This window comes from Archocentrus centrarchus, chromosome 16, assembly GCF_007364275.1.
Source record: "Archocentrus centrarchus isolate MPI-CPG fArcCen1 chromosome 16, fArcCen1, whole genome shotgun sequence".
Lineage (NCBI taxonomy): Eukaryota > Metazoa > Chordata > Actinopteri > Cichliformes > Cichlidae > Archocentrus > Archocentrus centrarchus.
The window spans coordinates 1,670,160-1,796,558 of NC_044361.1; the positions used below are offsets into that span (position 1 = coordinate 1,670,160).

The 126,399-nt window shown below is 42.7% G+C and overlaps 1 protein-coding gene across 1 annotated transcript; it reads right to left on the minus strand.

Moving 5' to 3' along the window:
* Window positions 1-10,237: 10,237 nt before the first annotated feature.
* syngap1b (synaptic Ras GTPase activating protein 1b) lies at window positions 10,238-119,723 on the minus strand. The gene is made up of 20 exons (XM_030750412.1): window positions 119,605-119,723; window positions 102,672-102,777; window positions 44,307-44,398; window positions 37,629-37,750; window positions 28,943-29,096; window positions 28,520-28,618; window positions 23,626-23,865; window positions 21,640-21,975; window positions 21,417-21,561; window positions 18,744-18,888; window positions 18,360-18,596; window positions 17,710-17,911; window positions 16,934-17,136; window positions 15,938-16,139; window positions 15,699-15,752; window positions 14,966-15,601; window positions 12,940-13,374; window positions 12,492-12,665; window positions 11,982-12,193; window positions 10,238-10,937 (listed from the first exon to the last, which is right to left on the minus strand). The coding sequence occupies exons 1-20, from the start codon at window positions 119,620-119,622 to the stop codon at window positions 10,919-10,921; spliced, it is 3,831 nt and encodes a 1,276-aa protein (XP_030606272.1). The 5' UTR covers window positions 119,623-119,723; the 3' UTR covers window positions 10,238-10,918.
* Between the last annotated feature and the right edge of the window lie 6,676 nt (window positions 119,724-126,399).

Below are 126,399 nucleotides of genomic sequence, written 5' to 3' on the forward strand. Positions count from 1 at the left end.
CAGATGCTGCGGTTCCTAAACACTTCAACTTTGTAATGATTTTACAGTTGGAACATTAGGAACATTATCGCAGCATCACGCTCAGATTCAGCGAGCGCTTTAATTAACTGTTCTTTCACAAATATTAGCAAGGGCACACTGCGTGTATTTCCCTCCTTCCTGATTTCTTTTTTTGTATATTTATCACATTTACATTTATTGATGTTTCAGATCATCAAGCAAATTTTAATATTGGACACAGATAAACTGAGTAAATACAAAATGCTGTTTTTCACTGTCAGATCTGTTGAATCATCACTTAAATAGACCCCGTCTGACAAAGTGAACCAGGTTAGAAGATCTCATAAAGCAGCACATCCTGCCATGATCTAAGAAGCAGCGAGACACAAACTCGCTGACATCCATCAGTCCGACAGGGTTACAGAGACGTTTCTGAGGCTTTGGGACTCCACTGAACCACAGCCGTTATCCACAAATACAGAAAAGCTGGAACAATTCAATTACATTTTATTTATGTAGCACCAAATCACAAAAATTGTAACCTCAAGGGGCTTTACACTGTAAGGAAAAAATCCTTCAATAATACAGAGAAAACCCAACAGTCAAAATGACCCCCTATGAGCAGCACTTGGTGACAGCGGGAAGGAAAAACTCCCTTTTAACAGGAAGAAAACTCCAGCAGAACCAGGCTCAGGGAGGGGGGGTCATCTGCTGTGAGCAGTTGGTGGTGGGGGGAGGGAGCAGTGAACCTTCCCAGGAGGGGCCGGCCTACCAAAATTACTCCAGGAGCCCATCAACTCGTCCCAGATCAACATCTAAAGACCTGCAGTCAAAGTTCATGATTCAACAATCAGAAAGAGACTGGGCAAAAATGGCCCCCATGGGAGAGCTCCGAGGAGAAACCCACTGCTGACCAACAAGAACACAAAGGCCCGCCTCACATCTGCCAACAAACATCTGGATGATCCCCGAGACTTCTGGGAAAATATTCTGTTGACTGACGAGACTGAAGCTGAACTTTGTGGAAGGTTTGAGTCCCGTCACATCTGCATAAACGAACACGGGGCTTCATTAAGAGAACATCAGACCAGCAGTCAGACGTGGAGGTGGGAGTGTGATGGTCTGGGGCTGCTTTGTGGCTTCAGCATCTGGACTGAATGCCATATTTGATGGAACCATGAATTCTGAAAGAAGATCTGACCATCATTGTGTGTCCTGAAGATGAAGCTCACTTGAGCCGTTTTCTCTTGAAACATGAAATCATCTTTGTTAAATACTTAAAATCTATTTGATGATCTGAAACATGTAAATGTGACAAATATGAAAAAAAAAGAAGAAGAAAAGAAATCAGGAAGTGAGCAAATACTTCCTGCATTGTAAATGTTTAAATACAACTTTCATAACTGCTCCAAACTCACAGGTTCATAAATGCATACAGACATTAAAATGCTGTGCTGTAATAGACTTTTCTATAGTTGTTTTTATATACAGTATATTCTTGTGGGGTTTCTCAGAATCCATAACCGTCACATCAGCTGTAATAAGGACCATCAGTGTGACTCTGAAGCTTCTGTCAGATATAATTATTATCTTTTTTCAACTCTCTGCACCTTTGAAGGACAAATAGAAACCTGCCACGAGGCTCTTCTTTCATTCTTTGTGCAATTAAATGAGGAAAATTCAAAAGTATGACCTAATAAATGAAGGAACATGTCAAGTGGGGTTACTGTTTGAAAGCATTAAAGTGTCTCACATGAACATGGAAATGAGCAAGTGATGGGTTATTTCTTCATGATTCATTCAACAGTCAGAAATCATTTGGTGCATTTAAATTAGTCTGAAAAAGTAATGCCTCGTGCAGTTCATGTAAAGTTGGATTAGCAGCTAACTTTTTAAATTAGAAAATGTAAGAGGTTTGCTGACTCCTTCTCACGTCATATTTTAAGAAACACGCGATACACGCTGATATCAATTCAGGTGACTTTGTCCTCCTCTCATGCTGCATGACGTCGATTGCAAATAAAATATAAAAATCCACTTTTAAATTCCCGCAGAATTGCTCAGAGCTTCAGAATCTGCTTGAGATTCACAGCGTTCTTAAGTTTCCTTCAATATAAAATCAATCTCACAACAGTTCTCTGCTGTACGGAGGACTAAAAGCCCCAAACTAAAAATAAAGATGAAATAAATAAATGACACAATATGAATATTATTTTCCCACTGCACCTACTTATTTCTCCAAACTGTTTTCATTCCTGCATTTATTTTTATATTGTTTTTTTTAATTAGTCATTCATGACTATCATTCAAAGTGTGTCACCGGTAAACTTTTTACCAATGAAATCAGTTAAAAGTAGGGGTGAGACTCGATTAAAAAAATTAATCTACTTAATTAGGAGCTTTGTAATTAATTAATCAAAATTAATTGCATTTTAATCACATTTAAATATTTAAAATGATAAATATTAATTTAAGTTTAGTTGATGAATGAATCAATATACATAAGCTTAAACTTCAAAATGTTGTTATTTTCCCACCAGACAACGAAGGGTGGAAGTGCTCCTGTGATAAGCAAACTCCTGAAATGAAAGTTAAGCATCATAACTGGATAGTTTTATTCAACATTAATGTCTCACTTAATATAGTTGGAAATTAATCATTCTCTCAGCTGTATTCCTTGATGTTGAAATGTGTCATCTTGTTTTAACAGCTTATTTTGAATAAAATAATTAAAATTAAACCACAAAAAGGAGAAAAAGTTCGTTCTCCGTTTAACCAGCTGCTTTTACACAGCTGTGCTTCACACTCACGGTTGCTAGGCGACATGAGCTACACAGAGGTGAGGGCAGGTGATGCTGATATGAAGGCTAGCCGCTCACTTCCGGCCTTTGCAGTCTTCGTGGGCTGCGAAGGACGTGGGCCGGGTCCTTCGAACGATGCGGCCACTGAATTTTTGACATCGTGCGTCGATATAATCTGTATGCCGGGAACTCATGCACCGAGAAACGTTCCACGGTGCAAAGTGCGATTAAAATGCATTAAAATTTTTAATTCGTTAATTTCCCTGTAATTAATTAATCGAAATTAACGCGTTTAAGTCCCACCCCTAGTTAAAAGTTAAATCAGAAACATCAAAATGTCACATTTCATGAATTCATGGATGACTCCAGTTGTTTTTTATATTTTTTTGTGGTGTAATTAATTTAATTAATTAATTATTTTAATCTCGGCAGTGTCAGTCCTCCATAAAGTCCAGGTTATGCGAGCTACACCGCAGCTCATATAGACTTAAATCAAAGTGTGTGCGTCACAGTCAGAGTGTAAAAACAGGGTTTATGAAAGCTCATGTGAAACCTGTTCCCTCCATCAGTTCAGTTAATGCAACCTGATCTAAAACTGGTATAACTACAATGGAAAACTATCTCCACTTTCTTCACACCACATCACATTTAACATATCAAGTATTTATCATGGTAACAAAAATAAGGTTAATTTTACAGTGACTGGATTGGTCAAATCTTACAAAGTAAATTTGGAAAGTAAGTTCTACACTTAAGAACGTTTAAATTAACTGTAATATTTTATGCAACTTCATGTGTGTATGCACGTCTGCTTCTTACTCAACTACACTGATCTGATAAAATTACTACACTATAGAATCTAATACAGAAGACAGATAAAGCCAGTAAATTCTGATGTATTCTCCTTAAAGTGAACATGTGACCATACTGATTCCTGAGGCAAATTCAGAAGTTATCCAGCATTATAAAAGGAAATTTGTGTTTGCTGTGACGATGCTTCTTGGCATTAAATCTGACACTGCTGCAAAGCCTGTTTATCTCCCCTCACATGGAGCCACGTTTGTGTTGAGCAGCAGAGCTGAGCATGTGCACCCATGAAACAGCTGAGTCTGCTTTGACACTTGTTTAGTATCATTTATTGGACTGTATGATTGAAGCCTGAAGAAACAGACATATCGGCACTTTAACAGTTGATTCATGTAACAAGCAGAGGCCTCGGCAGCATGTGGAAGAACCAAACATAGCCGCACCAGCCTGGCTGCTGTGGCATGGCGTCCCATTCTTCAACCAGCATTTGTCTCAAGTGTTCAGTGGGGTTCAGGACTGCAGGCAGCCCATCCCATCCTCCTCCAGTCATGGAGGTAGCAGGGTTATTATAGTTAAGGAAAACGAACGAAATAACGAAAACTGAAATTGAAAAAACATTGTCGTTAACTGAAATAAATAAAAACTATAATTAAAAGGAAAAAACGATAACTAATTAAAACTGAATTGTGAGTTTACAAAACTAACTAAAACTAACTGAAATTACTGATAAACTGACTTTCATTTACTTGTTTTTTTTTTAAGCCTTGTGGATTGATATGAAATCATTGTTTCCGCTCTCCGAGTTTAAGCTGGGAGCGCCACAGGACAACTGTGTGAGTGCGCATGTGCGTGCGCTCACCGCGCTGGTCCACAAAGTAATGGCTGCGGTCTGCAGAGAAAGCGGCAGAGTCCTGTAATGAGGTTCTTTGAGTACAAACACCTGCACACGACCATAAGGTAATTAACACACACAATCCAGCTACACAAGCATAAATGTGGACATGAGGTCAGCCACTTCCGTAGGTTGTGTACAGAAGCTACAAAGACCCTGCAAGTCTAATCAGCGAGCATCTAACCAAGCTAGCTCCAAAACAGAAGCAGCTTCAGGTGGTGAGAACATCAGGATGCAGCTGGATTTGAGCTTTGACTCCTTCAAAGAGTTTGTTTTTGTCAAACACCACATGTAGCTGTTGTTAATCTACTGCACTGATGCTGAACTTTATTGTGGAGTTTATTGTAGAATTTATTGAGTTTGGGAGTTCATGTTTTCTTTGTTTCTCCCTGTTGATGTTCATGTGTCCTTAATATTACACACATTTAGCATGTGTGTAATATTAAGGACATGCTAAATGTGTGTCCTTAATATTACACACATTTAGCATGTGTGTAATATTAAGGACATGCTAAATGTGTGTCCTTAATATTACACACATTTAGCATGTCTTGTGAACAGTTGGTTGTTGAATATATTTCTTTAAATGGTATCTTTTTGTCAAGTTTTCATTACACAATAGTCACTTTGCGCCTTGAATCTTGCACCTGATTAGGTATGAAAATACTAAACTAATACTGAAACTAACTGAAACTAAGCATGAAACCAAAATAAAAACTAATAAAAACGAGAAAAACCGCTCTGAAAACTAATTAAAACTAACTGAATTAGAGAAAAAAAAGTAAAAACTAACTAAAACTATAATGTAAAATCCAAAACTATTATAACCCTGGGAGGTAGTCCCTGATAAACCCACTCTGTGGGGGCATGTGCTGTTATGTGGGAGGATATAGTCCCAGACTGTAGAGATATGCTATCTCTATGATAGCTCTGCATTGAGATTGCCTCCAAAGATGACTGACTGTCAGCACCTGGGGTACCACAGCTCAAAGCAAGAGTCAACAGCAGAACCAGCTGTTTGGCAGAGAAGCTCTGGTAAGTGTTTCCTGGGTGCCCATACTCAGCTCTGCTGCTCAACCCACAAACGAGGCTCCATCGAAGGGGAAATAAACAGGATGTCCAACAGCAGCAGACTTATTGCCAAGAAGCATCGTTACAAACAAAGTAATAATCAACACAAACACAAATTTCCTTATTTTTTTGTGCTACATTTAAATAAATGTAATTAAATCAGCAACATTGTTACTGGTTTTTAAAGATATGGTCACAACAATAATTATGATCCAATAATATTTCTGCATCGTTCTGAGTTTTGGCACCTTAGAATATTTATCACAACTCATATGACTCATGCTTGAAGGTGGGCTAGCTCCATTTGACAGGATGACAGGACTGGGGGGGGGTTTGAGCGTGAAATGAGAAGCGCTAAGGAAAGAAAGCTCCTGAAGACACAGCAGCACCACGCAGCATACATGTGGGCCTCAGCTGTTCAATAATGTGTGTTGTGTTACCCCAACTGCTCAGCAGAAAGGTTTGACACAAACAGCTAGAAAACCACAGAGCCAGAAACGCTCACAAAACAGCTCGAGTCAGACACGTCGATAGCTGGAGCTGAGGATACAAACTACTGCATTCTTTCAGCTTTCATCTTCAAAGCTCCCGTATGCTGGCAGAAGGATGGCAGTCAAACCCAAACGCAGGGACAAGTCAGGGACAGGGCAAGGCAGAGGCAGATCAGAGGGACCCCACACACACACACACCACACACACACACACACACACACACCACACACACACACACACAGCAGACAAAACCATAACAACAGGGTAGGGGTGGGGGAGAGAGGTACGATGGAGAGAGAAGACAGCACGGGCCACCGTACGGAGGTCGACAGAGAAGAGAAGAAGCAGTCTCACAGACCTGATCGGCGAAAATCCTGGTTTTTGGCTCAAGGATGGCTCTCCCCTAGCTCATCCTCCACAGCCATGAGTCTGGGAAGAGGAAAGAGAGAGAGAGGAGGGAGAGGAAAGCGGGGAGGAATGGGGAAGGGGGAGGGATGACAGAAGGGGGGAGAGTATTATGAATTCAAGATGATACTTATCAGATTTGAGCAGATGCTCTCCAAAATCTGACTCAACAACAGCACAGTGGTCAGATGCTGATGCTGGATCTCAAATCTAAGCCTCAAATCTGACAGGAAGCAGCAGGAACCTGAGCCACGCTTTATGAAGCACTGCCAGTTTCACTGGTGCAGCCTTTGTTTTTGCCCCCACGAGATTTATCAAAGCACTTTTTCCCCAATTTGAGGTGTTTCAAAGTGCAATTAGAGCCAACAGTGGAAAATTACGCCCCAGTTATGTGAAGTGAACGGTTCAGTAATGATCCCCATATCCCCAGGGAAGTTCCCTTCTTACATAACATGGACTGACCAAGGCACGGTGGAAAATCCTTCACTAATCATTTCAAAGACTCCGCGTGTGCAGATATGAGCGAGAGTCCGGCCTGCAGTTTCACGAGCCAGCAAACAGCGCAGGTTTCCCAGTTTCACGATTATCCAAGTGCCAGGAATTGAGTCCACATGGAGTTTCTCACAAAGGGTTATCTACACTCACGCAGCCAGCTGGCTAAAATGGTGGAATTGTCATTTGGGTGAATGCCAAATAGAAGTTATGTGAATAAAGAAAGACCTCTTCACATGATAGACTTCAATGCATTGCCTTCATAATTCTCCATGTTTTACAAGTTTTTTCCTTTTTTTTTTAATGGACAGCAGAAGATAATCATCTTTAATTTGTTAACATGAAAAACAAGATTATTGGGAATATAATTCCTGTATAATGGTTTGATTGATGCAAATATGTGTCAATTTGCTGAGGTTAAAACAGCAGGAAGATGGTTACTTATGCATCATTAAGCCACTATTAATCCAATCAAATAGTTGACAACAACATTAATCACCCCCCCCAACACACACACACACACACACAATAAATGCACCACAAATGAAGTCGTGCTGTCACTCAAGGCTACCCACCACCACCACCACCACATCCTTGTCATTTTATTAAGAACACAGAGGCACTTGTCTGAAATAAAGAACGAAAATCCACAGCGGGAAGTTTCAAACATAAGTGTTTGGATGTTTTATTCCAAAATAATTTACAATGTTGAGTTTTTTTTTTTTTACAAAAAGAAGAGGAAAAGAAAGGAGTCATCCATAAGCAGCACACACGGAAATATCAGCACTGTCCCAAAAACAATGGAATGCAACATGAGCATACAGCATTAAGATTCTGACAAAGGCAGACATGATTCATGTGGGTGATGAAACGTTAAAAAGAAAAAAATTAAGCTTCATATATCCAGTTGTACTTCAAGTAGTGTGCTTTGAGGTCAAGGCGTACATTTAGTCAAAACAATGTGTGTGTACCAAAATGAGGTCACAATGCTGAATGCTTTGCTACAGAGGAAAAAGGCAAAAGACAGAGGAGTCAAAAAAGGGTGCAAGTTAGTGAAAAGCAAAGGAAGGACAGACGCGGGTCAAACAGCTGCTGCAAATGTGCTCTTTATTTTGGAAACCATTTTGGTAAATTCAATTAAAAACTTTCTTAGCATCTCCTTCATGTTGACGCGGCAAACTTCACCCCAAAAATATTTTTGGCCTACGATTGCATTTTAATAGCACCACTACAAATAGTTTTAGCAGAAATAAAGGCGATGCCTCTGTCAGTTAAACATAAGGAAACTTTTTTTAAAAAAGGTGCTTTTAATATATAAAAACAACCATGCAATGACCCCATTTTTCCTCAGTACATAACAGCATGTTAATATGCATTTAAAACACACTATGTTTAACTGACAAACATGCCTCACGTCAGGTTTTATCACATCAATTATGTAAAAACTATGCAGTCCAAATGGATGCTGTTAATAAACTAATCATTTAGTTGAAATAAATCCTGCAGCTGTTTGACCACACATCTGTATCAAAGTGAATAGAAACCCCTTGGCTGTTGCTACAAGCCATTTCAATCACACACACACACCCAACACACACCACATGCGCGCACACACACACACACACACACACACACACACACCCACACACACACACACCACACACACACACACACACACACACACACGCGCACACACACACACACACACACACACACACCACACAAGCCAAAACTCATCACCACTATGAATTCATTTGCAATATTGAAACATAATTTTTTTGCCGTTGTACAATCTATACAGCCTATCGATATATTCTTGCTACAGAGAGAGAGGCAGGTATACTGACACCAGAATATTATCCAAATCTCTGGAGAGGGAAAAAGAAAATAGTTTTATACTTAAATCATATGATAACTGCATAAGTTCAATGACAGTCTAACGCTCTTAAACAACTACTCTGATCACCACGTCACCGGACACCACCAATGACGGACTGCAGGTCAAAAATCATACCAAGCATATACAGCAAAAATCATACAGAAATAAGAAAATCAGTGTTGCTTTAATTTATAAATAATATCCATTTCAGTCTTTCATTTAAAATGCAGAGAAATTCACAAACACCATACAGATAATCCAAAAAGAAAACAAAGCCAAAAACAAAACACACGGCTGTCAAAGGTTACGTCATCGTTGTCTCTGTGGTGTTTTGCATTTTACAGTATTCCAGGTCTATATTTGATCTGTTTACATACTGCAGATGGCACCTGGTTAAAGATTTGGCAGGAAGTTTCTTTATGTACACGAGATGCACACCACACGTCTCCTCGGGATCCTGCGTGTGCATGTGGCACAAACAGCACACGCTGCATCTGTTATTGCGCTTCTGCTGCTAAAAAGTTAGCTATTGCAAGGTTAAAATAGTAATCTCACTCTCAATAGAATTCATATACATCATATTTCATATACTATTATTATTATGGCTCTTGCATTACTGACTTTACTATGCTATGGATTATAGTTAAAATAGATTATTACTATGATAGGTGCATTAAGCCTACTGACCCCCCCCCCCCCCCCCCCCCCCCCCCCCACCCCCACCCCCGCTGCAAATTACTGCAGCTCTTCAACATGAATCTGCTCAAACAGTTGGGAAAGATAAATAGTTTCACTCATATTTAAAATTAAAGCATTCTGGCAAAAAAAAAAAATAGGAGCGCCTGTAGCCGACTGATGGGATCGTCACCTTAAAGAAAAATATAGATACATATAAGTGCTACAGTTAAGTGGATTCAGTGTTTAACCAAGCATGACCTAAAACTCAATATTTGCCTTTGGTTTAAATTAGATTGTTAAAGAATAAATGTGTACCTGGTCTAATGACGCGTGTTGGATTGCTCTGATTTATGCACAGAACATTAAGGCTTCTCTGAAAGAAAATCTCTGAAAATTGAAACATGATGCTGAGTATTCAGGTCTGCAGATAAAGAGATCTTTTCTTCAAGCCTACACAGGAGCCACGAAGCTCCATTAGCAGAACCTGAGCTTGCTTTTTATATATTTATATAGATTTCACTGATATTCTGGAGTCCAGTCAATCCATCTGGATGTCCGGAGGCATCTGCACTCTCTGCACTCTTTGCATTGCTCATATGTGCATTAGAGTTGCAGAGCTCTGGGTGACCTGGGCTGGCTCAGTGAATTGTGTGTAAAATTGACTCGGAAGCATCCAGATCTGCTACTTACTGTAATTCATCTTTGTGTGGTCAGTTGATAAAGGTCCCACAAGTTCCACAAGTATAAGCCTTGAAAATACCAGCTAATAACTGCACATTGTGCTTTATGCATGTAGCACTTTCCTTATAGTCTCCTTAAGCTTTAACTCCAGGGGAGCAGCAATCAAGGGTTTTGCTTTAAGTGCTCTGACAAAGTTTCTGTACTACAGGGCATAACTCACTTATGCCTGAATCTTCACACTGACTGATTCAGGTTGGTCTGTGGTCTTCTTCCCTCCTTCATATCACATCAGAGCGTCATGTGTTGTTAAAAAAAGAGAGGTAATAGTCCCGTGTTCACTCTACAGAAGTGAAAAGAAAAAAAAAAACAGCGGCAGTCCTTCAGTGAACACGGTCACCTTGATTTTAAATGGAAGAGCTAATATTAATGACGGTCTTCCAGAGTCCTGTGCCTGAAGGTCCAAAACAATTCTTTGAGTCGCTTTAAAAAGTGCAGACATGTTTCTGGAGTTTTTAAAACTTCCCATCCTTTGTGCTTTTACAGTGTAATCTCACGGAGAGAGTCAAATGAAAATTATTGCTAATTGGAATCATCCTGCATGATCCCCAAAATCCAGACCTTTGTTCATAAAGACAGCTGATGATGTTTTAATGGTGGTTATTTACAAGGTTAGGCCTTTTAAGACGTTTTCCCATAAAAGACGAGCAGGACTCTCTGTCTTCATTCCAAGTCTTCTTTCCTGGAGTGGATTAGAAGTGGGCAATATTCTCTGTCACAGTTATCCACCCTTCAGTTGCAGAACCACAGACTATCATAAGATCTAAAAATATTGCAGTATTTTCATATAGAGTGTCCTTTCACAGTTAAAATAAAAATAAGTGCAGGGCAGCATTGCTAATGTGCAGTCACGTGCAGAAAGCTCACAGAATCCTTAAAAACCCAGCAAACGTTTGGTTTTCGTGCCTGAACTGAGACACGATCAATACTCGACCCTTTTTCCATGAACTACTTAATCTGTGAGCGATCGATAAAGTTAGACTGCACTGACGATAAAAAGCCCCGTTTACAATTTCACACAAGCACTCGATAAATTAGGACTCGGCTGGAGTTCTCTGCAGCCGTCCAAATACGATGCTCTTGAATAACAAATAAAGCATGTTGTGAGGTTATGACAGCATTAAAATCTGCTACAACGAGAGCTTAGAGGACAATCACTGGCTCTTCTGTCCAGCTCAGCTAAGCTGAAGAGAACCAACCACCAAGGGGACGTCTCCTGCACGCTCACCTAAGATGAAGATCTCTGTCCTCTGTATTACTGTCTGTTATTTAATTTGTCACTCGTTACGTGTCTGCAGCTTTGGCTTTCAATATAAAGCTCACTGCCTTCCTCACGAGGCTACGGTACTTTATGAACCTGAAACCAATCTCCTGCCCTGTAATATTCCTTCCAGGATAACAATCTCTGGTAAATAGAGTCTTATTCCAATGTGCAATATGTGTATTTCCAGAAACAAGCGCTTCACTTCATGTTTCATCCTGTTAAACTGAATCCAATCTGCTAACGTCGTACTGTGGAGCCGTGGGTTCCTCCGCGGAAGTATAATAAGTCTTTTTTAACTAATGCTAGCAATCAGAATTTTATAGAAAAGGGTCCCTTTTTCCACATATATTGGGAAAAAAATGCTGTAAGAGACAAAAATGAAGACTATGGCCCACCAATGGCCTCCCTACACGAGACCACATGATGTCTTTTCCCTCCATCCCAACAACAGCTTCCATTTACCTGCTAATTATTCCTTTAATTTGGGAGTCTTTCTCCACTTGCTGTTGCCGTAGCCTCCTCTCACTGTCCTCGAGACGATTCTGGTACTGTAGGAGGATCTTATTGGTCTGCTGCTCCTGCGTGAGGAGCCTCCGTTCATACTCCTCCAGCTTTTTGTGGGACATCATCAGGCGCTCCTTCAGGGAGTTGATCTCCTCCTCGTACTCCCGTACCTGAGGCACAGATGTGGAAAGAATGCAAAATTAGAGCAGTTTAATGCAGCGTCGTTGCGGCCGCTGGATGTTCAGCGTTAGGGCGGCTGAGGTGCAGTGAACAGAGCAAACTGCAAAAGACAAAGGAAGAAAAAGAACAGTTTGAACATGTGGCTGATGGCTGTGGTTTCCCACACTGTTTCAGACCTCTGTGTTAAGACCCGATCTGAGTGCCATCTGCTCAGAAATGCCAGACATGACTCAAAGCTCCTCTGCCTTCCACTAAAATGTTAACTGAATACTTAAAAATTAAACTCACCCTGTCCATGCGTGACTCATCCATGCTCTTTGAGTACTCCTTAAGTTTGAATTCCTCGCGGTCAATCCGCGAACTCTCAATGTCAGCCGACAGGTGAGGCATGTTGGAGACCCAGGCCACTGTCCGCTCGTTGGCTGGGGTTGGGGGATTGAGGGTGGATGGAGTCTGGGAGCCCTGGGAAGAAAGGTCAGCACACTGAATATGAGAAAATGAATTTGGGTGAAAGTCACTTTCATCAGTTTGGTGCAGGTTTTTACCCCAAATGCCTCAGAGTTACATGAGTTCATAGATTTTGAGCATGGCTGAGACCTGGTGGTACCCGAGCTCTTAATGCTGAGTGTCAGTTTTATCCTCTACGTGAGCTAAAGGCTGACGTCTTACACACTGCTGCTGCTGGGAAATAGCTGTGAGCACAGGTGCTGGTAGCCAAAAACAAAGAACAAGTTACCTGTTTGCTCATGGTGGGTTTGAGCAGGTGCTGCTGTTGCTGAGGCTGCTGCTGTGGTGACTGCTGAGTGCTCTGACTGGTGGTTCCCTGCGGACTCTGGCTTTCCCTGACAGAGCTCTGCTGGTGGGGCAGGCCCGGGGCAGTGTTGTCTTTGACGGAGAGCTGCCGAGGCCCGTGCTGCCTGCCGTAGCCGGATTCCGGCGACTGGAGGAGGTTTCCGCTTTGTGGCCTTGTTTTTGCAGGAGCGGAGGGTGCAGCGGCCGGACTGACGGACAGCTGATGGGAGGTCTGGGACTTGACCCGCTGGGTGGGAGGTGGAGCAACAGAGCTCTGGCGCATAGGTTGAACTGTGGAGGGAGGTGTGGTGGCCAGGGAAGAGTGGGAGGTTCCCGTCTGGGAGGCCATGCCCATCATTTGTTGCTGTTGGAGATTATCCTTAAAAAACAAGTAAATGAACATTTTCACTTCTTGCTTTATTTGTTTTGACTTGTGCTAATTAGACGGCCTTCAGACTGGAAAACATTCTGGGGGCTGCAACGGTCAGATGAGACAATAAAATTTAATACTAGAAGTTTAGGTTGAAGGATGGACTGATGAGTTTCAAGCATTTTGAGATGCAGCTGATGAAGGTGAGGTAACAGTAGAAATATGATAAATGGACTGGCAGGTTTTATAGTGCTTTCCTGATTTTACTGACCACTCCAAGTACCACACTGCTTTATCCTAGCGCACAGTTCAGGTCAGTATCTTAGACGTGCAAACCAAGGGAGCCAATCCAAACAACCAATCCCACAACCCTCCAATAAATGGACAACCCACGCTACCTAGTAAGGTCCAAGCTTACAGCACCTGGTCTACGATCCAAGAGCTAACCAGGCCCGATTCTGCTTAGCTTCTGAGATCGGATGACACTGGGCATGCACGACAATCCTGTAATAAAGTATAAAACAGGAATGCAAGTCTGTTCCTGTTTTACATCACAGAGACTGGAACCCTCGTTTTGGCCTTTATATTGGTGCTGCTGCAGTGGTAACTGAGTAGCCAGTCAGTTACCACTGCAAGTCTGGGTATATAGAAGAATATGGAAAAACATCCCACGGCTCTCTGGATCTGTGACCTCAATAAACATGTTCATAGATTTTAGTCTTACTGAGTTAAAGTTGATGCTTACTCTCCCATCAAAAAGCTGAGATGGCAACAGGGAAAACGGACAGGCTGAGACCTCGAAAACGTCGACGTCACCGTGGTTATGATGGTATATTTTATATTTTTAAGAGCCAGCCCACATTTTGCTCAACCCTGTAAAGCCTGAACCAGGAAATAATTGCTAGAAAATTAAAAGATTTTGGATCTATAGTGTTTGTGGAACAGATAAAAAAAAGCTAAATTTGCATGTATGAATTTTAATTTGTATCATTTTTGCAACATCAGGCATTTTTGTGCATTTTATTGCTTTAAAATGTGCAATCTGGGCACCCGGGTGGCGGTGCGGGCTTGTCGCCGATTTGCCCGTGTGTCTTCCCCCATTTCCTGTTTCTCTATACTGCCAATAAAGCTGCTGCGCCCCCCCCCCCCCCCCCCACACACACACACACACACACACACAAAAAAAAAATGTATTGTGCCATTTTTTTTGACAAAACAATAATCACATTGAAATTCATGTATCAAATATGATAGATTTGGTGTTACGGGGTGAACATGTGAACAGTTACATTACAGAAGGCAGTGGAAGCTGCATTTATGGATCATCAGTGGGTCGTATCGCTCTCTGCCGCTGACAGCAGCAGCTCCAACGCCGGCAGTTTCACGTTTCAGTCTTTTTCTCAGGTTCGAGATAAAACAATTTCTCACAGGGATCGTCTGAATTTGACTGATTTGAGCGGAATTAAATAAATCTTCTGGCAACAATTATAACCATCATGTAAAGATCTACATTAATGTCACCAGATTAATAAGACATGTAAACATTATTACATAATGGCTTTATGACATTTTTACAGGAATACAGTGAGAATATATTTACCTGCATATGCATGGACATCTGCCTGCGTCCATAGTCAGCCCTGCTGTAGTCGTCACTGTAGCTATGTGAGTGGATGATGCTGGGTTGTCCCAGGTGACTGTCCCTGGTCCTGAGGGTGGACAGATCCTCGCTGCGAGAGAACCCTCCATGGGCGAACTGTGGGATGTAGGACTGGTGAGAGGGTTCAGGCTCTGGGGCCAGGAGAAGGGGTGCGGGGGGTTGAGCCCGGCTGTGCTGGTGATGGAGCTGTTGCTGTTGAGGCCCATCAGCAGTCGCCAGATGAAAGAGGGGATTCTGGAAGGAAAGCGGGTAGCGCATGGCGGCGGCCTGCTGTTGCTGCTGCTGGGATAGCGAGTCGGTGGTGGTGCCCATCTGGCTCAGCTGGCTCAGCCGAAGGCCGCCGGACATGCTGGAGCCGCCAGAGCCAGCTGACAACCTCCCACCGGCCCGCAGCTGGCTGCTCAGGCCCGACCCCAGGCCGCCACCGCCTCCGCTGCTCAGCCCGCCGAAGCTGCCCATGCCGGCGATGGAGGCCTGGGAGGAGTTGAGCATGTCCACCGACTGCAGGTTAGACACGCTGTTCATTCGGGAATCCTGGAGGTCCATCATAGATACGCTTTTATTGACACTGAGCACCTAGATAATAAGGGATATGAGAGGCTAGTGTGCCCCTGTTATTTGATTATGTTAGGTGGCCACGGATGATGGGTGAGGGTGGTGCGGGTGTTTTTACCGCGAGGCCTGCCTGGGTATCGGAATACATCAAAGTATTTCCCAGGAAATACCGCTAGGATGAGTTGCGTGGTGAATCAGTGGGAAAAAAGCAGATGTCATGATATACTACAGCCTCGATCACACGATGGCAGATTCTATTCAGTATGACTAACATGCACGTCATACTAATCTCACTTTGATAAAGGTAAATCTAGCGGATGGGATGATGATTCCCCAAGTCAGTGCGGTAAAACTCACCTTAGGATCTGGTTCTGTGATGTCCGAGCTGCTCGTGCAGTACGCTGGGCTGGATCGGGCCAGGGGAGGGCGTGATACGTAAAACATGTCTTTGGAGGATGCTCGATGAGGGTGGTCCCGGTCCTGAAAACTCATCTGGGAACGGGATGGCATAACCCCTCCGGTGGATGTAGGGGAAGGCAAACGGGTGATATCTATAGAGCTGGGGAAAAGGAGGAAAGGGAGGTGAGGGCCGACTCTTCCCCCAGAAACAGTTTCATTATTCAGTACGTTACTGACTCACAGCTCAGGCAGGAAAAAAGTTCTGCTGCAAAAATCTGTATTTTCAATCACCGCAAGGTGCTTCATACTGTGGGTAAAGACCCTACAATAATACAGAGAAAACCCAACAATCAGACGACCACCTACGAGCAGCACTTGGTGACAGCGGGAAGGAAAAACTCCCTTTAAACAGGAAGAAACCTCCATCAGAACCAGGCTCAGGGAGGGGGGGTCATCTGCTAGGGGTGAGGGTGGCTGTTTGCATCTGAAACATGCCACGTGGCTCCAGCTAAAAACAGAAACTGCTTTTATATAAAAGAGTTTTCTGCAAAAAGATTGAGGGCCATATTTTTTCAGCATTTTATAAACTTGTACCGTTTTTCATTGAAAATCTTAATTGGTAAAAAGTAATTTCAGCTGTTTGATAACTGTAGTGCAGAAAGAAACTATTTCTCCCACAGAGTTTTCACCAACTGCTGCACAAAAACAAGAAAAGCTAAAAAAAGAGCACTAAACTTTTCTAGACTTTACTTGGCAATGAAATCCACAAGAGAGTAAATATAAGCTGCAGTCAGGCTGGACATCCTTTGCAAAAGTATTTCCAGTAGTGACCTTAAGTCTTCATGTCTTCAGAACAAAGCCTGGATTTTATCCTCCTGACACTCTGTGAAAGCAACTCAAGTTTCAGCATCTGAAACTAAACTGGCTCAATGATGAAATCTCCAAAGTCCCTACCTATTAAGATCCCTCATCATCAGATTTTGGAACTCAGAGGAGATGCCCCTGCTGAAGCTGGGCCGTGACAGCAGCCGGTCCGTCTGCCTCCCGGGCTCCCTGTCCGTCTGATGGCTGGGCTGCCTCTGCAGGTGCGGGTTACGCAAGGCCATACTGATGTCATTCAGGAGACGTGGCAAGGGGCCCAGTTTGATGATGGCATCCTGGGGTTGGAGGGAAAAAAGAAACAGTGTTTTATTTGGGTGCCTGTGTGGAGCAGGCGACCACATGCATATGCTGCTACATATTTAGTTACAATGTAATGCATTGTCCATTCACTACTAGTACGACACTTTTTATACGCAGTTTTTCTTACTGAACACATCGAATCCGAGCGCAGATGTGATTATGGGATTCTTATGATTGTCAGAATGTTAAATTTAAACCATAAACATGTTTAGTTTTCACTTCAATTATTTTATCATATTATTTCCAAAATACGTGAAAAAGTGCAACGCTGGTTTCCAGTTCCAGATCAGAGTGATTAGTAAAAGCACTAATACCACATATGAAATAACTGCAGTAGAGGTGATACCATGTGAGGCAAAAAGAAGCCTTAAAAAAAAGGATACAAAAATGCTAATATTATATAAATTAAGACCCTTGAAATAACAGTAGATTATATAGGATGGTTACAGAGTGCTACAGTAGGTTAAATACTGTAAAGTGACCAATAACCCACTGTGGATTTTTTGCTTGTTGTTATACCAGCAGATTTGATGCTGCTTTGTGCTCACCTTGCTGAGCTGAGCCATGACCTCCCAGAGGAGACTGTGCAGTATAGACAGCTCCCTGCCCAGGTCGATGTATCCCTCAAAAGCACCCGCGTTGCTGACGCTGTCCAGGTTGGAGATCTCGTAGAGGAACTGCTGCATGGAGCCCCACTCCATTTCTAAAAACTCGTTCATGAAACACATGTACTCCTCTTTACTTCCAAACATGCAGGCAGGAGGAGACGGAGGAGGCCGGGAAGAAAATGCGTGTGTGGCAGGTATAAAAGAGAAGTGAAGGGAAAGCGGTGGAAAAAGAAAAAAAAAAGTCAGCGGGGAAATTAAATTACAGCTAGACTCACAATCTTTGATTTAATATTAGGAAGCGGAGGTTTCTTCCATATAAACGTCCTTAATTTCCACTGCTGTGTCAAAGCTCAAATATAATAACTGTCAATAGTTTCTGTATTTTGGGCAGAGAAGAAAAACTGAACAATTACATGCATAAACATGCATTTACTTCTTGTCATTGATGACTATTTTTTTTTTCTTTTGCTTCACAAATTCATACCAGAGGCACTCTATTTCTATTTATAAATATATGAATAAACCCGACTGTGAGTGCACAGACTGGGAGGTGTGGATGAAAGATGCAGATGAAGTGAAATAACACTGACTTGGAGAAGTTAGCCAGGTTTTGCACTACTTTAGCGATGAGGGTGAGCGTGCGTGACGTCTGCTCATCCGGATACTCCTGGGTGAGGTTGAAAAGCGATGGGGACATGATGGCAGGACACAGGAAGCGCAGGAAAAGAGAACCGCTGATGAGGCGGTCGGCGATGTCTTCCCGACCCCTCTCAGCACAGCGAACTCTCCAGGAGGCGAAGACTTCCTTCAGCTCTCGAGGGAACACACTATAAATGAACAGAAAAGGTTTCAGGGCAAACTCGGGATATTCAGAGATTAATTCAGAGTTTAAAAGCCTCGTCTATCTTTATTAGAGCAAAGAGAAACAAACACAATCTACACAAAGCACTTCTTTACATTTGCTAACTACTTACCAATGCGAATTAACAATCTTGCAGAGTGCCAGTTCACAGCACATTCGAAGATTGGCTTGGTGGTCTGGCAGCACAGAGGGTGGTATTCTCATGGGGTCGACTTCACAATTTTCTTCGGACTCATACAAGGCCCTTATGAACTCCCCTGTAAATGACATTTCATTATTAACAAGTTTCAGTGTTATCAATGCAGAAAACATCATCTGCAACAGGAGCGATACAAAAGAAATCAATTAGGAGACAACAAACACAGCAGCTGCAGCACTTCTACAGACATCAGTGAAAGAATGGGTCGCTCTCAGGAGCTCAGTGAGTTCCAGCGTGGTACCGTGATAGGATGATACCTGTGCAACAAGTCCAGTCACTGCTAAATATTCCACAGTCAGCTGTTAGTAGGATTATAACAAAGTGGAAGAGACTGAGAACGACAGCAGTTCAGCCATGAAGTGGTAGGCCACGTAAAATCACAGAGTGGGGTCAGAGGATGCTGAGGGTCATAGTGCACCAACTTTCTGCAGAGTCAGTCACTACAGACCTCCAACCTTCATGTGACCTTCAGATCAACTCAAGAACAGTGAGAGCTTCATGGATGGGTTTCCATGGCAGCTGCATCCAAGCCTTCCATCACCAAGCTCAATGCAGAGTGTTGATGCAGTGGTGTAAAGTGTTGATGCAGTGGTGTAAAGCACGCCGACACTGGACTCTAGGGCAGTGGAGACGTGTTCTCTGGAGGGATGAATCACACTTCTCCATCTGCCAACCTGAGGGAGGAGTCTGGGTTTGGAGGTTGCCAGGGGAACGGTACCTGTCTGACTGCATTGTGCCAAGTGTAAAGTTTGGTGGAGGGGGGGGTTATGGTGTGGGGGTGTTTTTTTGGGCTCGGCCCCTTAGTTCCAGTGAAAGGAACTCTTAATGCTTCAGCAGACCAAGACATTTGGGACACCTTGATGCTCCCAACTCTGTGGGAACAGTTTGGGGATGGCCCCTTCCTGTTCCAACATGACTGCACCCCAGTAAACAAAGCAGCTCCATAAAGACATGGATGAGCCAGTTTGGTGTGGAAGAACTTGACTGGCCTGCACAGAGTCCTGACCTCAGCCTGATAGAACACCTTTGGGATGGATTAGAGTGGAGACTGTGAGCCAGGCCTTCTCTCCAACATCAGTGTCTGACCTCACAGATGTGCTTCTGGAAGAATGGTCAGAAATTCCCATAAACCCTCCTAAACCTGTGGAAAGACTTCCCAGAAGAGTTGAAGCTGTTATAGCTGAAAAGGATGGGCCCACATCATATTAAAGCCTCTGGTTTAACGATGGATGTTACTCAGGTTCATGTGTGTGTGTGTGTGTGTGTGTGTGTGTGTGAAGGCAGACGAGTGAATACTTTTGGTAATATGGTGTATTTTAAGGTACACTTTGCAAACAAAGCTAGCTAGTCCTAGTGTTACTCCACCCTCTTATTTAAATATGATTCTTTTTGGTCTATTAAGAACCAAAATGGCAGCTCCCATAATGCTCAAGTTGTGGTTTTAAAAATCAGCAAAGCACTGAAGTCTTTATATTCATTCTATCCACGGGTTTCTGGAAGAGCACGCGTAGGCTGCCATGACAGACTGCTACTTCCGCTGTTTGGTTTTATACTTCCGGTTACCCAAAGTCAGAGCCAGAGTTAATGACAAAATTGTGTTACTTTGTGCTGTAACAGGCGGCTTTATTAGTTGGAACATGAGCTCGGGCTCAATTTGTTTCTTTTTCCCCCAAATTATACTACTCAGTTGCACATCCTATTACTGTATTTTTTCCTTATGTTTGAAGTTTTCCTTTAATGTACAGCCTCTTATTTTTTTACGTTATTTTATTTATAGTGTGACACTATTAGGGTAATCTGGTGCTCTTATAATTACGTGATTCCTCGCCATCAACACCTTCGGAAAAAACAAGGTAACTGATAATGTGGATGTAGCTGACTTCAGGCCATAATTTCATGTCATTTACACAGTGACGGGTGAGGCACTGTTACCTCGCTGCTTTTTAAAACATCCTTGCAATGTCTCCACCTCCGATGTGGTACCATTTAGGTCAGGTAAAAGAAACTGCAGAGTCAAAATGTTTCAATGAACGGCAAGTGTGTAAGCCCGCAACCTAAACAACAGCGCAAACAGAAGTAAAGTACCGGCTTCTGCTATGAATTATGGGTAATGGCGCGAAGTCAGGAATACTGTGGATAATCCAGAATAATGAGGACTGATTATGTTGAGTACATTAATGAAACCTGGTGAACGATGACAACATATCAAGGTCTTCGCTTCCTCTCTGAAAATTGTATTCCTCGACTTTTGATGAGAGTCACTTCTTGATCTCACTGCCAACAGGCTTGTGCTGAGCTTGGATAATCACGATTCAATATATCATCAAACGCCACACAGCAATGCAAAAACGACACAAGTGTGAGTATTATGAATAAGCTGTGAAAAATAATAAAATTCCCCACACCAAACCACACTCTCTCTTCAAGCAAAAACACTCAGACTTGCTGAGAGAAGGTTGGGTCTCTTAAGGAGGATTTTTTCCCTTTAATTAAAAGTTTGGTTATTTCCAAACTTTCAAAAGTTCATTTGCTGAATTTTAAATTGGTGTGAATACTGCAAACTCTGCGTCCTCTGTTCTGACTCACCTATAGCATCCTTGAGGTACTTATGTCCAATCAGTTTGAGGTACTCTTCTATGGCTTTGGTGGCCAGAGTGTTCTCTCTGAAGATAAGGTGTTCTCGGTCAATGAATCTGTCTACTTCACACATTGCCATGTCAGATAGAAAATCCTGGAGAAAAGGAGAACTAAGTTATTCTTTGCCTCTGAAAATAGTGTTTGTCAAGTAGTGGACTCAGTGATCCCATACCTTAGCTTTCCCTGTGCTCTGAAGTATATGCACCAGAGCACAGGCCACTTCCTCTTTGCTCTTGACACTCAGCACGGGCTCCAGCACAGCACACAGGGTGCGGTAGTTATTGGTGACATACTCTGCAAACTCCTTATACAGCTCCATGGGCAGGATGTTCATGGTCTGGAAGCGGGATTTGAGGCGTAGAGATGCATTGATGATCTTCCCTCCTCCGACCCCAGCTCCCTTGGTGAGGACGCTGGGCTGGATGACGGGGTACCACTGCTCCACAAACTGACGTCCAGTGATGCTTGAGATGGGGATGCTTACAAGTCCTAAGTATGTGCTCTTTTCCTTAGAAGTGGGGGGAAAAAACCTATTAGTGATGATAAAGAAACATTGTTTCTTTCATTTCTGCACAGATAAATTTTACAAAACGAATCTGAAAGTTGGAAATGTAAAAAAAAAAAAAAGAGTTTTAAGCTTCAGCGATGAATTAATAATGAGCAGCAGGACGAACGCTGGATCCCTGGAGCGCCGTTTGAAGCTACGGTTTTACTGTGGCAGTGCTACTCTTGGACTAAACTGAAAATGTAATGATTGGTTTTGTGACTCAGTCACTTACTTCTTAAGTGCATAGTTTTTAAAACTGATAAAAAAGAACCCAAAAAGGCAAAAAGTAGAATTTTAGTGCCAAATTAAAGGAAAATGACAATGAGCACCCAGACAGCTGGTGATCTGTAGCTCGATGATTATTTCATCAGTTTTTCATCTTTTTTCCTGTTTAGCCTCCACGCGCTCTTTGAAAAGATCCAATGCAGCACAAATATTACTGTTTTATTAAAAAGCCAAAAGGAAAATGTTTAATGTCCCATTTTAATGTGACAAAACAAGAATGTTATGTCCTCACAGCTTTATTCATGTCTTAATTTTTACCTTTAAGAAGGAGCCTATTGAGTCACTACAGGTAATTACCACATTACCTGTGGTATACCACAAGGTTCAGTTTTAGGTCCTGTTATATTTTCTCTCTCGTGCTTCCACTTGCTCTCCTCTCAGCACTATGCAGCAGACACACAGATGTCTCCTTCCTGGAGACCTCCTGACCCTAAAAGCCAAGATGCTTTTTTAAGATCAGACTATTTGATTCAGCCTTAAGCTCTGAACCACACATCGGGAGAAGCTCTTCCATTTCAAAATTAAAACCAATGCTCTCACATAATTCATGCATGTATTTTCTCATGGCTGGACGACTTCATCTCCCTCCTTTCTGGCACACACGAGGAGTCGCTCTGCCCTCAGACCTGCTCAAAAAGCTTCTTCGTGGTTTTAACAGATAACATCACATGACCACAGTCCTTTGGCTCCCTGTGCATTTCTTTTAAGAATTTATTGATCACAAATAAAGCACGTCTGGGTCCAGCCCCAAGCTACGCAGCAGAGATGTTGCTCCCAGCCTGAGATCCTCAGGCAGGTCCTTTTAGCTGTTCCGAAGCCTTAAATCTAAGGTGTGTTTTAATATCAGGGTCCTCTGACTTTAGAACAACCTGCCTGCAGAGAGGCTCAGAATCAGTGACTTCTGTTAAACCGCTTCTTAAAACGTTAGCTTACTGATTGGCTTTTATGTGATGTCACCTTGTTTAGTGTCTTTTACTGTTATTACTACTTTTATTCTTTTATTGGTATTTATATTGACTTTTTATAATTATATTACTGTGTCCTTTTGTTCTGGCTGTTGCAGTAACTACTGCATTTAACTCGTGAGCTTATTAACGATGCAACTGTATATAAATAAAATTATAACAATTAATATTATTGTTGTAGATATGATATTAAAGCCGTGTTTATTTTCTGTAAAAAAAAAGGTTGATAAAATTCATCTTTAGGAATATTTCAGTTGTGTTCCTAAAATATTTTTTTGCAGCCTTAACAAGCTGAAGTTGAATGAAGCATTTATTGCTGCAACAAAGGAGCCGTTTTTAGCCCTGCAGAGCTCTGTGTCACCTTGCGTCTCTTTTTGTCCGTCTCCTTGTACAGATGAAGGCGCAGGTTGCGGACAGCTGGCAGGTTGTTGAATTCAAAGTGCTCGCCCCAGAAGACGGTGTCGGTGCGGGGCTTGCTGGTGGTGCGTGCGTACAGCATGTCGTCCAGACATAATTCGCAGTAGTATCGTTTCTTCGCTGGAAGCTCGCGGGCCTCGATGATCCACAGTTTGAGCACATTGTCCACCCTCCGGCTGTTGTCCTGTGTGGAGATAAAGTCAGGTCAAACAAGGTCAAGCGTGTCTGATAAGACATTTAAAAGCTTCACAAAGATGAGATGATACAGTGCAGGGGGGAATGGTGACACACTGCAAAGAAAAAAAAAAAATCAGAGTGTGTGCAAATAAAAAGCTGCAGCAGGTCAGCCTGCAGGAGAAGAGAGGAAATGACAGGAAAGAAATGGGCGGTGACACGGTGGTTTGGCTACTGTGGATAGTGGGTCACACAAATCGCACTCAACTCTCATCTTGGATACAGACACAGAAAACAGCAGGAGAAACAGACAAAAGAAAGAACAGAAACCAATGAAGGATGAGACGTATTTACAGCTAAAACAAAGCAATCCCCTTAAACACAGAAAAACACAATGACACAATGCACATGTGCTGCGAAGACGATGGACTAACAATGCTTCTATGGACCGCTACACTTCCTCATCACGATCACAAAGCCCAGTTATATCTGACATCCCCCATGGGAGGAGAGAGAGTGATGTTTCAGTAACTGGGAGTCATTTCACTTGGGCTCAAATGCCACTGTTGATAGCCCCTCCCCCTGTTTGCTTCAGACTATTTAAGTCCTAAATTAGACGGCCGAATACATGAGCATCATCGAGATCAGCAGCTCTAACTTCTCCATTTGTATGCTCTTTGATAACCAGCGCCAAACACGAGGCATAATTAATTTCAGAGCTCTGAGTTTGAATGTGCTGGGCATCTGGTGGCTCAGTTTGCTCGTGCACATACAGCGCAGCAGAGCCAGCATGGGCTCAAGTCCTCCACCTTGATATTAGGTTACACCTTCCCTTGTGTCTGTCTCATTTCAACTGTATTATCAAAAGACTAATGAAACGCTAAATTAAGGTGGAATGAATACTCTGGTCTCGGAAAAAAAAAGCAATCAAGGCTGGGAGAAAGAATTCAAAGTCTCTAGAAAATTAAGAAGAATAATGATAATCCTTTTCTCTGCAGTTAGTCTTATCGCTGTCGGTGCATCTGGTCTGAGAACAGTGCGTGTTGTTTAGGGGAAGGAGGAGGAGGGCACATTTTGGAGAAAGCGCCCATTTGGAGTCCTTGGAGCTCCATGACTCAGCCAGGACCCCCGCGGCCGGAGCATCTGGACGAGGCATTCAACTCTGGTGATGTTTCATCTCAGTCTCGCTTAATAACCCGTTAGTCCCCGGTTGCCATCAAAGCTGCGGCTCTCACATGGCTGTTCGCTTTTAATAACACTGAGGGGAAATATGGGACAGTTTTACTTTACTATGAAATCTGGGATGAAATTAGGATATTCATTTTAAATGGAGCCAACATGAAGGGAAAAAAGTCTATTTTTAAGCTGTGAAGATGCAAATAAAATCATTATACCTTAAAGCTGCACCACATGAAAATACGCCCTCTCGTGTGCTTCAATCTCACAGCAGTGTTTAAAAAAAATTAAAAGCATGTCATCTGCAGAAGCTGGCGTCAGATCCAAACACACGGAAAATGGACCTCATGTAAAAACACCATCATACATTTGTTTAATTAGTTAATGCAAGTGGTTTAAACTCCACTGGTTGCACAAACTTACTGTAAACTGTTCAGGTGCACAAAATGTATGATCATTAGCATAATCAGTAGTGTAATGATTAATATGTGAAAAATCCCTGTTTCGAGACCAGGAGGAGACACAAATCCCTGAGAGGGCTGCGGCAGGAACGGCATCCAAATCAAATATGTGGATCCATCCGCTGTGACAACCCACTGTGAATAAGGGAGCGTCTGAAAGAAGCTTTCTTTAGCAAAATCAATGCCCCTAAAACTGCTATTTACCAAATGTCTACCTGTTCTCCTCAGTGTCTGTAAAACTGGTGACCAACACATACACTATATCACCAAAAGTATTCACTCAACATCCAGATCATTGAATTCAGGTGTTCCTGTCACTTCCATGTCCACAGGTGTATAAACCAGCACCTAGCCATGCAGACTGCTTCTACTAACATCAGTGAAAGAATGGGTCGCTCTCAGGAGCTCAGTGAACCCCAGCGTGGTACCGTGATAGGATGATACCTGTGCAACAAGTCCAGTCACTGCTAAATATTCCACAGTCAGCTGTTTGTGGGATTATAACAAAGTGGAAGCGATTGGGAATGACAGCAGCTCAGCCATGAAGTGGCAGGCCTTGTAAAATCACAGAGTGGGGTCAGAGGATGCTGAGGTCCACAGTTTTATTTATTTAATTTTTATTTATTTAACCAGGAAATCTGTTGAGATTAACATCTCTTTTTTTCATAGGAGACCTGGCCAAGAAGGCACAGCACTACAAAACACCAAAACACACAACCAGAATAAAACAAGTAGAGCCAAAATAATACAAGGTCCAGCTTATGAATAGCAGTTACACTCTTCAGTTACAGAAGAGCTCTAAACTCTCCCAAAGAGACAAAATCATTGAGCTTTATGTGCTCTGAAGACTGGTCCAAATCATAGCTGCTGTGTGAAGGCATTAATAATTTACATGGGTAAGAAGGAAGTTTACCCAAAATAGCTTTGTACATAAAAATATACCAGCGCTGTTGTTTCCTTAAACTTAATGAAGGCCAAGAAACAAAAATTATAAAGTACACAGTGATGTGTACTGGACAACAAATTTGATATAAAATGCAAAGAACTGTGATAAACTGAAAGGAGGCAGCATGCATATTAAATAATGTCACTATAATCAGGAACATTTAAGAGTGCAGTCTGCACATGTTTCTTCCTAACTGATAAAATAAAACAGGCAATATTTTGATAATAAAAACCTAAAGCTACCTTTAGCTTTTTTCATCCAACCAAATACCCAAATATTTGCAGGATGATACTCTTTCAATAAAATCTCCTCCTAGGGTATGAACGCCAGCATTATTGCACAGAGGTCACCAACTGTCTGCTGCATCCAAGCCTTCCATCACCAAGCTCAATGTCAGATGCAGTGGTGTAAAGCACGCCGCCACTGGACTCTAGAGCAGTGGAGACGTGTTCTCTGGAGGGATGAATCACACTTCTCTGATGGAGGAGTCTGGGTTTGGTGGTTGCCAGGGGAACGGTACCTGTCTGACTGCATTGTGCCAAGTGTAAAGTTTGGTGGAGGGGGGGTTATGGTGTGGGGGTGTTCTTCAGGTGTTGGGCTCGGCCCCTTAGTTCCAGTGAAAGGAACTCTTAATGCTTCAGCATACCAAGACATTTGGGACAATCTGATGCTCCAACTCTGTGGGAACAGTTTGGGGATGGCCCCTTCCTGTTCCAACATGACTGCACACCAGTGCACAAAGCAGCTCCATAAAGACATGGATGAGCCAGTTTGGTGTGGAAGAACTTGACTGGCCTGCTCAGAGTCCTGACCTCAGCCTGATAGAACACCTTTGGGATGGATTAGAGTGGAGACTGTGAGCCAGGCCTTCTCTCCAACATTAGTGTCTGACCTCACAGATGTGCTTCTGGAAGAATGGTCAGAAATTCCCATAAACACTCCTAAACCAGTGGAAAGACTTCCCAGAAGAGCTGAAGCTGTTATAGCTGCAAAGGGCCCACATCATATTAAAGCCTCTGGATTAACGATGGATGTTACTCAGGTTCATGTGTGTGTGTGTGTGAAGGCAGATGAGTGAATACTTTTGGCAGTGTAGTGTATGATCCCAGTGTGTGCAGTCATATTAAAGCGTCTAAAAGAAAACACTTAAAGACAGGCCAAGTCTGTGTTCCTGTGTCTGTTTTGTCTCTCTGTGTCTTGTTCCCATGGTTGTCTAGTTTCCCTATTTAGTTGTGTCGGGTGTATCTTGTCCTCCATCCAGTTGTGTTTCTTGTTCTGTTTCCGTGCCCTTAGTTCCCTGCTTTTGTTGTTAGGTTGTTTTTTCCCTTCAGTCCCAGTCTCATTAGTGTTTGTCATCCTCGGTCTCTCTTCTCCATATTTAATTTTCTGTCTCAGTGTTAGTTACTTCCTGCCTTTATTTTGATAGTCTCGTCTCTATTTTGTCTCTTCTTCAGTGGTTTGTGTCAGCTGTGCTCCCTGGTGTGTCTCATCTCCCCGATTCCCTCATGTGTCCATATTGTCTACGTTCCTCGTCGTATCCTCGTATGTTCTCTAGCTCTGTGTTTTGTTGTTTCCTAGCTGGTTTATTTCTGGCTCTGGAGAGTTTTTGTTTGCACATTAGAAAAAATGCACACAGATTTCTTACTGCCACAGCTTCTCTTGTGTTTCTTGCATGAGGCCCATTGTCTTTAGAGAGCAGCAGTAAAAGTCCCAGATTCACGAGCGTTAAATCTTTTACTTCCCTATCAAAGTATCGCAGACATGCTGTGCAGGTAAACATCAACCCACTGTGTTCAATTCACTTATCACATTACCTGATTTGTGGTTTTTCAAAACAGCATTTTGGGTCCTTCCACCTTCCACATTACCTTGTGCAGCTTTAATATTTTGCTTGGAGAAGCCACTAAATTGTTCAACACAGACACACACAGACACGAGGATGGAGTTCACACAGAGAAATGAAGCGGTGCGCTCTTATTGAAAACACACAACAACGGGAGACGGGGAGGAGAGAGAGAGACACACAGACAGAGGGATCATCCTTTTTTCTTCCTCTACCGCATCCCTTTCTCTCCCCTCACCTTGTTGGGCTTGACAGCTCTCTGCAGGTTCTCGATCCATTTGTCTCTCTCTGCAGCTGAGCGACACGCAAAGCACTTGGTTCCCGATGCCGTAGTCACCTGAGGTTAGCCAATGGTAAATTCAACAACCACAGCCATTAGTCACTATGGAGACTGCAGCTAAGGCGCCAAAATAATGACTTGTATTCACTCTCAACCTCTGTCATGCTCCACTAATGAACAGGTGATGGAAAAGCTGAGAGGACTCAGGCTCGTTTAAATGTCCTTATTTTAATTTTCACATGTTAAAAAAAAAAAATCATGTTTTCATTGCACATCACTTGTCAGGGTGGAACAACAGTTTTAGTGTCATTTCCTGCTCTGTACACTGTACGTGGTGTGTGAGTGCACCATTGTTTGTCCACTGAGCAGTTCAGTTCTCACCTCAAAGCAATACTCCTGTCCCAGGATGCTCGAGTGCACAGGTTTGATGATAGCGTCCTCATCCAGAGTGAGGTCCAGCGCCTCGGCAGCGCTGCTGGGAGAAAGCAAGGACTCATGGGAGTGGGACTCTTTGAAGCTCTGCATCAAACGGGTCCTGGGGGAGCGAGAGTTGGGAGAGTGAGGAGAGAAGCGGCTCTTTCATTAAAGGTCGCTTAGACTTCAGTGTTCAAGAAATTACAGGTGATTTCTTTTTGTATGCTAATTCTCCAGATTTTTTGCTTTGCATTTTCATCTTTATCTTGTGTGTTGACAAACAGCCAAACAAGTGCTGCAGAACATCCATCCATTCATCCATCCATCCATCCATCCATCCATCCGCTTATCTTATTCAGGGTCATGGGGGGTTTGGAGCTTATTCCAGCTGTGATTGGACGAGAGGCAGGATACACCCTGTACAGGTCACCAGTCTGTTGTAGGGCCATCACATAGAGACAGATGACCATTCTCACTTATATTCACACTTAAGGCCAATTAACTGAACAACTGTGTCTTTGGAACGTTGGAGTCAGAGTACTCAGAAAGAACCTGAGCAGACAAACGAGCAACATGCAAACTCCACAGCTCCACATCACCTGTGTGGAGTCTGCATGTCGTGCCTGCGTGGGTTCTCTCGAGGCACTCCACCCTCCTCCCACACATATGCTTGCTCGGTTCATTGGTGATTTTAAATTGGCCGCAGGTGTGAATGTGAGCGTGAGTGGTTGTCGGTGTGTTTGTGTGAGTCCTGCGACACACTGTACACCTGTCCAGGGTGTACCCCGCTTCCTGCCCAATCATAGCTGGGACAGGCTCCACCCCCACCGCCTATCAACACATCATGTACAAATATTTATAAATTAGTGCTTGCAAAAATAAAATCAAATATACATCAGCATACTATGATTTATACATATAGGCGGCCACTTTAACATTTCTCTCATGCAGCGTGATTATAAGAATTCATTTTAAAACAAGGAAATAAAGTATTGTAGGTAATGGGGACCTCTCATAGCCAAGAAAAATAAAAGTGTGGAATACTCGATAAAGCAATAATCTAACAGGTATTAATAATAAGTATTAGTGCTACTAAAGATATACTTAAATGTAAGTACACCTAAGTATACTTAGTTACACTTTCTTATAACTGCTATTAAAAAATACAAGAACTATATTTATAATCCAAATAAAATGTGCAGATAAAATATTGTAGATAGAATCAAACTGAATAAGAAAAGTTTAATTAATTTGATAAAGTTTAATAATTTACATCGACTTTGAAACAGTTTTACATTTGGAAACCTATATTTATAAAATTCAGAGAGTATTCACAAAAAGCGCCAAATCATGTATTACTCAGGGGTGGAGCTGGGGCTTATCCCAGCTATCCTGGGGTAAGAGGCGGTGTCGACACTGGACATAAAGCACTCATCATAATACATAAAAAATGCACTAAAAATGCTCCCATCATTATATAAGAGGTCCCCTTTTTTTTTTAATTTTCCATGTGGGGATGCAATACGAAAGGTTTTAATGTATCTACAAATTCTCATAAGCCAATCTGCTACAAACTGCACTCTTTAGCCAGCCCTCATTTCTTTATATTTGGTTTTTCTTTGGACTTTGGCTGCTTTTTCACTCATGTACAGTCCAGTCCTTGTACCTGACCTTTTAAATGTTTTTGTTGTTGTTTGTTCAGCCTTAACACTGACTCATGAATAATTCAAGCATCAAAAAGGCACTTAACTCAAGGGATGACCCAGTGTTGTATCTACTCAACAGACAACTTAGCAAAGAACCAATTTCAAACTGAATTTTTATGCACTTTGTTACAAGCAGTTTGTCTCAAAAACATATAATTTGTTCCCATTTCTTTATTTGAATCTACAAAAAATGCCATGCTAATGATAACATAGTTTGATGGACATAAAATAGTATTTTTGAACCAACAAGGTGATTCCCAAAGATCTATCATCTGAAAACTCGGCATATCTCAGCATGGTGTGGAACATATCTTTAAAATATCTGAGTAAAGTGGAAAAGTGGAGGACAGAAGACAAAGTGACAGGCCTACAGCAGATGAAGAGTATCTGACAGTCATGTATTTAGGAAACAGGAAAAAAAATCCAGCAAAGACCTGACAAGACCTGAGAGATGCAGCTGACCCATCTACTGTTCACTGAAGCCTCATCAGAAAAGGTCTCAGTGGAAGAGCGGCTGTCAAGAAGCCATTAATAAGGAAGGAAAATTGGGAGAAAAGGCTGAGGTATCCCACATCACACAAAAGCTGGGCTCAAAATCAGTGGCAACAAGTCTCATGGAGTTATGAATCCAGGAGGTCAGGAGAGTTATGAATCCAGGAGGTCAGGAGCGTCCAGGAGGTCAGGAGAGTTATGAATCCAGGAGGTCAGGAGCGAGGAACAACAGTGAGTTTACAGCCATCTGTAAAACACTGTGAGACTCTGTCCTGGCTGGGGAACAGTGGTGTTGGGGATCCTGTCAAAATTGATGGAATTATGAACAGAAAAGTGCCAAAACCATCTGTATAGAAAAACAATGGAACAGTATCATTCATGGATTGGCCTCCCCAGAGCTCGGACCTCAGCATCATTAAAGCAGCGCAGGATCATCTTGAGAATGAAACAAAACATCCAAAGAAGAACTTTGGAATAATCCTTCAAGAAGTCTGGAGAACTATTCCTGAGGACTGCTTAAAATCTGTGATTCCAGCTGTGTAAATCCTGACCTTCAAGCAAACTCCGTTTTTGACTCATACACTATATTTCTAATCATCTTTGCACGTTTCAATAAGTCTCACACAATATAAGGAACTGAGGCTCCAATAACTGTATGTGCGAACAACTACGCACGACCTACAACAGTTTACAGGAAACAGTATTTTAAAACTATTCTTAATAAATCATTAATCCTGACACACACATGTCCTCACAGCCCACACAAACAAGCGAACACGGTCTGCGCTAAAGCCCATTCATCATCACCTACTCCCACCCACACATGCATGCAAAGAAGCAGGTAAAAATCACAGACCAGCTCAGGAAACAATCACACAGCCACTGAAACAAACACATGATGACACAATGAGTCTAACCAGATAGCGAGGACAGACGGTCAGGCGTTATGAAGCCCTTCACAGAAGAAAAGGTGGAGGTAAATTAGGAAAACGCAAAGATGGAAAAGATGCTGTATATCCAGCGCTCTGCATCCAACTCTTGGCTTCTCCCCTGCTTTGACTCAAACTGTTTTTGTCCATGTTCGATCATAACGTTCAACAGAGCAGTGAATGCATGTATGGGACTGAGAGGGAGAGAAACATAGAGAGAGGGAGAGATAAAAATAGACCCAAAGGAATGAGTCAGATTGAGGGTACCATAGAAGAGACGAGAGAAAGAGTGGGGGAGGTCAGGAAAGGATGTAAGAGAAGGAAAGACTTAGAGAGAAAGGGTTGAGGCCTGAGGGATGGAGGGAGAAGACCTCTCAGAGGAAATCATGTTGATTATGTAAACAGTGGATCCTTTGGAGAGGAAGAAAGTGAGAGTATGGATTAGAGGAATGAAAGAGAAAGGGAAAGGAGAAAGCACAAGGGTCAGGATGGATGAAGGGATTGAGATGAGAGGAGGAGTGCTGGAGGTAAAAAGGAGGTCTATGCAAGGTCTCAGAGGACAGACATAAAAGTGAAACACACACACACACGCACACACACACACACCCCTTGCAAATTACAGTTAGTGCAACACAACTGATGAATTACACACCTGGAAAAAAAAAAACCCTCAGGGATGTAAGACTAGAAACAAAGACAGTGATACTGAGAAGGTGAGCTGAGCTCTGCTGTAGGCCTGACAACAACCACTATGCAAAGACATGTAAATGGGGGAAAAAAAAAATCCTTCTCCTCACCTACAAGGTCTTGAATAATCAGGCCCCATCTTATCTCAAAGACCTCATAGTACCATATCACCCCAACAGAGCACTTCACTCTCAGACTGCTGGCTTACTTGTGGTTCCTCGGATACTTAAGAGTAGAATGGGAGGCAGAGCCTTCAGCTTTCAGGCCCCTCTTCTGTGGAACCAGCTCCCAGCTTGGATTCAGGAGACAGACACCCTCTCTATTTTTAAGATTAGGCTTAAAACTTTCCTTTATGATCAAGCTTATAGTTAGGGCTGGATCAGGTGACCCTGAACCATCCCTTAGTTATGCTGCTATAGGCCTAGGCTGCTGGGGGGTTCCCATGATGAAGTGAATGTGTGCACCAGTTTTCATTGGCAGTGTCTCTTACATCTTAGAAAGGAACCCAATAGTGGTACTACAGGAAAAGTCAGCATATCTCCAAAGTTATTAGAATCAAGTGTCTGGGAGGCATGAATGATAAAAAAGGTGAGATATTCCAGTCTGGTCCAAAAAGACGTCCCTACAGATGCCTCAAGTTTACTGGCTGCAGATTTTTCTCTATTTTAGAGAATTTGAATAGATTTGTATTTATGATTGGTGTTAGACCACTGACGATGCTGTGTCACTGGCTCTCCACTCTGCCCTGACCCACCTAGACCAGCGAGATCGTTATGTGCGGATACTATTCATTGATTATAGCTCCGCCTTCAGCACTATCTCCCCCCATTAACTCCTCACCAAGCTGGACCTCCTGGGCCTCAACACACACCTGAGCAGCTCGGGCCTGGACTTCCTCACCAGCACATGACAGACTGTGCGCATGGGGGAGCGTTCTCCTCCAGCATCACCCTGAACACCGGCGCACCACAGGGCTGTTTGTTGAGCCCCTTCCTCTTCTTCCTCTATACACAAGACTGCAAACCCACCCACGAGACCAACACCATCATAAAGTTTGCAGACGACACCATCGTGGTAGGCATGATTACATCCAGCGATGAGGCTGCCTACAGATCAGAGGTCGAGAACCTGGAGAGCTGGAGCCGAGAAAACTTCAACGCAGCAAAGATGAAGGAGCTGATCCTGGACTTCAGGAGACTGAGGCCCCTCGTCCATCGCCCGATCACAATCAGCGGCGAGAGAGTGGAGGTCACGCAGGGCATCAAGTTGCCACAACATGACCTGGACCATCAACACCACAGCGACAGTCAAGAAAGGTCTCCAGAGGATTCACTTCCTGAGGTGCTTGAAGAGAGCGCGACTCCCACAACAGCTGCTGGTGAGCTTCTACAGGTCAGCCATGGAGTCCGTCCTCACATCCTGTGTGGTTCTCTGGCTGCACTGCAGACAACAGGAAAGCTCTCCAGTGTATCATCAAGACTGCTGAGAGGATCACCAGCACCCAGCTGCCCAGACTAGAGGACATATAGAGGACCCGCCGCACCAGGCGGGTCACAGCCATAATCAGGGATAGCACACACAGACACTGCCTCTTCACCCCCCCGCCTTCTGGGAGGCACTACAGGACACGGTGCACCCGTACCTCAAGACTGAAAAACAGCTTTTACCACAGAGCTGTCACACTGCTGAACACTGACAATAACAAACCCAACAAACTACAGCTCCACCTTCACATCCACTACGCCACTTTATTTACAAAAAAACTGAATGCAGAGTGATAAACAGTTTATGTCATTTTCACTGTAAATACCAGATCCTCATTTATCCTATTTATATTTTTTATTTCTATCTCGTATTTATTATGTCAGCACCTGGAGGATGGCTCCAACAAAATTTCATTGTATTGTGCAATGACAATAAAGATATCTTATCTTTTATCTTGTTTGCTGAACTACAAAGCATATTCAGACCTTTAGGAAATCATAATGGACCTTTTTCACAATTTTGAGACATTTTATAGGCTAAAGATATGCTGTTCATAAAGATATGCACAATTATAAACCTCAAAGACAGAAGATGGTGTTTAGTAGGTCTCTTAAGGACACAAAAATGATGGTAACAAATAACTAATATAAACAAAACAGATAAATTTTTTTGCAGGACAAAAAACAAAACAAAAAAACAAAAAACAAAAAAACTATGTGCAAAGATGTGGCTCATTGCAGCTTTTAGAGCCTGTTTGGGAGCTCAGAGGCACATTTATGCCTGCATGAATTTCAATCTATGCTGGGAAAAAAAAAAGACAAGCCCTCCCTGGATAAACAAAGATAAAAAAAAAGGAATACAAATGAACAAAGCTGCAGATGTTCACCGGCACCCCTGACAGAAAACATTCAGAGCAAACCAGGAGCTGTGAAAAATGATGGATCTGCCACGAGGGCCTTGGCAAACAACCACGACTTCACATCGCTCTTGACTTTTTTGTCCGTTCCGTCTTCTCAAGTCAGCCGGGGATAATAGACATCCACAGGCTTCCCAAATGAATAAATCATGTGGAAACCCACCTTGGCAGACACCTGGCTCTGCAAAGGTGTTAGCACTCTCCTGAGTGCGCTCTTGCCCTCTGTTTGGATTACACAACTGACCTTCACATTTGAAGTTTATGTTTTTTCCTGGCTGCAGCAGTCAAGTGGGAGAATACAGATAAATGAATACAGTCCATAGAGGCTCATTAATTTCCTGTTATGTTTTTTTTAAATTTACTATTTACTTGGGACTTTTGAATGTTCAAAAAGTCATTAAATTATAAATAAAATCTAATGGTTTTTGTAACTGTATTCTCTCTTGTTTCTGTTGGTGACAGGCACCATTTAATGTGCTTCCACTGCCAGAAGGTGGCGTTAATGAAACGCGAAATTGTTTAAAAACAGGCGAAACAGAAGAACTTTTCACAACCTCCCAGATTTATAAAACATGTGACATGGCAAGATCAGATGATACTGTAAGCAAGAACGGCAGAAATGCAAAGAGGAGGGTGAATTTCTAATTCCTGCTGAACACAGAATAGTATTTCTGCCCGTCTCTGTTGTGTATATCAGGCCTTTCAATAAAAAATATGCTGCTGGCTCTGATGTTTCCATTGAAATATCTCTGGGTTATGGTAAACTAGGAGATGACTGTCACAGTGGGCTTTAGATATTGCAGAGAACAAACCAAAGATTAATGGACAAAATAATCAGCAGCTTTCGATAATCCTTTCTCACGATGCTGTTTGAAAACAGGGTAAAAACCTGCATAATTCCTCATTTATTTTTCTCCTATTCCACAAACTAAAAATCGCTACTCTGAAGGTTTTTGTACTCAGACGTTGTCCGTGCACCTCCTGTGTTGCTGTGCCTGAAGAATTCCAGCACTGCTGCAACTATGTAGATGATACAGAGGAGGTATAATTAAGCAAATCTCCCACTGACTCATTATGGTCTGTACAGCCGCCATATGGCTGTCTGCTGGTTGCCATGGTGAGACGGGGGATGTTTTTTCATCGGATCGGCACAGAAACGGTGATGGTGCTGAGTGCAAGTGACGCTGCAGTGAGAATAAAATCAACTTATGAGTATGATAGACATTTACAGGATTACAGAGACCGAGATGAAGACGTACACACAGAAGGTTGATGCCAAGCTGCAGACAGAAGGAGGGAGTTTGAGCTACTGACAGTGAAAGATGAGAGAAGATTGATAAAGACTAAGAGATGATAAAGACAGACGTCCACGGAACGATGCTGATATAGACAGACCCTGTCCCAGGACCTATCCCAGACTGCATTGGGGTGCACAGCCTAGAAAGAATTCCAGTTACCATTCCAGGACTCTATGCTACAAGACTGTCTAAAAAAAAATAGAATTAAAATCTCCCCTTCCAGGCTGTCTCCTTGGGTTGTGGAGAACTTTGGAGCAGTGTGCACTGGATCTGCTCTGGTACATCAGAACAGTGACCCTTTAATTTGTATTTTATTTCGGGGGGATGAAGTTGCAGGTGATGAGACTACTAAAATAAAAATCTGTGTGGCTCATTTGCAGAAAACGCTCTCCCTCAGAAGCTTCAGGACACGAGAACTCTAAGCTGACAAACTGGGTGTGGGGGTAAAATTTAGAGCGCACAACCTTCTGAATGCTGAAAAATGTTAAAAAAAACTGACAAGCAAACTTGATGCACTGCCTTCAGGCTCGTCCACTCATACAGCAGTGCAGCCCTGCCCTAAAACTTACCCTGCTTCATCCTTTATTTCCCTTAGATTTCTATACAACCAGACTTTTTTTTGCAACCACAGGAGTTACCCCATGCAGGCTATTAGAAAGCATGCACTTCTGCAACAGCTTCATTTTCCAGTTACAGCTGTCTTATGCGTGCAGTTTATGCAGAGACTAAGTTCTCACTACCAGTCAACATGGAAGTCAGTTTGACACAGAAGTTGATGTTTGCGCTCGGTGCCAGTTTGAGAGCCACAGTGAAGCAGATGGTAGTGGTCAACATAGGAATCCAAAGAATAATACGCTATAATCCTGCATGTAAGATAAAAATTCCATTAAAGACATTTTCAGTTTCTAGTAAACATACTTTCAGTTTTTGCCAGACTGACAGAGATCCTCAGCTGGTGTGCACATTTGAATGATCACTGATTGTCCTATGATCTTATAAAAGTGGATGCAAAAAGAAACACCTGTAAATGCAACAGCAAACTGCAAGGCCAAACACAGTCTGGCGGTCCACAACATCGCACGAAAATTACACACACACACACACACACACACACACACACACACACACACACACACTGACCTGTCTTGGTCGGCACTGCGGAAGCGGGGGAGGATCATGTGGCGGAAACTGCTAGTTCGGTCCAGTTTGGGCTGACTCTTGGCCCTCTTGATTGAGCCCTTCAACCTTCTACTGAGGAAACTCTGGAGTGCGGCGGCGGAGGAGGAGAGCGACGACCAAAGCAGACAGATGGAGTGGGAGAGGAAGGAGGAGGTGTGTGGCGAGAAGTTACAGAGACAAAGAAGTGGTTGGCGTGAATCGGAAAAGATGAGCGATGGAGTGGTGAAGAGAGGTCGATGTGGTTGGATGGACAGGAGAGTATGATCACGGTACGAATGCCGATGGTTCCCATCAAGTCGGTGCGGTTTGTAACAGGTGCATTTGAGTAACACACACAAATGAAAGACGATGCATGATGGGGAGAGCACAGGGTACATTTATTATCAACATGGAATCCTTCTGCACATATCCACTGTCTACAGAGAACTGCAATGCTGTAACACATCCTGTGGTGGGCAGCGGTGAACCACACAGTCCAATGAGAACAGCACAGTCTCACACATGGATGCAGTTTGTCCTAAATGAGACAGAATCCTGTTGTCAATCCGGGCATGATGCAATCAAATATCTGAGAACCTGAATGAGGAATTGTTCATTGATAAGGGATCAGTATATTTCATAAATATTTTTGGTGTTTTTCTGGCTCTAAGCCATGCCATTTTTTCCTTCATGCACTGCATTTCTGGAGACTCGTGCAGATCAACACTTAAAAATCACCACCCACCATATTTTGGACAGATGCTTTCAAAGGGATTTTTTTCCCCCTGTATCAACAGGCTGCATACTAAAATCATGATAATAGGGAACATGCAGCATGACTTCGTTTGAAGGCCCAGGCTGTCTCCAAAGAGCATGATGGTGCAGTATCCTGTCGCTGTGATGGTAATAACAAAAAGGGCAGGAAAATTAAAATAACCGTTTGTCACGTCACTAAAAAAAGATGACTTTTCTTAAGCTTTAAGAAAATGAAGCCTTTAGGAAACTGTAATCTTTGTAATCCATTTAAACCTTTTATTAAAGCAACTGCGCTTTTTCTCAGTTTTTCTTATATGTTGTAATTAAACAGTTGTAGGTCTGAGACTGCTGGTAATACTAATGAATGAAGTCACCTCAAACGATGATGTCACTTTTTTAAAACATTTATTGATTTACTGATTTCACACTTTGTGTTTGGAGACCTCAAATCTTAACTTTATTCCCATTTCTGTAACAGTAGCTTTAAATGTCCCCAAATATGCATGAAATATCATTCTCTGCTTTTTCTTCCACTGTCCCCCGAAGACGCTTCACCCATTCAGCTTTCAGGTGCATCCTGAAGCGCTATCATTTATATACAGTACCTAAAGCATAACAGCATTACTCCAGTGGAGAAGGACTGGAGGGAAATGACACCTTGTCATGTGGCATGAGTCATATGGCTTTGAAGCCTGTCTTGAGGATGTGACTAAAGACTTGGCTCCATCTGCTGGTTCCAACCTAATAGCCTGCATGACTAAATCTGATTTGATTAGCCGCTCCGTCTGACACTTTAAGTCTCAGAAAGTAGAAAGTCTTCAATTCAAAGAGTGCGTGAAAATCCCGAACCACAGTAAAGCACAATAAAGCACAGTAAAGCACAGTAAAGAGAGCTAACGGGCCGAAGGAGGAGCATCAGTTTTAGCTTCTGTGGCTGCGTTTGCTTTCCGGCACTTTGTTACTGGCTCAGCTTTGGGTTCATTCCAGGTTGCTGGTGCCATTTAGTGCTTCAGCTCATTTGCTGCTGTGCATGTTTAATAGCTGTGTGTAATTAGTCATTAATTTTTTAAAACACTAATTGTCAAACATGAAATGAAATTCTGTCTGGACTAAAGAAGATGCTCAAAATGGCACGTGATGTCTCAGTAGGAGATTTATTCTGATGCTTTACTTCAGCATTAATGTTATTTTACACGTTTTTGGTTAAGTGACAGCTCAGGGCTGATCGATGCCAAATTCTATTCAATTACTCAATTTTTCTAGTACAGCACTGTAAATAATAAGTCCTGATTTTTCTTGCATCTCTAGAACAATTGTCAAACCAGCAGCATTTAGAGGGAACAAAACAGAAATAAACTGGAATTAACTGTTAAGAAGGCACTTGTCCCCAGGCTGAGCATGTTTTGCCTTAGGTGAGACATTGCCATCGGAAAGCAGTCTCACGCTGCCATTCTGTCGCATGCTGCTGGCTTCACAGAGATGCACATAAGGTGTCCTTTGGCATCTCTGCCTTGACATGTCGGTCAGGGCAATTTCAGATGCTGGGAGATAATGGTCCTCTTCTAAAGAGGAGCAGAGTCTGCTTCAGAAGGATGGATGGGTGGTGGAATATGTTGCAAGCTCGTCAACCAGAAGATGGTTGTGGCTTTTGATCCCTTATGCAACTTGTTTTGCTTCCTATTTACTTTTACTTTCATACTCTGGTTGTTAATATTCAGGAACATTAGGCACATGTGGCTTGAGTTAAAATATGCTCAGCCAGTGTGTGTATTTGAGAGAGCAGCCTCACTAATTCCATAACCCACACATGCACCAGAGAAGAGCTCGTGCATGTATTTGATGCTCTGGGAATGAGAACAGGCTGGCCTTCGAGACTGAAGTCAGGGATCAAAAGTCTCCTGTAAGCTGTGCCACCACGGCCTACGTGAAAGACTGTCACATGATTGGCTGCAGTTTTGATGTGCAAAATGTGCATCGATAAGCATTTGTTGCTATCTTAAGGGACACATAGTAAAAGTTCTGCCTCCAGGGTTCAAGTGATTTGAATTAAATAAAGTGTGAGTTAAAAATCCCAAAGACTTTCTTTTTGTTTGCTTTGACTGAGTTTTTTTTTTCTTCTTCTGTATCCTGTGTTTACACTGAGACACTCATCCTGCCCTTCAGGACTGCTTATCCAATCAAAGAGGCTGAAATATTGATATGAAAACACTCATGTCAGCCACTATGAAAAGATGATGAAATAAGAGAAAACTGAGCCTTTACATTTCCTGTAATGGACTATGTGGCTTCTGCAATTTCCAAGTCAGTGGCAGCTATTTTTCATGCTGCAGCAGTGAATGGGCAGCAAATAGTTTCCTCTGATGGGATGAAAACACATCGTGCGTTTCCAGCTACAGTAACAACGGGCAGCAGAAAGGATGGAGGAGGAGACGGGCAGCACAGACTGCTGGCACAAACTTAATAAGATGCCAGTCGATCTTTTAAGCCCCTTCATGTTAACATTTGATACCTTGTGATTGTTTGTTGCCACAAATGAAATAAAAACAGATTATTTCTGCTCACAGGCTCAAAGAGTTTCACTGTCAGCTGAACTCTCTGACAGACATCGTGTCTGGTTTAAAGAGAGACGTGCTGATCCCAGAAATAATAGTGACAAAACATTTTTATGCTGCTCATCTTCATTTGACATTAATGAATCACAGCAGGCATCTGGTGCGTTTTAGCCTATTTACTACAAGTCACATTTACTTTATATCACATTCAGTTAGTTGACTCATTAATAATAGTTTTAGTTTGTAAACTCTCTTCTGAAGTCAAATACAATTTGGAATTTAAAGGTACAGTAAGCAATTTTTAAACGTTATTTAATAGTAAAAAAAAATACCCATAAATGCGCATTGATTAGTGTGTAATTACTTCTTCCAACAAATTGATCTCTTCTCATAAACTTAGAATTAATTTATTACAAATACACAGGAGTGGACGCCAGTTTGTGGAAGCTGCCATGTTGCCCCGCCATCGCATTTTACAGATGTGGCCACATATGTAGTACAACTTATAAGTTACTTTGAATTTAAAGATCAAAAATAGCTCTTTCAAACTATATATGATCATTTACCATTTGTGCATGTATATTTTCATTATCTATTTCTTATTATGGCTTTCTCCTCCTCCACCATTGCCCTCTCATGTGACCCTCCCATTTTTGGTCAGCTGACAGTGAGCCGGCTAAACAACTACAGCGGTTATAAGCTAACATTACGCTAGCTAATGTTAGGCTCGAGTGTCCTAAAAATCACACGTTCCCTCCTATAAAACAGTCTGATTACATCCTCACATCGTATGACAGTTTATTCGCTATGTGTCCAACAAAGTTAGATCCACTTCAATGACAGATTCACTAACATGGCAAACACCAGCTAACAGCGGCTAACAGAGGCTAACAGCAGCGCTTCAGGATATCCTCAACAACTCACCTCAGTATCGCTGTCATCGAACAGCAGTGAGCTTCACTGACTCATCAATTTGTATCGCACTCGTTTCACAAAGTTTTACAGCCTCCTCCTGAGTAAATAAAGGTGGACTCCCAGGATACTGACAGCTCAGGTAAACAGCGGACTGACAGCCTACACTCCCTACCAGTGTTGCCAGATCTCGCGACAGAAACAAGCAACCAGCTCTATTAAAACAAGCCCAAAAGAAGCCCAACTGGCAACCCACAACACTGTAAAACTGAGGCCGCTTTTAAACAGTATAGCTCTATAGTAGTATAGCTCACTTCTTTGTTTTGTCTCATTGTGTTTTGGAGCCTCATAGAAGAGAAGGGTGCACAGTTTTTTGTTTTTTTTGTGGGTGCTTCCCTGTATCAGCATGTTGAACAAAATCAGCATGGTGAGCACATATTTCACACTTGCAAAATCTGGGGAATGGCTTTGGTACGTCTCCCAGTAGGACCGCAGCTACTTTCAGAGGTGTATGCAGACACAATTTATTTTATTTATTTATTTTTGGGGGGTGGGCAGGTGAAGGAGCACAGGGGTATCTAATCAGCGCCGTTCCTCTGTTATTGATTATTTCATACGCACAGCTGTTAAATACAGAAAATGAGACTAGAGAAATAATTTCGTTGCATCGTTTTGGCGCCCCCCCCTTGTGCGGCGCCCCTATGCATTGCATATAGTGCACACCCACTTTTAGCGCCACTGTCTCCCATCTGAGCTTGGATCCATTCTTTAAGTGCGCTCTCTTTCTCCCACTCTTTATTATATATTTTTTTCTATATTTTTTCCCCACTTACTGGAGCTCATTCTTACGCTGCCTCCTCAATTTGGGCAGTTATGAGTGCTTGTTTGGGTGTATGCCCGGTCAACTTGGGCAGGACCAATCAACGGGAAACGGGGGCTTGGAAGGGACAAACTACCTACCACTCGTCTTTTGTTTTATTATGGGGCGCCGGGAGATAATCAAGGAGTTTCACTCGGAAAGAAAGTCAAGCCCAAATAAGCAACTTGACGTTCAAAAAAAGCCCAAAAAACTGCGACTCACGAGATTTGCAAGCGACTTTAGAAAAAAACAAGCCCAAAGTCGCTTATAATAAGCGGACTTGGCAACACTGCTCCCTACAGATGAACGGCAGCCAGACTTGTTTGTCCTACAGCGGCCACCATAGCTGGGATTATACACTTGAATATGAAGAGTAAGGAAACGGAACTCAGTTGATCGCAATCTGGAATCTACTGACATCTAGCAGTGACATTTTCCACACTGTATCCTTAAATATATTTTTCTCTTTCTCTAAAATGAAATGAGTTTAAAAGCACACGCAAAATAACAAATCAGCCATTATGAAAACACAAACAGATTAAATATAAATGCATAACAGGCAATTATTGGAAGTATGATTCATTTTCCTATTTTAATTTTTTTTATGTGTTTTCTTTTTTGTGTATGTTCTTTTAATCCATTTATTTTCACGAGTTTTTTTTTTTGTGCTGGTGAGCCTTGACTTGTCTCATCCCCTGTAAAATATAAATTATTTTATATCCTTAATATTGTTCATGCAAACAAACAAAGAAACAAATTGCTGTGCATGTTTTTTAAAAACCAATCTGTATTAACGCACAGTGATGAAGTAACTTTGACAAACATTAATGCTGATAAATGGGTCCATTAAAGGATTATTCAGACAATTGATTCTCATATTTTTGGAATATGAATGAGAATAATGCCTGCTTGGAATAGTAAGTATAAAAAAATGTAAATTCAAAAAAATATATATACCTTTAATTTCAAAATATATGTGAGCTAAAAACTTTTAAACACACTGGTATGAACCTTTTAAATAAATGCCTACTAACAGTAACCGTAGCCTAATTGTGTGAACATGTTTCTTTGCCACATTTCAAACACATGCACATTCTTAGCTGTTTGAAAAAAGGTGCCTGTATGAATGTTTGTGTAGCATGCAAACATAGCCAGTGTCTCTGCTTCAGCCATGTTTGTGTCACATACCTCAACAGAGGGCAGTGGTGCAATATATGTTCCTCCCGCCACTGGACTCGAACCGGCAGCCCTCCAGTCTCCGCCCCAGTACAAGAAGGGGGAGGAGGAGGAGGAGGCGGCAGGTGAGTGGGGCAGGGTGAAGGACAGGGATGGGGAGAGGGGCAGCGAGTGGGGCAAGGGGGGCGTGCCGGACCCTTTCTTGGAGCCCTTTTGCTGCTGCGGCTGCTGCTGGCAAAAGGCGAGGGAGGGGGAGACGGCCAGGGAGAGAGGGTAAGGGTGAGGCGGGGTGCCGCTGGCCCGACGGCCACAGGTGTGCGGTGGGCCCAGGGCGGGAGGAGGGAGGAGGGACAGCGAGAGGGATGGAGGCAGCGAGCGAGGCCGGGAACAGTGGGGGTTACTCACGGATTGTCGGAAGGGTTGAAGGGGGGCAGTGGGAGGGACCTCCATGCTGGGCTGCTTCCCGGTGGCTATGCTCTTCCGCCGGGCACGATGATCTGCAAAAGGGACAGGAGGTCAACGGGTAAGGCGCTATTACACATCAGTGGAAGGAAAACATCGATGATAATATGAGAACAGGACACAAAAATTGCAGTGCGGGACGCAGGCAGAGCCAGAGGATGTGGACACGGGAATGTGGAAATAAACAGCTGCGGGAGAGCTGTTATTGACAGTCTGCCCGAAGGAATGAAAGAATATGAGAGCTAGATAGAGGTCAAAGGTAAGTGAGACAGAAATAAAACCATGCAAGGTCACACCCGTTCACCAGCACGACTGCAGCTTCTGCTGCTACACACAAACTCTAATACACCTTCATCTGTTGAGGGTGTGGGGGCTGACAAAGTGGAGAGATGGATTTTCTGTCTGGTTGTCAGATGAGGCAAATGTTAACAGTCTGCATGTTGAGGGGAGGAACTGGGAGACGGATGGACAGAAAGGAGCGAGCATTAAACAAACAAAACACTTCAGTCAGCGAATCAGTGCGTGAAGCTCTGAAATGTCCAGTAAAGGAATAAAGTTCTGTCTCGATGGATGATGGAGAGAATGTGTACGCACACACAGAGGAGCGAACACACAACACAGGAGGCTGAATTTTTAGGTCTTCCTCTTATTCTCCAACCAAATACCAAATCTACCTGTGTGTGTGTCTCCTGCACACTTTATGGGATTTTGTGTTTCACAGAACATAATTACCAATACACACTATAATTGCTTTTTTCTATTAATCAATAAATTGTCCACAAGATACATGCAGTAACTTGTTAATCATGTGAAACCTCTTTCCTGCGGTTAGAACAGAAATGATTTTCTTTTCCAATATTGGGATGGTGTTGCATTATTAACATTTTTTGGAAAATGGAGAGAAGAGCTTACATTTTCAGGCAGATGTTTATAGTGCAGCATGTGGTTCTTTATACGCCAGTAAAGCTTTACGGGATCACATCTGTAATAATAAATGAACAAAATCTCCAAAGAGTAGATGAAGATCTGTCTTCTGCTGTCAACTGAAAATTTAATTTTACTCCTTATTTCAGTTTGAGCTCTAATAAAAGAAAATGATGTGGACACGTTACAGACCTTCTTCCCCAAAAAGTCAGTTTATTCCAGACTGGAACGTTTCTGAGTCAGAAGTGCAACAAGTGGTACAACTCAACAATTTCACCAGCAAAAATGTAAAAAAGTGACCACGTACGATAAATCTGATCAGAAAAAGGAAGGTGAGAATATCGTAATGAAGTGTAGAACTCACTTTAATGTTAATTCTGCCTTTCAATTTGAGCTAATTTGTTTTCAATTTACATAAGTTTGGTTGATTCTTGGGAGATAAAATTATTATGACACAATAACACTCCATATAATATCAGTTCAGACGGGAGCTGAAAGGAGAAATTCAAAGCCAGTTTACTGTCTCACCACCAAAGCTGGCCTGGGTGTGTAATCTGATTTTGGATGTAATCCAGGTTACACCGAATGTTTTGCTTCTTCTTATTTTGATGTTTTATGTGGTTTACGACTGAAGTAATAAAAACAAACTTCAATACACATTTTAAATATTACTTAAGAAATTTAACTTATTTACATTTTATTTTTTCCATCAAATGTTGCACATTTACCCGTAGCATTCACTAGAGTCGTACTTTTTCTTTGACCAGCAACATGAAATACAAACACATTTAATTTGACAACAACTCCTCATTTTTTCACCTTAATAGCAGCACAACGTTGAATGAGGGCAACGAGAGTGGGGCTTTTTTAAAGCTGAAGTAACCACGTGGGTTTGACAAGGTCAGTTTCATATCATCAAGTGGTATAAATACCATTTCTGTTGCCTTTTGAATCCAGTTTTGTAATCAAAGTCTAAGTAGCTAAAAACTGTGGCCTTTCATTAAATGAACAGTCTCATCTGAAGATGTTACCATCAGCAGAAAATACTGGCTATGGCTGAGCTCTCAGTATTGTAAGTGCACAGTCAAATAGTAGAAAAGGAGTCTATTTATAGTTTTTAATCAGCGCTGGATGCAGCATAAAACTGCACCACAGCCCCGGATTTTGTTGTTCTAATAGCACAAACTGGCTAATGACAGTTAGCTACCTGAAGCTGTGCCAGGGGCTATTAGTTTCAGGGTTCGTCACTGTTCCAGGGCAGTAGTAATAAGACTGTTATATTTAGGTTTTATTAAAAAAAAAATCGTAATTCTAACAAAAATGTATTAAAGTCAATTTAAGAGTTAGGACAGGAGTGTTCATGAGCTGCACCTCACAATAAACATGCTAGCAGTGATGAACAAAATAAACTAGTCAACACATCAGATTGAACAGAGCTGTAACGACCTCTCTGTGTTAACCAGCATAAATATAACTGGTAGTAAACGGTGACCATAACATATCAGGCAGCAGGAGAAAGCCCTGCTGTGTTCTCCAGGTGGATGGTCCTGTAATGAAAACTACATGGAGACATGGCGAAGGCTCTGGAAGGTTGCTAATTTTTACCATAAGCATGCTAAAGTGTTTACAATGTGAGCATTTGCTAGCTAGCAGTAAATAGAAAGTGGAGCAGAGGCTATTGTTAGTTTGGAAAATCTGACGGTGGCACAAAAGGAAAATTCAGTCGTCTCACTGTCTGTATATTAACTAATACTGAAATATGCTCTTAAATATCAACACAAATATCAGCACTGATATCTGCCATGGGCCTATTGTTTTTTTAAAGCCTGTCATGTCTGGCATTTTTCGCAATCGGAACGATGATTCGAATGCACAGATGTACCAAACATATTTGCTTTTACAAGAACAGCTCTATAAGTTTTCTATAGGTTATTCTTGTTACTGTTTGTATTTTTATTTATTTACTTATTTTATTTAGTTATTTATGCCAGGCCTGACAGGCAACAAGGAAGGGGCAAGAACAAGAGGGGGGGGGGGGGGGGGGGGGGGGGAGAACAGGAAAAAAAGGGAAGAAAGAAAAAAAAAAATAATTGAAGAAAAGTAGATATCATGAGCCTATTGTTAAATAAGGTGACAGTGACCACTGCTGTTGGCTGCTGTTTGTCTGTTGTGTCACATCGAGTCTGAGCCAGGTAAAGACTTTGAAACAATTGTTTTTATTAACATCAAAACATCTCTGGTATCAGGAGCAGATATTTAAATTTGATGTGGTGATGGAGCTAAACAAAACGTGGTTGACACATTAATATCTGTAAAACTATTCCTGACAACTCAGAGGGCTTGGTCTGGGATATTAGTGCATTGTTGGGTGGTTGCTAGGCAACATGATGACATCATAATATCTGATGTCATCAGATATTAACTTTCGGGGGTTACGACCCTTTATAGGGCAAGTGACTATTTTTGGTCGTATTGGATTTGGACTCGCTCGCCGTGCGTCACTTTGACAGTCGGTCACTTGCTGATGTTCCAGGCTCTGGTTGCCTAGGTAACCTTCTAGGTCAAGTGTCAATCAAATCAAATCAAAATCAAATCAAAGTTTCTTTGTCACATGCGCGGTCACACGGGGTACAACTAGCAGTGAAACGCTTTGATGACTAATAAATAGAATGATTTTAAAGATGTAATCAGAATGTACACTGAGGTAAAAGGAAGGTGGAATGATTAACAAATATAGTCAAAATAAAATATATAAAAAGTAACAAAACATATATAAAATGTAGCAAAATTTTTACACTAGAATATACATACCATACACTTACTACTATACAGTACATACTATACACTAGAATGTAACAAATATTTACACTAAAATATAATATATATACAGGGTGCATAATACAGTGCAAATAGCGTGACATGTTTGTCTCTGGGTCAGTGGGAGGGTCGGTGAATGATGAGTGGGGTGTGTGGGGGTGGCGGGGAGGGGGTGGGGTGGTTGTGGGGGTGTGTTAGTCCATCAGCTGTCCTGATTCAGGGCATCAGTATTCTGTGGTCCCTTCAGTTCCTTGTTGGGAAAAGTTTATCGCAGGTCTCACCTGCTTCCTTCACCAGCGGTCATTTCGGCCGTAGGTGCCTGAAGTCGCCAAATGTCAGTCAGTTTCTGTGGACTCTGTCACCGCATTGCTGCAAATAACTTCCAGTATGGACGCAGTGTAAGATGTATTTGTGTGTCACTTTGGGTTAGTGGCCTCCTGACTGTGTAGGTGGAGAGACTGTGGATACTGTGGTGAGATTATTCCCATCCACAGATCCAAACCACTAGCATGGTTAAAAAAAAAAAAAAATGGAAGTAAAAACAAGACTGTAGCTTTTGCCTGAATATCCTCAGCCACAGTAAATATGCAGAGTTATGAGAAGCCAACAGCATGTTTCAGCAGTCTAATGAACCAACCACCATAGCAGCCCTGCTTCAGCAATCACTTTAACTGTCAGAAGAACTCATCAGTAAGATATCAGAGCCTCCTTTAATCCTGTTTTCTTCTCAGGTATTCCCTGCCCCGTTTCTTCCCTGTTCTTTCAGCCGACCCTCTCACAGACCTGCAGCATGCTAAATGTGATCCAAGTCATAAATTGGTTGCATTTGTTCACATTTCTGATATTATTTTCCTGTGTTTCAGCCTCACTCACATCTTTTCATGTTGTCTATCTCTGCTCTTTCCTCTGCCTCTTCTGTCACACTCAGACACACACACGCCTCCTCTCTCCCACGCAGCTATTTTACATAATTCAAATAGTGCATTTACCTTGCTACCTCTCCTCAGCCCTTAATCACTCTCCTCTTTCTCTCTCTCCTCCTTGCACCCTCTTCTTTTTTCCCCAGTCTTCTCGTTCCCTCCCCTTCAGATATGTGCAGCATGTAGACCCCTCCATTTCCTCCATACTTGCCTTTATCTGTATTCCTCTTTTAGCCTCTCCTTCCGCTCTCTATCATTTACCTGTCTGAATCTCTTCACTGTGAGCCTGCCCATCTTTCTGTCTGCAGTTCTAACGTGTTCTCCAACCCACATGAGGTGGGAAAAATAAATGGCCATCACAGAGTTTATCACAAACCATGCCAACGTCCCTTTCCCCAAATGTACAGCTTCAAAATCTACCACCTGTAGGCTGCATGACTGACAAGTGTGGGAGTCTGAAATCTGACACACTGGAAGAGAAAAATCTACAATAAAATGTGTCATTTTTGACAGCTGATTGTAATTATATGAAAAGTAATTTTGATCTCTTCAAATCTTTTATTTTTTTTTTAGATAGTTATATAACTGCAAATGTTTTTTCATTTGAATAAAATGAAACCAACACTTTCAAGAAGACTAAAATTAAAGACAATAAAACTTTTGGGTATTTTTGAAGAATGCAAAATTATTGAAACTAATCCTGGATGTGATCTACTTTAGTTTTCGAGATACCGGATGAGTTCATGAACTTGGACAGATTTCTTCAGTTATGTTGTGATCTCTCTCTCTCTCTCTCAGCATCACTCGGGTTCTCAGGTGCTTCTTACTCTGCAAGAGGTGTTAATTATTGGAAACGATCACGGGTGACGCCCTGTAACCCTGCAAGTAACACTGTCAACATTCATGTATCACAACTGTGCCAATCTCAATTAAAAGGCTGTAGAACAGGTGGTTCAATTGATCCAATTCAGAATTTAATGTTTCCCAAACTAATTAGTATAACCAGGAGGAGCAGACTGTGCAAAGAAGAGAATGCTGATTTAGGATTCAACTGGCGCCACTTTTATGACAGCAGAAACAAAGTTTGGACTGATCCTGTGCGTTCAGACAGCGAGATCACAAAAACAAGCAGCCTGTGAGTTGGTGTACTATCATTTGGTCCTCTTGGTGCCAGTTTGGAGTCACAGAGAGAACGTGTTTCATTACATTCTCCACTGAGGGGATTTGGTAACCGGAGCCGTTTTAACCCATCAAAACACCAGTTTTCCATGTGGTGTGTGCAGCGCTGCCTCCCCAAACAGGGATTTCAATCATCAGCTGAAAAATACCAAGTTTAATCTTGCTTTATGTTTTTTTTTTTTCACTGTACATAGATCATTGTAATATTACATCACAATGGGCTAAAAACTCTCACATATCCTGTCTTGTTAGAAAAATTAGCAAACTACAAAATTGTGCAGAGCTACTCAGCGGGTAAATGACAACCAAAAATGATGACAATGCAGAAATGCAAAAAGCAGTTCCTCGATTGGCCACTTGGCTCCAAAAGTGAGTCAATCTCCATGTAAACGTGAAATAAGCAGAAATAAACAGCCTGTTAAAATTAGCTGGGTAGCTGCTATTTTGGCTTCTTTAGTGTAAATTTGAAAAGTTTGGTTTGCTCTGTGCCAAATTACTAAAGCTAGTATATGACTGAGAACTGCACAAAAAATGCACACAAACATGTTAAGTTCATGTTTGTAATATGTCTTCTCAGTATATTGGAAATTTTTATTTTTGTGTTGGTTTGAGATTAATTGTGGATGAACAGGAAGTGCAGTAATGCATTATTTTCTTGTGGCATTTGTGGAGTGAAGCCTGGCTCCAAGAATTTTTGCATGCACATTTTGTTTTGAGCCTGATTCACTCTAACCAAAATCAGAGATTCACCGTGTTCACCAAGGTAACTAGCCAGCACTAGTGCTACCTGCTTCCCAGCTCTGCAATCTGTCCAAACAAACAAAAACCAGTGGTGGTAGTCAAAATACCAGCGCAAAGGCTTCAAAAAAGTACCCCTCAAACCACGACATCATTGTAGTGTCCATCTTTTATATACAGTCTATATTTGAACCCAGATGTGAGACCATTTCATCTCTACGTGCTTAGTGTGTCTCACAGCCATGCTAGAGGTGTCCTCTGGAATGATAAGGCCTTATTATTGAATAATGACTTTAACTATGACACAGTGATGTCATATCTCAGATTTGGATCTGTTCTGCCTATGAATCATATTTTTTACATACTCAAAAGAAAAAGAAACAGTAATAATGTTGAAGATTTAGGAAATAAACAAACAAAAAACCATAACCATGTGGCAAGTTAAAAACCCAAGATATGAAATATCCTGCTTTTTATTATAGAGATCTCGCAGCAGTTCTCATTACATTAAAAGCAAGAATCTCATGCGCAATGCAAGCATTTACTTTCCACCTCCAAAGAGACTCAGTGAACAGTGTTGGGATTTAAATGCAGTTTGACCTCCAAAACATGATCTTTTCCAGGCTTTTCCCAGTGTGAGCACACTGTCTGCTTTTATTCTTATTTATACACACACACACGGCATCAGCTCCAGGCTCCTGAGGTGCTGCGCAGATCAGCTGTGTGGCATCATGGGATACATGTTCAACCTGAGCTTGAAGCTGGGGAAAGTACCACAACTGTGGAAGACCTCCTGTGTGGTACCGGTACCAAAGACCAAACATCCAAAGGATCTCAGCAGCTACAGGCCGGTAGCCCTGACATCGCATCTAATGAAGACCCTCGAGAGGCTGGTCCTCAACCATCTACGCCTCATGGTGTCGTCTTCGTTGGACCCGCTGCAGTTCGCCTACCGGCCTGGCATCGGGGTGGATGACGCCATCATCTACCTCCTGCACCGAGCTCTGACCCACCTGGAGAAGCCTGGAAGCACTGTGAGGATCATGTTCTTTGATTTCTCCAGTGCTTTTAACACCATCCAGCCAGGACTTCTGAGAGACAAGCTGGAACTGTCAGGAGTGGACCACCACATCTCCGAGTGGATACTGGACTACCTCACTGACCGCCCACAGTACGTGAGGACACAGGGCTGTGTCTCTGACAGGCTGGTCTGCAGTACGGGGGCCCCACAGGGAACTGTGCTGGCACCGTTCCTCTTCACCCTCTACACTGCAGACTTCTCCATCAACTCCCCACGCTGCCATCTGCAGAAGTTCTCTGACGACTCTGCCATAGTTGGCCTCATCACAGGTGAGGATGACTCAGAGTACAGACAGTGGACTCAGGACTTTGTGGACTGGTGCCAGCGGAACCACCTCCTGATCAACGCCGCTAAAACCAAGGAGCTGGTGGTGGATTTCCGCAGGCGCAGACCCACCACACGGACACCGGTGAACATCCAGGGAGTGGACATTGAGATAGTGGACTCTTATAAGTACCTGGGTGTTCACCTAAACAATAAACTGGACTGGACTCATAACACTGATGCGCTCTACAGGAAGGGTCAGAGCAGACTCTACCTGCTGAGAAGGCTGAGGTCTTTTGGAGTGCAGGGGACACTCCTGAAGACCTTCTATGACTCTGTGGTGGCATCAGCCATCTTCTATGCAGCAGTATGTTGGAGCTTGTCTACAGCTGAGAGGAAGAGGATAGACAAGCTCATCAGGAAAGCCAGCTCTGTCCTAGGATGTCCTCTCGACTCAGTGCAGGTGGTGGGAGACAGAAGGACTCTGACCAAAATAACATCACTGATGGACAAGGTCTCCCATCCCATGCATGAAACTGTTGCTGAGCTGGAGAGCTCCTTCAGTGACAGACTGCTGCATCCTAAATGCACAAAGGAGCGTTACCGCAGATCCTTCCTCCCAGCAGCTGTAAGACTGTATAACCATCACTGCTCCCAACAAAAACCACAATAGCCTACACAATGTAGGATAATATATAATATACTGTAAATAGTCCGGCACATCATGCACATTGTATATAGTGTTATTATTATTAGTAGTATTAAGGTTAATATTGTTTGTTGATTTTATATATATTCTTTTCTTAATAGTGTGAATTATTATATCTTTATTTATATTTATAATAACTGCGGCTGCTGTTACACCCAAATTTCCCCTCTGTGGGACAATAAAGGCTGTTTCTTCTTCTTCTTCTTCTTCTTCTTCACACATAGAAAGAAGTCTGAAGGGGGAATACTAATCCCTTTCTTGTAATTCGCAGAATTGGTCACAGAGGGCAGATTACTGCTGACTTACAGTATACAGTATATAAATCATGAGTGCAATTTAAAGATGGTCTGCAACACAATGCCTTAGAGAGGGCATAAGCAGCCAATTTTAAAGTCCTGCTTGTTCATGTAGGCATGCATTCTGCACTAATAATGCTGGTAATCACATTAGCAACAACACACACGCATGTCTGCCAGCAAGCCTGCTCTCCAAATGCCAACGCTCCAAACGCTGCGATGTTAAGTTAATATCTCACTAACATACTCAGAGGTAAAAGTTTGGAAAATGGCTTTGAACTTTCACAAAGAACTAAAAACCTGGGAGTACCAGAAGTGTTCTTATGAAGAAAAAAGTGTACGGCACACAGTAATTTAACAGATTCGTGCCCCTAAAGATGCCAGAAAAAGTAAGAACTACCACTTTGTTCTGAATGAAATGTTATTTTAACTGTGGCCTTTAAAAAGTTCAACATGTCTGAAGCATCATCTGAAGCTTTCAGATGATGTATAGTTTGTCAAATGTGCAAATACCGTTGCAAACTTTTATTCAGGTGGACTCGGGTCCTTTTTCCCGTCTTTGGAGCACACATCTACTTTTGAAGCCTATATATAGTTTTGTAAATTAGAAAGCTTTACATAAAATAACCACCTGTCAGTTTTAAAAAGTGTTACACCTTTTTTATCCTTGTTTGTGAATTCATATAGAACACATTATGTACAAGTATCTACAAGTAGACAAAGGTCACGTAGGGTCTGAATGGTTCATCAGGCGCTGTGCAGACACCTAATTTATTATGACCCCACAGACTTGTCAGAGGAGCCACTGCACTGCTTCCATTACTTCCTCCAAGCGGACTTCTAGCTACGGTAGGGTGATATGTTGAGTAGCAATATATATGCTGAGTTGTGTGTGTGTGCAGGGTTCTAACCAGAAAAAAATTCAGCCCGGCACCCGAGTGTGTTGGGGGAAGGGGCTAATTAGCATTAGCTTGCTAATGCTAATTAGCTAATGTCTTGCTAAATGCTAACTGCTGTGCCAGCCACCTGACAGCTGAATCTGATTGGACCATGTGACTTGATGCCGATAGGGAGTGTGGCTCCCTCTAATCTGTGTTATGATGCTTATCCTTGTGAGTCTACGAAGTCAAGAAAAAAGACAAGCTCCTGAGATTTTTTGTTTAATAGAAAGCCCAAAATTGTCCTTTGAGCTCCCTTTTTCTCCTACCTCACCCTTGGTTTCACGCTGGTTGCTATTTTGCCCCACAAAATCAAGTGTGAACAGGACCATTGCGAGATCGCGCGTGCACATTGTGAACGAAAAATAACCGTGCCTGGTGGTAGATTGCAAATTGCGGTGAAATAATACTATAGTGCAGCGATCTAGCCAGAGGGAGGAAAAACAATCAATCTGGTATTGGCGACGGGGTGGCGAGTGCAGAGTGCAGAGTGTGCGGTGTGCGCGCCTACTTGCTAATTGCAGCGAGAGAACAGTTCCGATGGATAATGAACCGATGAAACCTCCTATTGCTCAGCCTGAAGCTTCAGGATGGGACTTCACTAACCAGTGGGTTACATCGCGTTGGCTATTTCCATCTTTTATATACAGTTTGTGTTCTCCACTCCATCTCAATACAGCATAAATACAGAAGGCACTCCTATGTGGTGCTACCTAGCAAATGTGATTAATACTAAACATTCACAAGGGAGCAAAAGACTATTATTGGCAATAATAATCACACATTTCCATCACATTTGTCCAACCCTGGTCGCTGTGGGCTGGGATAAGCAGGACAAGAATAACTACATGTCCCTGGCATTTGCAGTTTGTGCATCCGTAGGGGGTACAATCCCGGCCCTACACTAACAATTCTTATGAGGAAGAGTTTGACCTACATTGCAGAAGTTGCACAGTTGGATGCCTCATATATTTTTAACATGGCTCAGGATTTACTCCAAATGCTCCATTATCTATCATTTGGTGAGAGTAGGTGCAAAAAGAGATTTGTCATTTTGGAAAACTGTACTCTCTCCAACCTGAATACAGACCAAATTCACTTTTCAAAAATCATACTCTTACTGACCTTTTTTTACTCTTAGCATGCAGGGAGTGGAGAAACGTGGGTGGCAGTGCATGCAAAGACTCATTCAGAGTCGCTGTATAAATTCACTGATCCACAGACCTTATGCAAATGATGCTGAAGGATGTGAGATGGGAGAGGCTAGCAAGGGGTATTAAGCAGTGCCAAACCAAAACAGGTGTCCTGGTCATCGTCTTTTCTGGCATATTAGCACACCTGCATTTTCACCTTATTAGCTGTCTAAATTTATCAAAGCCATTAAATCACTCTTCTTTAGGAAATAATGAACAAAAAGCATCGGCCTGGATGAAAAACGCCTGAACAGGTCCATTTAAATCTATTTCTCACCATTTGTCACTCTGTGTTCAATCCCAATGAAAGCTCTGTGTTTTGTTTCCAAGGCAACGTTATATTTTTTTCCTGAAGTACCTTACATTTTAGTTTCAGACGTACAGTACTCTACAGCAAAGCTGGGAACTGAGGAGATGTTTGGACATTTCTCCTTACATCGGGTTATTTTATGGGCTACAGTCACACAAAAATGTGCGCGCACACACACACACACACACACACACACACAAAAAGCAAAAGCGTGCATTAAGAAGCCTGAAAAATCATTCAAAAACTTCATTAATTCTGGGATCATTCATGATTAATGCACTGTGCTGTTTGATTACGGGCAGAATGAAACAGAACGCATGAACACATCTGGAGAACTGTTTTGATTTGCTTGTTGGTCTATTTTAAAATGTTATGTAACTATTGTTGAAAGATGATGTAAAGGCTTGAAAAGGCAGACTTGAAAAAAGCAGTCTGGCATCGTCGTGTTGTTGGGCGTCTAGCTGGGGTCATGGGGCTGTTGTTAGATGTGCCTGTCTCTTTTATTTAGCTGCTCCATAAATCATCTATGTGCATAAATAATGCTGTTCAAAGTTGCGCACTCTGACTATTATTCTGTTGAAATCTGGTTTTTGAATAGTTGGCCAGATTCGTTAATACTCTGATACATGATGAAGATGAAAAAGGAGCATCTCACTTGTTGTGAATGAATCAGACAATATGGACTATCTTACATTTATTTTTAAAAATAGAACAGAAAAACTAATATGCATATAGCATGTACACAACTTAATCCCACATTATAAAGTGAGCTTGAGTGTATAATATACACAAGGGAGCGAAATCAGACTACAGACTGTATAAAAAGATGGACACAGACAACATGACATCTCCGTATTTGTGGACTACTCCTGTGAAGTTTTGAGTTTGGTTGTTTTTTGCAGCTAAGAGTGACCATAATTGGACCACATGATGAAGTTATCTAATAAGCCAAACAAGCTTGGCTTAAAAAACAAAACAAAAACAAAAACAAAACATGGATGTCTGTTAGTACAATAAACGCAAGGATCGGGTAGCTGCTGCTCTGGAGCAGTAATTCTTTACATTCTCCAACTGTAAAGCTGTTCAACCTATACACCAACTTAAAGGAAAAAGTTTCAATGGGTGTATCAGTTTACATCTATAACCTGGTGCCTTAATCTTAATTTTGCTGAACCTCAATAGCAATGGGCATATATATATATATATATATATATATATGGACTGGGCGAGATATTGAGTTTTTAAGAAATTCAAACTGTCAGATGAGCAGCAGGATAATGTTGAGAATGACGAAAACAAGTCTCCACAAAAGGTCCGAGCACTCATCTTTTCCACTATGCGTTCCGATGCTAATGCTAATGGACACGTCGCTAGCTGTTACAATAACAGCTGAAGTCCTCAGCAGGCACAGCTGGCTAGAACCCTGCTGACTGAAGGATTGAAGTTTGTTCATTCAATCTGTTTACATGTTGTGTTATTTGCATAGAGTACGAGATGTATACGAGTACACACAGGAGGAAGTACTTCTATTTCACTGCAGACTGGCTTTTTAAAGAATAAGTCAGCCTTTTGCTGTTTTTGCTCTGTATCCTTCCTGTTTACATTTTAATAGCACAGCTGTGAGTCTTATGGAGGAAAAAAGCATTAATTTATTTGAGATGCATTATTATTTAAATATGCCAATAGTTTATTTTTGAGCAATTTCTCACGTACATCTACAGCTGAATGTTAATAAAAGTGCCCGTGTGATATTTGGGACATGTAGCTTTGACTCAGAAGTGCCTTTTTGTTTATACCTTTAGGGAAGAAAAAATATTGGGATATCGTATATCGCCATTCAGCAAAAAAAAATATCGAGATATTCTTTTTGGTCAATCTCCTGTATGTTAGCTGTTCCTAGGACTGCACTCTTCTGGACAGGGATCTCTGCTGGAGTCACTCCCTCAGTTTGGCCTCTTCATGGTTCCCATTAGCTGGTGTGATGTGATTCCAAGGTAATTTATTTTAATTTAAACCTTTATTTAACCAGGCAGACAGGTTAAGAACATGTTCTTATTTGCAACTGTGGCCTGGGAAAGACAAAGCCTTTCGGAGGTACCCGTAGCTGTCTTCAGCGTCTGCAATGTTGCCTTCTGGCAGTGCAGTCCGCTCAGTTCTGAATCACTCCTTGATGTCATCCATGTACGGGAGGTGGCTGATGGTTGCTCCACTCTGTATTCAGTATCCATAGCCAGTCTTGTTGATGATCTGGCTGAGGGGATTCAGGCCTATGCAGAACAGAAGTGGGGACAGAGCATCTCCTTGGTAAATCCCACACTTTATGGTAACTTGTGCAATTGACTTAAAGTTGGCCTCTAGTGTTGCTCTCCACATCTCCATTGAATTCCTGATGAAGCCTCTTAGGGTATAGTTCTAGGCATTCCAGGATCCATGTGTGCGGCATTGAGTCACAGGCTTTCTTGTAATCCACAGGTTGGTCAGTTTGGTCTTACAGTCTCGAGTGATGGCTCTATCTACCAGTAGCTGGTGTTTTGCTGGTATCTCTGCCAATTCCCTTCTGGGCCCCGCTCACGTATTGAACCACGTGCCTGCTCATCTTAGCTGCTATGATGCCTGGCAGGAGTTTCCATGTTGTGCTGAGGCAGGTTATTGGCCAGCAGTTGGATGGGACCGAGGATCCTTGGGGATCAGGACCGTCTGGCCTTCAGTCAGCCATTCTGGGTGTGTCTTAGCCTCTGGCAGCTACTTCATTTATGCTGCCAGGTGCTCATGGAGTGCAGTTAGCTTATTTAGCCAGTAGGTGTGAATCATGTCAGTGCCTGGTGCTGTCCAACTCTTCATATTTGAGATGCTTTCCTGGATGTCTGCCACTATGATGGTTACTGGAGCCTGTTCAGGGGGGTTGCTGTGGTCTGCTTTTAGATCCATTATCCACTGAGCATTGGTGTTGTGTGCTGGATCCTTCTCTCCAGTATTGCCTGGTCTCCAACCTATGTGGGGGGCTGTTCTCATATTTTTTCCCACCCTACCTGTTCAAGCAGCTAGCCAAAGCTGTGAGTCTTTGCTTGGCAGTTTCTAAGGCCTCAGGTATGGACAGCGTGTTGTACTTCTAGGGAACCCTCTCTTCATCACACTTTTCTGCAGCTCTGATGGCTGGCTAACTTGCCTTCCTGCTGCCTTGATCATACCCTCTAGTCTTCTTCTCCATGCGTACTGCTCCTTGTGGCTGCCGTTCATCTTATAGCCGAGCATCTCAAGGATCACCGTTGCTGTGGTATAGATCAGCTGGCTGGTTTCAGTAATGGTCACAGGAGGCGCTGTCCGTAGTGCTGACTCCTCAGGACTTGCCTTACTCTCTGCAGGTATTTGGCAATTGCAGTTTTCCCAGTGGCCTCTTCATGGTTCCCATTTGCCTGTGGGATTCCAAGATACTTGTAGTTGTCCTCAATGTCTGCAGTGTTGGCTTCTGGTAGTGCAACCCCCTCAGTTCTGACTACCTTCCCTCTCTTTGTTACCATCCGACTACACTTCTCCAGTCCGAATGACATTCCGATGTCATTGCTGTAGATCCTGGTGGTGTGGATCAGTGAATCGATGTCTCGTTTACTCCTGGCATATAGCTTGATGTCATCCGTGTAGAGGAGGTGGCTGATGGTTGCTCTATTCTGTAGTTGGTATCCGTAGCCAGTCTTGTTAATGATCTGGCTGACCAGTAGCTGGTGTTTTGCTCCCCTGGTGTCTCTGCCAATTCCTTTCTGGATCCCATTCATGTACTGAGCCATGTGCCTGCTCATCCTAGCTGCTATGATGCAGTTGCAATTGGCCTGAAGTTGGATGAGTTCACCCCTTTTAGACAGTTGCTATTAAGGGTGAATTAGTTATAACTTGCCAAAAAAATACAGCTTAGTACAAACAAAAATTGCACTAAGCAGTAAACATGTTCATTGTTACTGTAAAGGTTTTATTGGGGGGCTTCTGAGGGGAATAACTCATCACTGGGGCCACTGTGAAATACAAATATATACTTTTTGAAAAGTTTTAAAATGCAGTGAGTCGAGTAATCATATAAAATAATAACCATGATTATGATTTCTGCTGTAATCCAGCAGCCCCAGTTATAAAGCATAACTTACTTCAAAACCACATTTCTCTTGCAGGACAGATGACGCTGTGTTAATGAGCTTTGGGCATATTTTTGGGCAGAGTCAGACTGCTGGTTTCTCCCTGCTGCCAGGTTCCCAGCTTGTGCTCCATAGATGCTGTCCAGACATGAGACTGGTAGTGATCTGCTCAGCTCTCCCTCTTTACCAAAATGTGAACCCTTTAATGCTGGATATAAAATGCACCCATTTAGATATCAGTCAGTTATTTTCCACCTTAAATGGTAGAAAATAACTGACTGATATCTAAATGTTTGGATCATCATCTATCACATGTTCATAGTGTATCAAAAAAAAAAATCACTCTGAACACTCAACACAATATTTCAGATCAATCGACTAATGTATTTATCAAGCATTAGATTAGTATGTGCACAGAGACAACGACACCTTCCAGCTCACGTACAGTTCAGTGTGGCACAGGCATGAATGTTCACTTGCGGAAAAATCCGTTCACACGTAAGCCATGTGTTAGGCAACATGTGAAATGCTGTGCTTGTTCATTGTGAATGTAAATCTGATGTCAAGCTGAAAGCTGAAGAGGGAATGTGTGGGTGGCAATCGCTTCCAGCTTAGACCCTCTGAGAGAACTGAGAGAGACAGAGTTAAAAGAGTGGGAGGGAGGGATGTAGACACACATGAGTAAGAGGTTGGTTTTAAAAAAAAAAAAAAGGAAAAGGAACTGTGTGTGTGTGTGTGTGTGTGTGGGTGGTGGTGGCAAGTGTTCGTGTAGGAGTAGCAGGGACAGCGCAAGAGCAAGAATATATGGAGTGAAGACAGGATGACAGAAAGAGAAAGCCGAATAGAGGGAAAAAGGAAGAGAGTGAAATGGAGGAAATGCATCTAGGGGGGTGGCAACAAGAGAGGGAGGGAGGGCTGAGAGTTGCACTGAGAAAAGAGAGAGGAGGGGGGAGCTGGATGGAGAGAGGGAGAGAGCACAAGAGCCAGAGATGGAGGCTGGAGAGGGAGTGGGTGTCTTAATAGCGCTGAAACGCTCAGGGCTTTTTGTATGTTTGCCTTTGTTATGATAGAAAGCTGGTTGGCTCCCTGTTTGTGTTTGATCCATGAACTGTGCCTGCAAATGCAAGACAGTCTCTCCTGTGCTTAAAGTAGAACGTACAGCGGCTACATGTGGGAACCTCATTACATAATTTAATGTATAAACGCTGTCATTTAGAGGCCAGCCAGTAAAGCAAGGCACTAGCACTGCAATGGGTTCAATCCCTACCGTAACTACATTTGGAAACATTAACTTAAATAAAATCACTCGGTCACTTGCGGTGCTGATAAAGCCTGCAGTGGCTGTTCGAGCCTAACACTGAGAAGAGCTCCATGCGTGGAGATGGTGAGTAACACGAGCGCAGAGGTGGTTTCAGACATCGGGCTTTGAACCCTCACACAGAGCAGCAGGAGCGCAGCAGCATTTCTCTGCAAACCTCGGCCGCTCGGACAACGTCCGTCCTGCTTTCAGAACAAAAGTACCAAACGGGCACAGCTACAGTTTCTCTGATACGTCCTGCAGTCGGCGGCGTCAGCATCGATTGGCTGAGATGCCCCGTTACTCGGTCTAAATATTTACTGATGGCGATCAGCTGCAGCTGCGAGTGACAATTATTATCATTATCAATTCATCTGTGAGTTATTTTATGATTAGCTGACAGCAAATCAAAAGCAAATGATGTGCAATTCACAATCTACCATATCAAACAGAGGAAACAGTAAATTTGAGAAGTCTCATACAGCTGCATACCAAATTAAAAGCTGAAATATGCTGTCAGGACTGAGCCAACAGCAGAATCACCGCCTAACAAATGTGTTTATAATGACAGCGCTAAGGTGAAGGTTTGCTTTGGTAATTTGTGAGATGTGCTGGGTGGTATTCCAGTTTTACTGGATATGTACTATACTAGTGGACACTTTAAGTAGTTTTCAACTACTATTATATTATCATTAGTAACCATGGTGCCTTCTCACGTGTGGCTCAATTGATGTAAAAATTATTAGAAGATAAGAATTAATTATTCACAAGCAACTTTTTAAACTGGGCACAACATCACGGCACACGATAATTGGTGAAAGAAAAACTATTTCTAACACTTATAATTGCTCATTTGCAAAATCACCAAAATTGCCATCACCAAACTGCATGCTGGGAAACTGTCTGCTAACAGCTGCTGCTACATTCAAACACAGTGAAAGCAGATGGAGGATGAAGAAACGAGACCAGAGGTGGCTGTGTCTGCGCCGTGGAAGTTTGAGGGACTTCTAAATATTAGACTGGTTTTGTTTCTGCTGGACTTTCAGTGTGGCTGCAGCTACACGTAACCACAGAGAAGCTAACAGATGTTCTCAACTGATGACAGAACAATTCATCACACAAAGTTTGAAAGAACAAAGTGAGTTTGTTCCTGAAGCTGCTCTTCACAGCGCTGCTGTGGAGTCATCAACACTCACAGGCCGACAAACAACAGTGACGACAAGTGGCATTACATCTAAACCAAAGCAGAACAGACAGCCTGTTAAGGACCGACTCCCAGTGCCAGATATTTTTGATAACAGGCTCTGAGAGCAGATCTTTTATTATTTTGGTTTTATTCATTTTCATGATGAAACCGAAGAGTTTAATATTCTACCTACTGACAGAAGAATGTGCCGCTGTAAACCTATGTACAATCCCAACTGCAAAAAAGTTGGGATGTTGTGTAAAAATCATAAAACCACATTTTTCACAACAAAACAGAGAATGTATGGAAAAAAATACATCTCAAAAAAGTTGGTACGGGGGAAACTAAAGGCTGGAAATCTAAGTGGGACTATAAAGAAAGAGCAACTAATTAGGTTAATTAGCAACAGGTCAGTGATATGACTGGGTATTAAAAAAAGGCCTCACAGATTCTCAGAAGTAAAGATGGACACAGCTTCACAAATCTGCAATAAAAATAATCAAAAAATTGTGGAACAATTTCAGAATAAATAATCAGTATCAGAAGATTCAAAGAATCTGAAGAAATCTCTGTGCACAAGTGACAAAGTCAAAAATCCATACAGCAATACTTCATCTTCAGGCAGCACTGCATCATAATTCAGTGCAGGGGCTCAGGAACACATCCAGAAACCACCGTCTGAACACAGCCCACTGTGACATCCACAAACACACGTTAAAGCTCTTTCATGCAAAGAAGAAGCTGTCGCCTCAGCCAAAGCTCATTTAAAATGGACTGAGTGGAAACTGTTCTGTGGTCAAATGAATTTAAATTTGTGATTCTTTTTAGAAAACATGGATGCCATATCCTCTGGACTAAAGAGGAGCGGGATCATCTGGCTCATCAGTGCTCAGTGCATTTGTGTGGAATTGGCAGCTCGCACATCTGGAAAGGCTCCATCAATGCTGAAAGGTATTTACAGGTTTTAGCTTGACATACGTTTCTATCCAGTGATGTATTGTTCAGGGAAGGACTTCCATATATATATTTTTTTTCTTCAGCTCCTCAGTGGAGACAGTTGTACTTTTCTTCTCTCGCCTTCCTTTTTATCCTGCTTTGCTGCTTTAGAGCGTCTCTTCACACAGCTTCCAAACTAGAATTTATAATTATGGATCTGGTCAGCTGGTCTCTCAACGCCATTATTTTGATCAAATTTCCACCATGAGGAGATTGGGGGAAGGAGAACCCTATTCCCTCTTATCAATTGACATTCCAGCTGGCTACGTTATGGATTCCTGTGTGGGTGGAAGATGATGTGCCTGGCCGTATTGTCAATGGAGGACACACACATTCGGCTTATTGACACTGGGATTTCTCTGAATTGGACCTGGAGATACCTGGCTTGTCGTTACAATTCAGGAAGTCTGGGCAGCTGTTGGGCTGTGGTAAGGCTGCTTATGACGGGAATGCAGGAAGGGTACAGACTCAAACTCAGACTCAGTATACCTGGAGCTGATTGGAGGGATTAGATCTTGGAGAGGTACCTGTTTCTGCACGGTGAAGGATTGAACAAGAGGATTCGGATGATTGGATTGGATTTTTTTTTTCGCCACTGAGAGGTACTAGAAAGACTGAAGGCTGTCAACAAATTAGTCAGTACAGTCTGCACCAAAACAAGTGGTAGAATGAGGAGTTTGGCTCCCTGGCCGCCTTGGACTGCTGCTTATCTCAGTTTTCTCCTGGATCTTTGTAAACAGATGCTCTGCCCCCCCGCCGTCCTGTCTTCTTCTGACCTGTGTTGGACTGATCTCCCTGACCTAGCTGCTGAGGAACATTTTTCCACCTCTTATCAGAACTGTTAGCCGAGGAGGGGAGTTGACTCAGCCCCACAGTAGCCCGATCCCCCATCTCGCCTCCGCTGGCTCCCTTCCATCCCTGCCCCTCCCCACCCTACTGCTCCCATGCTATATGCCTTATGTGCTTACTATGCAGAGGTTTTTTCAACCTCATACTGTGCCCCCATTATGGGGCAAATTATGAGATGATTTTTTCCTCACCTGCCCTATTGTTTCGCTTTGTTTCCCTATTATTTAAATGGCAGAGCTAATCTAATCTAATATTTCAGCAAGACACTACATCTATTACAACAGCATGGCTTTGTAGTAGAAGAGTGTCGGTGCTGAACTGTCCCCTGCAGTCCAGACCTTTCACCAACTGCATCATAAATTTGCCAAAGAAGACCCAGGACTGTTGAGCAGCTGGAATCCTCTATCAGACAAGAATGGGACAACATTCCTCTCCCAAAAGTCCGGCAAACTGCTCTCCTACGTTCCCAGATGTTTACGGACTCTTGCTAAAAGAAGAGGGGATGCTACACCGTGCTACACATTGGTGAACTGTGCAGCATCCCAACATTTTTGAGAGCAGTCGCTGCCATCAAATTCAAAATGATCTAATGATTTTTGCCCCAAACGGCAGTCGAATTGTAGGACTTGCTTCTGTAAAGACTTTGGTACTGCTTGAAGTTAATCGTCTGACACTTTCAGGACACGTTCTAACCATATTTTAACACACCGGGTACCCTTTAACATTTTTTTTACTGCTGCAGATTCCCATTTTGCCAGATGAGGAAGAATGGTGACTAATAAAAGTCTGCATACTTTTCCTTTTTTACCACTTTTGCTTCAGTTTAGGCAACAGAACTACTTGATTAGGTAACGAGATAATGTACTTCTGTTTGCATCATTTACCACAAGTTATCAGGCAAACTTCTCCCATCTCCAACAGCCTTCATCACCATTTCCTTACTTAATGTTTCCCACAAAAGTGACAATATCAGCAGACCACATTTCAAGTTTCCCAGGGTTAATCCAAAGGCTGACTCCCCTATACTATTAACAATGATGCAGCTGGTTCATAAAATGTTCATGTCTACAGGTCCAGAACAAGCAAAAGCATGTAACAAGTTGATCCATCTGTCTAGCCCTCCTGCCACAACAATGACAAAACACTGGTTCCAAAAACAGCCCAAAATTATATGGCCAGTAGAGGAGTTTGTCACATGAACATAAACATACAGTATGTCTCCGCTCTGCAGCTGCTGAAACGACTGATGGTCTCATCGCTCTTTTTGGGAGGACAGTTTTGACAAATAACAGGGACGATTTTACAAATGAAATGTAGCTCACTTGTCACACGGAGTCCTCACTTTATGAAAACACTTGACCTCTGTGGCTCAGCTCAGGATTTTATTAATTTTGGCTTGACTCCTACTTTTCAGAGGGCTTGTGTCATAAACAGAAGTAGAGTTTGAAAGATGCTGGCATTTATTAGGAGGGCGGGGTGAATCGCTGCTTTCAGGCAGTATTAGGAGAGTAGAGGGAGAAGAAACGGCTCCTGTTAGTCTAACTGGAGCATGAACACGTTATCCCAGGACTGTAGTCGCACCGCATTAATATTTAAATTTAATTTCATCAATAAATCCTTTGCTTTCCTGCAAATTATTGATATTTGCACCCCCACAAAATGCAGGAGAAGCTGCGGTGAGTAGTGACCATGCTGTAAATTTAGAGACAGACAGCTAGCATAGCTAATGCAATTTGCTAATATGAGCTCTGTTAGCTTGCCTTATGAGTGACAGGCTGTTGTTGTTATGACGACCATGGCAGCAAAGCTAACCCTCCACACATGAGACATGACCACTGAAGCAGTGCGTATGGTGCTGTTCAGCATTGCAGGAGAATAACATACACTAGACTAGCTGTTACAGCATGTACATGCAACCTTTAGTATATGAACTGACTTTGACTTGCACACCGACTCACGCTATACAGATAATTATATACCAAGCTGAATCCCTAAGTAAGCAGACCCATAAAATTAGCAAAATAAAAAAAAAAAAAAATCACATAAAACTAAATCACATCCAAAAACCAGCAGCACTGGACTCTCCATCTGCAAGAGATTCACCCAGCCGTTCATCCCTGGTGTGCTCAGTGTCCTCTGAGTCTTGGACTAATCTGTCATAGCACCCAGTTTCAAAAGCATGAGATGGCGTCGGCCAATACACTAAATCTTCGCATCTCTTATAGACTTTTACAAAAAACGGTCAACGATGAAAATGCTGCATAAATAAAGATGTTGCCAAGTTGCATTCTGGGAAATATAGGATCCATGAATTTAAGCAGTAAGGAGTAGTTATACCATTACCTCTTTAATCTAATGGGCAAACAACCAAACAACCAACCAACCAACCGACCGACCAACCAACCAACCAACATGAAGATCAAGCAGCATAATGCCAAGCATTACATTAAAAAGCATGTTTACAGCCTGGTACACAAAACTATTTTGGGCTCTCTGATAACTCTGGGTGGGAGTGGGAGTGGATACTGGTGTTTTAACTGACACGTGTCCTGACACAGGCAGCTGCAGCCTGTTGGTGTCACTAACTGAACTGAGCTGTTTCTGGTGTTGGTGTCCTGTAGAGCATTTTAATGGAATCATCTGAGAAACAATCTAAGGAGCCTGTGAAGAAGCTGAGAGAGTGAGATGCTGGTATTTTATTAGTCTGTATTTTTGTATTAATTAGCAGATATGTGCATCTTTGCGCTGCACCCATACAGTTTATGGAGAGAGTTTGCTAACTAAGCATTAGTTGTAACTGTAACTCCACCCAGTTGTCCTAAATTAGTAACTTCTGGCTCCACAAAACAGAGCAGCTAAGATGTGAACATGTAGCCTTCAAGATAAGGAGTGTACAAACCACGGGATGACCTCACAGTGTGTGTCCCTCGTTTACATACAGTCTTATATAATTCCTTGCAGACTCTGCGTGCAAAACCCCACAAAAGTCTAAAATAGATAAATAAGTCAAATATATACAGTGTGAACATTACACAGCAGCTGAAAGAAGAAAACCAGAAACTCTCATGTACTGTTAAATAAAGGCCTTTTCAACGATCACTGTAACCAAAAAGGGGGAAAAAAAGGCTCCAGAATGGCAGAAAAACACGAGCCAGCAGCCGAATCCTGACACATTTTCACTGCTGATTACAAGTTTCTCTAGTCTACATGAGCAGTTTGAGCCAAGCTGGCAGCGAACCAAAATTCTGGACAGTCCTTTGTACTCTCAGAGCTGATTCGCTTGGAAAAACGAGTTTCAGAATCCACTAATAAAATACTCAGTCATTTTTCTGCCATTGCTCTTTCTGATGCTTCAGCTCGAGGTATTTTGTTTTATTTGCTCCCATTATCTAAAACTATCACAGGCAGATTTTTTTTATAAGTTGGCATTTTGTTTGAATCAGGCAAATGCAATTCTCCTGCAGGGTTAAAAGAAATGAGTAATATAAGTCTTGGTTTTATTGATAGTGCTATTTCTCCCCTGTTTGCAGTCGCCGTTAATGCCGTGTTTTGGGAATCTGAGGTAAACTTTGGAGCAGGAGAGCTTCATTCAGAGCTGTCACTCAGCTGCCTGCCGACTGCTTTTGCCTTCGCCTCTGTGGGAAGTAGAAAGAGGGGTGGGCGATTGTCTTTCTTATTCTTCGCAAACACACCTACTGCAGCTTTAACACAAAGAAATGAAAGGTCTAATTTTGGATCCAGCTTGTGTTTCTTGTGGGAAATATTTGATTTTTAGAGCAAAGAGAAGCGAGGACGGTCTGATCTGATTTACCAGGCCAAAGCTTGTCACAGTACATTATTTACTTCACATGCAATTTTCCCCACAGAGCAATAAAAGGGCATCAGGAGCCACCAGACTTTTAAAGCTCATAACCCAAAACAGCCCTCTGCTCATCTAACAAGTTTATCTTTTATGTTGAGGTAAAGAGTTAATTAAAACAAAGAAATATTGATTCAGCTGTTTAGCATTAAACCGAGCAGCAGAAATCATGTTTTATGCAGCGTTTTTATGCAGAGATTATTGGACTGCATGTGAGGAAACAGCAGATGGAAAGTGGTGGACTATTTGTGTTCTTGAGCCTGACAACAAACCCACAGAAACACACAAAAGTGATGTCATTGTACAAGAGATGAGTGCAAATGGGATGGAGATTATGTAGGAGTACATTTACAGCACACTTGCTTTATATGTATTTTCTTGAATTAATTTGAAGGAATGATTTCCAGAACTGGTTACTTGAAATGAAACACTGAAACAAAAAAAAGCTGATTCACTGTTAAACACAACTGTCAGTCTTATACTTGCAAAACTGCAGTTTTGAGGGCCACACTGATGTACTTCTGCAGTGAGAACTACCAATGCACATTTTTTCCAGTGTTTTGTTTTAGAAATAAAAACATATACCTGCATCAGATAAGCTAGATTTGCATATGCAGAGATTTTAGGGCAACACAAATCAAACAACAAGATGTCCTACCTAGATCAGTGGGGCTCTTGTGCTTTGTGTCCAAACTTCTACAGAGAGTGTCTCTGTGCTGCCGGCTTACAGTATGTGACCCCCACAGTAACCTGCTGCCAGCCACTATCGGAGATGCGTTTACTGACTTCAGCCTGTATTCCTCTGAGTCTGCGAGCGCCTCAAACTTCTGCAGCTCCGTAGATTGTGTTACATTCCGTCGAGCATCGGCACTTGTTCTGAACTGATACTCCAAAAGCACACAGTGATATTAATGTCTATAAATAACTGAGCGTGTTGGTGTATCTGCAAACAGCACCTGCCACCAAGTGTTAGGACGCACATGCGCTTGTCTTACTGTTTGATAAGCAGGTGACCATCCTCTGGTGGTTTTATAAGGCCGTGGTCGAGTTCCAGACACAGAAGTATTGCTAAAAAAGTCAGTGCTCAAATCAGCCTAGAAAAAAAGGGACTCGAACTAAAGCAAAGCGGGAGGAACTGAAAATACAAAAGCCCAATACAGCAAAAGCACTTCCATGTTGGCCTTAAATCGTGACCTCTAATATTTGATAGACAAATAGGTATATTAATAAATGATGAACTGCCAACCTCCACTATCAAGGCACCTGGAAACAGGGCTCCTTCAAGGTATCCAGATATATCCCAGCAAGTACAAAAAGAATTGTTGCGATCTTATAATAAATATAAGTACAATACTATTCAAATATCACAGAAAATTATAAACTGTGTATTTATATATACTATTCTAAAGAAATATTGTAGCCTAGTAATATTTAAGAGATAAAAATTACCAACAAATCTAATATAGTGACTATAAACCCACTACTGAGCATCACAGACACACTACACGTCCCTTTATAATGATAATAGGAATTCTAGGATAAATCTGACTTACATTATTACAGACGCTGTAAACTAATGAGAAACAGTCACACAAAGTTGAAATGATTTAAGTGGCCTGTTGGTGGGAGGACGTCCTCTCAAAGGTAACTGCACAGGTAAATTCACAACTGCAGGCCTTCACTTCTCCAAAGTGCTGAATTTACCTTTAAGCTGACCCAAAAAGTGCCACACACCGGTACCAGTGCGGATGACAGTTATTAGTAGGCCACTGTTCGTTATCTCGCATCTTCAGACTAATTAGTGAGAGGTAAAATGCAGGAAAACAAACACTCCCAAAGCCAGCTGAGTGTTATAATTTCAGACTGAGGCTCTCTTCATCCTCCCCCCGCCTCCCCCTGGCAGCAGCAGCCTGCTTCTTGAGCACGGCAGCAGCGGCTGTTCCGCGGCGGGCAGTCCGGATGAGAGCTCCTCCTCCCCGGCCTCTCCCTGTCCTCTCTCCCCGGTGCCCTCCGCCCCGACCCTGGACTCGCAATTCCGGTGACTGACGGGAAATCCGCTGAGGCCAAATTCTCTCATCTTTTAGACGGTTTCTGCGATGGTTTCCGTTAGTGGGTGTCCCCCTTGCGCATCTCAAAAAGAACTCTGCGAGGATGGATGGGTGAAAAGTAAACGCGTATGTGTTCTAAGCTCCGGACTTTAACTGCGTTAAACAGCTAAGGTGTGCACGCAGAGGGGATCCAGCTGCATGTCTGGAGGTGCAGCCGTGTATGCACGTGCGTGCGTGCGTGTCAGAGCCCATGTGTGCGTGAAGGAGCGTTGCGGTGCGCAATAGGTCCGCCTTCCTATATGTGCAAGCTTAGCAAACGCGCTCCGCTCCGCTCCGCTGGCTTTTTCACTGAGCGGACAACTCCAACAGTCAGCCAGCAGCAAGCAGAGAGGACGAAAACGGAAGCTTTAGTTTCCGAATGCGGGCGGAAATATGTGGACAGTGACCAAAAAACACAGACCGTTATGGAGAGGAGAAAAAGGAAAAGAGTGGCCAAAAAACCCCCCCAAAAAACCCCAGCTAAGCGCCACAGAATAAAGTAGTCTAAAAACTGCAATGCCTACAAACTGAACGTTTGGCAGGAGCTGACAGGCAGCACACAGGGAAATAAAAAAAAAACGAGGCTGTGATGCAACTTAGTCCCTCGTATTCCTTCCCACCAAACGGCGGTTCATCCTTAAGTAATCTGCCTGGCAAGCGGCGGATGCTGTAGTGGCTCCTGTCTGCCGGCTGGACGGAGATGATCCTGCACAGGTGGACAGCAGGACAGTTTAGGGAGGGAGCAGCAGTGCTCTCATGCCCTGCGCTTCATTCTCTCCCTCTCTCGCTGCCTCTCTCTGTGCTACCAGCAGAGAGAGAGAGGGGAAGAGAGAGAGAGAGAGAGAGAGAGAGAGGAAGAGAGAGAGAGAGATAGAGAGAGAGAGAGAGAGAGAGAGGAGAAGAGAGAGGAGAGAGAGAGAGGAAGAGAGAGCGAGAGAGAGGAAGAGGAGAGAGGAAGAGAGAGAGGAGAAGGAGAGAGAGAAGGAGAGAGAGGAGAGAGGAAGAGAGAGAGAGAGAGAAGAGAGAGAGAAGAGAATGAGAGAGAGAGAGAAGAGAGAGAGAGAGAGAGAGAGGAAGAGGAGAGAGGAGAGAGGAAGAGAGAGAGAGGGGAAGAGAGAGAGAGAGAATGGAGAGAGAGAGAGGAAAGAGAGAGGAAGAGAGAGAGAGAAGAGGGGGGGGAGGAGGGGGGGAAAAAAAGAGAAGAGAGAGAGAGAAGGAGAGAGAGAGAGAAGGAGAGAGAGAGGGAAGAGAGAGAGAGAGACGAGAGAGAGAGAGGAAGGGAGAGAGAGAGAGAGAGGAAGAGAGAGAGAGAGAGAGAGAGAGAGAGAGAGGGGAGAGAGAGAGAGAGAGAGAGAGAGGAAGCAGAGAGAGAGAGGAGAGAGAGAGAGAGGGGAAGAGAGAGAGAGAGAAGAGAGAGAGAGAGAGAGAGAGAGAGAGAGAGGGGAAGAGAGAGAGAGGAGAGAGGAAAAAAAGAAAGGGAAGGGAAAGAGGGAAGAGGAAGAGGAGGGGCAAGGAGGAGATGAGAGAGATGAGAGAGAGGAGAATGAGAGAGAGAAGAGAAGAGAGAGAGAGAGGGGAAGAGCGAGGAGAGGAGAGAATGAGAGAGAGAGAGAATGAGAGAGAGAGAGGAGAGGAAGAGAGAGAGAGAGATGTTTAGAAGGGGTGGGGCTGCATGGTTCCCGGCTGGGACCTGGAGTGGTTCTAAGCACATCCCTTCTTTTTCTCTCTCATCCACACTCCCCGCTTTCTTCTCTTCTTCTTTCCCCTTTTTCGCTTTTTTCAGTCTTTTCTGTTTACCTTTCACCTTACTCTCTCTCTCTCTCTCACACACACACACACACACACACACACACCCGCGCGTGCCAGCGGCAACTGTGTGGGAAGTAAGTAATATTATCACTCACTTATATACTGTATAACCACCGGTCCTGTACCAACTGCCCATGCATGCTGTCACACACCCACGAGCAAATCATGACCAATCAAAATTAAAAATTGCACAGCTAATTTCTCTATCCAAGCCATACTTGACCCCTGCTGAGTTCCAACAGCATGCTGCTTTTAATAAACGCATAAACAAAGCCATCCATCTAATTATTCAAAATTACCAAGAGCTTTCATTTACTTCTCAGTGTATCTGACTTTGATGTAGGCGACATTAAGTACTTTTTTTTTTATTTCACTGTTAATGACATCTCCATTGATTGGGCTTTCAGCAACGATAAGCAATCAGCACTTTCAGAGGGGTAAAGGGTATCTTAGATCTGTTTCCATGACAACTGCGGGTTTGAAACAACTTTTTAAAGCACCGTTTTGTTACGACACTGTACTGCTGCTGTACTCACCACAGTAGAGCCCCCCCCTTATCACCGGTAAGATATAAAAGGTGGATAAAAATAACATGACCTCCACACGGTTGATACATTTTCCCCCCACCTGAGATAACTTGCAGAAAAGATTTACATAAGGCTGAGGAGATGCCACACCATATTCTGCAGCTGCTGCGAGAAGGTGGTTAAACTGACTTTATGAGGGTTTAACCTGCGTCTCATCCCTGCACAGCTGATCTTTACACAGCCTCCAATCATCAGACACAGTTTAGGGATTCCAGCAAACATTTCAGCTACTTTACCCCCCGTGAATCCCTTTCTCTTCTCCTCTCCCGTTGTCTTTTGCCCTCCCTTTCTTTTTCTCTTACTCTGTAGCTCACACTCTCTCTAGCAGTCTGTCTGTCTGCTCTATAATTATTTCCATGGTTACCATTAAGGATGTGAAGCTAAGCCTGATGTACTATGGTAGTAATCTTTCCCTCTTCTCCTCCTCCTGTCCTCTCCGTACTCTCCTCTCATCCGTTGCTTCTTCTTTTTCTGATGCCGCGTTGCTGCATGAATCTCTGCAGCCTTCTTTTGTGCACTTTTTTTGTTTTCTACATGTCCAATCTGCTTAAAACCTACATTTATATTTGGACACTTATACAGCTCCAGGAAATGTGCAAAATCACACCCATGTGATCCACATGTAAGCAAGTCGGGGAGTCACTCAAGAAGCATTAATCATATCATATTCATTTATGTGCTTGAGGGCTTGCAGCTACACAAGATAGTTTGAGGTTGTGGGTTAAAATGCAGCTCGTGATGACAGCGGGCACTTTAGGTGTTTTTAAAGCAAACTTTACTTTGCAATATGAGAACATTTCCTCCTCCTTGTGTTAATCTCTACACTTTCCTATTCCTGAATGTGAGCACTGCTCACTGTTCACTTCTGTAAAATGGGCCCCATTATTCTGGGGGGGGGGGTCATTTTTAAAACACAGGCAAAGTGAGCTGACTCATCAGTATAAATGATGAGCAGCTGGGCGGGAAAGTAGCTGGTTCTTTGATAAAAAGCCGGAGGCATAAGAATGAATACGTAGAAAAATGAAAAGAATTCAAATTCACTTTCTTGCTGATAGTTAAATGAGAAAATCAATACCTTATACATACGAGGTTACTGCCAGAAGATACTTAGCTTAGAGTTAATGGACACAGGGAAGCAGCTCTGCCCAAAGCTAACCCTGCTGTGGTGCAAGTGCAGTTTTTCTTTTGCAGTTGTTGATTTCATTGTAACATTTAACAGTGCTGGTGTCCACATTTGGTACTGTAATATTACCAGAAGAAGAAGGAAGAGTTTGCAGCAGTAACTGTACCAGCCTAACACTGGCATGCATTCTGAACATGGGCTGACACTGCAGTGAGTTTCCTTTGTTTCACTTCACCTGTACAAACTCAGCCGAGCCGTCGGTTAAAGACGATGTTAAATTCAGGAGGAAACCTCGACCTCTGCCCTGAGGATGACCTGTCCACAATGCATCTCCACTTTTCACCCTATGAATGCTGGGATAGAGTCCAGCTCGCCATGAATTGAATAAGCAGTGAAGACGATCGATGTATGGATGGACATTGATCTCTAGTCATTAGTCAGAGAGAAAATCGAATCCCTACCCCATGGAAATTAGTTAGAGTTGAGCAAATGTCTGGCTGAGTAATATCACTTTAGTGACCTCTCATAGGCTCTGATGTTGCCTGTCAACAATAAGAGTGCCTACAGTTTGATCCTGATGTTTTAATCCACATTTTTAACTGATTTGGAGGAAACAACTGAGTGCAGGTACCAAAAATCTGAATGATCTCCTTGAGCTGCAGTTGAAGATTTGAAATATCAATAAAGTGAGATGTGGCAAAATGCAATGGAAACAACTGCTGTGTCTCAAATCGTATACTTCCATATTTATACATGCTATTTTGAGTACATTAATTTTCTCTTCATGGTTACATGAAGTTCTCTATGAGTACCTGCAGTTAGGAGGAGGAGGAGCACCAATGATGATGCTAATTCTAGCTGGCTATCATTTTTTCAGGCACTGCAGATAAATACACACATTAGCTGTGCTGTGGCATTGTTTAATGGTACACAGTTAAACTGAAGCTGAAGCAAGCTACTGCAGCACTACAGTTGCTGTCAAAACATCATCTCTGCTGAGCTGGTCAAATTCACAACATACATAAGTAAGTAAAGTGGTACTAATGGATTCACTCACTTCTCAGCAATGTTGGAACAGGCGTAATAAAAAAAAACTAAAAACTAAGAGACAAGTCAAAGTCTTCACAACTTATATGGAAAAGGAAAAACGGTCTCATCATCAAAGAATTCTGGAGAATCTCGCTGAAAATCAGTCTCGGATACCCGTGATCTTCAGGGCCCTCGGGCGGTGCTGCATCCTGAACAGGCATGATTGTGTCATCCATTAATCCACGCTTTTATTGTTTAGACTACAGCACTGCACTTCATGTTGGGCTGAACCAGACACGATGGTCCGACCACAGACGGTACAAAATGCTGCCCCACTTTTTACCTGGTGTTAAAAACGTGAGCACATTACTCTGATTTTAGCATCACTTCATTGGCTCCCGGTTCATTTCAGATTGTTTAAAAATGTCTTTATGGCTCGCCCCGCCGTATCCGTCTGACCTGCTCCACACCTACCCCCCCCCCCCCCCACGCTCACTCAGGTCAGCTGATCTGTCACTGTTGCCATCCCAAAGACAAAAGAGGAAGCTGAGAGGAAAACAGTGGGGATAATCTCACTTTGCACATCAGGCCGACTCACTCTCTGCCTTAAATCCTCCCTTAAAACCATTTCTTCTCTTTGGCCTTTAGCTCAGTCTGAGATGTTGGCTCTTATTGTTTACAGTCTGTGGCCAAGTTCACTGTGCCATCTACAAGCGCAGGTTAAAGCTCTGTTCATGCAAAGAACAAGCCACCATGTGAACAGGATCCAGAAAACACGAATCAAATTTGAGATTCTTTTGGGGAAACAGGACGCTGTGTCCTGTGGATTAAAGGGGAGTGCAAAAGTTCCATCTCTCATGGAATTGTAGCTTTGCACATCTGGAAAGGCACCACCAATGCTGAAAGGCATGTACAGGTTTCAGAGCAACATATGTGAGGAATGTGAGATGCCGTCTTTTTAGGAAAGGCCTTGCACATTGCAATGCTAATCAGCATCCTTCACCTACTACAACAGTATGGCTTCATAGTAGAAGAGTCTGGGTGCTGAACTGGCCCGCATGCAGTCCAGATCTTTCACCATCTGAAACATTTGGCCCATCATGAAACCAAAAATATGACAATGAAGACCCGGGTCCTCCATCAGACAACACGGGGACAACATTCCTATCCCAAAACGTCCAGCAGCTGGTCTCCTCAGTTCCCAGACATTTCCGGACTGTTGGCGAGAGGAAGAGGGGATGGCACACTGAGGGAAACTCGGCCCTGCCCCAACGTTTTTGAAAGATGTTGCTGCATCTCACATTCAAAATGACCTAATATTTGTTCTAAAAAGGCACATTTTCTTGGTTTAAACATTCGACCTGCTTCGATATTCTATCGTGAATAAAATACAGTTATGAGATCTGCAAATCACTGATTCTGTCCCGACATGTTTTAATATTGTTTACAATGTAACTATTCATCTAATTTGTCATTTATGTGCCACTCTCAGTATGTCATAAGGTTGTGCCCTTTTAAGCACCGATTTAACGGCACCTGACTGAACAATCAGTGTCACCAGCCGTTTATCTCGCTGCACCAGCTCCTGATATCCGCATAATAGCACATAATGACCCATTAAAAAAAAAAAAAAAAAAACGCTTTCTTTTGCTGATTTCCCAGAAATTACTTTCAAATTTGAAGTCAACTTGAGTGGAGCCCTCAGTGGAAAAACGTGCACCTGCAAACCCACAGTATGATCTCTTAATGCATTGTGTTTTGCTTGTTTTTCACAGAGACTGCAGGTTCTGTCGGACAGGATGAGCTAGTATGTGCTGAGTGAACAGGGTGCTGACGGTGCTTCACATGACATGAGAGAAGGCTCATCTTCTTATCTCAGAAATATTTATTTGAGGCCCAAACTCAGAAACTATCCCCCTCCCTGAGATTAAGGCTCCAGTGGATGGAAAAGGCGCTCTGACATTCCTGCTCTGTTTGAAAACCTTTTTCTCCTAAGCTTGGATAACTGAGGCTCTGGGTATCGTAGCAGAGACAAAGACTGAGTAATTAAACCTTACGCCCTTATAGTGTAACCCTAAAATTGTTCAATTATTCAAACGTGTTTCAATGTAAAGGAACACTATGAATATGGTTAAATCATTCAAATAGAAATTCATGGTGGCAAAAAAATGCTGAATCCGACCTCCTGAAATTCAATTAACTATCACATTATGACTACATTCAAAGGTTAGTATCTTGTTAATTTGATTCTTAAATATAGATTTGAGTCTATGTCTTCCTGATTGTACAGATGGACCTGTAGGGTGTCTGCTTCTTTCCACTGATAATTTTATACCGTTTAGACGAGCGTAAGTGAGGCGGCCATTGTTTTGTGTATGTGAAGTGAAAGTGTAAGACATCGGTGGCGTCCATCTTCTCGTATGGATGCAAAAGCTGGCAGAATCCAGGCGTTTGAACACAAGTGCTCCGTTATACTGAGCACAAAACCAACGAGTACGTCAGGCAGCAGATCGCCACACTGGCAGGCAGACGGGAGTCACCGCTGGCCACCGTACGACGCCCCAAGCTCACCTGGTACAGTCACGTGACCCGTGATGACTCCCAGGCCAAGTCAAGGCGCAGTGGAAGACAAACACAGCAGAGGGCACCAACGTAAGTCCTGACTCAACAACGTGAAGGGATGGACCGGACGAGCCCCTGACACACTGCTGCGGAAAGCAGAGCTGGAGGTCACTGAGTGCCCTCTCCAGCATGGCACCCCTATGGAGCCAGTCAGGGGATTGATGATGATGATGATGATGATGAAAGTGAAATATCAGAAGGTGGATGCAGACAGTGAACCCTGTTTGCTGTCTGCAACTCAAGAAGAAAGTCATGTTTACTCATTTCCTGACTATGCAGCTAGTCCAGATACACATAATCCTGATTTTTATTTCCTCTGGTCAGACGATTTGAAACAAAACCTCGGCATGCGAATACATTTTAATCACGATGCTAGACATACTAAAAATCCAGAGTCTAACTCTCATGCAAACAGTCCTTTCATCTGAAGTCAGATGACTTGATCTCATAACTCCATGTTTACCAGACATTCCCACCACTTTCCTGTCAGTCCAAGTTTGACCAAGTGCAACCAGCTCCAATTCCAGGTGAACTGCTGCAGCGCAGACACCAGCTTGTGTTTCAGATGGATAGATAACGGGAGGTTCAGGCTGACAGGAGAGGGAGAAACCAGAAGAGTTGTAACAGGAAACATGCTGTGACAGCCAGACTCCTGAAGGGCTGGAGGAGAAAATGGAGAGCTGGGAGGGGGCCGGGTGTTGCGCTGTAAGGAGTGCTACTGAGAAAGTCTTGTTTCTGTGACGGGATGATGGATGGTTGAGCAAGGAGGACAGAACTGAACATGTGCACACTGCCACCTTACTGGGCCTAATGCCAAAGCACGGTGACAATGAGGTCCGGAGTACGCCAGACTGGAACAGACTGTCTGTGCACACAGACATTTTTCTTACTTTTTAACCTTTGTCTGAGTAATACTGAGTAATGCTTCTGTCAGACTGGCAGCACTCTGACAGTATTTATTACAACTTAAATAAATGTTTTGAAATGATTGGAAAGATGATCAGAAAATAGTTTGACTGCATTATCAATCATGGCTACACAATCTCCACCACATTGGCATCTACAGCACAGAGACTCGAGATGATGCTGCCGGCTGCACCGGGACCCCTGGATGTGTCCAGGCAGGCCATATTGATCTAATGCCAAGCAAATGACAGGAGCCTGTACAGACTACACGTTTTCTAAATGACAACAGTCAGTGGAAGAACTTTATTGATTTTTATTTCTGCAGTGATGGTTGTGACAGCGTTACCTTGGTCCCAGCAGCAGGTCAAAAATTTCCTGAGAAATATCCAATTTGCAACTAAATATCCAACCAAATAATCACATTGGTCTTTGGTCCTATTGTCTAAAAGAACCAACACACGTATTAAAGAGCAGCTTCTGCCAGAGCTGCCTGTGTCAGTCAAAGAGGCAATAATGCAAATGTCACACAATTTGAATTGGTAATTTACACTCAGCACTCAAGACTTTTTGTACCAGGCTGATAACACATTTATCTGTTTTGCAAAGTTTGGAATTTTAACATTGGGGGGGGGAATCGACTCACTCATGCACATCCACATCGGCTGCATTTCTGTAGCCCGGAGGTTGCAGCTTGGATCAATATTCAACAACTGTGGGCCTGCATTAATGCTGAAAGACAGCGATGTCAGTGTCGGTGCCTTTCTAAAGGATGCTGCTGTTGGCCTTTGAAGGAATATTTAATCAGGAGATATAATTAACTTCACCTTCCTAATGAATTCAATTTATAACAAAAATTCTGAAATAACTGGACCCTTTTTATTTGGATAAAATTACAGAAATGGCCATCAGCATCACATCAGCTGATCATATTTATTTAGTCAAGAGTCCATCCATCCATCCATCCTCTTCTGCTTATCCTGTTCAGGGTCGGGGGGGTGTCTATCCCAGCTGTCACAGGGTGAGGGGCAGGGTGCACCCTGTACAGGTCGGCAGCCTGTCGCAGGGCTAACACAGAGAGACAGAGAAACATCCACACCTATGGGTAATTTAGAGTGACCAATTAACCTAACCCCAGTAACTGCATGTCTTTGGACTGTGGGAGGAAATGGGAGTACCCGGAGTATCAGCTCTAAAAAGGATTAGAGCATTCCTGCTATTCCAGCTCTGTCATTTGCCTTGTTCCTAGCTGCAGCACACTCCCTCAGATTCCTGCAGCATTTTTTTTTGTTTCAGATTGAAATCTGCAGGAGCACATCAGCAGCAGTCACAGACTTCTCATCATTTCACCCTGAATCTCAAATTCCTCCGTGCTGTTCTGCAGATTCAAATCAGAGCATTTCCAAATAAAAGCCCACATTTTTAACCTTTAAAATACTGCCACCTGCACCGGCTTCCCACGTAATCACATCTCTGCAGCTCTTGTTTTCTGCTTTCCAGTTATTGCAAAGCCATTTGTGAATCATCAGCGCTCGCCAACTGCTGCTGTGCCAGAGGATGTGGAAAGATTCGAAGAGGTGACCGTCAAATCCAATGATGCCAAGTCAGCCCTCCGGTACATCCTTGTGGCAAGCAATCTTCCCACGAGAGAAAGAGCAATCTTCGAGTGATGGGTGGACATCATGGGTGCAATCAGTTCAGCTGTACAATATGAACATTACCTGGTGCTTCCATAACGAACCCAAAAACATCTTGTTTTGCTGGCCATGTTGGGGTATATGAGCTACATGGATGACTCGACCGTGAGGCTGTATGTGTGTTTTTTTGGCCTCTGCGCCAAGCAAAGAATTGTTTGTTCGATGCGTCATATCAAAATTTCATCGAAGTCCGTTCATCTGTAGGCAAACAGACGGCAAAATGAAGGTTTGTGCATTCTTGTCATCCTGTGACATTAACCACACAGCCCCCCTTCAGCAGTGGAAAGGCTGCAAAAGCCTTCGGAAGTTGCTAAAAACTTTCTTGAAGAGGTGTAAGCACCGACAAGACATTTTTGGATTTGCTATTTCCTACAGACACACGCGCAAATACACAACTCCTGAGCACTAACATATGTTAAACCTGCACGACAACATGAACATATTGCTGGCTTTGTCACATCCGCCTACACAGGTTTAAGAAGTGGAAGCAATAAATCGTAGAGATGTGCTGCATTTGCTGTGGAATGCAGGGCTAAGACCAACTGTATTGCTTCTTTAATTTGGCCACGAGCTTCCTCAAAGTCACAGTCGTTGCCGGGTAAATATATGAACACATAAAGGTGTGATGATGATGAGAAAACTTTGCATTGAGCAAGTTATGTGCTAGCTTATTGTAAGCTTCACCTGCTCCACTGTAGGAAGTCTGCAAACCAGCAGCCAAATGACTGCGGCTGAGGTGAACGTTATTCATCACGATGCGGACCACCCGCTGCACCATTTACTGGATGAGCACGCCCCTGCCACAAGGACAGACATGGACAATCATTCCTACCTCATCTCACTATAGATACCTTGTAGTTTATTTAGATTTTTACTTATTGAGCTCCGTTGCTTTATTTTATTTCACAAATTGTCCACCTTTCCGTTGATATTTTTATCTCATTGAAGTATTTTATTTTGTCATATTGTTTTTATTTTTACATATGTATAATCTTTGGTTATTTTACCTCCTGAAAAAAATCAACTTGTTTTAAGTACTGCTGCCAAAAATGAACTGTTTTGCAGTTCCTTGGGAATGTTGATTATATTATTCAGAAGGAGTGGAGCCTCCCGTGCATCTGCCTTTAACTGTGCTGACTTTATCTCAGCGTCTCCTCCACCAAGTAACCTCCAAGAAGCTTTGTCATTTTCTCTGGAGTCTTAGAAAAATCACAAGGTGTTGCTGTTTCAAATCTATATAGCACTGGCATCATTCTCCTCAGGCACACTTACACAACCACAGGACTGGATACTTTCTGATAGTATACAGTTACCTCTCAAGGAGAAGGAAATAGAAACAGTGTGAATGCATCACAAATTTTTTTAACTCTGGCAGGAAAATGAAGAAGGAAATGATGTCATTTTTACAGTAACTCATTAGATACATTACAAAGAAACTAAACAATTAAATTAGAGGTGGCTGTGGCTCAGGAGGTAGAGAAGGTCATCTACTAATTGGAAGGTCGGTGGTTCAATTCCTGGCTGCTCCAGTCTGTGTGCCAATGTATCCTTGGGCACGATACTGAACCCCAAGTGGCTCTCTGATGTGAATGTTAGATAATTAGTACTGTTGGAGGAAGTTTCTGTGTGAATGCAAACGTGTTGTAGAAAGTCAGCTAGAGTAGAAACGTGCTATATGAGAACGAGTCCATTCCCCATTACAGAGCTGCTGCATGAAGTTACTCATTACAAAAAAGTAATCCAGTGACACGCACACATCTGTGTGTCAATCTAAGTCATAATGTTGTCACATCACAACATGTTCACACTCTGATGATCTCAAACTTAACTCCCATAGTTGTCTAAGTACACACACACACACACACACACACATACTCCAGGCAAAGCAGACTATGTGCATCAGCAGAGAACAGCACTGGCCTGGAGGTGACAGTGAGAGTTGGAGATGATGTTGGCTGAACAGCACCAGTTTCCACCCTCCCTCTCTCAGTTATGTTGTCCCACAATCCAAAGCCTCTCTCTCTCTCTCTCTCTCTCTCTCTCTCTTAATTACTTTTTCTTTTCTTCTCCTACTAGCTCCTCCTTCCATCTTCCCACCTCCTGTCTCATTTTTCCCCTGCTGCAGTACACTGCTGTGTGCAGATATTCAATTAAAAGGGTGTTGAGCAAAAACTGAAAGCCTAATGTTACCACGCACTTCTACACACACACACACACACACACACACACACACATACACACACACACACACACACACATCACCGGGGAAGCACGAGGATGAGGAGATCATGCGATGTTTCACTGAGTAACAGTTTGATTTATGTGTTACAGAGACGTATGTGGCTGAAGATTCCATCAAGCTTCATCCACAGTTTTTCTGTGTGGAACACGAAGACCTGCTAACAAAGGAAACGTTTTACTTTTGTCTATTTGCGTCCTCACAGACACGTTCTCTCTGATAACGCCTAAATCTATATTTAAATCAATCAAAAAATAAATGCCTTTGGCATGCTCTGTGTGTGTGTGTGTGTGTGTGTGTGTGTGTGTGTGTGTGTGTGTGTGTGTGCGTGTGTGTGTGTGTGTGTGTGTGTGTGTTTCAGTTGCTCTCGAATCAAATTAAAAACACATTTCTATCCTTTAAAAATATGGAGGCAAGCTTTAAATGATGTTTATCATCATTCATTCTCTGGAACCTGGCTGCTTTACTGAAAACGTTCAGGTACAGAATATCATCTATATCAATGTCATCTACACCATAACCTAATGCTACCATGTACAATTTAAAAACTAATATATGAGCTCTAGTGTTAAAAATATCAGGCCCCACAGCAGAAAAAAAGTCACGTGACTTTCAGCTTTATTTTTGACCAAAGATTCATGAAGACTAGTTCTGCACAGATCTGGAGCGACATTTTTTTTTACCTGCTCTTTACTGATGGGGACGGTTTACTGTACGCTTAATTAAAAAAAAGTATTTCTTTGGATTCAAGTCAAACAACAAACTTGTCCAGGTCATAATTTTACTTTTGGGGGATTTCTGTGTGATTCTTCTGGAGGCTTGGACTCATCTTGTCAGCAAGCATTCTGTTATACCCAAAGGCTTTTTTGGTACCATCCATAAATACGTGCCATATCATCACATTCCCACCTTTGCGCTTGGCAACAAATGAATCGGATAGTCAGACAACACTAAAAGCTACAAATGTGTCTTAGTGTTATCTGACCAAAGCATGTGCTCTCAAACTTCCATCTTCTTCAACAAAGTTTATTCCCACAGTTTTGTGTTGAAATAGGAGCAAAAGCTCTGCCTCACATTGTGTACTTACCTTTTGCGCGCATAGGTACTATACGCTCACACTATCAAGTGCACCTGTACGAAGTGGCTGGTGTGCTTGTAATGGTTGAAAAATGTGTGCTGTACATTTCTCACCCTCAGCGGTCTTCATTTTCGATAAGTACGCCAGCAGGAAACATCATCAGCACTGATGATGATACTAATGCCGCCCAGAGAACTGATTTCAAGCACTGCACAAATTAAATGTGCTGCAGTGTTGTTTAGTGTTTAGTCTCGATAAATTTGTCTCCACTTTTGAAGTCTTCAGTAGTTTGTGCGATCAGAGGTACAACCAGTTGGAAAAGCTCAAAGCCGCGAGAGCAACAATCGGTCAGACTTTACAAACGTCATTTCTGCTGATGCACAAATCGCCAACAAGGCTAGCTTGTCAAAATTCAAAAGTAAGCACATGAGAGTGCACGACTGGAAGTACTGGAATTAAGAGGTTGACTTTTTGCAGAGTCCTTAAACTGTCTGAGTTTTGACAGAAACTGATGTTTACTGATGAACCCTGAACATCTGGGTTTGATTGTTTTTCATCCTTTGGAAGCAGCAAGACTGCCTTTTTTAAGTCAGCGCCAATCTCCCGGTATACTCTTCTGTCTCTGAGAAATTTAATATGCAAAGAGCCTCAGTCTAAGGGTCCAAACATAAAAAGGTTCTGGTGTTAGCATTAGCTAACTTCATGCAGTTAGGCTAGCTGGACACTTCGGGTGTAATCAATAATGTGTATTCACTTTTGTTTCATTTGAGTTTCTAGTCTTTTTATTTTGAAAATTCATAACAGACAGAGAGGTCGTATTTCCTGTTAAAGGGGAGTTTTTCCTTCCCACTGTCACCAAGGGCTTGCTCATAGGCGGTTGTTGGATTTTTCTGTATTATTTTAGGGTTTTTACATTACAGTTACTGTCAAATTATTAGTTAGAGAAATGCTGGCAGCAACATTTTGTTTATTCTGAAAACTACGTGGAGAAATCATGATTTGTCTGCAGGGACCTGATCAATAAATTCTAACTTCAAAGTGCACAGAGCTGTGAGCAGACAAAGATTAGAGAGTGTAGTCCAGGCTGCAAAACTCTCCTCTCTTTGTATTCTTCAAAATACTTTCAGCCATACTGCAGTATATGTGAGAATAATAGAGGAGTGCTACAAGATGACCTTCCAGAATAATATACACTATCTTTGTGTACTATGTGCATCATATAAGGATAATTATCAAGAGCAAGCTTCCTAAAATGTTATTTTTTCTCTTTACTACGCCCAGCTGTTAATTTTCATCTCCGCAGGCTCTGAACATCTGTTGTGACAGAGAATAATTCACCGAAGACGCTGATTTACCTGAGAGGAAACTATGACGCCGGAGCCGAGCTAACGCGTGAGACGGCTTTTGCTTTAATTTATCTCTCTCGTCCCATTTGCTTTATCCATTCATAAATGATCATTTCCAAATTTACTACCGCCATAAGGCGCGATTTGTGACGTGACTGAGTGGTGTTTCACTTTGACTGTTTAGAATATCCTTCAAAGTAAAGCAGGCGTGAGAGCTGGAAATGAGCAGCTGACACATCAGCTGGTCAGTTTCAGCCAAATGTGGTAAATCTGTCTCCTGCTTATGAGCGCAGATTAAATCTATCGTTCAGCAAGTTTTCATTTGACTGACAAGAAAAACACCACTTAGCCACTTCATTCGTACGTCTGCAGGGTGTGTGTGTGTGTGTGTGTGTGTGTGTGCGTCTATGATTGCTTTTACTTTGAAATCAGTCGTCGTCACTCATCAGCTGCTAAATTTAAAACGCTCTCATCAGCTGTGCAATTATGTCATCACTTTACTGGACTAAGTTGCCCGGTGACAGATCGACACAACAAACTTTAACATGAACCAAAATAAGAAAAAATATAATTATATAATTAGACACGGCGTTCACTGCATAGACATGTTAGCTACTACATTAAATTATCTACTTTTAGAGATGTTTAATCATCACACAAACATACTTTTCCCTCCAAACCGGGACACTCACATGGGAAATGGTGCCGTAGATTTCCACAAGTAACCATTAAAGTGACAAACAGGAAAAAAGAGATGACCACTCAGGACTAAATTACTCCAGAATTTCACTTTCAGCTAATCCTCTACCTTCTCAGTCATTTGGCTACAAATAAAAAATTATACTATTTACAGTCACAAAACCTCCTCAGTTCACTGAGAGCTGACATCACAATTCACAAACTGGCTACAGCAGGCAGGCAGTTCGCTAACTATTATCATCACACTGACCACCCTGTCCTTGCCTTTTTTCCCACCACTTCCTCAAGTCTATTTTTACTCTTTTGTCAAGGCAAATGTATCACAACCTTGCCAGCAGAACTGTCAAGGTTGTTGCACCTTGGTTTCTTTGTGCATCTCGGCATCAACTTCATTGTACCACCTCAGCATTAACATTTCAGCTATTTGTAACCTATTCATGATTCACACCTGGGTGGCTGATGCATTGCAGAGAGGTGGCAGGAAGCTCCAGCTTTGAAAACCGAGTGCTTTTAGCTTTTGTGCAGAGCTTTGCTGGTTTAAATGGAAGTTTGGGGAAGCAGAAGAAAGAAACGCATGAATTGAAACTGTGTTTCGTGAACATGTGTTCTTGAGTTTTCAGTGTTTGAACTGTGTTCATGTTGGAATACAATGAACTGTAGGTTGAAATGTCTTTAAATAGAAATGTTTTGATGTATCGTCTCCCTGAAAAGTCCGTTTAGGACACCAAGAAGCTTCTCTGACTTTTAACCATCAGATACGTCAGTCCAGACTCAAATATATGTATAGATATTAGTGTTGTGGGAATATTATAAGTACAGGTTTTGTTCATACAAAAATCTTCTTCCTTGCATGACTGAGCTTTAGCCTGAACTGTGTTCACAGACAGTGAAACTCTGCCTCTCTAAGATGCTCTTTTTACACCTAATTGTGTTACTGACCTGTTGCCAGTTGACTGGTTGTTCCTCCAGCTGTTGTTGCTTTTGTTGCCCCATCTCAACTTATTTGAGAAGCTGACTCAGTAATATGCTTCTTTCTTTTGTTTGATGAAAACATACTTTTTGTTTGCATCAGTATTTGATAATCAGCAGAAGAAGTCACCTTTCTGTGCTCTGTTACTTCCGAGACATGTCACTGATTGATTTAGCAGCCCTGTGAAACTGTGACTGGGCTCAGTGTTGTGTTTAGTTCAGGGAAATCCACCATAAGAGCTCTAGGATACATGATAGACACCGATCTGTGCTGCTAATTCATTTACCTCGTGCTGCAGGTCTTTCAGGTGCGTTTTGATCTCATTTCTCTCAATTTCAGAACTTCGAAACTGTTAACATGTGCGGTTCGTTGCAGATATTGTGATTAAAAATGTGGCAGCCGCTGTACCGCTGTGTAAAACTGATGTGACAGAAAATAAAATGTACTGCAAACTGATGTAAAAGCTGAAGTGACATCCAGCGTCAGTCAAGAGCCTATACAGTATAGCACGTGCACATTCGAGGCCCTTTTCACATACTTTTTAATGCAATGAAAATCTGTGTAAAATGCAAGCCTGTGAATGAGAAACACTTCAGCTACTGTTGAGATAACTTTGAACACTTCACCCCAAAAGAGCTGTGAAGTGCTCGACAGTAAAAACCTGGCTGTCCTGGCCATCTGCCAGGTGTGAATGTGAGCAGCTCAAAGGGAAGCAGGGCGTCACTGAGCACGTGCACTTAGCAAAACTGAAATAATATCAAAAACTTTGGTGAGAAAACGACTGCCATCCTTCTAGAAGGAGTCGAAACATGTTAGAGATCTATAGGAAGCTGTTTTAGTTTCCCCAACATGCTCATGCAGCAGATTGCTATAATACAGCTCCAGGGGAAATGAACCGATGTGGCGTGTGTGAAGGCATGACCGTCTGCCTGTATCTGCTGATGTATATCTGCAGTGATCTGCCAGTAATCCGACCAAATGCTGAAAATTAAAATGAGATCTGTAATAACACCGCGTTGTGTAAACAGACATCTGGATTCAAAGAGTTTTGCTTAATTGCAACTTCCAATAAATTCATGTATTCACCAAAGTAACTGCTGAGATCTGATACAGTAACATGTGTGAAGGCAAAAAGCATCAGAGGGTTGTTGGAAACATACATTTAGCATGCCTGCTAGGTTTGGGTGATAATATTAACTTTATTTTAATCACACAGTTTGAGTATGTTTACAGTCTGAGATTTCACAGAAGAATTCAGGAGCTGCAGAACTAAATTTTAAAACTGGGATAAACTCAAATGTTTCGATCTTTCAAAGAGAAATCGACACCCAAAGTAAGTACTGAAATCTGGAAACTGTTTCGATATAAAAAAATCAGCTGATCTGTTTCATTAGGAGTGTTTGTGCGGTTTGATTTCAAAATAAGAGCCCCACAACTGTCAACTGATGTAGATCCAAACATCACATAATCCAGCATGGAAATGCACAACACCTTTTCATCTCACATCCCCGGCTATTCCAAAAGAGACCAAACAACGAATTACAGGAAATATTTCATTAGGATTTAAATACTCACCGGACACTTTATTAAGTAAACCATGCTAGTGCTGCACTGGACCCCACTGTGCCTGTGAACGGCTGCTCACTGGATATTTTCTCTTTTTCGGGCCATCCTCTGTAAAGCCCAGAGATGTATTCCAGCCTGCCTGGCATCAACTAGCACGCCACAATCGAAATCACTTCAATCACCTTTCTTCTCCTTTCTGATTCTTGCCTTGAACTTCTGCAGGTCTTCTCAATCATGTCTACATGTATAAATGCACTGAGTCGCTGACATGTGGATTAACTGATTGGATATTTGCGTTAGCGTGCAGTTCAACAGGTGTACAGATGATAACAAAAAGCCCATGTCAGATAGTTGTGTAATGGACCTGTAAGAAGTACATAAATCAGTGAATAACGATAGTTTGAACTGTGACTAAGCCCCCCCGTCCACTGACTGCTAACATTTTGACCAATCTGGTCGCCCTGCAGCAAAACAGGATCGAGGATCTTTAAAAGATTTATTTTTGATGGAATTTTAAGATGTGACCGGCTGCAGCGCTGAGAGGAACAAACTGAATATTCATTACTTATTTATTTTAATGCTCTCTGGACCCCCTGTGGGCTGTGCCCTTTGTAAAGTCAGAAGTGAATATGATTATGACTTTCTAAATATCACAACCATCTTGTTTCTGAGCTTCTCTTCAAATGTTTGTGTGTATATATACTGCAGACAATATGGCAGGCATACCAATGCAGTGTGGGGGGAGCAGAGGAGGAAAAACACATTTAAAGTCACACAAACCCTGGAAGTACATGCTGTACTACAACTGTCCTTAAAACCTGGAGAACTGCTGTGGATACATGTGGAATATGTTCAGCTTCTTTAATATTAAACAGCAAGTTATTAAAAACTTGAAAACCCAGACAGTCAACTGCATCACACCGGCCGAGAAAGCTGATTCAGGTGGGTGGGAGCCACATCCTTTGGCTATTCTAACAGTACTGCACCCACCTGGAGGTCCATTTGAGTGAACATGCAGATATTTTCTTGCATTTCTGGATGCAATGCACTGTGCTGCTCATGGACTGTAACATGAATGCAAGTCTGCGGAAGCGGCTTAAACTTGAATCTGTTGCAACGGCCAGCAGGGGTCGGCTCGTCTGGCTGCAAAAATAATTTTGATTGTAAAGAAGGAAAACGACTCTGCTGAGTTATTTATGTAGATATTTTTCTGGTGGGTTTATAGTCTTGATTGCTAGTTTCTCATCTTCTTGAACACAGTATGATGATCATTTTTAGTGTGGTTGCACACACGACACGTTGGGGCGACGCTGTAACCGACAATCTGCTGCTGTATGAGTGTGCAGAGTGCAGTTTCACAGCACCAAGTAGGTGAGGGCCGCAGTGCTCAGACTACACAGCAGGACTTCACTAATCAAAGGTGGGCATCATGGTGGCTGCACGCTGTCCTTTTTTATATACAGTGTGTTTCATGATTTCTCTCTACAGTCATACTTAATGTACACGACAACATGAAATCCTATTTGAAACTCCTCGCTAAGGATAAATGCTGAGTTTATTAGAATACCAATAAAGTCTTACATACTTCTCAGCAGGGTCGCTCCAGCTATCACGCTCTCAGAAGCCCCTGGGACTGCATATGCTATTCATAGGAAACTCATAAAAATGACCAAATAATAAGTTAGTTCTTTATTCCGAGTCACCGTTAGTCAATGATCTGATAACTGATTACAGAAACTTGGCTGCAGCATGAATATGTCAGTCTAAATGAATCAACCCCCCCTGAGTCATAGTAACTGTCACCATTCAAGTGGAAGCAATCTGCCACTTAAATGTATTAATCTGCCCAAGCCCTAAACTTGGAAATAACTGATTTGGAAAACCAGAAACACATTTCTGCCTCCTTTAGCGGTGGAACATTGTCCAAACACCCAGTCTCAGACTGGTGCTCCATGATGTCCCTGTGGCTCTGTAAAAAGCCTCAATGCTGCAGCTGATATTAGCTTGATATTAGCATATTAGCGTGTCATCACTGACTTCTTGTAAAACCCAGAACAGAATTTAAAATCCTTCTCCTCATGTACAAAGCCATTAATGAGCCAGCTCCGTGATATTTTAAAGACCTCATAGTAGCATATTATCCCAATAAAGCTGACTGCAGGCACAGTGCAGGATTACTTGTTTTTCCCAGAGTTTCCAAAAGAACAATTAGAAGCAGAGCCTTAAGCTATCATCCTGTGAAACCAGCTCCAACTTCAGGTTCAGGAGGAAGGCGAAGATTCAAAATTTAAAGCAGACCTGTTATGGAGAGTGCCAGCTCCCTGGCTTTTCCACTATTCTTCTATTGTAGCTTTGCATGATTTACAGTTTAAAGTAATCCTTATCTATCCCATGCTCAACCTTGTGGAGCCCATCGGTTCATCCTCTGTCTGAAACAAGCTGCTTCATCTCTCTTCGTCTTCCCTTTACGTCAGCCTTCTTTCCTAAACAGGAGGTCTGGATTCCTCTGTGCCTCAGATGACCATATTAGAGGTATCCACTGTCATCATGCAGATCCAAGAGTACAAAATACTGCACCACTAACACCACATATAATAGACCACACGGACAAAGTATAATATATAGGTCCCCGTTTTTTTGATAAAGCCTACAGGACCCTGAACCATCCCCTGGTTCTGCTACTACAAGCTCTGTCAGACCCACATGATGCCCTGAACACGTCTCCTCACTTTCTGCTAATGTGCATGCTGTCATTAACCTCATGTCTTCTCTCTCCCTGTAGCTGCTGCTCTTTCCTCGCTGTCCTCTCGCTCCGCTCGGATAGCTTTGATGCGTCACTGGCGTCTGAGCTGCATCGCAGTTACTTTCCCTCCAGCATGCTGAGTGTTTAAGGTTGCGGTGTTTGTTATCTCTGTACGCGCTCCTTTGCCCTTCCTGCACTGGCTTCTGTTACCGTTTTCTTTCTCCCCACTGTCACCAAGTGCTCGCTCAAAGAGAATCGCTGGATTTCTGCTCAATATTATCATCAAATCACAGCGCTGCTGAAGATGACTGCTGCTGTGAATTTGCATTATACAAATAAACCTTGAAAAATATCAAATCAAATTCCAAAATGCCACCTGACACCAATTCATAATACTATTTGTGTGGCTTTTTTTTACCCCATCACACACACACTAATGCATATATTCGACATCCCTGGTTGAGAATCACTGATGTAGATCATAAGTATTTCACTGACTTTCACATCAGTCATATGCTGTGAAGATCAGTGAGTGTACTCCTGCTCTCACTGCTTTAAACTGTCAGCACATCATCACCAAAGCCACTAAGATACATGCAGGAAAAAAAAGAATTTGCATACTATATACGACATTACAGACATACACAGATGCTTCACACTAATGACCTTTTTAACCAGAACATATCAAACGCTTGTGACAGACAGGCTGACAGATTTGAAATCATCATTTGCGAATCTGTTTCAAACACCTTGAAATAAAGTAGTGTGTAACCCTTTAACGAAGGCTCAAAATCCTCTCATCGTCACATGGCAGATAGAAGCTGCCCACGTGTGTGTGTGTGTGTGTGTGTGTGTGTGTGTGTGTGTGTGTGTGTGTGTGTGTGTGTGTGTGTGTGTGTGTGAACTGACTACCACACCTGAAGCTGGCTAAGAGCTGCAGCGCTGGAGAGATGAAGACCCTCCGGTGCGCAGACACGGTGGCCAGCTGTCACTCACAACGAGGCCGGGCTTGCTTGCTTTATCTTGCTATTTTTTTCCACTTTATGCGCGTTTTTAAACGATGATAATATAGCTGACCGTTATATCACACCAGCCCACGGGGTATATCACTCAGACAGACATTTCATGTTATATAATCATTCCATTTACATGCTGTTTTGCATAGGAATCCTAATGCATGGCGTTCTTATGAAAGTCCTGCTGTGAGCAAACACATCGAAAAAGTGATGCAAATCTGTCAGTCAGGTGGTGAGAAGGTTCAGAAAAACCTTTTTTCTCTTATAACTGTTTTTAATGATGTCAGACCAACCTGATATCGATGTATCTGACTGAGAGTAACCACCCACACAACCAACACACTGCAGCTGTGACATAAGTCAACAAATCAACTTGTTGTTACAGTGAAATATATCAGAAAAACGTTCCAAAACGCTGCAGGTTTCCGTGTTTGAGTTTGGACACTGAACACTTACAGCAGCTACTCGTCAGTCAGCAGCTTTATCGTCCATGCTACTCTAAAAGGGACCATATTTTACAAAATTAACAAAATTAACAGCTGTATTCAATAAGAAGTGAGACTAGTGACTGAGACCATAACCTTTGTTGTGAATGAGGTCACAGATCAAGTAAGAGTCTGGGTCATTTTCCTCTAAGTTTCTATTGGACTAATTATCCTCTCCATGAATCATGGCAGAGGGGTTTGTGGGTCCCAGGGATCCCAGCGGCTATGATGAAAGCACGATGCAGATCTGATTCTCATGGACAGACGGATGGATGGATGGATGGATGGATGGATGGATGGATGGATGGATGGATGGATGGACAGACAGATGGACGGATGGATGGATGGATGGATGGACAGACAGACAGATGGACGGATGGATGGATGGATGGACAGACAGATAGACAGATGGATGGATGGATGGATGGATGGATGGATGGACAGACAGACAGATGGATGGATGGATGGATGGATGGATGGATGGATGGATGGATGGATGGACAGACAGACAGATGGATGGATGGATGGATGGACAGACAGACAGATGGACGGATGGATGGATGGATGGATGGATGGATGGATGGATGGATGGACAGACAGACAGATGGATGGATGGATGGATGGATGGATGGATGGATGGATGGATGGATGGATGGACAGACAGACAGATGGATGGATGGATGGATGGACAGACAGACAGATGGATGGATGGATGGATGGATGGATGGATGGATGGATGGATGGATGGACAGACAGACAGATGGATGGATGGATGGATGGACAGACAGACAGATGGACGGATGGATGGATGGATGGACAGACAGATAGACGGATGGATGGATGGATGGATGGATGGATGGATGGATGGATGGATGGATGGATGGATGGATGGATGGACAGACAGACGGATGGATGGATGGATGGATGGATGGACAGACAGACAGATGGACGGATGGATGGATGGATGGACAGACAGACAGATGGACGGATGGATGGATGGATGGATGGATGGATGGATGGATGGATGGATGAACTTCTTATGCATTCGGAGGAGTTGCCCCCAATGGCCCCCCTGAAGAATGCAGGTTTAAAACACTTCCACACTGACTTCATCTTTCAGACCTGGAACGTATGTCCATCTACATCTAACCTACGGTTGCATCTCATCCTGTTGTGGATGCTGAACGCCTGAATCAACTTCAGTCCATCCAATAATATGACAAAGATATTTCAATCCGAGCCAAAGGCTTTGGATCATCTATCTAACAGAGCTGCACTGCTTGCTGGACATCAACGAGAGCCAGTCAGACCTCCCATTTGTTACGTACTTTTAGAACGAAGTGTTTAGGCGTTCTCGGGTCCAGGTTTTCATTCATTACTGACTGAAAGCCATTATCAATCACATCATAATGTAGTTCATAAACACACACACACACACACACTATAAATATGAAAACACCAGAAATGCAGACATGAATTCTTTACATATATTCATATCAGATATAAGCAGCCTGGTTTGTGCTTCATGTCATTAACTCAGATTCTGATTTTAATTCCCATATTACACATTAACCTTTGCTTTGGTTCAGTCCACTTACAAGAGCTAAATTATTATTATTTTATGCTTTTAAGCGTGAGAACTGATTGTTATATGCTAAAATATGCGATTCTGTGCAGTATCCAGGACATATATAACAGCATTACTCACTGTGTTGACACTACCTGGTGGATAAGCAGCTTTCAGAAGTGCAGCACTCACTTTCAGGGGCCTCTGTGTGCATGTCCATCAAACAGCAAACACAGCAGTGTAGGAAACCATCTGTATTCATTCACGCTTCCAAAAGCAGGACAGCCAGATGATTCAGCAAATCTCTCCAAAGACAAACCCAGGGAGGTTTTAACTTTTAGCAGCTACAGAAGCACGAGGTTTGTAACCTGCCCACCTGTACATTAATACTGATATTCCAGCTCGCGCTGATGCAAAACTCTTCCATTCTTGCAGTGCACTAAATGAACACTTAATGCTGAGCTTAAAACGTGGAACCGGCTAATTATGCTGGTCTTTATTACACTGCAGGAGACTGTGAAATTTTTCTTAAGCACATTTACACAATAAAAAGGCAGATTTAAACAGTGAAATGTCAAAATGTCCCTTTCGCCAGTTCTTCAGGATTCAGTTATTAAAAGAAGAGATTTTGATTGTTCAGATATAGTTAAAACGTAATAAGTACACTTAGAGGCTGACAGGCTGTCAGACCTCTCTGAGCACGGCTGTCTCATCTCAGGTCATCAGGTTTTTCTTGTGTTTTGTGAGAATTGCTGTTTGAGGTAATTTGACTTCACATTAAGGATGCAGATTTAAAGGTCAGCTGTAGCAAAGTGTCCCAAATCAAAAGCATTCAGGGTCCTCTCATGTAACCAAAGGCAGCAGCACAAAGTTAGGTGCAACATCAGTGGCATTTTGATCTCATGCCTTCGTTTGTATTTTACTGGTTTCATTTTAGGTTAAAAGGTGGGCAATATAGATTTATTAAGCTTAATGTTGTAAATGTTACTTTCTACTGCTCCCTTATTCACGAGGGGTCACCACCGTGGGGTCACCACATCGAGGTCACCACAGTGTGGTCACCACAGCGAGGTCACCACAGTGGGGTCACCACAGCGAGGTCACTCTATATGTTTGATTTGTCAGCTTTACATCAGATGTCCTTCCTGACACAACCCCAAAGGGATTTATGTCTCCTCCCAGGATTGGACTGGGATCTGTATGAGCATATTCAACTTCAACAAGACACCAGTAAAAGGTGTGCAGCTTTTTTTTTAATGGATTCAAATGAAGACGAGATAATCAGAGAGGAAAAAGTGCATCAGCACAGCCACAGAACCAGCTGTGCAATTGTCTGAAAAAGCAAAACCTATTTAGCTGATGGGGATCTATTTAAATGGTTGACAGCAAAATACAACTAAACAGCATTATTTCTGTACTGCTTGATGCATCTTTGAAGATTACAAGAGTGCTGAGCACCATATTCTTAGATTCTTAGAGCTTAATGTCCAAGATATTACGACTCCCCAAGCTCCCCAGGCCCCTAGAAGAACCTAAACTTTACTGTTCCTCACACCCACTCCCACTCCCACACCCAAACCCTAACCCTGCCTCTGGGCAACCCCCTTTCAGGCAGATTATGTATAACAGACAAATGAAAATGATTCTGTAAAAGTTTAGGTGACCCCATAAAGCTGAACTGTCATTTCCAGATGCTTCAACTCAGAGGCATCTGGAGATGGAGTTAGCAATAGTTACTTTTAAAGTAAACTTTTTGGTAGGTGTATTAATTCATGATGCAGATATTTGACATGTTTTTCAGAGATTAAATATTTGAATGATTATGTATATGTTTCAGAACCATGTGGTGGGGAACAAAGAGGTGAAAAGTGAAAGAATGGTATCTGCTTACAAAAACAATGTAGCAGCTTTTATACTGTAACGTGAAAACCATCCACAGCTGAATTACACAACAGCGGTGGCGTTTAGACATGACAGGAAGATGTTTTGTTTATTTCAAAGATGTGGAGAAAGCGAGCGTTCAAACACACGAGCCACAGAAGTTCGGTCTTGTGAAGAAATCATCCACGTTCTTTTGTCTTAATCCTGCACAGATGACAGATTGGAATGACTCATGCTGCTTGTCTCAACACGAACAACAACTGTGAAAAGTCTAACACCTTTTTTTCTGATGTGATTTGTCTTTGCTGTGTTGAATTTACTGTGTCATTGCTTTGTCGCCCTCTTTAGTGTGTGTGTGTGTGTGTGGGGGGGGGGGGGGGGGGGTAGCCTGTAGGCCTTGTTGAGTGGGTGAGAGGAGTGAGATGGTGTGAGGATGGGGGAGCAAGGAGGGGATGGAGTAAAGGTCATGTGGAGCAAAGAGTTTCAATCTGAGATTTATCCTAAAATACTGAGATCAAAATCTCAAAAGAAACGTCTATTAGAGCACATCTGGAAAAATAAATCCATCCAGTCCAGTATGTGGAGAATGCAGCATCTGAGCTCAAATTAATAATCGTATGAATGTCAGGCAGTGCAAAGGGCACTAGAACAATTGCTTAGCTGATCCAGCCATATGACAATGGTCTGCTGAGCCGAGATGGATGAAGGCCTGAGAGAGATTTACAAGGACAAATGGAGGAGAATTGCCATATGCTTAAACCGCTGTTGGTGAAAAACCAATTCAGCTGGAGTTCATAACCATTCAGCTTTGCAGAGCTAAGTTTTTTCCCTCCCTGCGGCTAAGTCATTCAGGTAATAAGGCTTCTCTCAATAACAGAGCAGACTTAGATGAAGTCAATTTACAACCTGAACACAAAACATTAAAGGCCAAATTCATTAATGGGGATTATCACATAATAAGAGGAGGGGGTGGTGGCGGATGAATGTGAATCCTTTCTTTTTGTTTGCCCACAATGCATCTATTTGAAGTACCAAAATAACACATGGACAGTTCATCACAGGGAAAATATGTGGAAAAAGTCCCTGACTAATATTTAGCTTACCGGATCCATTCCAGCTATATATTAGCAAACCTCTTCTTCCTCTTCTTCTTCTTCTTTTGGCTGCATCCTTCTCTGTCACACCAAACCTCTGCATGTCCTCCTTCACTACATCCATGAACTTCCTCTGAGGTCTTCCTCGTTTCCTCCTGCCTGGCATCTTCAACATCCTTTACCCAGTATATCCACTCTCCCTCCTCTGTACATGTCCAAACCATCTCAGCTTCGCCTCTCTAACTTTGTCCCAAACTGTCCCTCTAATCCTGTCCATCCTGGTCACTCTCAGAGAAAATCTTTACCTCTTCAGCTCTGCCACCTCCAGCTTGGCCTCACGTCTTTTCCTCAGTACTCCCGTCTCCAAACCATCCATCACAGCAGGTCTCACTGCGATGCTGCAAACCTTCCCTTTCACTCTTGCTGCTCTCTTTCAGTCACAAATCCCCTCTGACACTCAGCTCCACCCACTGCACCCTGCCTGTGCTCTCTTCTTCATCTCGCCTGTACGCTGTCCATTGCTTTGGATGGTTGACCCCAGGTATTTAAACTCATCCACCTTCACTGCCTCTGCTCCTTGCAACTTCACTGTTACACTGTTACACCATCTATTTGAACCTATTTTGATTTATTTATTCTATTTCATGTCAATTCCTCTTTACAGAAGCTCTCTAAACCCTTTAGGTTTCTTTGCTGCCGCTTAGCAACTTGAAGCTTCAGCTCCCTCCACAGATTTTCTATAGGACTGAGGTTTGGAGATTGGCTATGCCACTCCATCTCCTAATGTGCCTCTTCTTTAGTCACTCCTTTGTTGCCTTGGTGGTATGGAAGGAGGTGCTTGTCCAAGATTTTACGGTATATTGGCCCCATCCACTGGCCCCTCAATGTGGTGAAGACGTCCCGTACAGTTAACAGAAAAACAGCCTCAAAGCGTAATGCTGCCACCTCCGTGCTTGACTGTGGGGATGATGTTCTTCAGGTCATACTCAGCATTTCTCTTCCTCCAAACACGGTGGGCCGAGCTGATGCCAAAGAGCTGAATTTAGGTTTCATCTGACCACAGCACTTCCTCCCACGCTTTCTCTGAATGACTTAGATGTGCCTTCTTGTGCAGGGGCACTCTGCAAGATTTCAATCCATTACAGCGCAGTGTGTTACCAATGGTGTTTTTGGTCACTGTGGTCCCACCTGCCTTCAGACCATTAAAAAGCTCCACTCATGTAGTTTTGAGCTGATACACCACCTTTCTCATGATCATCCTCACCCCATGAGGAAAGATCTTGCATGGAGCTCCAATCACCTCTCAGTGAACCATCAGTCACTCTCAGTGCTGGACCACTGAAGGGGTAATGTAAAGAGTTGTGTTATGTAGTAAATTGATGCAAAGAGATACAAAATTCACCAGAAATTAAAATAAAATCTTTCTAAATTTTGTGGAAACTGGCCCCCAGAGTCAATGCTTAATGTGCCCTCCCAGAGCTGAAACATAACATCTGCCCATGTTTTGAGGGAAATGAGGATCACTGAACATCTACTGTTAAAATATTCTGCAAAGTAAATCTTTGTTTGATAACCACATTCGAAGGGCCTGTACCAAAGGCTTTTTAAAATTATATGTTTATTCTCAAAATACACAAAGTTATTGGTATCATATCATTGATATAATATCAACAATTTTATAATCACGAAGAGAGAAAATCTAGTATTGTGAGCTGAGGTGGGGGGGTGGAGCCTATCCCAGCTGTCATAGGCCCAGAGGCAGGGTACACCTGTACAGGTCCCCAGCCTGTCGCAGGGCCAACACAGAGAGACAGACAAGCATTCACACCTATGGGCAATTTAGAATCACTAATTAACCTAACCCCAGTACCTGCATGTCTCTGGACTGTGGGAAGAACCAGGAGTACCAGAGTACCCAGAGAAAACCCACGCAAACACGAGGAGAACATGCACACTCCACACAGACAGGCCCGGGCCAAGGTGAAATCAAACCTAGGACCTTCTCGCTGTGAGGCAGCAGTGCTAACCACCACACCACCGTGCTGCTCCTTGTTGCGATTTGGTGCTATATAAATAAAACTGAATTGAACTGGTACGGTGTTAGCACTGTTGCCTCACAGCAAGAAGTTCCTGGGTTCAAATCCAGCCCTGTTCTCCATGTTCTCCTCATGTCTGTGTGGGTTCCCTCCGGGTTCTCTGACTTCCTCCCACAGTCTCAAGAACTGACTCTGAATTGGTTAAGTGGAAGAAAAGAGATGGATCGTATGATAATAATACTTAATTTGATCAGTCTTAAGAACCATAAGTGCGCACTTTCAGTACTAAAGTATCTATTTTCTTATATGATTAGTAAGTAGTTTCAAACAAAAAAAAATTAAACAAGTTAAAGAGCATTTTTTTTTGTCAAGCTAAGAAAAATTATGTTCCCCAGTCACAATCACACGATGCTAATTAGGCCCTATATTTACATAAAATGCTTACACTGTAGCATAATTATCCAGCAAAATTAATGTCTTCATTATACGTTAATTACCTGCTCAACTTAAAAAAATACCTTTTCATTCACACAGAAGTCAATGAAAAGGGCAAAAATAAAGTATCTCCATCACATTTTGCTACAGAAAATCCTAAAAAAAAAAATCAGCTGATCCACCATGCCTTTGACTCATCAGCTGCAGAGCCCAATATCTTCCATCTGTTTGTGTCACTACATCAGGCATCCAGCTGAGGCTGCAAGCCTACATTCATGAATATGTTGTTAAAAATGCAGGCTTTTTGCCCCTGTGATGAACAGTGAGTCCAGGCTGATGTATTAATGCCATCACAAACACATGAATGGGTGATACGGAGCTGCAGCAGCTGAAGTCGCTGCACTTTACTCTTTCCCTCTCACACAGAAATGTTTCTGAACTTTCTGTCTTGTTTCGTCTCCACTGATCGTGATGACATCACGCCTTTCAAATATGTGAAAAGGAGCATTCATTCATCGTTTTGAAGGTCTTAAAAAAACATTCAAAAATATGTTCAATGGACATCCTAAAAGCACACTTAATTTCCTTTAATAAAGACAGAAAGATAAGGCAGCATAATAATAACGTCTCTATCTAGATGATTTCCCTTCCAAGTAAATGCGTTGGTATTGTTTGGGTTCTGGTTACGGTCCTGCTGTGTCCTTGTGCTTCTAGATAGAGAAACACAGCAGCAACACTGATGATATATTTAATTTATTTTTTAAAATGCACACACAAATGTATGTACTTGGCAAGGATGACATCCACAAGGTTTCTCTCACAGACTGATAAATATATTCTGCCAAGATCAATACAGATTATCCAGTTCACTGTTATATGCTGTGATTTGGCCTACTTACCTACCTCAGTCATTGATGAGACTTAGGTGAGAGGATCGCTACCACTCTTTAGTCTGTGCACAGATACACAGTTTCTTCCCTCTGAGTCGAGCCAACAGCTGCTAGAGGTTGATTTTTATTAAGCATACTGACATCAGAGTTTTATCAATCACTTCATCTAATCTAATAATTCTTGGCAATTAACCTACTTCCTGAAATATCAAACAATTCCTTAAATGCTTTGACACGGTCTCAAGAGTCTAACCCCTTTTCCAGAAGTGTTTCAGCCACTAAAGGCACCAATAACTGTGGGAAGTGTGTGAGTTAGGAGCTGCTGAAACACTGCCTTCTGTAGAGTTGCTTCAGGCCGGCCACAAAGTAAATCTCAGACGCCGTCGTGGAGGCTCAGCTGATTTCAGTGCGAGCCCACATCAGCTGAGGAGTCACGTGATGCTCTTCTAGAGCAACTGGAATCTAACTGGTGAATTGGGAAAGTTATTTAAGCCTCCTTAGCATGCCAGCAAGCTGCTTTGCAACCCACTTCCACTCCAGCTCTCTCATTCGGTGCCTGACTTCAGCATCATATCTGACGTTCCTCACGCGCCCTCCTGTGCTGAGGTCTCCTTACTTCTTTCCACCTTTTGCTTTCAACAGCAGGAAGGTCAGAGGGCAAAAGGCCCAAAATGACATTACTTCAGATGGAAATAACAATCTTCTTTTGGCTATAGTGGTCCTACATTAACTACTGTCTATCAAATGAAATTAAATGCTTTGCCACACACGGGGGCTGCAGATGAAAGTCAGCTTGTGTGACTGACTCATGCATTTACATGATAAACTGAAGTGCTCATGTAAATGCATGTGGATTGTTCCTTTCTGAATAAAATACACATAAAAACACTGAAAATTATGTAATGAAACGGACGCTTTTGTTTCTAAAGCTTGAGAAATACATCAGCGATTTGTTTATTACTTTTCATAATTTTGTTGCTTCTCTCTGTTGTTTTTCTGTAACAGTGTCGCAATAATCAAATCAAATCTGATCCAAAGTGATGAATTGTGTTCTGCAACCAGTGTGAGCGGCATTAGCGCAGCTCACTGCTCGATTACAACTTAAACGTGAGATGGAAACAAGTTCAAAGTCAGCTCTTTGTTTTATGTCTCAGGATTCATAAAGTAGGTCATGTGGCTTCCTGTAGAGTCTGTCTCAAACTGTGGCCTCGAGACAGCCTCCATTAGCTTTTTTTGTGTATCTGATAATTACAAATCTCCTGGAGTCCATTAATCTGTTCTGGCTCTCTGGGCTCAGGCACTGCAGACAGTCCATAATGGAGTCAGCGCACTAACATATGTGAATTCATATTTCCAATACGCTTACACACGGGCAATATGAACTGACACTGCCATGTCAGCATATGTCAAAATGCAGCGGGATCACATCAACGGACGTGTCACTGCTCGACCGCTTTAAGGTCAGAAAGCCACTCGTATGAAAACCGAGAAAAGTATTTATCCAGTTGAATCAGCACAGTTGGGAAGCAAAGAAGCGACAGCGATGCAGAATCATTGATAGAAGATGCCACGAGGGAGACCCTTAAAATAGCTGAGTGTGAGGAAGAGGTGGCAGGTGAAGGAAAAGGGAGAAAGTGAGCGGGACATGTGTGGAGGGCCCAGAGAGACTGAGTCAGGCAAAGCAAACAGCACAAGGCTGCGATCAGAGGGTCAGTTTCACGGGATCCACTGAGAGTTTAAGAGGACACAACGGCAATAAAAAGGTGAGAGGATGAGTGAAAGAAGAGTCAGGAAAGTTTAGAAGCATAAATAAAGAAGACAAAAAAACACGAGTGCAGAGCAACACACATTTATCTACGGCAAACACAAACTCAAAAGATATGCGTGTTTATCAAGTCATCAATGCATGTATTTCATTTCAAAGCGTGGCAACTGATAAATCAGTCAAACTGACAAAAGAAGGAGTCAAAACCTGAAAGGAAACAAGCGCCTCAGCTCTGATCAGATGTGACGCTTTTATCTCCGCTCAGATGCAGAGTGCTGCTGTGAGCGTTGCTGCTAACAGAGAGAGTAATGGCTCAAAGGATACCAGGAGCTTTACATCATTTCCGTTGCTATGCAACCATCCTGTTATTATAAGAAATCCAAGCTAAAGTAACACAGGTGATGATGATGCTGCTGAAAATCAAAATGGGCTGGAGAAAAAAAAGTTGAATTACTGTGTGAAGCAACCGGGGCACCAACCAAAAACGTTCCACAGAGGCTCAGAAATGTGTCACTAATGGACTGTTTTTCAAGGCTGTGATAAAACATCACAGGATGGTCAGAAACATAATTACACCCCCCAAAAAAGGTGATCTCATTGGAAGTGATGGTAGACAAAATCTACAGTCCTCTTCAGCAGTGAAACCAAGTAGACTCCATCTGAAGACGGTTTCTACTTACTATGAAATTTACTCTTTTTTGTTACAGTCCCTGGACTGCAGTGCAAGAGAAAACACCACTTTATGTTGAAGCACTGCTGTGGTTTCATTAATGTTTGCATATATATTTGCACATTTTATTTCATAGAATGAGCCTTTTATACCACATTATCATTACAGTAAATTTTCAGGGCCGGTACAAGCTGTAAAAATAAAAATAAGACAAGATGCAAAATAACTACTGACCGGGCCTTGATTGGGATCTCGAGGAGAATAATTTAGGAAAAAGAGAGTGTGTCTGCTCACCCATCTCGGGATGGTGCCTTCCCTCGACAGGAACGCTGACTGTCCGCCGCAGCAGCTTGTTCCTGTGAGACTCTGAGCGCCTCTCGCGCATCAGCAAAGGGTGTACCTGCACAGGGAGAGCACACGGTCAGCAGACAAACTCACAGTCCTGCAAACACACAACCACAAACTCCTCGTCTTTCTCTTTAATGCATTTAAGGAGCCAATGTTCATATTTTTGCTCGATAAAGAACCGTAACACAATTACACAAATAACTTCTTATTTCTGTGGCTATATAAGTGCTTTTGGGACTAGACTGAAATAAAAATTGCTGCCTAGACAAGACAGAAAATAGGCTTATAATGGGGAAGGTTTTCAAACTCATTAATGAACTCTGGTGAAATCAATCAAACAGATCACACAGCACAAAGTGCCTATTATGCTTTTTAGTGTTTTCTCTGTTCCTTAGCTGGTTATATAGATACATGTACATGTAAAAACAAAGTTTTAATCCCAAATGAAGTAAAGCTGTGCCCTGTTTGTTTACTATATTCCATACTCATATACAGACTACACATACACACCCAAATCTGAGAATTAGGCGGGTTTGAGGCTACTTTGGATTGGCCACTGGGCTGCTCTTGGCCAACTAACCCATTTACTTACTTTGATTTTTCTTGTTTCATCACACCTGCTGACCAACCAGAACAAAAGGTGAAGTGATGGGAGCTAAAATGGAGCCTTTAAGGCAGAGGGTGAAAGAAAAGGTGCTGCAGCGATGCTCATTTTTTTAAATAATGTGTTTTTTTGAACATTAAAGCATATAAACTATTCTATTAGCGCCTCAAAATAGATGCATGAGCCTGCAAATGAGCTCAATATGAGCACAGTTAATGTTGGTTAAGAAGCAGCCCAGTGGCTAACATTTGGATCATATTCTGCGTGTCATCCAGCAAACGTAGAAGCAAGAATATCTTATTTGGAGCCAGTGCCACCCCCCCAAAAAGAGGACATTACTGTATATCTTCCACAGCAGTTCACTATATGACTGAAAACCCAAAGCAAAAAGACAGGAAGGAAAAAATAAAGCAAACCACATTTCACAGTGCTGCCACATTTGGGCCCACGGTCCCCGAATTCATAAAAGTGAGACTTGAGGGAAAATAAATGTGAGAATGTGCCGCACTAATCAGAAACACTGGTCCTTTTGAAACATCGCAGTTACACCCAGAAAATACAGCATACACTGTACAGCCCCGACCTGTAAATCTTGGCTGAACACCAAAGCTGGTGCATTGTTGGCCGCGGGCCCAAGAACACCAAGGAAACTCAAAGAAATGCCAACAGAAATCTGTGATAAGGCTTGTCTCAAAATAACACACTGGGATGCACCAGTATGTGAAAGCTGGACTCTTGTATTAAGCTGCATTAGTTTTAGGCTGGAGGTCTTGTTAAACTAGGTGTTTTCTGCATTTTAGTCCCATTTAGCTGATTGGATTCATGTTTGTAATGTTGCTTTTTAAAAGCAAACCTCTTAAAAAGCCAGTCTTCAGCAGAGTCAAGCAAGTGTTTCAGCAAACCAGACAAAATAAAGTCCCTTTCTCTGCCTCACTGTTCCCGAACTGCAGCACACAAAGAGAAGAAAGTCAAACCGCGGAGTTTAAAGAAGAGCTGAGGAACTCTGACTTCCTTCATCACCATCCAGAACCTGCTTTTAAAGCTCATTTTCCCATACTGCAACTTTTTGTGTTATTTTTCATATATTCTTAACTACTGATGGCAGCGTGGTGGTGCAGTGGTTACTGCCCTGTGCTTGGGCCCACTGGTGGGCTGGGACCCCACTGTGTAGCTGTGTGGGCTCTCTCCAGCTTCCTCCCACAGTCCAAAGACACGCTCGCTAGGTTACTGAAGTTTCCCTCTGCCTATATGTGGTCTGCAAAACCATAGTACTGCAACACTGGTACTTTATTATTAGTGCATCATAGAGTTGTACTGGACTAAATTATATTTAAGTGTGTTTCTAATATCCTTCGTTGTCATGAGCGCACACTCGAGTTCAACATCACTATAAACTCCAACTGAAATAATGAACACAGAGTAAAATGTCTGACAGTAACAATTCAAACAAATCTATTTATTTATAGCCAGGCTGTAGCATATAGCAATGTGAGACCATTCAATATTTCTTCTTCTGCACCAAGTGGTCGATAAATTCCACTACTGCAGTTTTAAGAAATGCTGATTTATAGTGAATACTTCAAATATGAATACAGGCACAGTGTGAACAGCAGCTATGAATAGCAAATAGCGCTGTCCTTTATTTGTACATGCTGACATAAACATAAAAAGGTGTGTGTGTGTGTGTGTGTGTCCTATTGAGACTAGTGTCTTCATAAAAGGGCTGGTTTGAACACAGACAGTCAGGAGGTGGTACTAACTGCAGGACAGCGCAGCCTGGGGGGCTTTGGGGCCGAGCCAGCAATAGTGAAGGACGCTGGCAGGTCACACTGAGCCATGTGTCCATCAAGAAAGCGGCATGGCGCTCGCTCCAAAGATGCTCCGTGAAGAGGAAAGAACTCCAGAGCGAGCGTGTGCAGTTTTGCCTGCGTTTATGAAAGTAAAGACTGCTGATTGGTAGCGTATGTGCTAACATGTCCGAAGAGAGAGCACATAAAAGTTTAATGCAAACACTACTCCACATCAAGCTGCTACTATTCTTCACTACCACTGTACAGCTATTTCACATAGGACAAGTTAACACACACATATTCAGGCGCACATTTGTATACATAAATGCAAATCTCTGCTGCAATAATCTAGTTAGAGCAGCCGAGCAGAAGACATCACAGCATCGGGATTCTGCTTATGAGTCTCTTTATCCGACTTAATCGGGTACAACCATCGTAAATCGACAGCCTTAGCAATTACTCTCTACTTTGCAACTTGTGCAGGCAAAGTGCACAAAGCTACATTGTAATGTTGTCTTGAAGTGAACATATTGCCTGTTACAATGAAATTACAGTACAACCTCCTTAATGAAAAATATATTAAGCAGCATCTATTTTTTATGAGTCCAGAGTGAGAACGCACAGAGCTCCATTTTTATTGGGAGATTTGTCAAGTTTTCAGCCTCGCTTGGAGTCAGTGCATCTGCATGTTTGATTTCATATGTTGTTTTGTCACAGCAGAGATAACTCTACAGCTTACAGACCACTACAGACTACTGTGTGTGTTTTTAAGGTAGCACATTTTTTGAAAGTTAAATGCCTGACAAATATAGAGCACAACATGAAATTTATGTGTGCTAAGAAAAAAAAAAAATCTCCAGGGCACAGCCTGCAGCTTGGGTCACATTAGACCCCTGCCTCTGTGGATCGGGTGCTTAGGGCCTGTTCTTGTTCTGCCATGACCAGAGACTCTGTGCTGTCCTCTAAGCCGGCCTTTTCTAGTCACTTGTAGGATTTCTTGATGTCAGCCACTTCCTTAATCTGTCAATGGTGCATTCCATGGAGGGTCTTGGTCATCCATGATCGTTCCTCTTCCTGTTCCTCATCACCGTCTGCCTTCAGCTGACTGAGGCATTCTTGGGGCAGCTCACCTCGGGGAGCCATCTTCCTGATGTATTTGCAGATGCTCCAAGTTTCATCCTGGATTGTGGCTTTGACACTCACCAGTCCACACCCTCCCTCCATTGCTCATAGAGCCTCAGGTTGCTGGACTGTGGGTGGAGACCTCTGTGCATTGTGAGGAGTTCTTGTGTCTTGACGTCAGTGGCATCTATCTCCAGCTTATTATTCCAGCTGGGTATCTGATGACCGGTAGGGCATACGTAATGATGGCTTGGATCTTACTCCTATCATTCAGTTGGCTTCTCTTCTGGAAGCATTTGGCTGTGGTTGACCTTCATGCATCTTTTTTCATGATTCCTGTTGGGATACCCAGGTACTTGCAGCTGTCCTGCATGCCTGCTGTTCTGCCTTTGGCGACTCCACCCCTTCCACTTCCTTCTCTTTGCAACCATTCAGCCACACTTATCCAGTCCAAAGGACACTCTGATGTCCTGGCTCTAGATCCTGGTCAGGTGGAGTCGGGCGAGTTGATGTCTTGCTCGTTCCTGGCATACAGGTTGATGTCATCCATGTATGAGAGATAGCTGATAGTCACTCCACTCCTGAATCTATATCCATTTCCACTCTTAGTGATGAGCTGGCTTAGGGGGTTGGCTTCAGTGTTGTCTTCCACAGTCCCACTGAGTTCCTGATGAATTTTATTAGCACACTATTAGCCTCGCTGAGCACTCCAGTATCCATGTGTACACATCAGATCTCAATGGGAAAAAAATTATTCTGGATATCTACACATATATGGACTGAGTAATGTGTTGGGACAAAAAGGATGCCACATCATTTCATGGAAATTAAAATGATCAACCTACAGAGGCTGAATTCAAAGACACGCCGAAGAGTGAATAAATGATGCAACAGGCTGGAACATTTTGCCAAAACATTTTGACAGTCTGAGGTGCAACCTGGTGGCGTCGGATGGTCTGAAACATAATGTCCCAGAGGTGTTCTGTTGGATTTAGGTCAGGCAAGCGTGGGGGTCAGTCAGTGGTGTCAAGTCCTTCATCCTCCGGGAGCTGCTGGCACACTCTCTCCTCTTCAGCGTAGGGTCTGACAGCAGGTCCAAGCATTTCATCCTGATACCTGATGGCAGTCATGGTGCCGCTGCCTAGCCTGAAGAGGTCTGTGCATCCTGTCAGCCATTGTCTTTAGTGAGTTGCAACATTGCTTGTAATGACTTAATAACTGGTATTAAAGGTTGTGATTATTTACATGGTCATGCTACATACCACTATGGAGAATTTCCCCTAATACCCTGGTGACATTATTATTAGATCCTCAAGAAAACTAATGGACCGCCTTCATCACTCTCAACCCTTCTCAGTGCATTCAGCTTCAATTTAAATCCAAGACTTGTCAGAGCATACAATTTTTTCTAACACTCTTTTAATTCTCTCTGCCAGATTAATGCAGGACGCAGCAGCAGAGTGGCCGAGCACTCTCTTCCACTAATTGAATATGCTTTAGTGCCAATAAGCGCCAGTAAACCTGAATTAACCTCACATTCAGCCAGCTCCATATGATCATGAATGCAGATAAAACCACGGTTCCTGCAGCCTCGCGGCGACCACGGTGCCTCTCAGCGTTTCTCAGTGCATGTAATAAGCAAAGTGGTTTCATGTTGCCTGATTGAGCGCTGCACCAGGATTGACTCCATGAAGGAGGAATCGGGAGGGGTGTGTGGCGGAGTAGCAAACTCATACAGCAGGTAATCTCACTGAATGGCTCTGCGGTTATTGAAGGGATCGTTGTGCTTTTCAGCAGGGTTAAAGTGATGCTTCTCTCTGTCCAGATTTTCTGCTGTTGCCATGGATTCCACAGGAGACAACTGGGCTGTGCTCACTTTTATCCACAGTATGTGCTACAAGATACACGGTGAGCACAGGTTTCTGTTTTATGCATACAGATTAACACCTTTAACACTTTATTCTTACACTGTAGATTTTTAATAAGAGGGTGCGGGTTAGACACAAATAGCTAAAATCAGCTTAAATCTATGAGTCATAAAAAGCTAAATTCCTGACTAGCCATCTAAATGCCAGTTACAACAAGCTAAATATGGTAATTTTCCCCAGTCACATCTACTTGAACAAGAACAAGCCCACTCATTTCCCCCCCACTGCTGCCCTGCCCTGTGCAATTCATCACTGACAGCTTGACTCATGGAAAAGGTCCAGAACACCTTTCTACCCCATCCCACCACAGCTTCCAGCATGGGGGAAAGACCTGGAGGCTATTTTTCCTCTGTGTGCGGCAGGATGTGATTGGTCAGATGTGGCGAGGTCTGCAGCTGGAAATGTGACATAACACCATCTCTGGGGTCGCCATGAGTTGGCACAGGAAGCTGGCAGGCTTGCACTCAGCATCCACGGAGAGGCAGCATTAAGCTCGCACTCCGACCACTTTAGATGGTGTACTTAAAATCTCACGCACAGATTTAAAGAAACTAATTGATTCACAGCACAACGGGCCACAGGTAAACTAAACTACAGCCTTTTCTGGTGGCATGTAGAAGCTGCAATATCCATTAGATACTGACAAGGCTTTAACCGCCACACTTAAAGGCAGAGCAAGAAGTCAGCTGTGACAGAGTGGGGGGACAAAATGACTCGGAGACTGGTAGAAAATATTTTCTCAGGGGAATTCAGGCGTTTCACTCAGTGGTGCTCAGAAAAAGAGATGAAAGTGGTTGAAAAAGAAAGGAAAGAAACAGCTTGAGAAAGTTTAATTTTGGAATGTGTCATCTCCTAACACCTGGCCAGCTGCTGCCTGGTTGTTAAATTATAGTATCTGTATCACAAAGATACCAAAATTGTGGGAAGCAGCTTTTGAGAGGGGCTGTTAGATGCTGTTCTATGATCCAGCAAGTACTCTGAGCTTTTTCTTCCTCGCAGTGAGGCTGACTACGGTATGCAAGCGCTATAGTAAAAGTGGTGCTCCAAGACAGAGGATGCAAACCAACAGGTATCCAAAGCATGAATCTATTCAGAGCCCACGTTAATTTTTGATGTTTCTGATGCTTCAGGGTGGCACTTGCCTCCAGTCAATTCCAGTCTAGTACATCTGCGACATGAATTTGTGCATAATCAATTTAAAGTGAAGAAGTAGCAAAAAAGAAACTTGGTCATAGATAGAGGCACTCATCATGATGCCACTCTGACCCAGAGTCAGTGTCATTTATTACTAATGGCTTCATAACCTGGTCTAAAAATGTTAGCTTGGTAGGATAAGATGTGGATGAACTCTTTCCTGTGCCTCCAGTTCGTTCCCATATTATTTCTGTTGCTCTAATTTATAAATGCATAATCAAAAAAGAATATAGTACAGGAGATCCTCCCTGTTAGAAACCCGGAAGGACTTCCAGGTGACGTTCATAGTGAACATTTTGGGCAAAGTTGCAACACTGACCTAAACTAACACATGAATCATTCTCTTGGATCCATAAATGTCCAGACCATGTGGCACATATTTGGGAAGATATCTTGTTTGGGAACAAATGTTTACTGGGTAAAAAGACCAGATGGATCCAAATCTCAGCAAAGCAAAAAACAAGCAAACAAACTAAACAAACCAAAAACGTGTTTGAGCATCGATCGCAGTCATGAATCCATCGAGTTCCCCTAGCGTCCCCCCCAAGTTCCACCATGATCATGTTTAGAAGCTGAACTGATGCTGTGTTAACAGCATTTAACAGAACGTGACAGCAGAATATTTTGTGTACATTGAAGCCGTCAGTGACATTTATTTATCAGTATAAATAAATAAATAAAATCCAACAGTCTCCAATTATCTAATTAAAGTATGGATTAGTAAATTAATACATCCCGAGTGCAGCACTTCGTCACAGAACAGGCCACTGAGTGGGTTCAAGCCCAGTTAGACATTTTATTTCAGGTTCTGGATCATGTTTGGAGACCAGCAGTGTAGCAATCAATATCGTTCAATTTGAAATGTAAATTGTGTGTCTGGTGGATTTAAACATTTATGATGACTTTTGTAATGCACAGGATTGGAATCGATCGATTTTTAATTATAGTCCAGATGAACGAGGCAAACAGCAGTCCCGACGTAGCGGAGAAGGTTTGGATTTAGGGATGGTGACGTCTGAGGAGAACGGCAGAAGGAAAAAGAGGGTGACGGAGGACGGAAGGCAGAGCCACCGATACGAAGGGAAGAGCGTGTTTTTGTTCAGCTTGGCAGGTTGAGTTGAGCAATGCTGCAGGCTGGATAGCCCATATGTCACCATTGCTTCTTCAGGCCCAGCTGTGAGGAGCCGGGGAATATGGCAGCACGGTGTGTATGAGAATGTGTGAGTTCGATAGTGTGTGGTTAAGAAAGAGGAAGAAGGACTGAGTTAGAGAAAGAAGAGAAGTCTGGGAGTCTGGATAACTGCAGAAACAGTGTGCAGCATGTGCTGTATGTATGCAATCCATTATTTCTTAACAGGGCAGGAATCAAACACCACTGGCTGTCTGACGCTGGCTCAAGCACAAACTCACACACACACACACACACACACACACACACACACACACACACACACACACACACACACACACACACACACACACACACACACACACACACACACACACACACACACACACACTTTCTGTGCAGCATTGTAGGAGTCAACTCTTCCAAAAACATGATGTGTCCTTCAGAGCATCAGTTTTGTCCTTTCGTAGCCAGATGTTCCACCTCCTTCTGACCTCAAACACTGTCTGTGGTGTTCATTCAAAAAAGGCACAACTATTTGAATAAAGCCAGGGTTATGTGCCAAAAATAAAACTGATGGCATTGATCGAAAGAAGCCAGCCTGGCAATAATTCAAACTCATTTCCAGTGGGTGCTGGACGCTGCCAAGACTGCCGTTCATCACCAAATTTGTTCATAGATTTAATGGAAAGAATTTCTAGGCACCGAGTATGTTGGTATCTCATCTTTGCCTTTTGCAGATAATATAGAAGTGCTGGCTTCATCGTGCGGTGACTTCCTGCATGCACTGCGATGATGAGCAGCAGAGAACAAAGCAGCTGGGATCAAACCTCTAAATCTGAGATCATAGTTCTCAGTCAGGAAACGGCGGTATGTGGGTACATGGGATGGTGACGAGTTGCCTCAAGAGAAGAGTTCAAGTACCTTAGGTACACAGGGGGTCACACTGCTTCCCAACATTTGATGTTTGATTGTAGAGCTGCAAGCCATTATGATTGGTTAAACACCTCTTGTAATCTTTCAAATATGAAGCCAACATGGCAGCTTCTCGGTAACCCCTGCAGGTCTGCCAACATTTAAGCCTCAAACATTTTTAAAGTTTTCAGAGGTGTCGTGTTGCTGGAGGTCTCAGTAACAGTAACCTTGACTTTATGCAAACACGAACAGGTATGAATATGGCTGATCCTGTAGGAACTACTATTAAAAATAGGGTGAGGTGCTAGTGTATGTCCTAGATGCCTACGGTGAGGTGTCTGGGACATGTCCTACTGTAGAGACCCTGGGACACACAGGAGAAACTATCAGTTTAATGCCTCGGGATATCTCTGTTCATACCTCTGTAACTATTATGGGCTGTATGTGAATTCTGAGCGTATTGTTTCAAGAAAAGGCAATAAAAACAGTGTTAATAATGAACTAAAAAAAAACTGCATAACATAATTCAAAAAAAGCACCATAAAACTTGTCTGGTGAGCAGGAAGACAGATAGAAGAGGTGGAAACCAACCAAACCAACCATGTGGGCTGAGATCATGAAATAAATCCTTAAAATGTAAATGTTTGTTGAGGTGGTCTGTTCCGCGTGCTCGTAGAGGCTGTAACAGCATAAGAACGGTTCAAGACACCCATAAGTCTCCACATCCCACAGAAAAGAACACAGCCAAGTACAATTCTTCTTAATAAAAATGATAAATGGCAGAGGATTGCTTTTAAGGTCATAGAGATCTGGCAGTTTCTCCTGGTAAGTTGGCAGGAGACAAATTATACATAGTTTTCCTCTTTCTCTAGGTGCCTCTGAGGAATTGAAGACAAAATAAACTGCGCGGTAGTCAGAGGACAGGCGAATTAATCAACGCTCTAAGATAAAAGTCACTTAAACCCTTGTATGTGCAGGATGACCTTTGGAAAAATGTTTCATTTCTGAGTGAGTGACAATTTTTATTCAAATGGCATGTAATAGTTACTGAAATACCAAAACGTTTGTGTTAGCATCACCTCAGGGGCTCGGGCCAGCCATCTTACTAAAAGAATCAACCTCCTCTCTTTGCTGCGAAGCACTGCACACCTACATTCATTACATAATTAATCCCTCCAACACCCACGCCACAGCCACCTCAGTGTGTTCTCCCGGGTCACGAGCAAACATACTATCCACCTCTGAGCCGCTCTTTATGCACTGTGACAACAGTAGCTGCGAGCTAAAGCCACCGAGGTGCTGCGGCTTGTTTGCAGATCGGCTGTAATGCAGTTGGATTTAAAATCAGTGCAGGAAATGGAAGCACTAAAGAGGGAGATACAATCATCAACCATATGTGTTTTGAGTTGCTGCAAGACTGCATCTACTTTTTATAGTGCTGATATTTTCAGCTCTTTCAAATACTCTCAGGCTGAGCGAGGCTCTTACCCCCCATCGTTTTTTGTTTTTTTTTTCTGGCGTAACGCAGTTGGAGGAGCGAAGCCCAAACACATGACTTTGGGGACAGGGCACTGGTGCGTGGCAATGGTATATGAAACTCTGTCACCTCAAATTAATGTGAGATGCAAGGAGGAGGAGGCGGAGGAGAGGATGGCGAGCAGCCACCACTGTCAACCCTCTAGCTCCCCCTACGGGACAAAAGGAAGGAGAGCAGTCTGCAGCAGTGAGGGACACGGGAGGGAGGGGAGGTGGAAGCACACAGATCACACTTACCGATCAGCACATACTGCGCCGGGTCCAGATGTGAAAGAAATGGCGAGATGAGGAAGTTCATTACTTACAAATGCTACCCTCGAGAAGATGGAGCCAGCAAATGTTTGACATTACTGCCTGAAAAACTGACTACAAGGATTAGCCATTATCATTATTTATATATTTCTGATTGAGTTATGAATTAATCATCATAAGTTTAATTCATTTACACAGTTAAACAGTTACCAAAACAGCTGCTACATGTTTTCTGCATATTCTGCAAGTATTTCAGCGCCACTTCGACTCTTCGCTTCCCTCTTTCTGCTGTATCCACAGAGCCGATTCGACTGTACTGCAGTTTTTTTTTTTAGTGCATCCATTTGTACCAAAAATGTTTTCCTTCTAATCCTAACATATGATCCCAGACAGAGCAACGTTAAGAGACATTTTCCGCCCCTTCAGGCCGCATGCTCGCTTGTTTTCTAAGTAACGCTGCTCCATTTTTCTTGCTTAGAATCCACTGGAAAGAATTTTCTACCAATCACACAAAAGCTGAGGGGAGAAAGCTTAAAGTCACATTCAGCTGTGATTACTAGATGACACTTTGGTGGAGGGGGAGAGGAAATAAGGGGCTCGTAATTAAAGGCAAGATATCTGAAATGCATTTTTTTATTTTTAACTTTCCACCCATCTTGTAGGTATTATCCGTGGCAATTAAAGTAAGCCCAGGGTTGAAATGTCAATGAGCGTTTAATCCCATTCTATCCCTATGAAGTGACTGCACACTCGATTAGTAGGAAACAGCTCAGTGAACCCAGCACACCGGGAGTCAACAGCTACACAGACGCACATTAACACAAATTTCCATAGTGACACATTTTAGACACAACAGAGGAGTCTTGTTCCCCAAAGCGACACCTCGGCTCTCCGGGGAGACGTTCCTCCCGTGTCGGCTGCCATTCATAAAACATTTTTTTTTAAATGGAGCGGTAAGTGAATGGAGCTGTGAGGAGCACAGAGACAGGTGGCCTGTGGGAGAGCCAGAGACTCCTGCCAGTCGCCCCGGAGACGGAGAGAGGAAGAGGAGCGCAGAGGAAAGGAAGGAGACAGAGTGGACAGGAGGATGAGGAGGAAAGGGTGAGAGCAGGAAAGAGGGAGAAACTGTGAAGGAGAGCTGCAGCAAGCAAAAATGGAAAGAGAGAGGAGCAGAAAGAGGAAGTGTGGTAGCAACGAATATGGAGACAGAAGGAAGGCGGTAGAGAGGCAGACAGATTAGGCAGAGTAGGAGGAGATGGAGCAACAGAGAGATTAGATAAAGGGGAGAGATAGTAGGAAGCAGGGGAGAGAACAGAAGAGAAGGTAAGAGTGATGGATCAATGAGGGGATTAATATCAGGACTAAGCCTGGAGGAGGCAGAGATACGAGACACAGCAAGAACTGCGCAGTCGATGCTGAGCTTGGATGCAAAGCATGTGAGCAAACAGAAAATCAGAGAGGTGAAAGGTGTGTGTTTGAGACGGGCTGATATCAAAATGTGCGGGAAGCAGCATCACCGATGAGAAAGGAGAGCAAGGTCCTCCTCTGATCCCCCACACTGTGGAAAAGTACAGTGTGATTGCTTTTTTTTTTTCCTCAGTCACAGAAACCATCTAAAACGAATGGAAATAAATTGAAGGGCGAGTGTGTGTATGTGTGTGTTTGTGCGTGAACGAGAGAGGAGGAGAGAGAGACACCCGCTCTGCGTGAGGTGAGTGACAGGCATGAATATTTAATGCCTCTCGCCGTCGCCGAGGTGACAGCCGTCAGCACGTCGGTCCTGCCTGGGATCCATTCACACCTGCTGCTTTATTGGCACGATTAGACAGGGACGAGGCTCGGATTAATTGAACTGGGCTCTCCATTCAGTCCTTCCAGAGTTGTTCCTCACTGGGACTGCCATTGCATTCATCTGAGCAATGACCAGCAGAAATACTACTGGCAGCCATGCACACCCACGACAGTAAAGCTGGCACCTGTATGTTTTGGCTGACCGTGTAAGGATTCATTACTTTATTGCCTTGCCAACATAATTGAATTTGCCTTAAATCATAGGACATACACAGGTACATAAACAGAGAAAGTAAAAGAAAGCTCAGATTAAACAGCTGTATTTTCATGTGTCATAATTTGGGGCTTTAAGGTAATCTGAAAGCATATTCACATGTGTATAATAATAATTGCCCTGCCAAGACTGGGGAAGTGACCTGTGCGCACTGGCTCGTGTACAGTAGCATTATAAGCTGTGTTATAATTCAGCAGTGTTAGCTTAAACTGTGTGTGCATGTGTGAAAACTTGAAGAACAGTACCATCTCCTGGCCTGAAGAGCAAGATGAGATTTTACTGTAACCAGCAGCAGATGCTGTGTTTAGCAGAATAATGCAGGCCCGGTTAATCAGTGCTAACTGAGGACACAGAGAATAAGCGTAACCAAGCGTTGTCTTCTTCAACAAGTGAATTTAGCCCCGGTTTAACAGCGAACACGTCATTTTCACCGTAGATCTGTGGAGCGGCGGAAAGCTGAAGAAACCGTTCCAGTTCAGTGCTAACAGAAAAACTGAAGGGCGTTTATTCCATCAGTCACAGCTCCACATATACGCCAGCTCTGCAGGGAAAACTCAGTCAACTTTACACAACTACCCAACAAATCAAAGACATTCATAACCAATTAAAATGTATTTTTCTAAAACCAACAATGGGGCTAAAAATGTAATACTGGCAAAAATGAGTCCACAGTAACAGCAGGTAAGCCCCAGAATAATCAATTTATAGGCAATCTTTGAATATTTCTTAATATGGTTCATATCACACAGTAATGTAGCAGATATGAGCACATTTAAGTGTTTATGACTGTAAAGATAAAATGAGTTTACATATACATCACTTGCCTTCCTTTTCCTCTGTAAATAAAATGATGACTTTTGTCAGTTACATATAAAAAGTTCACGCTGACCCATCTGTTTGATGAAGTTACTCTGGAGCAGAGACACTGTTTATAAGGAGGTACACAAAACTCTGTAAGGTTAGAGCTTCACAAATGGATGGCCACACCTGCAGTAATGTGTGCGTTCGCCTGTTCTCCCTGATAATCAGCATCGTATACCTTTTTATTTCTGCAGACCCAGTCTCATCATAATTTCCATAAAACATGTTAGTTTGTGTGCCTACTGATAACGGGGCTCAAGAAAACTTCAGAAAGAGACTAAAGTAATTACACAGATGACCAAAAAAGCCGTTATAACTTTTCCTTCCATAACTGCCATCCCACAGCGAGTGCTTCTCCTCTGAGGTTTCTGGTTGTCAGTGCTGTGAATGACCAACATGGAGCAGACGGCTTCCCCCAGAACCAACAGCTGCCTTTGAGACGAACCCCCAAAAGCGAGCCTAAGGCGACAGTGATCCGGGGGGAAGCTCGAATACTGGGACAGCGTCGTCCCTTCTCTCTGTCTGACCTCCTTTAGAGTAGTTATTATTGAAAAGTAGGGTCCCTTTAAGCAGCACAAAAGCTTATGACAGGCCGTCCTGAGAACAACCATCAGGATAGTTTTATAGAATCTGAATCTAGGTCTACTCCTCCATCCAGTCTCTCTCTTTGCTTTCAGTTAGACAACAGTTCACATGAGATTCAGTTGCAATTAAAGCTGCACTTACCATTCGTTTCATATAAACAGCAGCTTTGCTACAGTAGGTTATACATTACATATATCACTGCTTTAAATTCAAGCCAGGCATACTGAAAACACTTGTTCTTCTTAGTGTGTAATGGGACTGCATCATACAGTACTGGACATTCAGTAAGTTTTGTAATCACTTTTCCATATTTTGCAATGTTTTGACATTTTTTTCATCATCATTTTTAAAGTAAAAACATTTCGAAGTCTTCTGTGCATTTACAAAAGGCTTGAAATATCCTATCTGACATTCAGATCCTTCATTTAGTGTTTAGTCAAAGCACCTTTTGCAGCACTGACACTTTAAAGTCTTCTTGGCAATGATCCTACGAGCTTGGCACACCTTGAGTTTGGAAGACTTTCCCATCTTTCTTGGCAGAATCAGCTAAGCTCCATCAGGCTGAATGTGGAGCGTAAGTGCACGGCCTTTCTCCGGAGATGCTCTTTGTGGACTCCGGTCTGGCTCTCAAGGACTTTCAAATAGTTTTCTCAAACCACTCCTGTGTTTTCTTGGTGATACGCTTCAGGTCATTATCTTTTTGAAATGTTAACCTTCACCCAAAAATGACATCCTGTGGGGTACTCTCCAATTTCTGCATCTATCTATCCCGTTATCCTATAGGAATAATATACTAGAGGAAAACATCCCCACAACACATTTCTGCCGCTACCATGTTTGACTGTAGAGACATATTAATTAATGCTCAATGCCCAGTTTGCTTCATATGCACTTTTGGGAACATATATTATATTTTCATTTCATCAGACCTGCCAATTTTGCTTCTAGTGCCAATCGTTCAGTTGCCTTTTGACAAACGTCCAGTGGCAGTGTGTTTATGTAAGGAATGACTTCCACCTGAGCAGCCTGCAGTAAAGGCCTGTGTAACAGCGTGCTGCACCACTGCTTGTCCTATTAAAAAGTTCTCCAGTCTCTGCATCATCTACAGAAACTCACTCATAGTGGTTCTTGGTTATTTGTTTGATCAAGACCCTTTGCCTCATCACTGAGATCTAGCTAGGCTGTCGTTGACTCCAAACTTCTTCCAGTTGAGCATTTATAGGCTATCACACCTGGATCTGTTCCACAGATCTGCCCACATCCTGTCTCACAGCATTCCTCATGCTTTGGTTTTTATTCTGACAGACACCATCAGCTGTTAGACCTCATTTCCAAAGGTTTGTGCCTCACCCGATAACATTCACTGAATTAAGCACATTTGGACTAGAAGTTGTAGAAGCATCTCAAGGAACTTTGACACAAGTAGCATGTAGCAGAGCATGGGTCTGCTGAAGGTTTTAACCTGATTAACATGTCATGGATCCCGAGTTTGACATTTTTTGTAATAATTTTGGATTTTTGTGTCTTTGGTGTTTTGTGTTTTGCATTCTTTTACATCCAGCAGAGATTTCCTGGTTGGGTTTTCTTAGATCGTCTTTTGCAATCTGGTCACTGTTTGTAGTTACAGATTAGATTTAATTCCTTGAGTTTTAATATTTCCTGTTTCTTGCTGTTAAGTCTCCTGTTATGATTTTCCTGTTTTATTTCGACGGTTATTCGTTTCCTGTGCTTTGCCTTTGGTTTTCCTTCCCCTGTCTCATGATCTGTGATTAAGCTCAGCTGTGTTTAGTTCCCCACTTGTTGTCTCCAGTGTGTGTTTAAACCCTCAGTTTGCTGGTGTTCTTGTTGTCATCCCTGGTGTGTTTGGACTGCATTTGGGTTCTAAACCTGCAGCTCGTGACAAACAGTACAGATCTCTTACATGGTCGAGCATGTCCCACTGGAGCCTCTGTGCACTGATGACAGCCTGGAGTTTCATAGCAAAGCCAAGACACCAATATTCTCAACTTGAGTAACTTGTTGTTACTGGTTATATTAAACAAAGTTCATCTAATATCAGTAACACATTATTTTGTGTTTGCTAATCATGTAGAAGGCTCATGTGGTCTATGTGGACTCAGTGCTGTCGTTCTGCTGCTCTCTGATCCGTTACTGAAAGTGCGATTAAAGTTGTTCCATCTAAACGTTCTGTTTGTGATGGCTTCAGCAGCTGTTGTCCAGTGTGCTCGTGTCACTGCGACTTATCTTTGATAAACTCTGTGGCATTTAAGAGCCATAAGAACAACGCCCTCTCTGCAGATCCCAGTAAGTACTGAGTCTCCTCTGCTGTTTACCAAAGCACACACTTCTGCAGACCAACACTGTCTGCCTCCATGTGGCAAGACATGTTGTGAGTGGGGTGTGCAGATACAGAGGGAGAGTGGGGGTGAGGGCTGCATGCAAGTGACTGAGGGGTAATGCAGGTGCTATTTTTGCATATATATATTTAAATAAGGAAAAGGTGTAAAGTCACATCCACAGCATTCACTTCATGGCAACTAAATTTTGGTGAGTTTTTGGCAGAAAGATCTGAATAAGTCTGAAACAACAAAATAGGTTACGCATGTTTATACAATGTTATGATATATCATGCATGTTATGTTTTGTATATGTTATATTTCCTTTGACTTGTCTACGTAATAAGAATTGTTTGACCATTATTTGTAACAGCTCACAACTAAATGTGCTGAAACAATCAAAAATCACTAATAAACTTCTTTCAGAGTGCTACATTCTCCCTGTAAATCCATGCAAAGGGTGAAAAATACTGATTTATCTGATTTTCTACTTTTTCATCTGGTTTCCCAGGAGTGCACCAGTGTGAGAATAAGTGTATCCTTGGTGTGTGGATTACAATACCTCTTCCTGGTCCAACATGTAGAGCTGATTTCCGGAGCTCACGCAAAGACGGGGGTTCCAACGGTCCTGGGGTGGACGATCGTGGGATGGGCGGTCGTAGATGGGGCGTTCGTGCGAGGGTCGGCTGTAGGATGGGCGGTCGAAGGAAGGACGGTCAAAGGTAGGTCGATCGAAGGAAGGACGATCGAAGGAAGGGCGGTCGAAAGAAGGGCGGTCGAAGGAAGGGCGGTCAAAGGAAGGGCGGTCAAAGGAAGGGCGGTCAAAGGGAGGATGGCTGTAGGAGGGACGGTCGTAGATGGGACGTTCGTGAGCAGGACGGTTGTAGGCGGGAGTGTGGAAGGAGTGGGCGTGGGAGCGATGATGGTGATAATGATAGGAGGGGGGGACGGCACACCTTGCATCTAAAAGAGAGGGGGGGGGGTAGAGAGGAGAATGAAGGAAAGAGAGGCTCAGTCAGGATCATTGGAAGGAAGGCGGTGCGGTCACATGTCTGTCCTCATAAAGTCAGTGTCAGGTGTTATTAGTGTGCTTTGATAGGTCTGCTTTAAAGGTGTATCAGACGTGCTGTAAGTTCTAATGAGATCAATGAGACGAGGAAGAACACTTGAAGCAAGACGTCCACGGTACTTCTCAGAAACAGGAACAGGAGTTATAGCATGAACACAATAAAACAACTGTTATCAGCACAGAGCAGACATCACTCACTGCACTCATTATGCACTATTATACACCAATCTGCCACAGCACTAAAATCACTGACAGCTAAACTGCATAAAACAATTATAACATATTATTACGGTGCCCTTTCCAGACGGGAAAACTCAAGTCCTCACATTTATGTGGAAGTTAGTTTGACGTCCCACACAACAGTTTTCACAACTGCACCCCCCACTGGCAGTGCCCCCCCCTCAGCAGGACGATGCTCCCCACCACTCAACAAAAGCTGTGCAGGAACAACAGTAACAGTCCAAGCCACTGACACGGCTTCCAAATTGCCTAGATGCCAATGTGATCCAGAATCCGTGGGAAGCACGAGGGAGGCACCACGCTGCCAGCCACTGGACCAAAAGGCTCATCTGCCAACGTCGTGCTGGCAGACGCCACGGGACACGCCTGGAGGCCCCGGAGTCATGCAGGAGTCATGTCTAGACTGCTCAGAGTTGTTTTAGCAGCACAAAGGAGATCAACACAATATTCGGTAGGTGGATTTAATGTTGTGGCTTTTCAGTGAAGCTATAGTTATGAAACGGTTACACTGGTTCATTTAGCTTAGCATAAACAGGCTGAGTCCAGAACATGGCCCAACATGAAAATCACAGCTTACATTTTTAGTTTATTTTCCTGAACTGTTTTGATTTTATTCTATGCAGATAAAAAAAATGTACATTTTTGTGCTATTTGCTGACTCTGGAAAACAGCCATGCTAGCTGTTTCTCACCAATTCCACACTTGATGCAACTCTGAACATTTCACAGCTTTAGCTTCATAAATAATGAAGCAATAAAAGTTTTAATCTAATATCAAAACAAATGTACAAAATGTCAAAATATCCCTTTGAAAACAAACACGTGAAAACCTCTTTGTGTTTTTAAAATCCCTCATACAGTTCACTTTTTCCCTGTAATAACATTTAAAAAAATCCTTATTCCATTCACACATACGGAGCAAAGCAAAAGAAGAGGTACTTCTTATGTCTAAAATTGTACTGAGACAAATGTTAAGCGGCTCCAGGATGAGCACAGAAGTATTTGGAAACACTCCAAAGTGAAATTAAACTGAGGGTACAGCTCCCATCAGACAAACCCTTTTATTTTTAGAAAGAAGGCGGCACACGCTGGATCTCTATCTCTGTTACTTTTACAGTTTAAAATGATAATTGTCTAATTGAACAAGTCCTAGATCCAGCTCACCGCCATAATCTAATCATCTGTTCTTCGGCCTGCGGCTGTTCTGTCCACCGAAATTAGCAGAAATCTGTACTAAGGATCCAGAGATATCCTTCTGACGGACAGACGGAGGACCAAAGCATAATCTCCTCAGCAGGGGAATGAATTATCTTTAGTGCTTTCCCTGATTCCAGGGATCATTTCAGAAAATATGGAAAAAGAATGAGAGTGATATCTGAGGGCCCTGCACTTCAGATAATTAAAGAAATTGATCATAGAGTACTGGAGACATTAATATGGATCCTTTCCAGGTAGCTGTGTGACTTTGTCTTAAGTGAAAAATGTGCGGCTAAGCGCTGTGGGTAAATGAGGCACTTTGTCTTTTCTTTCTTCGCCGCGCTCTCAGTTTTCTGCCCTTATTGCACAATCACAGCCTGCATTTAAAGTCATAAATTGCATTAAACATTTTAAGGAACATTTTGTATATGAGGATATGATAAGGAAATGTAGAATGAGAATGTCGAGGCTTTTATAAGTTTCTCCCAAATTCACGTGGAAATCATTTCTCTGAACTTTTTTATGCTGCAGAGATTCTTCAGTTTTCCTGCTCCTCATCCCTCCCTTCCTCTTCCTCCATCATTCCTCCGCAGCTCAGTGACCCGACACGGACCCGCGGCGCTGCTGTTCTAATGCTGACCTCACCCCCCCCCCCCCCCTCTTAAAACTCCTTATTTATTATGTCGTTTTAAGGTTTCAGAGTTTTTATTTTTATTCAGTGAAGCAAACGGCAGCATCGCTCACATGCTCCAGATCACGCCGCTGAGCGCTGTAAAAGCAAACGTCTCGGGGCAGCTCTCTCACTTCATCCTGCTGCATGTGGGAATTCAAAGCCTCCTCTTTTAGAAACCGTCCAGTCGAACACACACAGTGCACCATCTACAAAGAGACACAAACAAATTGCCAATAGGCTGAATTTATTGTACTTGTTTAAAACTTTGCCTGAATAAAAGTGGCAGTTTCTCCCTATGAGGCTATGGGTCATTCCGCTGGGAGCAGGATCCCACATCACGGCTCAGAACAGGAGATTTCTGAACTGAAACCAGGTGATGGTTCGTTTTTAAGGTGAAGGAATACACAGATTTTTTTTTCTGGGAAAGATTCCTGCAGTTTGTGAGTCAGTCAGAGTAACATTTCCCCAGCGGCTCACACCTCCTGCAACAAGGAAAAGCCAAGTTCACACCTGCAACATCTGCAGGCTGCAGCACATACACATTTTCACACAGTCACATGTGCGCGCACACACACACACGGGGGAGAAACTGCTGTTTATGTGACACAGATACTCAAACACGCTGCTGACGCTGCTCTGACCTGCTGCACGAAGCTAACATAGAAGCGTTTGATGGAGGAAATCGGTTGAGGCGGTGACCGCTCTCCTCGTGAGAGGCCTGCGGCCCACAATGCAACACTACAGCACGTCATAACTGATTATATTACTGCATCATCATTTCACATATTCTTCCCAAATCCTGGCAGCAGACACTGACGGCTACAGCGTTTCTACATCCCCGCCCAAAGCGGAAATCGAAGCAAAATAACAACACAGTTGATCTTTCAGGTTCCTGTTTGAATTATGAATCGGGCTGCTGAAATATTGATGAGCTGCTAAACAAGCAAAGCTAATTAATATGGACGATTGCAGGCGTGATGAGCGGGGAATCGTGGAGCGTGGCTTCATGAAAAACCACATGTGGTCCATCACTCTTCGTCTTCCCACGACAGAAAGATGTTTCCAGTCTTGCTTTAGGGCAATTTTAATTACTCAAATGTTACCAGATAAATTGTGTGTTTTTTGGAATGTGGGGTGATCGCTGCAAACACAGCTAATATTTTCTCTGGTCTTACAAAGTTTCAAACATAATCACATGCAGAAAATCCAATTTGGAAACAAGAAAAGCTTCCACTTTGAATCCTCTGGATGAACAGAACCTCGAGGTACGTATATGAGGGTCACTAAAGCTTCTGCTGAGCCTTTGTTGCTGCATAATTTTTTTTTTTTAAATGCAGGTAGGTATGAGGAGTAAAAAGAAATGAAAAAGAGGGTTGGAGAAGAGAGAATGTAGAGTGCAGGCTGACAAATCCAGTTAAGTGCTTTCATAATTTTTTAGGGTGATTTATGGCAGCATGCTATTTTTTTTTTCTTATAGAACCAGAACTTTTCAGCTGCTTCGAGAGATCACTTTAATCATTTCCTTAAGGCGCTGCTCGGCTGTTATGTTAGGCTTTCTTTCTTTTTCCCTGTGACCCTGCACTTCCTGTCCGCCTGTGTTTTCCACCTGTTTGACTGCTTGTCTTCTCTAATGTGCTGCACCTGTGCCCAACTGTCCTCCCCCTGTCTGCACTCCATCATCCGCTGCATGGTGTTTGCTACATAGTGGACTAACAATGGAATAAGTGTAGACAGCTGCTGATATACTAAACGATGCATCGCTACTACATAATTACGTGCTAGATATTCTTAAACATTCCCAACAGCACAAACACAAACAGAAGGACACACACATTTGAGGCAGCGGGTACCTCGGTGTTGCTATTTTTGGATAAGTACAGATTGTATCGGCATATCTCTCCACAACGCTGAAAGGGAAATGTATGTCTGCACACACATAACTTTATTTACAACATGCTGTGGCTGAACACAGCCCAGAACTCTCTGGCTGTGATGTGACAGTGCTCACCACCACAGCACCGGGCCATCTCTAAGTATGTAGTTTTAATTATGCGAGTGAAAGTTTAAAAAAAAAAAATGTCACCTTGTTCATCCCGGCGGCCTCGTAGCTGTGGAGCTCTGACTGAACTGAAATGTTTATCAGCTAGAAATAATTCAAAAATCAGTAACAGCCTGATCATGTCAGCACAAAGCATTTTTCAGGGCATTACAGCATACTTAGGGCATACTTGTTTATTTTTTCTAAATAACACAGAGGTGTCTCTCCGGCACGGGTTTCTTCCTTCACTGCAGAAATCCAAGTGACAAAACAGAAGCAAAACTGCAGAATTTTATCTGATCATTAAAATAAACTAAAAACGTATGAAATGCAAAGTTTCTCGTTGGAGGAATAAGGGCTGAAAAAGCTGAAATTAAAGGTTTGGTACTCTAAGTTGGACCATGGGATGTTTGCACATTTTATCTTCAAAGGCAACATGGCAAAATACTTTTTTTTGCAAAGAGAATTTTTAAAAGTGTTTAGCTTGCAGCAAACAAATGTTTATCAGTTTTAGCATGTCAGGTCCTCCCATATATATATATATATATATGTATATATATATAATATATATATATATATATATATATATATATATATATATATATATATATATATATATATATATATATATATATATATATATATATATATACCTGACATGCTATCAGTTTCAGCATGTCAGGTCCTCCCATATATATATATATATATATATATATATATATAATATATATATATATATTATATATATATATATATATATATATATATATATATATATATATATATATATATTTTTTTTTTTTTTTTTTTAGTAAAAGAGGAATCATGCATCACTGTTATTCCAGTCTTTAAAATGTCATTCTGGACATGTGTGTCAGCTGAAAGCCAAACTGTTAAACATGACAGATGCTGAGTGAGAGCCGTGTGAATCACTGCTCATTACCACAAAGCATCAGAGAAATGCACCACATGTTCTGTACGTTTCTACAAAAAAGCCCTTCAATCCAAACTTTGCAACCGTGCAGAGCAAAGTCATGATGCTGAGATATTCGCATGGGTATAACAGCGTGAGTCATCCACAGCCCAATCTGCACTACTCTACTGTAGGCCTACCTCTCCACCCCCGAGGCTGTCTATTAAGGGCCTGTGAAGCACAGTGGACAGAATTTCAATGAGCACACCCATTCTTCTGGCTGTCCGCTCGTACGTTCAGGGTGCAGAGGCACGGCTCTAGGTTGCATGAATATACAGTAACGATTTGGCACTGGCAGAAATGCTGACATGCCTCTTTTCTCCACTCATCTCTCTCTGCCTCGCTCTGTCTTTCATTCACTCTCCGCGGTCTGCTCTCTGCTCTGCCTTTGTTCCCTCTCTGAGGGCTATTTTCCTTTTTCTGCCATCCTTAGCAGTTTACAAAGAAGAGTGCCACGCACCAATCAGATGGCTGGTCAGCTTTAGTCAACGTTGTCATTACTGGAACCCGACAGACCTAATGTTGATTTATACACATCGCTGAGCTCCAAAACAGTGCTAAAAATAAAGCTTGCAATATCTCTGGACCGCCCGGGGCAAATAATGTACTCCTGCAAGCATGGCGAACCGGAGCATCTTACTTCCCAGGAAAGAAGGCACCACATAGTGCCCATGTCGTTACTGTGACCTCAGCTGCACCACTATCACATATTACTGCATTTGAGTGAATCCCTACCAGGTATGCCAACTGAATACAGACGCGTCTGCTTCGAGAATGAATATATGGATGGTCGTGAGAACAGATGCGGAGCTGCACTCTGACGGGACCTGAGTCAGAGGGGTGCATGTGTGCAGCAGAGTAGGCCGCTGTCAGTGCTGAGTCAAGGGAGCTGTCAAATGTCTGCAGCGGGGTCACGGAGGCCCAGAAGTTCGAAACTTCTCGCTGAACAAGCACATTGGTCGTGCCCTGAACTTCTTCTGTACACTGCTAAGAAGAAAGTCCAGCTCATTACACTTGCATTAGTTTGGGCCATGATAGTGGATCGGCAAAGAGATGCGGCACAATAAATAAAAAAATAATCTACATTGAGTTTTTGCTTCATTAAAAAGTAATCAGTATCATTTTCCCTCTAAATATACCTGTGGGTGGTTGATAGGTTTGTTGATCA

Excerpts from the sequence above, each read along its gene's own strand:
- syngap1b (XM_030750412.1), bottom strand. Across the intron at positions 29,097-37,628 it reads CGCAGTGCCGACCAAGACAG|GACCCGTTTGATGCAGAGCT; the intron begins GTCAGTGTGTGT and ends TCGCTCCCCCAG. Across the intron at positions 15,753-15,937 it reads TCACAGAACCAGATCCTAAG|CGGTATTTCCTGGGAAATAC; the intron begins GTGAGTTTTACC and ends AACTCATCCTAG.